A 107977-nucleotide genomic window follows, 5' to 3' on the forward strand; every position below is an offset into this window, starting at 1 on the left:
GCCCTGATAGAGAAAGAATGTCTAACCATGGGTCACCAACCAACCTTGTGGCTAGAACTGCCCATCGAATGCTGGGTCCTATCAGACCCAATGAGTCAGATTGGGTGGAAGTGGTACCTCCAGGACTGAGCATAAGGAGGGTCAGAGGGCACAAGCAGGCTGCATGAACAGGTAACCCAGACCCCCCGTCACCTACCATGATTGCCTGAGAGCTCCTCCCTCAGGGCACACCTATGGCTGTATGGGACACCCTGTAAGACCAACTGAAAGAGGAGAAAAAAGCCTGAGCTCGTTTCATGGATGGGTCAGCTCCATATGTGGGTGCAAGCTGCAACTGGACAGTAGGTGCACTGCAGCCTCACACAGGGGTAGCCTTGAAAGACAGTAATGAAGGAAAATCCTCCCAACTGTCAGAGCTTTGAGCAGTGTACTGGTCATCCACTTGGTGTAGAAAGGAGAAGTGACCCAAGGTTAGACTATATCGTGGCAAGTGGCCTGGCTAGCTGATTAGGAAAAACAGGAAGATCAGGGATAACGGGTCTGGGGTAGAGGTATGTGGATGGACTTATGGAAATGGGGGTGAAGTGGGAAAATCTTTGAATCACATGTTAACATCCTCAGAGACCATCCACCATTGATGAAGAACTAAACAACCAAGCAGACAGATGACTCAGCCCACTGACCTCAGCCAGCCTCTGTCATCAGCCGCTCCCGTGTTGGCATGACGGAAACATGAACAAAGTGGCTACGGGGGCAAAGATGGAGGCTATTCATGGGCCACAAATGTAGACTATCACTTACCAAAAATAATTTGGCTTCTGCTGCCACCAAAGTCATCCTGCCTGCAACAGAGACCAAAACGGAGTCCCCATTATGGCACCATATTAGTTACTCTTCCTCAAGAGACAAAACCAGCCAGTTGGTAACAAGTTGACTACATTAGGCCCTTTTCATCCTGGAAGGTCCAGAAGTTTGTTCTTTACCCTCAGAGGAATAGATACATATTCAGGTTATGGGTTTGCCTTTTCCTGACCACAGAGGGTCTCAATTAGCACGATCATCTGAAACCTTTCAGAGTACTTTATCCACTGGTATGGGATTCTATATAATATCACCTCAGACCAGAGGGCTAACTATAGCATGGGGGGTGTGAGAGTCAGCTCATGACCATGGAATTCACCACCTAGAAGCTGCCAGCCTGAAAGAGCTGTGGAATGGTATACTGAAAGCATAGCTAAAGTGCCATAGCAGAGGTAGTACTCTGTGAGTATGGGTGTCACCCTCCAGGACTCCATACATGCCTTGAATCAAAACCCTGTATATGGTACTGGGCCCCCAAAGGGAAGGACACAGAGTCTGAGTACCAAGGGGTGGAAGCAGGAATAGCTCCACTTGGCATCAAGCTCATTAATCCACTTTCTGCTTTGTGTCCCCTGACTCTGAGCTCTGCAGGACTGGAAGTCCTGGTCCCACTGAATTATGAGCTAGGGCACTTCGGGCTTCCTCTGTCCAGGCACCAGCAGGCCAAAAGAGGAGTCACGGTTTGGTAGAGTAATTGATCCCGATCATCAGGAAGAGGAAGGGCTGCTATTATTAGCAGTGGGGACGGGGAGGAGTATCTTTGGCACCCAGGTGTAGAAAACAAATGTTTCAAAGAACACGGTATATCATTTATAGCCTACCCTTCAGGATTATCGGATTCTAGTCTTATTCCTCAACTCAAGCTGTTTTGCAACTCTTTGTTAAGTTGTAGGAAATGTAAATTCTGTCTTGTCTGGTAGTGATTTGAATGGACTTTCTTCCCACTGTAGAGAAAAACTTTGTCTCTACCTGCAATTCATCCCAACTTTCATTTATGCCATAAATGTCTGTGCTTTTTGGCTTCCCTGAACTTTTGTAATATACACATATCTCATTCATCTTTGTATCTGTTGAAGAGTCATACTTTTGTCTTTTTTCTGGAAAGAAAATTATTTTTTAACACAGGTGACCTGGACACCCTTGATACTCCCAATTCTGCCTGTAAACGGAGAGATACAGAAACCTCAGCCCAAGGACACAGTGACCAGGGCCCAGGCCCCTTGGGGGTAAGATCTGGGTCATATCATCAGACTAGCCTCTGAAGCTGGGAGAGCTGATAACTGACGAGGAAAGGCATCTAGAGTGAAGGAGCATCGACTGTGGCCCAGAGACCCACTGCATCACTGGGGGGCTGGCTTGTCCTACTAACCTCCCTCGGGAAGAAAAGCTCACCACAGTCCTGGAAGAACTGCTATCTGGACATGTGTGGAAAAGTGAGCTGAATGACACAAAGGTGGACTAAGGTGGACACAGAAGCGCCCCGCCCAGATCTCTGTCCAAGGAAGGACTTGCTTCACAGGTGTCGGGGCGCAGGTACGGGGGCTGCTGGGAGCAGTGTCTCTGGTTGACAGCTCCTCCAGGGTCTGCCTCAGTGGCAGACAGCTACCTCGCTCCAAACCATGCCCTTTCTGGGGCAATCAATGTCCAGTGACTAGACGAATCCACGTGGAGTGACTGTTCTTTATGCCGGGCATATAAATGCTCAGCCATCTTGTCCCAGCACATTACAACTCTGAGGGGCAATATTCACCCCAGAGCCTCATGCTGGATTGGCCAAGGGTTTGTCGGCCCCCCAATGTGGTTCAACCTCTTCCTCCACCCATCCTGCTTCTCCCTTTAATTTCTACAGGTGTAGCTCTCTAACAAATATGGTATACCCCATGCTTCCTCTCAGCACCTTCTACTGGAGAACCTACCCTGGGGCACTAGTCCCCTTGCTTCTAATCTATCTTCCCTCTGCAATCCGGAACTTTGTTTTGTTTTTGTAAACACACGTCCAGCCATGTCATTTCATCAGTGACTCAAAATCATCAGTGACTTCTCAGACCATGGTATTTGTTCCCTTAGACATGCCAGGAGATATGAGAAGCCAAAAATTTTACTCTTCTGAAATTTTAAATGCTACCTACAGTCTGTCCTATATATTGTAGGACACGAGGCTCTTAAGAACCCGACCTCCGTCTGCTAGTCCCCCTTCATTTCTACCCATCCTTGGAATGGAAGCTTCAGGAAGGCCTGTCTCCCTGCTTCCATGCGTGAGGCTGATTCTCCAGAGCATTTCCCCTCCTGCCCTTCACCTGCCCAGGAAAAGCCAGCAAGCACTTTCACTTTCCTTCAGAAAAACTAACCTGCCCCTGTTCTTACATTCCACTGGTGCCCCCTTTAGAACACTCCTTATCTCTATCAAGTCTGGTCATTTGTCAGTCTCCACCCACCACCCCAGATTTTCCCCCCATTCTAGACTGTTCTTGAGGGCAAGGGTGCTATCTAATTTTCTCTCCTCAGTGCCCAACCATAATGCCTGGTTTACGCTAAGAAGTATCAGCGTAATTGAAAACATGAGTTGAATAAATCTGGCCAAAGATAATTCGTGTATATGAATGTTAATAGCAGCTTTATTCACAATGCAAAAAAACCGGAAACAACCAAATGTCCACCAACAGGTGAATGGATAAACAAATTGGGTAAATTGTCTTGGTCTGCTAGGGCTACCATAACAAAATACCACACACTGGGTAGCTTAAATAACAGAAATATATTTCTCATTGTCCTGAAGGCTGGTAGTAGAGATCAAGGTGTTAGCGGATTTGGTTTCTCTGGAAGCCTAACTGCTTGGCTTGCAGATGGCTGCCTTCTTGCTGTCCTTGCATGGCCCCTTCTCTGTGGACACATCAAAAGGTAATTTTAAGAGAGGATATAGTCATGCCTTTCATAGAATTATAGATTTTATTTGTCATTAATTAATAAGAGAACCCATACAGTGTTACAACCTGTTCAGAAGAGAATCTGAAACACAGGCAAATATATAGACACCTGGAATGGTGAGAAAAATTTACAAGTAAATGCAAAATCAGCAAAACTGGTCAATATCCATGGGTCAATTCCACCAACTATAATTGGCATTCGTATGGACGAAAATAATTTGCATTACTGTCAGTTTTTCTACAATTTATAGAATTGTAAAATAACTCAGATAACCTGAAAGGATGCAGTAGACGGTACATCCAATAATGTTTTTTGGACCATTTCAAAGTTTTTTGCATTTTCCCCTATACTTTAACTCCTCCAGCCCAAATTATGCAGTTATTTATCAGGTCATTTGACATGATTAAACACACACACACACACACACCCCAAAATGTTTTGTTCTCAACACCCTGGAGAAAAATCCTTTTCAGCTTTCACCAGTTAGCTAAAGCCAGAAGCCTGGCTCAGGTCCTGGGGCAGATGGAATCCACCTCAGTTCTCCTCTTATTTCCTCTAAATCTTCACAGAAATGGCCCAAACTCAGTAAGAGATATTATTAGCAGTATCAACATTAGCAAGAGAAAGATTGTTTTTGTCTTAGATGCTCCATACTGAAGAAGTTTTAAAAGCTAAGCACCTTTTTGGTGACTTAGAGGGATGTACCAACCATGATTTTCACCACTGCTCTCCTGGGGGCAGAAACAAGTCCCCAGGGCCCAGCTCCTAAGACTGCTGCAGAAATGGAGCCGGACGTTGCTGGGGAGACGTTGGTGAAGAGGCCCAAGAGAGAGAAAGGGGAGGAGGAGAGTAGAGAGGTGATTCTGGGTGAACAGCATCTTGGGGGGAAAAGAAAACAGCCATGGACCATGCCAGAGAAACTTTCCAAATGTGGCTGCTTATGAAGGGGTTATGTGGGGCTCAATGGGGCAGGACTTTGCACGTACAAAATTAGAGCTTTCAAGGGATGGCAAACCCTCAGACACTGGCACTCCCAGAAGCCTTTCTAAGAAGTTATAGAGAATCCACTTTAGCCTGACCCCTGAGCCCACTGGCCATAGGGGGACTCTTCTCTCCTCAGCTCAGTAAAGGTAGCACCTCACACCCTTCCCCAGCAAGCTCTGAAAAGGGCCACCGTGTCACAGCCCTCTACACACTAAACATACCTCTGCAGGCAACCCCAGATTCTCCTTGGGGCGGTATCTTCTCTTTGAACACCCTAACCTCCTCCAGACCCCATCCACCCCTTCACTCTCCACCATAGCTCTTAAAACTGGTTTTGGACCCAACCTCTTCTTACCTTTTTGTTACCAGCTGATCCTTTTATTACTTCTATGGCCCTTAAGTCTGTACAGATTTTGTCCAACAAGCCAACCATATTTATTGCATAATAATCCTTGTCCCCATGACAACCCACGTTGTCATACTGAATTGATACAATACCAGTCAAAAGCAAAGACACTTCTCATGGTAAATGTATAATTTCCTTTAGACTTCTTTAAATATGGGATATAGCTTACACTCCCCTCCCCATCAGGTGTCTAGGGACCCCAGGTTGGGAAACCCTGCTCTGAGGATTAATGTTGAGTGAGTGCAACCAAGTCTCCCTTGCTCTCCCTTTTCTCAGATGGGCAAAGTGAGGCTGTTAGTATTAAGGTGAATTGACTTAGTCAAATTGACAAAGAATCAGAATGGAAATTGAGGGGTTTTTTTTTTAAAGTCTCACTTTTTTTGGTCTCTAACTCCTCTTAGCATTAGATTTCCTTAAAAAATAAAATAAAATTTAGCTGGGATGGGCTGCCACTTGCCCCCAAGGGAGCCTTTTCTGCTTGCAGCCTGGCCCTCTCTATGGGATCCTAGAGTTTGCTGCACAACAGCTGCCTGCTCCTCCCCTCTGGGTCAAGAGACCTAGACCACCCCGACAAGAAGGAACCTGAGAGATTGTCTGGTCCAGGTTGTCCCAAAGTGTGTTCCTTAAGATGTTAATTGCTATTTGGGGGGAAACAGTTTCTGTGGTCAATTACTTTTGAGAAAGGCAAAGTTAAGCAAAGGTAAACTGGTTTAGTTTTGTTTTGTTTTCACTTCAGGACTTGGCCGAGCCTTTGAAATGCCTTTGGGCCTAATGACCTGCCAGGAGGATGAGATGGCATGTATTATCACCCAAATTTATCAGACTTGAAATCTCTTTTTCACAGGAGACCTACTCATACCCCACAGGGCCCTGGGGTTCTGAGAAGCTTAGTTTGGGACCTGTTAGTCCAGCCCAGCATTTCCAGATGAAGAAACTGAACTCCTCGGAGTGACCAGTCCTTGGACCCACAGGTAGATGTGGTCCCGCCAGAGCTGAACCCAGGTTGCCAGAGTCTAATCCTGAACTTTTCAAATTGGGGTCTTTTCCTCTATACCTCACCCACCACATATTCAACCCAGGAAAAAAACTTTCCAATGGCCCCCGGAAGTGGAGGGAATTTGCTCAGAGAGAGGCTGCTTCTTTGGCTCGTTTGTGTCCGGAGCAAAACCTGCCAGGCTCGTGGGGGCAGGAGGGAATGGCCAGGCAAGAACCCCTGCAGGACGACGTGCTGCACAGCCTGGGGCTAGAAACGGCTCCCCGAGGCTTTCATAGACTCTCATATGTCTTAATCCAGTTATTGAATAGTACTGAGCACTTTCTGTCTTTTCTCAAGATCAAAAACTGTCACAGGGCTTCCCTGGTGGCGCAGTGGTTGAGAATCTGCCTGCCAATGCAGGGGACACAGGTTCGAGCCCTGGTCTGGGAAGATCCCACATGCCACAGAGCAACTGGGCCCGTGAGCCACAATTACTGAGCCTGCGCGTCTGGAGCCTGTGCTCCGCAACAAGAGAGGCCGCGACAGTGAGAGGCCAGCGCACCGCGATGAAGAGTGGCCCCCGCTTGCCACAACTAGAGAGAGCCCTCACACAGAAATGAAGACCCAACACAGCCATAAATAAATAAATTTAAAAAAAAAAAGTGTCTTCTCTTAAAAAAAAAAAAAAAAAAAAACTGTCACAAACATGACTCCAGCTCTCAGTCACCCTCCAATACCTTTCTCCCTGCATCTGCTCTCATTTTGTTAATGAGAAAATTGACTTGGCCAAGATGACCGTGGTTACTGACAGACAGGTGAAAGCTAGGTGTCCTCTCCTTATATTGATGACGGCCTCCCACAGGCCAGGCATGGGAGAGTGGGAGAGAGAGTGTTAAAATATTTGCCTAAGCCCAGTCATTTCCTTGTGATTAGGATTATGAAATGAAAAGCTACAGTTCGGGCTCACACGGGAACGGATGCCCAGCAGAGTCACGGTGGGTACAGGGTGAGTGGCCCTCAAGGGCAGTGAAGTCTGGAGTCCGTCTCTCCAGGGAAGGTCCTGTCCCATCCCAGCAGCTCCCTGCCTGCCCGCTTGGGGGAGCAGTGCAGGCTGACCCTGACCAGGTAGGAACCACGCCTTTGTCCTTCTTGGGTCTTAGTCAATTCAGGCACGTGTGGCAAAGGACAGCATGGCATACGTGTATTCACACAAGTGTTGGCGTGTGCAGAGCGGCATGACTAGAAAACTGAGTGTCTGCTCTCTGGAGGTGCCCAGTTGTCGTGTCGCCTGTTATGTACCTGGTGTCTTCTCTCAACATATTTTTGCATGCTTCTCTCTTGTTATTTTCTCCTCTCCCCTTCCCCATCTATTTCTTCTTCTGAGAGCTATTTTATCTCCAAGTTTCCAGGCTCATTCAGAATTGAAGTGTAAGGTCCACACCACTGTCTGTGATCAATGGCCATTTTGGGGAAAGAGAGGAGGGGCAGGTGCAAGGAGACCTGAGCATCAGGCATAAATGGCAGTCACCAGGAAGCCCAGATGCTGGTCCTTGCCCTGTCAGTGACCAACTTTCTCACAGGCCCTGGGGCAGGATGGGCCATACTGAGGGAATGAACCAAATCCTCTGGAATGACCTTGATCCTCTTAGCAGCAGTGGCCCCCTCTTCTCCTCTTAGGCATCCTTACCTGATAGGGACTTTTTCTTTCATTTAACCATGTGGCATCTAGTCAATAGCTTTTATGTGCCGGGCATGTGTTGGGGCCAGGAACGCGCATGTGGATCAGGAAGCACTCTGTGACGTGTCAGATGTTGACAACTCAGTGTGATAAGTGCTTTGGCAGAAGCGAGCCCAGGATGCCCTAACCCAGGTTGAGAGGACTGCAGAGGATGTTGGGAAGGTGTTCCTGAAGAGGCGACATTTGAGCTGAGTGTGGAAGGTCTAGGAGGAGACATCCAAGTTGGGATGGGATGTATATGTGTGTGGAGTGAAGCAGAGTGTTTCAGGCTGAAGGAAAGATGGGCAAAGGCGAGGAGATGTGAACCATTGTGGCCAGTCTGGGGAACTAGAAACAATTCAATATGGTGGGTGTGCAGGACAGGCTGTCGGGGTAGTGAGAGCGAGGCTGGAGGGACCCCTGTGCCACAAGAAGGAGTTTGACTTTTAACCTGAGAACCTGGGCTTCTTGAAACTGGGCCTCAAAATCACCTGGGAAGCTTATTAGGAAACAGATTGCTGGCCTAACTCCAGCTGAGGAATCAGAATCTTCAAGGGTGAGACCTGAGCAACAGCTTTTCGAGCAGAGTCCCAGGAGAGTCTACACAGGCACCGGTCAGATTAAACCTTGGGAAATAGTGGGAGGGTTCCAAGCAGGGGAGAGGCAGGCACATGGGAGACCAGTCCTGACACTCTCGAGCCTCTGCTGGAAGGAAATGATGAGGGCCCGAGGGGAGGCCCTGGGCGGTGAACAGGGTCCCCAGGAGTTGCTGCCAGGATCAGTTGCCTGAGTGCTCCTCCGACCACGTGCCCCATGACCAGGACGGGAGTGACCAGGAAATTCTGCTTTCCAGCTGGACGAGCTCCTTCAGGCAGTACGGTGGAGGGATGGCAGAGGCGTCCCTCCCACCCATTCCCACCCCACCTGCTCTAACGCAGTGACCTCCAAGGACTATTTCACCCTTTCCTCCATCCTAAGTGAAACCCTATTTCCACATCCCACAAGGCTCCTTATTCAAGCTGAGTATTCAGAGCACACTGGGGGAGGGTGGGGAGGAGGAGTGAGGCTTGTGTTTTCAGCCAGGCTAAGGGGAAGGAGGCTTCCTGGGATGGTGGGTTTCCCTAGGTGATTCCAATGCAGCAAGGGGACTACGTGATGGCTATTTACTATATATTCGTGTTCCTCCTAGATTTCTCTCCAAAGGTTGGTAATGAAAGTGTCTGATACACAAGGAAATAAGGCAGTTCCCCAGCCCAGAAACGCGCCATGCTCAAGGCTAAGGCCTGATGCAGACCACCCTCTAGGGCCTCCCACCTCAAAGGACGGGGTCCAAACTCCTCACCCCGGGCCTAGAGGCCCTCAACCAGGGGCCAGTGCAAGCCCTGCGCTGCAGCCTCACCCCGGCCCCCAGGCTTTCCCAGATTAATTTTTACACTTAACGCTTAAACCAGGGAGTTTCACACCTCAGTGCCTGTGTTTATGCTAATCCCCCCTCTGACGGGCCTCTCCCACCCCTCCCCCTCCGTCTGGCTAATTCCTGCTCATGCTGCAAGACCCAGCTCTCTGTGATACACCCCTCCCACCCAACACGCATCTCAATCTTGCTGTTCCTGTGAACGACCCACACCTCTACGCTATGCTAACCTTGATGGGACCACTTACATGGCAAGTTTAAGCACCTGCCCCTCCCCCACTCCACCTTGACTGGAAATTCCTCAAGGGCAGGGTCTGTGGTACTACATTTTGTCTCCCCAGTGCCTGGCACATAGTAGGAGCTCAAGAGATATTTGCTGAACCAAATAGAATCCAGATGAATGAGAAGTGCCCTCAGACATGTGAATGCCATGATAATTTAAGAGCATTCTAAGGATTTGCTTATTGGTGTTTTTAGGACAGGTGCCTCTGTATAGCTATGACACCCCATCCCCCTGTTAAGTGCAAAATAACAAACTTAATGAGTAAATTGAAGGTGATTATTTGCATCTTAAAAGGCTGAGGGCAGGTCTCCTTTAAATATTAAGCCCTTGCTAGAACTTCCAGAAACTTGCCTTACAGATCATTAACGTCTGGGGGAGGGGTGGGAGCAGGAGTCATGGAGCTGGAACCTCTAAGGGGCTGAGCTCCAAAGTTGTGCCTCTGAAAGGAGGAAGCAAGGCAGAAGGTCTTGGACCCAGACAGAACTGGGCTCAGACTCTGGCTATACTAGCTGTGCGGCCTTGGGCAAGTCCCTTATCCTCTCTGTACCCCGATTTCCGTATTCCTAAAGTGGGGATACCCCATACCTACTTTGCAGGGTTGTTGTAAAGATCTAAAAGGTCCTACGTAGAATGCCTTCCCTCATAGGAGGTCCCCAATAATAGTAATAGTATCGTTGTTGGTAGGGTTGACATGGCACATGGAGGGGAAGAAGGAGTCTTTTGAGGTTTACAGGATTTTACCTGGGCTGGCAGAATAGGAAGGCAGAAAGGATCCAGAAATGTAAGGGCCAGACCATCATGGCAACATAATTTGACTATCACAGCACTTTGCAATTATTTTTACTTCTTTAAACAGAATCTTTCCATGTTGAACACGCAGAATGCTGGCAACAGCACTGTACTGTGTGGTTAATGTGAGGGTCTTGGACTTATTAGCTCTGTGACCTTGGGCAGATCACCTAACTCAGTTTCCTCATCTGTAGAAAGGAGACAGTAAACAGTACCCATCTCTTAAGGCAAGAGACAAGGAATGTAAGGCACTTAACCCAATGCCAGGTGCACAGGGCACCCTCCATAAATGGTACCAGTTACTGTATTATGAAGTGATCGGTACTAACAAGCACAGAATGGTAAGTGCCCTGTTGGAGGAACCGCTTGCTCTGGGAATATGGAGGGGGGTAGGGGTTAACTGCAAGAGCACTACCCACGACTCTGGAGACCACATGTCCCAGAGCTGTGTGACCTTGGGCCTGTTCTGTAACACAGGGGCTTTGCCCTAGATAATCTCCCAGGTTCCTAAATTAGCCCAAGGTTAGTCCACCCACAGCTCCCCAAACAGCTGCTCTCAGACCTGGATGATTTTGCCCTGCCCAGATGCCCCCTTCCCCCTCTTCTGCAGGGTAACTCCTACTCACTCAAGGGCAGGCCTCCTTACCATCCTTCCCTGCCACCCTTCCTGGCTCTGCGCAGCAGTTAGCTCACTGCGTGGTCCTTACTGTTGCTAGGTCTGTCATCTAGATGGTGACTGTAGTGCCTCAGTGCAAATAGAGAGCAACCGCGCTTGAGAGTGAAGCTTGTTGGCAGAAGGAAACGATCAGCACTTTTCCCTTGTAGAGATTTCCGGAACCTCCTGGGTCCTAATTCTCTTACTGTTTCCCGTTTGTTGTGGAAAAATAGGTTTGGAAATAGTTGGGGATCTGTCCCCTCCCTCTGGGCGGAAAGAGGAAGCAAGCCCCGTTGGTTGGGGCCACAGCTGCTGGTAAAGTCCTTTGCAGCTACTTCATCCCAGGTCTGGAAAAAGTGACAAGGTGTCTTCAGGAGTGCCCAGAACCCTCGAGAATCGGTCCCCATTCAAGGCGACTGCCAACGCAGGCACCTGGCTCTCCCCTTAGCAGGACAGGATGAGGGAACTCGCGTCCACTACGGGTCCCCTCGCGCCGCTGGAAAGAGGAAACAAATGACCTTGACCTCCAAGGAGACGGCCCCTCGGAGAGGGCGACTCCTCCGGAAAAGTTGTCTAAACAAAGGGCATTCCTCAGCTTCCACCCAGACAGCCCACAGCCGAGCCTCCTCCCCACGCCCCGGGTGTAGGGTTACACTCCTTCCCGCGAAGCTCTGGGAGAAAGTGGTGTTTCCGCAGCTTTGGCTCGCGTGGAGCCGCGTCCCACGGCCGCGCTCTCCCAGAAGCCTCGGCTGCGGGCGCTCGCCGGGCGGACTGGGCGAGCCGGGCCGCGAGAGGTTAGGTCCGGCGGCCCGGAAGACAGCCCCCGCTCCGTCCGAGTCCCCAAACTCGCGGGCGTGCTCGCCGCTTAGACGTCTGGAGGGCATCGCTCGCCGCCGCCGGGAGGGGCAGCTCCGCAGGGCGCGGGCGGCCGGGACCGGGGCCGCGGCGAGCGCGGAGGGCGGCGGGGCGGGGTGGGGGCGAGGGCCGCTCCTCTAGCCCCTTCCGCCGCCCCTCCTTTCTGCTCTCCCGCTCCCTCTTCCCGTCCCGGCCGGGAAGGCGCCGGGCTTGGCCTCTCTCCCCTTCGTGGCCGAACCATGAGCTAGCAGCCCATGCCGCTTCCTCCCCGCCCGACCCCGCGTCCCCTCCCCGGACCCGGAGGGAGGCCGCGGCCCGCGGGTCGGCTGCTCGGGCCCGACCCCACTCGGAGCCCCGGGGCGGCCCGCAGAGCCGGGAGCCGAGCCGGGAGCGCCCCGAGGGCCGAGGCCTGCGGGCCGCACTCTCGGAGCCCCGGCCGAGCCCGCGCGCCCCCGGTCCTCGAAGCGGGCCCAGGAGGGAGAGGGGGGGAGAGGAGGCCCTGGCTTCTCCGGGGATGGAAGGGATGGAGGCGGCGGCCCGACCTGCTGGCGGCAGCCTTCAGTGAGTACGGAGGAGGCGAGGCGACGGGCGGGCCGGGGGTGGCGGGACCGCCAGCGGGGAGCGGGAAGGGAGGGTCGCAGGGGAGGCCCGTCCGTCACGTCCGTCTTCATTTCGGCGTCTGCGGCTTAGAGAAGTACAGCACCTGGGCCGTAGACTTCGGCGGTGCCGAGCCGCACAAGTCGATACCCACTGTTCCCCAGGGGAAGGTCGCATCCTTCCAGGTCTCCGGAGATGGATGATCTCTGGAATGCTGTTCGAGTTTACCCGAAAGAAAGTTCTTGTAATGTGACTGAAATTGCTCCCATTACCTTCACATCCCCTGCTTTCTGGATTGAACCTTAGAAGAGAGGAACGGGTGGCTGGGCTGCCAAGACAAAGCTGGTAACTTCTAGATTAACTGGTGTAGTAAATGATCTCTTCCTCCCAAAGATAGGCCTTAAACTTCACAGGCTTAAAACTGAGGTAACATACACACTGTGTGTGTATTTTGCTTGGTGAAATATGTGTATTCCTGAAACGTAAAAATTGAATTGTAGTAAGTGACTATAGAGGGACTTGGCATTTAAGAGAATTCGTGGTGAATCGTTGGTCAATATATGAGGTGAATAACTCCTTGTTTGTAATTTGTGTCAATATGGACGCATGTATTCATGTAAATACATGCAGTTTACTTCAAGTGGGACATATCTAGATGTATGATGGAGAAGGAGCATGTTCTCAGAGAGCAGGATAAATATTAAGACATTGTGGCATGTATGTGTGCACAGAACAACTTGGTGAGTAAAATCTCGCGCTCACTTTTGTTCCCTCTGAAGACATTGACATCAACCGTGCCACCAAGGGGCTGTGTAATTTGGGCAAGTCACTTAACCTGTCTAGACCAATATTCTCATAGGAGTAGGGGGGTCGGTACACGGTCACTGAGTGCTTTGGAAGAGCCCTGGCCTTGGGAGGAGAAGCTTTGCATTCCCAACTGGGCCTCCCTTAGTTCCCATGTCACCTAATCTCTCTGTGCCTCAGTTTCTCTGTCTGTAAAAATGAGGATAATAATCCTGTCCTGGCAGAACTGCGTGAGGATTATTTGCGAGAGCGTGTTTGAAAGTGCTTGCAGGCCTGCCTGGCACAGAGCGGATGCTGATAGGCACTGGTGCCTGATCCTGGCTGCCCTGTGGGCACAGCCCCATGCTGCGCTCCTGTGGTTTGAGCACAGGGGGCCCCTTCCGCCAGAGGGTCAGATCCTGGGTGGTATCTTCCTGAAGTCCATCCTCTGCATTGGCTCCCCTTGGAAAGGGAAGAGCTTGTTGGCCCTTAGCAGATGTTGCCACCCTCCTCTGAGGCCTGACACCTATCAGGAAAGTAAGAGGCCAGGGACTGGGAAATCTGGCCCCCATTTTCACTCTGGCCTACATTGGGCAGAAGATTGGTTGTTGTTTGACTCTCCACTGTGCCCCAGGTGTAAAATGGGGGTAGAAAAACGAGAACACTACTTAGACTTGGAAGAAAAAGCTAGTAATAACTTATGTGTACCATCCAATGATTTGTACTCTTCGAGGTGCTTTCACATTGTCTAGGGGGCATCCCCAGCTCTGACCCCAAGTTATTTTTCTCTGGACAGGGCTCTATCCAGGGCACTTTGGGGACCCAGGAGGTTGTTGGAGCTAGCCAGGTGCTGGGTCTAAGGAGCTCTGTCTGTTTTCTCCTCCAGAGGACCCAAAATAGGGAGCAGAACAGCCAGCTCCATGGAGGTGACCTCAGCTGTGGAGGGAAGTGGCCCTGAGCCACAGCCGGAGAATGGACACCTCCCAAGACACTGGCCCTGTCCTCGAGAAGACAGAACACCCAGCCTGATGGCCCCCCAGCCTCCTGGGGCACAGGGGATACAGCTCCAAGGCCCCTCCGTGCTGGAGTCCAAGGTGAGGGCCTTGAAGGAGAAGATGACAGCAGGCAAACAGGGGGCAAGCCCCTGCCTCACTTCTCACGAGCGGCCATCCCTCAAGAAACCCAAATGCCGACGAGTCAAGGTGGGTGGAACCAGGACTCCATCAGAGGGGTCTTCCCTACCTGATGCCGTGGTGGTCCATCATGCTCAGAACCCAAACGATGGGCTGCTGGACAGCAGCGTCACTGAGGAGGAGTCCGCCAGGAACGGGGCCCCCGGGCCTCCCAGGTCGCCTGCCTCTGGGCTCCAGAGCTGGAACAGGAGGAGCCCGTGGCCTCCAGAAGCGGTACGGACACTGCCTGACCACGACAGGGCTCTGCCGCCAGGGCCCAGCTCTTTGCAAGAGAGCCCCATGCACAGAGTCACTCCAAGCCAGCCTGAGGGCTCTGGTCCTTGTAACAAAACCACCCACAGGCCCAGCCTGAGGAAAGGAAGGTCATACCCCCTGCAGGATGGTCTCGTCTCACAGGAAGACCTGGACAGCTTGTCTCTGACGTCCGAGGAGGACTTCGTCCCCAGGCCAGCCCTGCTGGGGGAGCTCTGGAGAGCTGGAGACCTGGGGGCCCTGGGCACCGGGGGCAGCTCCTTGTCCCTGTCTGACCGCGTGGAGAGGAACCGCCTTCTGCTGCAGGAGATGCTAAGTGTTGGGGGGCAGGGCCCCTCGAAGGTGGGAAGCCCAGCCTGGACTTCATCCCGGGACAGAGCTGTGCCAGGTAAGGCCCACTCTGTGGGTGTGGTGGTGGAGGCACAGGAGGGAGTCCAGGAGAAGGAAAGGGGGACGGGGGTTACCGCGGAAGGGTGGGGCGGGAAAGGGGGAGAGCACGGCTGGCTGTCGCCAAATTCATCAGGATGTCCTCTTAGTCTTGGCTTTGACAGAGATTCTTTACCACCTCACAGCCAGCCCCATCTGCTAAAGTCCCCCCAGATCCCCCAGACCGATGGGAGGCCATCCTCTATCCTTGGGGTGGAGGCTACCACAGTTTCTTCCCTGCGGCTTGTAGCGCTCTCTAGAGTAGCTTTTTGCACCTCCCTCAGATGACGCATCCTCCCCCCACAGTGGACCTCACTGTCGTCTTGGTAGGAGCCCTTCTCCACAAACAGGGTTAGCGTCCTGTCAGTCTGAGCTCAGCGCTCAGCCCTCAGAGGCAGCTTTTTCCCTTCCTCCTTCCCTCACCCAGCACCTGGGGGGACCCCGGTGCGCCCCTCAGCTCATGCATGACCGTGCCCACCAGCAGTCACCACACAGGCTATGCCTCCGCCTCGGGGGTCCGAGTAATCTGGGGAGCAAATGGCTTCTGGAGGAAACTTTCTCCTCCCTGCTCCTCAAGTGGCAGCTGAGAGCCCAGTTTCCGGCTCTGCCCTGACCTCTGCTTCTGTTCTGGGTCCTAGAGCGCCCGGCAGGGGACGTGGACTGGGACTCGGGCATCTCCCTGCAGGACGCCGACCAGAGCAGGTAAGAGCCCAGAGGGCACGTTTCCTGTCTCCCCCTCCCTCCGGCAGTTGTCCCTGTACCTTCATTTACGCAGCATCAGGAGAGCAGGAGACCTTGAGAGAGCGAGAGGGCAGGCAAACCCTGCAGCACAGATGGGCGTGGCTCCTCCCGGAGACCTCTTAGAAGGCACCAGTCACCCCCGTGGCCCAGGCTGTGCCCCTGCTACTTGCGCAAAACCATGGGGCACGGAGCACAGTGAAGAGAACTTTGCAAACGACCTGCTCTGTGACTTGGGACTCATTTCCCTGCCCTAGCCTCTGTCTCTTTATCTTTAAAGTGGGCCAGATAATACTTGTGTGATGTATTGATACTTCTCAGGACTGTTGTGAGGCTGAACACAAGATAATGGATGCGAGAATCCTTAGGGAAAATATCCGAATGCAAGGCTTTTACTCCACCAGTTCCTTTCCCAATCAAGGGGTGTGTTGGGTTGTGTAAAGGCCTTCCCTGCCCGCAGCCTCCCTGACTTTGCTCTAGCCCCTCCACCAATGTCTCTGGGAAGCTGGGCCTGGGATGGGGCAGTGTCCCGACCAGGCAGGTGAGAAGACTACCCTCCGGGCGGGGTGAGGAGCCATCTGTGGGCCTGAGCTGGTGGCCGCCCAGGCCTCGGCCTCCTCCGCAGTCTTTGCTGCGCACCTGGCACGTGAAGCTGAGGGAGGTCCCGGAGCTGGGAGCGGCCCCATTTCCTCAGCCGTGCAGTGACGTCCCCCTCCTGAGGGTCTCGTGGTTTCTGCTGAGGGCAGAGGTCAGCAGTGTCACTTCTCCATTATCAGGCCCCTCCCTGCCTGATAAATTCCACTTATTGACCTCCCTCCCCTTCAGAACACGTGGACAGGGCCCCCCAGTCCTGCTTTCACAAAGCGAGGGCTGCCCAGGTTCAGGGGGTTCAGCCTCTGCCTGGCCACTGGCCTTCTCAGTGGCGTCGGCTGAGGGCCTGGTGGAGGGGGGGCTCCTGGCTCCTTCCGCCCTCGTTATTTATAATTTGGAGTCGTGGCTGCCCCCCTCCCGCCAGGGGTCTCTGCCCGCCTCCACGGCCGCCGCGGTCAGCCTCTGCTCATATCCCCTCCTAGCCCGGCCGCGATATGGAGGGCTGTGACTGTGGTCCTCAGCGCACCCTGGCCCCCGCCCTGTCCCCTCGTCCTTCCCTGGGGAGCCGTAAAGGAGGCAGCCTGGGCCCACAGACCTTGTGCCCAGAGGAGGTGGGGCCTCTTCTTCTGCAGCTGCTCCTCCCCCGCCACTCCCACCCTTTCTTACCTGGGGAGGGGAAGGAAGTCTCAGCTGCAAGATGGCCACGGGGGATTTGTCCAGAGGTCACTATTGAAAGGGGAAGCCAAAGCTCCTGACTCGCATGTTGGATAATAAATAATAAAAACACGCATCTTAAAGGAAAAGAACCTCAACCATGGGGTTGGGAGGGACTTTCCCCCGGTCCTGCGAGGAGATGGCGTTTGTGTAGAATCCTCAGGGTAGGGATTTCTGGACTATTGTTTCACCTTCCAGACCATCTGCAGCAGGTTAGGGTTTGGATAAGGTATGTGGGTGTTGGCGTAGGATGTGTAGGTGTGTGCATATGTGTATTGTATGATGATCTCACATGTCTATGTATGAAGGGAGAGAATGTGTGTGTGGAATGAGGTTGGTGCCCAGCATATATCCGGGCATAGAGTTGGCATGGGAAAAACTGTCTTCTGGCTTGTTTGGAAGGTCATTCATTCACAGTGCCCCATGGACCTTTATTGGTGATCTATACTCAGGCCCCTGCTGAGTAGATACCCAGGCTGAAGGGCCAGAGAGCATTCCTCTAGAGCCAAATGAGGAGCCCTGTCCCAGGAGGGCTCTACACATGGCTGACCTTTGTCCCATCTCCCCTAGTTCAAGGATGGCAGAAAGGTCAGCCATGTGTAGAACCCTCCTGGGACAGGGCTCCTCATTTGGCTCTATTCCTGAGTCTCCTGGTCAGATACTAAAGTGGTCCCTAAGTCACTGCAGGCTCCATCTCTCCCCTAAGCAGGATGGATTTATTGACGCTCCTTCTGTATAGCTGAACTTCCCGAGAGACCTTTGAAATAAGGCACACTTCCCTCAGCTCTTTACCCCTGGCCACACGGGACCAGGGTCTTGGGGCTTTGTGTACTGAGGGGCTGAGGACACTGGGCAGTGTAGACTCTGAAACTGTGGTCACCATCATGATGGCCGTCCTGAAGGGGCCAGGACATCAGTCAGGACGTGCTCGGGCAGTGAGCCCCTCAGATCTTCTCAGTGTTTGAGGCATAAAAGGTCCGGTTTCACACTCAGTCAAATTTAGCATCAGTGTAGTTCAGTGTTGCAACCAAATAACCCCCGTGACCAAGTTAACCCAACACGTATTTAATTACGTCCTCAATTGTTACTGCTCTGCATGGTGATAAGACAAGAAGCCCTGAAATGATGGTGAGAGCAGAGACCAAGACAGTAGTCACTGTCTGACTGGGGGGCTGGCCCAGCTCATTGCAGTGGTCACAGGGAGAGTCGACCGTGGAGGCGAGACCCCCGCGATGCTGAGAGAACACCAGAAATGCCCCAGGACCAAATGGTTGTCCCCTCTACTGAGGGGCAAGAGGAGACAACGTCCTAGAGGACCGGAACAACCTGGTGGTCCTTCCCTCCAGAGGACCGTGCTGACACTCAATTCCCAGACCTTGTGCTGTACCACATCCTCACTTTATCCTGATAACAAACCCTATCGATTGTTCCTGTTTCACTGACAGAGACCCCTCTGCGGGGAGGCTGAGTGACTTGCCCAGTCATACAGCTGTTAAGTATTGGCGTCAGGGTTCGCAGTCAAAGCTGCTCGGTGCCAAGGGCTGTGCTCTAACCGTGAAGCAGCACTGCCACAAGCTGTCCCCACAGGCCACGCCTTGGGTTAGGGATCCGGGGACCCTCGGCCTCCCCCAGCCTGGTATTCTCAAGTATAGACAAAGAAGGGTAGATGGCAGGCTCCACTGGATAAGCTTGTTTCTCTCCTAAGTCACTGTTGACATGATTCAGGAAATGGGCTTTTGACTGGGGGTGGGGAGAGGATGAGGTGAGACGTAAGCACTTCAAAGGTGGCCAGCGAGGTCAGTGCTGTCAGTGACCTTGCTCATGGCCGTGTCTGGGCACTGGACTCATTAGAGATGGGGTGGGGGGGGAGGGAAGGATCCTCTGCTCAGGGCCGGCTCTGCCCTCATCCGTTCTTAGCAGCCCATGGTGTCCCGTCCCTGCTCTCTGTAAAATGGCCAGGATCCACTCGGCCTCTCCCCTGTCTAGAGGCTCTGAGAGGGCATATCAGGATTACAGATTGCCCCGCTTGTGCAAAAAGTACGTGAAACCAGAGGAGCCGCAGCAGTCAGTGCAATGCTGGCCCCAGGCCCCGCACCGAAAGGGAGTCAGCTTTTTACAAAAAGGCACTCAGCCTTGGGCTGCTGCACGCACCCTGAGGCCCAGGGCCTTCCTTGGCAGTCTCATTGGAGAGGCAGTGCTATGTGACCCAGGCCCACTCTGCTTCAAATCAGGGCCTTCCATGTGTGTGATCTTGGGGGGCCCAGATCCTGAAGTGTGTCTGCAGGGGCTTTAACTACTGCTCCGCTGTGGGATAAATAGAGAGGGTCTCTGGGGTTGTTTCATTTGTGCTGTAATGATGAAGGAAGCTCAGAGGATTTCCTAGGTTGTTGATTTCCCCCCATCCCCGTGGTGGAATCGTGCCCATTTCTATCATCAGATACAGAAACTGAGGCTCATAACGGGGAGCCCAGTCTCTGTGTACACACCTCGCCACAAGAAAAGAAGGAACGGGGTGCCAGCTGGCAGCAACTCAGACTTTGGTGGGTCCCAATTTTCAGGCCCCTGTTGAGATGGCTAGTGGTCAAAACTCCCTGCTCCAAAGCTGTTTGTAGACTCCAGTTTAAAGAAGGGGCAGACAGGCAACCCTCAAGAATTTCAGAGGCCTGGCCTGTGGCTCAAGTGGTCAGGCCCACAGCTGTGAGAAAATCTTGGGCTTTTAAAACTTAATTTATTACCTAGCATTTTGGAAGACTCTCCTGTGGCCCTACTACTGTGTGTAATTTCAGAAGGAATTCCCATTTTGCCCTCACTGCCCACTCTGCTTACACCAACTTTGGCCATAGCTGTTGCTGGTGGATCTCCTTCTGGAGCTCCTTAGGGGCAAAGACCATGCTGTTCTTATCTCTGGGACCCGGTACCTGCCAAGTATCAGCACGGAACAGGCACTCAGAAAATGTTCGGTGGAAGCATGCATGCATGGGTGTAAGTGAGGGCTCACCAAGGGCTGGACGCCCCTGTGGGCTTGATAGGATCTGGATGGAACCAGGAGAGGACATTCCAGATGGGTAAGGCTTGCAGAAATGCGTGGGAGAGGTGTGAGGTGGGTTGCGTGGAAGATGCTATCAGGACACAGGGTGGGAATGTGGGCTGAGGCCACTTATGGAGAGCCTTGGAATTTAGGTTTTAGGTAAGGCAGTAGGAAATGGAGGGACATTCGCTGTCTCCCTTTTGCCACATCCACTCCCTCCCTGGTAGGATGACCCCGTCTTCTGGCAGTGCTGGGACGTTGCTTTGTGCTGTGGCCTGGTACACGGGTAGCCTGGTGAGGGGGTCTGGAGATCATTCTGGCTCCCTGGTTGGGTTCTGGATCTTCTGGTCCTAGTCTCAGGGGGTCATGAGGAGCCCTGGGGGTGAGCTTGGGAGAAGAAACTCTCCTGCATCTCCCCAGGATTTGCAGGGCTGCAGATGTAACTAAGGACTCCCCCTGGCAAGGGTGTAACGAAGACTAGCCAAGCCCCTGTCCGTCCTGCATACCCCCCACCACTCCCCATCCTGCCCACCAACTCAGATATACAGACACAAAGGAAAACTAGAGGGAACCCCTCGCCACTCCCAAACCTGCCAAGACTACAACTAAAAAGAAAAAATTTTCGTTTAACCACTCACCAGTGTTTTCAACTACGTACCGTGCTCCTGAAGTATCTAGGGTTCTAAGTCCTGGTGGAGAAGGAAGGATGCTAACACTTCAAGCCCCACCTCACAGCTAGTGCTGCCTGCAATCGTCATGCATGTCATTGTCACACTCACATACACCCCACACAGGAAAATCTCATTATGGTACCAATCTTTGTGAATAAAGAGGCTCAAGAAAGTTAATTTGCTCAAGACCATTCATCTTTGAGGAGTTGGGCTGAAATTCAAGAAGAGGAAGCCCTCCTCCGTGGCCTCCAGAGTGGGGCAGGCCACTGTCCCCCTAGATGGGGGTGTCTTGGTCACCTGCCTCCACACATGCAGTGCTAGCAGAGTGACAGCCAGCAAGGATTTTTTTGTCCTCCTTCTTCAGGAAGGCAAGGACAGAGCCTTTTTGCTCTCTCTGTAAGGAGTCGACGTCCTAGGGAAGCTCTGCACACCTCCACCCAGATCTTTTCAAAGGTGTTCAATGAGGCGTATCCCACAGCAGCCATTCTTTTTTTTTTTAAATTATTTTATTGAAGTATAGTTGATATACAATGTTGTGTTAATTTCTGCTGTACAGCAAAGTGATTCAGTTATACATACGTATATTCTTTTTCATATTCTTTTCCATTATGGTTTATCACAGGATATTGAATATAGTTCCCTGTGCTATATAGTCGGATCTTGTTGTTTATCCATTCTGTATATAATAGCAATAGTTTGCATCTGCTAATCCAAAACTCCCAATCCTTCCCTCCCCCACCCCCCTTCCCCCTTGGCAACCACAAGTCTGTTCTCTATGTCTGTAAGTCTGTTTCTGTTTTGTAGATAAGTTCATTTGTGTCATATTTTAGATTCCACATATAAGTGATATTATATGGTATTTGTCTTTCTGACTTACTTCACTTAGTATGATAATCTCTAGTTGCATCCATGTTGCTGCAAATGGCATTATTTCATTCTTTTTTATGGCTGAGTAGTATTCCATTGTATATATGTACCACATCTTCTTTAGCCATTCATCTGTCGATGGACATTTAGCTTGTTTCCATGTCTTGGCTGTTGTGAATAGCGCTGCTGTGAACATAGGGGTGCATGTATCTTTTCGAATTAGAGTTTTGTCCATGTATATGCCATTCTTAAACAGCTCTCCCGGGCTTCCCTGGTGGCACAGTGGTTGAGAGTCTGCCTGCCAATGCAGGGGACACGGGTTCGAGCCCTGGTCTGGGAAGATCCCACATGCCACGGAGCGACTGAGCTCGTGAGCCACAATTGCTCAGCCTGCGCGTCTGGAGCCTGTGCGCCACAGCAGGAGAGGCCGCGATAGTGAGAGGCCCGCGCAAGGCGATGAAGAGTGGTCCCCGCTTGCCACAACTAGAGAAAGCCCTCGCACAGAAACGAAGACCCAACACAGCAATCAATCAGTCAATCAATCAATAAATAAATAAGAACGTGAATTTCTTAAAAAAAAAACAGAAAAAAGAAACAAATGTTATAAAAAAAAAACAAAACAGCTCTCCCTTCTCTGTTGAGAGAAGCACCTATTTATTGTCTGGGCAGCAGTGTCCCTCCGCTACCAAACAGCCTCCTTCCATTCCCCATTCTATGGAAATTGCCTTTTCTGTGGAGCCCTGTCAAGGGCTCTGAAGGTCTAGAACAAAACCCACCAAGCCCTCTCTAGCTTCAAGATAGCCTGTCTCTTCTAAACACGCCTTCCTGGCAGATGAACAGGGGATCTCTTCGGCAGGTGATTTTAGTTCATGTTCAGGGATTCCATCCTTTGCTCAGTAAGGGGGTGAGAGTCACTCAACAAAATAATGGTGCAAATAGTAAAAGCAATAATAATAAATGCTAATATCGATGGAATCTCACCAAGTGCTTGGCTCTGTGCTCAGCTCTTATAAGGCGATCAGTCTCACTTAACAACTGAGCCCCTATTTAGGAGAGGAGGAAGCTGAGCCTTAACCCCTAAGTGACCTGCCAGGGTGACACAGCTGGTAAGTGGCAGCCCAGAATTAGAACCTGGGCAGGCTGCCCCAGAGCCACGCTTCTAACCACCACTCTAGGCTCTGTCCTGTCCGTGTCCCGCAGCCCTGGGAAGAAGGTGTCTGTGGTAATGAGCCCAGACAGGCCCCTGCCTTCGTGGAGCATGTGTTCCAGAATCAGTTCCGGGCCCACCTTTCCTATTCCCCTCACTCGGGGAACCGCACACAGTGTGACAGCAGGAGCGCTCTATCCTTGGTCATCAAAAAGCTTTCTAATATACAAAAATGGCACAAATGCCGGGGATAAAGGCTTATATGTGTTCTGTACACTATATTTTCCCTCTACTTGCAGCATCCTGGAATCTGGGAAATGTCAGATCTCTTTATATTCCAAATTGTTTCCCTAATTCATATTCCTGGGATGAAAGAGTTAAAGCTGGACTTGCTGGAGCTTATTATTTTAATCTAGGATTATGATGGCTGCAGAAGGAGGCCACTCTGTCCCCCTGACCTCTCTGACTGGGAGACAGTGGTGGTTGTCCTGACTGGAGAGCCTGACCTGGCTGTGCCTGGGTGGGAGGGGAGCTGCAGTCAGAGCTAAGCCTGCCTCTCTGCTAGGAAACGGGCTTAGGTAGAGAGACCAGAGCGGGAGGGGGCTGCATGCTGCCCTTTGTCCTGGGAAGCAGCTTAGGGTGCTGGTGGTTGGAGGGGCAGATGGGAGGGCCAGAATACTCACGTGGAACTCCCGTTGTCCCCAGCCAGTAGCTCTTTTAGGTGTTGCTGCTTCTTGAGGGCCAAACATCTGTGAACCCCCCGCAGAGGACGTCAGGGTCCCCCACCCCACCTTGTGGTATGGCAGGCTACCTGGCCAAAGGCCCTGGCTTACAGGGTAGCAATGTGAGTTCTGTCCCCCGTGTAACTCCCGCTGTCTACAGATGGGGAAACAGGCCTGGGGGAAGCACTCAGCCACTTTCTCCCTGTGCCTCACCCGCTGAGCTCATGAGCCCTCGATGTGCGAGCTTTCATGGCCGTGACAAAAGCCCTCTGTGCTCAGATGGAGTTGTCTTTGCCAAGCCACACAGGGACCACCCCAGTCCTTCCAGGAGATCTCTGAAGGAACTGTGACAGCTGGGACGGTGGGTTATAGTCTGTGATGGGAAGGGGTTGGCTCCAGGGCTGTGGTCAGATTAGAGTGGAGAGTCTCCCTTCTCCTCAGAGGAGTCAGAACCTGTCTGTCGGGCAGGGCTGTTGCCCCTTGGGTGGACCAAGACAATGCCGTGATGGGGGGTGGGCAGTTAGACTGGGACAGGCTCACAGCACTGCACCTGTCTGCCCCCTGCCGCTTGGGAGAAAGACCCCCTTCCTGCCACGGGGCTGTCAGGGCCTGCCCTCTCCAGGGTGCACCGTGACCAAGAGTTGCCTGCCCTGCTGACCCTGCTGCTCCCCTCCCTGCTCAGTTTGTTACTGCATGGATGCCTCCAGGCGCCTAAAAAACCCTGCTTTTCTAATCAGTGGAGAAACCAGCTTTGTCTGCCAGGAACCAAAGCAGGGCAGCTGATGAAAAAAAAAAAAAAAAAAAAAAAAATTAACAGCTCCAAGTAGAGGGAGCAGAAAGGAAACAGCAAAGCTGGAAAATGGTCTAAAAACCTGGGGGGAAGGGCGATCTTGGCAGCATCTGGCCAGCTGCCTGGAGCCCTCCTGCCTGCCCACGAGGTCTTGTGACAAATGCCCTCCGACAGCCGGGGAACCACAGCTGTCACCGGAAGGCTCCGAGCGCGCGGGCTGGCAGCCAGAGGCCTGCGGCTGCAGATGCGTCTCTCCCCGGGCTGGTAACCTCATTATCTCCGCTGGCGGAGCCGGAGCCTCGGGGAGCACAGCTGCTCTCGGCAGTGCGTTGGAGGCCCTGCCTGCCCGGGAAGCTGTGCAAAGGGAGGCCTCTCCTCACAGGGCAGCAGGCCTGGAGACTCATTTTCATTCTCTGCCGTAAGCCCTCCTGGTTCCCGAACTGTGCCTGGGCCCTGCCAGGGTTCATAGGCACAGATGGTGCCTTTGTTCTGGCAGTTCTTATTTTTTATCTTGGCCCCAATTGCAGGATTAGGTGCAAATAATGAGAAAAAAAAAAAAAAGAAAAAAGAAGGAAAAAAAAATCATAGACTGCCCAGAGCTTGTCTAAGGTTGTCCCAAGGAGGCCTCAGGGTTGTGCCATTTCCCACTCACATCTCTGTCATCTGTCATCTAGGAAACTACTTGGTACCTTCCCCGTGTCAAGACAAGGCCCCTTTCTCCAGGTGACAGACGGGGTGGGTAAGGCACGGGATTTGGCGGGCTGCAGTCTGAGATGCAGGCCGGGCTGAGCCTCTACCTGCCCAGGTCCTCTTTCTGCGGACCCTCCCTAGTGAGGACAGACCAACGTATGTGCAGTGAGGACAGGAGCAGCCACGGGGCTGCGGAAGTCACTCCGCCTCGGCCTGCTCTGGGACCGGGGGCGGGGAGGGGACGGAGGACGCGGAGGCGCTGGGGCTGGCTGACGCCTGCTCTGCTTCACTTGATGTCTGACCTTGAGCGACGACGCACCAAGTGCTCCTCTGTGCTCCGGAGCCCTCATCATCTGTCAAGTGCAGAGCGCACCTGTCCCCAGCCAGCCTGGCTGGGGAGGGGGGCTCCGGTCAGGGGGAGGCCGGCGCTGGCTGCCTGTCATTGTCTGGGAGGTGGCTTTGAAAAAGAGCTGCTGTCATTTTCTGCAGCTCTGGACTGGCTGGGGAGGAGGCAGCACACGTGGGAGGCGGAGAGGACTGCTAGAGGACCTTTATTATTATGAACCCGAGCCACTGCTGACCTGATGTGGGTCCAGCTTAACGTCTCTCAGCCCGGGACTGATGCCTGCCGGGTCGGGATTGGGACTGAGGCCTTATGAAAATGTCATTCCCTCAGAGGAGCAGCACGGTGACGGGCAGAGTGCTGATTCCTTGTGTCTGCGGTGGGAGCTCAGGATGGTGCGGTGGGAGCTCCGGTGGGTACGTGTGGGTGCAGAGAGAGACAGAAGGAGAGAGGGAGGGGACACGTGTGAAGACCATCTGGCTGGCTGGGCACAAGCCCAGCCCGACAACCCCAGGCCCTTTTCTCCCCCTCCTCCCAGATAACTCCCGCTGTCTGCCCAGGGAAGGAACAATAGAATAATCTGGAGACTCCCCTACCCTTTTCTAGATCCTCCTGGGCTCTCTGCCTCCGGTCTCTGAGCAGATGTCCAAGGTGGGCCAGCTCCCTGGTCCCATCCAGAGTCGCTCAGGGCCAGGCCCCAGGCCCCAGGCTAGGTGCCCTCCGTGTGGGAGCTGGACAAGGAAGGCTGCACACGCAGGGCTGTTTCTGGCATAGCCACACTCGACACTGTTAAAGCCCTCCTAATCCGTGTTATTTTCTTCTAATCCCTCCCCCGCCCGCTCTGGCCCATGTGCCACCCTGCAGGACCTTTAGTCCCAAGCCGGAGCCCGTGCTGAGCCCCAGGCATGAGGAAGCCAAGCATCTGCTTCAGCGAGCCCGCATGAAGGCCAGGACCCGGCCCGTCCGTGCCAGCCACGATATTGTGCCCACCCTTGCCCAGGGCAGCCGGTGAGTGGGGCCCGGCTCAGACTGGCCTGGGAGGGCTGTGGCAGAAGAAGAGATGGGATCCAGCCACTGCAGGCCGCTGCTCACTCCTCCCTCCTGTCTGTGTGTGAGTTTTTCCTGTGTCAGGCATTGCTTTCATTCTTTTAGTCAGTCAGCACACCTTCATTGAGGGCCTGCTCGTGTTATGTTATGGAACATAATCCGAGCTCCCTGGAGGACAGAGGTCACAGTCTCCAGGGAAAAAGACGGGCAAACGGATCAATACGGTTCTGTGGGCGGTGGTGTAGGAGAGGAAAGATGCGTGTGCAGGGCAGGAAACCTACTGTAACTCCGCTGGAAAGGACAGGGGAGGCTCTGGAGGAGGTGGCTTGTAAGTTGGGGCTTGAAGGAGACGTAGATATTCAGTGGGCAGATGAGGGAGGCGGGGGTGAGCATCCCGGGGGAAGAACTGAGCAGAAGCACATGCTCAGGAGTTTGGCCAGGCTGGAGCCTGAGGACATGCTGGGGGGTGCATGGCGTGAAGGCCGGAAAGCTCAGCGGAGGCCAGTCACGGAGGCCTCCAGGCCTGCTGAGCAATTTGGATGCCTCCCGTAATAGCTAGGAGCCACCAGAGGATTTGAGGCAGGTGGGTAGCACCATCACATTTGCATTTCAGGAAAGCTGTTCTGACTGCAGGGACGGGTTGGATCTGGGGGGCTGAGGGGCAGTGAGGAGGCTGCACCGTGGTCCTGGTGAGCAGTGATGGGGGCAGGGGGGCAGGGGGGCAGGGTGTGGAGACGAGGGATTGCCAGGAGACAGAGCAAGCAGGCTTAATGAGGCAGCAGAGAAGCGGTTAAGACTCTGGGACCAGACCACTGAATTCTGGCTCTGCCACTTACTAGCTGTGTGCTCTTAGGGAAGTCTGTGTGCCTCAGTTTCCTCATCTGCAAAATGGGAATCATACGAGTGCCTATCTTAACGGGGTTGTTGTGAGGGTTATATGAGTTAATATATGTAAAGTGTTTAGAACAGCACCCAGCATATAGTGAGTACGATACGAGTGTTACCTCTGACTGTTAATCATTTAATCAACTGGAGGAGGGGAGCATGAGAAGGGGAGGCATCCAGGATGCAGCCCCGGGTTCTGACTTGGTGTCTGGAGGTTTGGTGGGGCCTTAGCCGAGAGCTGAAGCCTAGGTGCAGGATCAGGCTTTGGAGGGGTTGCCCACAGAACACCCACTGGAGATGCTTATCAGGCAGTTGGATACAGGAGCTGTAGAGGAGGAGAGAAGTCAGAACTGCGGATTTGGGCATTACCCTGATTTCACGACGCTGGAGCTATGAGGGAGGCTGAGCTCATCAGGGATGAAGAGATGGGAAAAGTACAAGTTCAAGGACGTTCAGACCAGCATTCCACATATCTGGCTACTCCTTGCATGACATCCCATCCCCGTCATTGTGCCTGTTCCGTGTACGGTGCACCCCAAGCAATCACTTACATGTGGCATTTGCTGGTGCAGCTGGCCTGCGATGAGGCTGCCAGCCCGTGCCCAAGTGGCCCAGGCCCCAGCAGGACCATGGCACAGTGGGCACTAGAGGGAGAGAGGATTCTCAGCGGAACTGGATCACGTGCTCTTTGAGGGGATGCTGAGCCCTCTCATTACAGGCTGAGGACCTTCCTGGCACCTTTGAGATGACTCCAGCAGGGGCAGAAGGCTGCAGCCTGCCTCTGTGTTCAGTGTCACTGTGACCCCGGGGAGAGGGGCTCAGGAGACCCTAAATCCTGGCAAGAGGTACCAAACAGGCTACTCTATCTCCACATTTTGTACCTTGTCTCCCTCTGGCTGGAGGACACTAGTTAGGAATGGGAGTGGCTCCTTTGAAGCATCCTAACTGTTCTACTCTGCATGTATATGAGGCCCAGAGCCTTAGACTTCCACGGAAACCTCCTGTTCCACTTTCTTTAGGTACTTAGGTGGAGTTGGGGAGCCTCAAAACAGGCAAGACTATCTGCAAAACAGACTGGATGGTGTACATGTACTTTGGACACTTCCTCTTCCCCAAATCACGTCAGTATCTCACGACAACCCCAGTCACTAAGCTTAAAGTAGGTTCCCTTTCACCAGGCTCTTCTCCAGCAGTAGAAATGCTACTGAAATGCAAGGTGACCCACTTTAGCAGCTGCTGTGTCCAGAAAAGAATTACTTTGACTTGGCAGCACTGGTGAATCCTCAGAGGGTATAGCTGAAAAATCAACACCAGATGGCTTGCTGCAAATGCTTCTGAAGGGTACTCTTGTCAGATTGCCCTGGAGAGCCGTGCTGAGCTAACTTGGAGGTGCCACACAGGCCTGGGGCCTCATTAGATGCAGGAGCCCCTCGTGCACCCCCCGAGCCCAGAGGCATCACTCCTTCCAAAGAGCAGCCTGATGAAAAATGATGGAAGAGTGGGGCAGGCAGAGCAGTCTCCAGAAGGTCTTCTTTATATCGGGTCTAGCTGGAGGTAGCTGGGGCAATCCTGAACAGACTGGCTTTTCCAGGAGGTGAAGAGGTAGTAAGCAGCAGCCGCATTTTCTGGGAGCAAGTCAATGTAGAAATTGAGCAGCTCTTGGAAGCACAACCTCTTGCCATTTGGGGGACACGAACACCTATGTTGGTGTTCCTAATCCCAGGAGGGAAGAACACGTGAGCAAGAGGCAGGGCCTGGGAAGGTGACACCGTAAGTGCTGTTGTCCTGTGTCAGATGGTGACCATGTAGGACTGCATGGAGCTTGTGTGGTTAGGACAGCACTGTCGTAGAAAGGGACCTTCCCAAGGAGGCCGTTCAACTCCAGAGTCTGAGCAGACAGAATCCTCTCCGAGAGGGATGGTTGAGGTATCTGCTGTGCCTAATCTTGAGAAGCTTGGCAGGTATGGTGTTTGCTTGCTGCTCTAGTGCCTTATTTGCTCTGTACTTGTCTCCAGAATCTTCACCGTACCTTTATGCACTGGTCCCAGCACTACTGGTGGAGGCCTCTGGGATTCAGTAACTGAGTTGAAGGTACCTTATGTGATCAAGCTCTCCCGCATCTCTCCATTTCTTCTTTTAGAACAAAAATATTGTTTGTACCTTTGGCATGAATTCCAGGATGGCTCGATTCTCCATCTTGAATGTAAAAGTTAAGGTTGCTGATGTGGCTGACAGGACCTGGACTTCCTTATTAGATTAGGAACGTACCGCCTCCAAAGCTGAGCTTTATTTTTCCCTCCTCAGAAAGTAGAGCCCACATCCTGTCAGCAGAGCAGGGCATCGCCCTCTGGGGCTTGGAGGGGGTTGTTGTGTCTAAGCCCGTGTACTGAATCTCCCAGTGGGCCTTTCCTCCACCGGCCAGGCCTGGCTGACCAGGGCGCCCTGCCTGTGCCGCAGGGGCAGAGCCTCTGCTCAGTGCGGCTCCTCTTGTTTCTGGGGGGTGAGGTGAAGGCTAGAGCCTGCCTTTACTGGGCAAAAATGCTCTGGAGAGCCGACCCAGGAGCCCCACATGGACAGTGAGCCCACCAGGGTGATTATCTCACAGCCCCTTCTGAGATCCTGACAGGCTCAAGAGGTGCAGGTGCAGACGGGGTCCTAGGTGGCAAGGGCGCTGCAGTGCTTCACAGTCACTTAAAGAGAATTGTCACAAGCAGGGGGATCAGAGGGACTTCCCCAGCCGTGCTGAGACAAGCAGAGAGACACTGTACCCTCCTCACCAGGCGTGAGCCTACTCAGGAGCTTTACATCTCAGCCACAAATCCCTCTCCAAATGCAAGCCCACGGTATGACTTTTGGGAGCCCTAGGCACTCTTGCCTTCGTGGGCTCCTTCCTCCATAAACAAAGTGAAAAATTATATTTTATGACCATGCTGGCTTAAAGGTGAATATATTAATATTACATCTGAGAATGTTTTCTTTGATTTAAAAGTGCATTTATTTATCCTCTTTTGACATTAAAAGAAACTAACAAACACATTTTCGTGGGCCCTGAAAGAATCGTGGTCCTGCAGCGTACTGCAACGTACTGCAGCTGTTGTGCCTAATGATAAGATGGCCTTGTGTGCATATGGGTTCCAGAAAACAGGATGACTGACAACGCCTCAGTATTCCTCAGAGCCGCCCTTTCAAGCATAGCATCTGCTCAGATCTCAAAGCAGGCAGACCCACTTGCTTAGCAGTAGTTCTTTAAAAAAAAAATTCTCCTGGAGGAGCACCTATTGGGAAATGCTGGAGCCAGGAGGGGTGGCAGGTATGCAGCCCCCCCACCGCCCACTGCATCCCAGGGCAGGGTAAACACCTAGTGAACACCTGGTGTCAGGCTCCAGGGAGGCCCCCAGAGCTTGCACTGTGGCACTTTTCAGCTGCCTGACTTAAGAAGTACTCACCCCGCTCCTTGGTGTGAATCGGGGCCTAGGGTACAATGCAGTATGACACAGCAGGACCTTGGCTCTAGCTTTATTCTGCCGGCTCAGCATTCACGGTTGGGTGAGCACCAGCCCCTCTCCTGGTGTGACCAGAGGCCTGGGGTCCAAGATTTGAGGTTGTAGTGATCTGACATGGCACAGGTGAGTGAGTGCCTTAAGCTCTCAGCCCTAGCTGGTTGCCACGGAGCTTTGCAGGGAATCAGTCTTGGACAACTTAACTCTGACCTCTCAGTCTATCCCATGACCCCCAAGGGTAGCCTCTATACATCATACTCCACGCCATCTGCAGTCCAGAGCATTCCAACCCATCAGGGCTATGAGACTAGTCAGTGGCTTGGCTATCGAGGCAGCCAGGGAGGGGGATGATTAGGAATGGCCAGTGACACCCTCAGAGCCCAGGCGATCACATGTTCACCTGAGTCAGACAGGCAAGACCATCTATCCATACAGCAAGCACGGCCTGGAAGAACACACTGTCCTGTCCAGTCAATGCCATGTATAGTTAGAGAAGTCAACCAGTTCAGTGGCTGCTCTCCCCACTGGTTGGCATGTTTTAACAGTAATTGTTAAACGTGGATGTTTTCTTCCTGCTATTGTCTGAACACTTTTCCTTTTAATTGCATACCACATCTGTCTTTCTGTTGCAGCTGTGAATTTGGTGAGGGAGGAACTCACGTTAAGGCAGCCTTTTTGAGAGCATTGGCATTCTTCCTCCAGGATCACTGAAGCATCCAGTTAGAGGAAGGATTAGTAAATCAACCAATCACTCACATACATTTCATTTATAAGAAGTTGGAGTATCAAGACAGGCTTGAACAAAATGTGCTAGGAATAGGGTATAGTTAGGGAAACCTTTGTAGGCGCTTTGAGGACGAAAAGCAGTAACATAACACATAAAGTATGCCGGCATAGATAGCTGTCTACATGGGTACTCTTCTCGGTAATTGGAAAGAAGTAGCAGGTCTCTAAAATCCAGGCCCCTGTCTCCAGACAGCACTTGACCATTAGCATGGTCAATGTCTACTTCTATTTTTGTGGCTCCGTGAGGGAGAAAAGATTCCTGCAACTTGCCTTTCCCAGCTCTTCAGGTGCCAGTCAGCCCAGGAACTGGTCCTGTGTGGCCTCTCCTTTGTAGAAACGAGGAGGGGGTCACGTGGTCATGGCAGTCCCTTCCAGCCCTGACATCTTCTGAGTCTCTGATGACAAATGAATGGCATGGGTATTCAGAGGAGGAGACATCATCAAGATGTATTAGTCAGGGTTCTCCAGAGAAAGAATCAACACGATGTGTGTTTATATATGGAGAGAAAAATTTATTTTAAAAAAATTGGCTCATGGTATCATGGAAGCTTGTTAAGTCCAAAGTCTGTAGGGTAGGCTGTCAGGCTTGAGACCCAGGCAAGAGTTGCAGCTCAAATCCAAAGGCTGTCAGCTGGCAGAATTCCTTCTTGCTCAGGGGAGATCAGTCTTTGTTCTATTAAGACCTTCAACTGATTGGATGAGGCCCATCAAACCACGGAGGGTGATCAGCTTTATTTGAAGTCCACCAGTTTAAATATTAATCTTATCCAAAAAAACATCTTCACAAAAACATCAAGAATAATGTTTGATCGAGTATAATAATGTTTGACCATGGCCCAGCCAAGCTGACACATAAAATGAACCATCACACATGGTATCTGTACACAGGTAAGATTTAATACCTAGGAATCAAATGCAGGCAGGTTAAGAAGAAAGATTCCAGGAGACAGTGGCAGGAGGGTTGCATGAGGTAGATGGGGTGGAGGCCTTACAAGTAGGTGGTGGGGGACAGAGCTGGAGAGGAAGGCAGAGAGGAATGTGGAGGGCCTGTATTTTTACCCCAAGGACTGTGAACTTGATCCTGTGTCCCCCTTGAGAGATGGTGTGATGAAGCTTTGCTCCAGGAGGACCAATGAATAAGACGCCACTGCAGTGGTCCAATGTGAGTGACAAAGAAGTGATAAATGTCAGAAATGATGTGAATCCCAGCCACTCAGCAGTAGATTGGTGGGGAGGTGCTGCTGGGAAAGGAAGGGAGGAGCATTGTCTTATTGTCTTTACTTAGGTGGCCTCTGATAGGAAATGACCTGTAGGCCTGGGTCCATTTGCACAGGGGTCTGAAACTCAGGTTACCTGGCTCTAAGAGGCCCAGTGTGAGATTTGTGCAGGTGTTTTCTTGAGCTGAGCAGGACTTGACCACCAGCCACACTGTCTCCCAGAGCAAAGGTTGATGACAGACTGTGAGGACTCTTCCTAGCACAGTAATTGTCATCACAGCTTTTTGGGGCAAGCGTGTATGTGAGGGCCTGGGGAGGGGCAGGTACAGGAGGGGGTGTTGGAGCAGACAAGGTGGAGAGACCAAGAAGAAACACCAGTGTCACTCTGTCTAAATTTTGTCCAAGCAAGGTGATTAGGAACCCTGAGTAGATACTTTTGAGAGCAGAAATGTTTAGAAACACTGACTGCAGGTCCTACACAGTCTCCATGGAGACTTAAAATATGATCTTCCCATTAAACCTTTATAAAAAATAGAGTATCGCCACAATTCATCACAATTCACCAGATGCCCATCATGGCCAGGCTCGCTTCTTCTCCTAAACATACACACACACACACACACACACACACACACGCGCGCGCGCGCGCGCGAGGACTTCGGTATCATCCTTCTGTACAATCCTGAGTTTAACAGTGTTTCATCTTAACTCAGGCTGAGCCAGGCAACAGAGGGAAAGCCGAAAGTAAAGAAGGTTGTATTCATTTTGTTTAGCGCTGGGTTCAGAATCAGGATGCACCTGTAAGCTGCTCTGCTTTGCTGCCCGACTCTGGAGGAACCTGATTGGGGGCAACTTTGGGTTGTAGTTCCACCGAGCACTGTGGGAGACTGTACCCCAGGGTGGAGGCCGGGGGTGGGGGGGGCTGGTGGGTGCCCAGCGGGGAGTCTGTACCTTCCTCCCCTCTTTCTGCCCGTGACCTGTCTCCTCCTGCCTCCCCATCAGAGATGGGCGGAAAAGCCCAGCCTCGGACCCCAGGATGACCCTTGCCTGCAGAGACAACCTCCAGAACGGGAACACGAGTGACTCCTCCAGCGGGGAGTCCAGCAGCGGGCAGTGGCCGAAGCGGGCCGCCTCCCCGTCCCACGTCCGCTTTGAGGATGAATCAGCCCGCGACGCCGAGTCCCGCTACCTCGAGCGGCTGCAGCAGCGTCAGCGCCAGGTGCTGAGCACCGCGCTGCAGCCGGCGGACCAGGGCCCCCTGCGCTCCAAGCCCGACCTCGCCGACTACGTCCACGGCGGCTGCCGGCGCCAGGACGCGGGCGCGGGGGCTCTCCACCCGCTGCTGGGCGGGCTGGAGCCCCGGGGCTTCCCCGCGCCGCCGCCCGCTCAGGGCAGCGAGAGTAGGTGCCGAGCCTGCGGCCACTGCATCGCCCCCGACCCGAGGGTCCTCCGGGAGCGCGAAGCCGCCTGCGGGATGGAGGGGGTGTTGGCGCAGCCCCGCAGCCCTCGGGGCCTGGGCGGCCCCCTCCGGCTCTTCCCTGCCGAGCCCGGACTCCACACCGAGTGGATCCGGGAGACGCACATCGGGGGCCAGGCGCGCCCAGAGGAGGTAGACTCGGCCCTGGACAGCACGGACACCTCCGACAGCTGCAGGACCGACAGTGAGGAGGCCGGGACCTCCCAGCCCAGTAGGGTCCGCGGCAGCAGCCCCCGCCTGCGGGCCTCCAGGCCTCGGGGAGGCCACAGGTGGTTCCAAAAGGCTGAAATGGGGCCGCTCCGGAGCCCTCAGGCCCCGCCCTACCTGCCTGGGCTGGAGCTAGTGGAGGTGTTGGATGAGGTGACAGAAGGCACGGGACAGACACCTGAGGGGACTCTGCTCCCCAGAGAAGATGCTTTCTCTAAGCTTCTTGTCCAGGACTCTAACAGGGCTTCCCTGGGGTCCCAGCCTGGACCGCGGCCGGAAAATCACTGGGCTCAGCCTGTGGATTCCCGGACAGCCTATTCCATCGCTTCTTCCATGAAGGTGGGCTCCTCGGGGCCAGGCAGACAAGCCCAGGTTGTAGAGAGCCAAAAGTCTCTGGGAACTGACTCCCCGAATCAGAGCCACGCAGAGCCCTCTGCCCCCCACCAGGCCCAGCAGCCAACCGCTTCCCTCTCCCCCGAAAGCTGGGTGCCGACCCCTCCCTCTTCAAAGAAAACCACCTCCCCTGTGCCTCACAGGAAGGCAGCCCTGGCTGGACTTCGCAGGCCGGGTGACCAGGGAGAGCCTATGGACGCCCCCGTGCCTTCTTCCAGAAGTGTAGTTCCCAGGGCCTGTGAGCTCACCCGGCCGCAGCCCCAGCCCCGCAGCCCCTGTGTCACCCCGTCCACCGGTCACTGCAACAACGGCACGCCCCAGGGGCTGCAGGAGCCCTGGGGAGGAGCCATCTTCGCGGGCAGTGGGGAGAAGGGCGCCTACAGCCAGAAGCCTGCAGCACCGCCGGAGGACCACAGAGATGGTAAGGGATTCCCCTGGGGCTAGGGCGGTCCTAGACCGGAGGCCACAGGCTGGGTCTGTGGCCCACCAGGCACTCCGAGTCGTCACTTACTGTTCATCTTAATAGATGACATACCCATGCACCGTTCCTATAGCAGCCCCGAGGAGCCCCCAGAGCCGCAGCGAATGTTGGGGAAGCTGGCGGGGTCCGTGGGCTGGTACAGGATTCCACATCAGCCTGGAGGCGGATTAGCCAGCTCCCCCTGGGGGCGGTGGTAGTGGGAACCCTGGAGTGTGTGCAGGAGCTCCAAGCTCTGTGGCTGCCAGAGGCCTGGGCTTTAAGAGAATTTTGCTACCAACAGAGCAGGAAGAAGCAGCAGCTCCAGGATTTACTAAGAGCAGCAAACGCCGAATAATCACACGGCTAAGGTCCTTCTGCTTGAACGTCGTCCTTTCATTCATTCACTCATTCATTCAGTATTGATTGAGCACCTGTTACAGGCCAGGCGCCCTCCTAGGCCCTGTGGGGGATGCATAAGTGAAGTAATTCAGCAGGAATCCAGCCCTCGAGACCTCCTCCATGTGGCGAACCAGATGTGCTGTCCGGGTGCCCAGTGGGCAGAGCTCCTACAAACAGTGCTGGGGTCGTTCTCTGGTGCCCGAGCCCTTCTAGACCCCCGAGCCTGCTGGGCAGGCTGTTAGGTTTCAGCAGGAAAGGCTGCTGAAGGATAGAAGGTATCAACTCTGCCCTTGGAAGGGGTCCTCATATCACGGGCAAATCCTGAGCATTGGCGGCCCCTGGGCTCTGATCCCCGATGTTGTGATCTGAGGTGAGCAGCTCGCAGCTCACTCTTAGGCAGAGATAACAGGCCCAGCATGCACAGCCTTGCCTTCCTGTGCCCGCGGGCTCTGGCAGCCCTGGGGCTGTGATGGCTCGGGAGGAAACCAGGGCTTGGAAACAGAGTGGAGGAGAAGAGGGCAGAGAGGTGACAGGCCTTACTGACCTCACTGAGGATGTGGATGCCGAGCGCCCCCCTGCCCCGCCCCGGGTGTGCCGGCCACACGCTCCACTACGTGCGGGGAGCAAACACTCTCCCTCTCCCTTCCTTGCTCACACGAACCTTGAGGAAGCAGGCCCCACCCTGAGCTCCCGCCTGCCCTGTGCTGAGGTGTGGTTTTCTTCCCTCGGGCGGGCTCTAGGCTGGCTGCTGGCTGCCCCTACCCGCTTCCTATGGGGCGTTTATTCTTTTTTTTTTTTTTTTAATTTCTTTTTTTTTAATTAATTAATTTATTTTATTTATGGCTGTGTTGGGTCTTCGTTTCTGTGCGAGGGCTTTCTCTAGTTGTGGCAAGCGGGGGCCCCTCTTCATCGCGGTGCGCAGGCCTCTCACTATCGCGGCCTCTCTTGTTGCGGAGCACAGGCTCCAGACGCGCAGGCTCAGTAGTTGTGGCTCACGGGCCTAGTTGCTCCGCGGCATGTGGGATCTTCCCAGACCAGGGCTGGAACCCGTGTCCCCTGCACTGGCAGGCAGATTCTCAACCACTGCGCCACCAGGGAAGCCCCGGGGCGTTTATTCTGAGAGCTGCTGACCTTTCTGGGCAGCCTGGCCTCCACCTGCTGGAGACCTGGAGCAGAGGGCCGGGTGAGGCTCCTCCTCTCATTAGCCAGGAGGTCCTGGGCTCCTCCTCTGTAACCTGAGAAGAATGATAGAACCCATCTCCTAGGAACCCATGAAATAATCTCTGTAGGACATTTAACTCATTGTCTAGAACTTCACACGTGCTCCAAAAACGGTGGCTATCGTTTAGCTGTTAGATGTCACAGCCAGCAAGAGTGTGGTTTTTGTCCCAGGAATACAAAATCCACCCCCCACCCCAACTGTCTCTTGATATAGGAGGGACATGGCTTATCACAAGCAGCCCTTCATTTCACAGAGGTTTATTTCTCATCTACTGTGCACGAGGTGCTGTGCTGGGGGTGATGGGGTTCAGCAGGTAGTAAGACCCCTCCCTGCTTCGTGTGTGTCTCACCACTGCCTCCACTGCTCTCGTGGGGCTCCCACTTCTCTCCATCTTCCTCTGGCTCTCCTGCCTCTGTCGTTGGGTTGCGAATGCCCCCCCCCACCCCCCGCCACCCATGACCCATGGGGATGGATCAGTGACACCGGAGGGATGCTGTGGCTATTGCAGGAGGACTCCGGGGCTGTCTCACCTCAGCAGCTGTTGGCACCATCAGCTCCATGGGCATCACCTTCTCGCCGGCCTCAGAGGAGCCAGCGTCCAGCCAGGAACCAGAGGGCGGCCTGCAGAGGACAGAGCCGAGTTCTGTAGGGCATGTGTCATCCCGGTGAGTGACAGGGGCAAGAGCCCTGACGCAGGAGGTGGGGGATTAGGGCACTGGGGGGGTGGAAAGAGACCCCCTGGAGTGGTAGTGTGATAAGCTGACTACTCCCCATCCTCGGGGGACCTCTAGACTAGGTGCAAGCGTGGCACCCCAGCACTCCTTTGCCAGCCCTGTTCAATCTAGTGTACGTGGTTATTCGCTCACTGAGCTTTCACTGAATGGCCTGAAGCTCCAGGCACTGTGCTAGGCACAGCTGTGCGGACAGTCCCAGCCCTAGAGGTGCTCCCAGGATGGGCTCTCCGTCTGAGAGGACTTGCTACTGACTCTGGGCTGGGAAACAGCCCGGCACTCATGTTTCCGTGCTCTCCTCCAGCACTGAGGGTCTGAGTCCTTGCTCTGGGGCCTCAGAGCCTTGGTGAGCGGTCCTGTGGCGGGGCCTTCTCTTCTCCACTACGCACCATTCCTGGTGACATGTAGCCCGAGGCTTCACGTGCCACTGAAGCCAGATCTCCAGCTCCGTGTGCTCCCCAGAACTCCAGATTCGTGTATCCAGCTCCCCCGGCATCTCCACTAGGATGCCTGAAAGGCCTAGTGGAAGTCTCGATCACTCTCGACAAAAGCTGCTTCCCCGGGTCCTCCTCCCGGCAAACACACAGCACACCGCCATCCACACAGAGCTCACGCCCCGACTCAGGGCGTCATCTTGGCTGCCCCCTCCCCCTTCTCTCCCACCCTCATCCACTGGCAAGTCCTCTTTGGCTCCTGCAGCCACCTGGACGGCATTTCTCCGGGTCTCAGTGCATTCCTTCTTTCTGTGCAAATCTAATTGTCCCTCCCTGCTCTCTGCCTTCCCTCTCGCCCCTGCAGTTCCTTCTCCATACAACAGTCCGAGGTATCTTTTTAAAACCTTAATTAAATGGTGTCATTTCTCCTGCTGAAACCCCCAATGGTTTTTCCTCTCACTTGGAATAGAATTCAAACCCCTTACCTTGGCTTATAGCACTCAGTGTAATCCGGCCTCGGCCCACCTGTCTGACCCCATCTGGCCCCTCTTTCCCCCCTTGCTCATTATGTTGACGTCCTGTGGACCTGGCCCCATTATGTCCTTGAACCCACCACACACTGAGCCTCTTCCTGCCCAGAGCTGTGATTCCAGCTGTTCCCTTGCCCTGGAATTCTCGCCTCCGGGCTCGACAGGACTGGCTCCTTCCTGCCATTCAGCCCTCGGTTTAAATGTCATCTTCTCAGAGAGGCCTTCCCCGGCCACCGTGTCACTCTCCACTTCACCCTGCTCATCGGTTGCTGGTGGGTTTTCTCCTTTGTTTACTAGTCTGTTGTTTGTAAGCTCCCGAGAGTAAGGGTCTTGCCTGTCATGTTTATCACATACCCCAGTTATCTGCCAAGAAGAGGCCTAGAAGAGGTTCTGAAGAAATATTGGATGGATGGACGATTGAGTGAACCCATAGTTGAGTGTGACACCAAGGGTCTTGTCTGAGCTGCTCCCTAAAGGCTACCCAAGCAGAGTATCCTGCAGAAGTCCGCGCGGCCTTTCTTTCTGCAGCCTGGCTGTCACTTTGTCCGTGCGGCAGTGGTGCGGGCCCACCCGGGGCACACAGGATGGGCCCTTGCCTCCTCCAGCCCTCTCCCACCCACCTCATGTCCACCTTTGCGTTTCAGAGCATTGCCAGGGGTCAGTGTGGGACCCAGCCTGCCCTCAGCTGCGCCTTCTGACAAGAACAAGAAAAGCAGCGGCAGCATCTCCTCCACCCTGGGGCTGAAAAAGTTCTTCTTGGCCCTGACAAGTCAGGGCACAAGGCCCAAGCTGGGCAAGTCCCGCAGCTACAGTGTGGAGCAGCTGCAGCCCCCGGCGCCCAGCCCGGCTTCACACACCAGCGCCCCCAAAATGAAGAGAGCCCCATCGTTACAATCCCTGCATCCGGTGAGACCCAAGGGCCCAGCCGAGGGGTGTGTGAGGCCAGCGGGGGTGTAGCCACCATGGGAATGAAAGGTGGAAGGTGGAAGGAGGAAAGAAGTGCTGAGGGTGCTGCCCAAGGAGTCCCAGGTGGAGAAAGGGAAGCTACTGGCATCCCCACAGTCCATCCGCGAGACGTGGATTCCCTGGACGCAGTGGGGGTGGGCAGCGCCCAAGCTTCTGTCCTTCCACCCCGCGGCCCCAGCCTGGGCTCATCCTAGACCCCCGCCCTCACTCTGCCACCTCTGCCCAGTCCTGGTGTCGACTGCCTGATCGTTCTGGAACCTTTTCCGTGGCCACAGCCACTCTGTTAGTCTAGCACAGATCACTTCACACCTGGATCACCTCAACGGCCTCCTGACGAGCATCCCTGCCCTGTCTTTCCCCACGTGGTTTTTCAGAGTGGTCCTTCTGGTGTGCAAATCTGGCCTTGCCATCCCCTCATTGAACACCTGCCACTGGTCCCTTATCACCCCCAGGATAAAGTTCAGGTCACTCGACATTGCCAAAGGGTTTCTGTGATCTGACTGCGTTCATCTCATCACTCTTCTAACACTTGACCCCATTTATCCTTGACTTTGCAGTTCTGTAATCAGGCCACACAGTCTGACTTTGAACCTTCCCCGGAAATGCTCTTCTCTACCTGCTAACGTCTGCTCATCCATCAACACTGAAGGCACTGCCTTCTCCAGGAAGCCGCTTCCAGTCCCTCCTTGGGCTGAGCTGGGCACCTCTGCTCTGTCTTCCCTTCTCATCCTGTGCTTCCCTCCTTCACGGAACTTGTCACATAGTATTTTAACTTTTGTCTGTGTCCCCTCGGTGGAATGTGATTCCCTGTGGAGACACTACTTGATCTTTATATTCCAAATATTTAGTATGATGATTAGTATGGTAGACATACTCAATACACAGCGAATGAATGAGTGAGTGAGTGAGTGAATGCAGGGCAACCTGCTGAAGTTCCCCCTCCCCCGTGCTAGAGGATAAACCAACAGCAAACCAACAGTAGCACCTAACTCTCAGCTATGTCTCTGAAAGTGCTGTTCTATTCCAGGTGTTTCCAGGTATTATGTCTATTCTTCTCTTTCCTGCTCCCTCCTCTGGGCAGAACGAGGCAGGCGATTGCGGTTTGGGGCATTGGAGCCTTTCATTCTTCAGGCTGAAGTAGGGAAGAGAACGCAGGCTGAATGAAAATTCCATTGGTTGTCTTGCACCCTGTACAGAATAAATATTTGCTGGATGAATGAATGGAAGACAAAGAAACAAAAGCAAAGCCATGTCAAGCTGGGGACAAAAGCCTAGAGTGGCATTGTGCTCCAGAAATTTGCTGCTTTTCTCATGAAGTTAGATTTGTCCCCAGTGTGTCTGAGCCGTGGTGCCAGGATGTATGGCCATCAAAGCTTCAATCTCTGTAAACCCAAGGGAAATGAAAGCCCGTTAGTGTAGGAGAGGGGTTATGGGCAATGTAAGCCAAGTGGGCAAAGTTAGGAAGTAAGCTGGCCAAGAAAGAGTGGGAGCAAGTGCCAGGAGGACTGCGCAGCAGAAAGAATTGTTCAAGAACTGAAAAGAGAACATGAAAGAAGACTCCATCTCACCCTGGTATATTCATGACATATCTCAGGGTGAACACCTTCCTGTTAGACTGTTGTGTTGACAAGTGTGTGTGGAGAGGGGGTGGATGGCTGCTGCCCTGGCTTGGTTTTCCTTTTGCCCTCCTGAGTGGGCAGTGGGCACCTTCGCCACGTGGGCTGCTCCCACGTCCTCTAGTGGCTATGGCTCTTTGACCTTTGCACCTGCATCTGGAAGTCTCCTCCCTTCTCCCCTCCCCCTCTTTCCCTGGGGAACTCCTGCTTGTCTTTCCGTTCTGAGTTGACTTCTCCCAGAAGGCCCTCCGGAACCCTGAGGCAAGGTCAGGGCCCCCTCTTAAGCTTCTTGATAATACATCTTCCTGAGAGCACGGATTTCCAATGTGATAAATAATGTGTGCGGTATTTGTTTAGAAGTCGGCCTCTCCCTGCCTCCCACCCCCACCCTTGGAATAGCCTCCTCACTGGGTCAGTTTCTAGAACACAGATCTGACCTTGTAACTCTTCTGATTAATATCACTCAGTGGCTCCTCAGCAGGTCATATAAGGTCCTGCCGGGTGTGGCCCCTCGGCTCCAGCCTTTCTCCCATCACCTCTGCAGCCCAGCCACCTAGACCATGAGTATGTTCCAGAACATCCATGCTTTCTCCCATCTCCCTCTGTCTGCATCTGCTATTTCTTCTGCCTGGAACACCCCACCTCCGTCTTCACCTGGAGAGCTCATGCTTCAGGCCCCACCCAGGCGTCAGCTCCTCCAGTGCCCTGGAGCCTCCTGAGCTGAGTCTGTCTCTGCTTCCCTGCACAGCGTTGTCCGTGCTTCTAGCCTCACACTTACAACATGCATTTAGGGCTTTTGACCTGTCCATGCTCACCTCACCCCCATCATGGTGCGAACTCCTTGAGGGACTTCCGTCTTGTCCATTTTTTTAATGCACAGTGTTTTAAGGTGCATACTTGATAACATTTTTAACGTCAGTGATCATAAAAGGGATACTAAAGAATCACAAACTATTTAAGATTTTAACTCTACAATTGTGTTTATTATTCTGTGATTAATTTGATTTCACCCTTTTTTCATAATCAAGGAAGAAATTAGATTTTCTTAATAAGTGAGATAATTAGCATTACCCTATTCAGTTGTTATTTCAGCCCCCAATTTTTTTTACTTGGAAGCTTCAAAACACCTACATAGGCCCATCTCCTTAAGTAAGTTATGGTTATTCCTGTTAAGCACTTTGAAGTAATGACAAAAACTTGTGCCATTACTTTCTTAGCAGGCCCTCAGGTTCATGGTTGGGGTCCCCTCTCTGTCAACCCCTTGCCAGGTGGCTTTTCTCACCTGCAATATTGGGCCTTTCCCACTAGGTGTCACCCTCTCGCCAACGTCGGAAAGCTGCCTCTTTTCAGAACCTCCATTCTCTGCTGAGTGGCAAGGTGGACCGGTCCAACCTCTACCTGGTAGGGGAGCCAGGGGATCACAATGCAGCTGACAGGTAAGAGTGGGCAAGTGGTTTGGAGTGTAAACCCAGGGCATGGACAGTGGAGCTAGATGCTTAACTCCTTCCTGCGTTAGCAGCACGGCCCAAGGGGGGGGGGGGTCCCTTTAAAAGAGAAAGTGAGGCTGGCTACCTGTGCCTCAGTTGCCTCAGGGGTCTTGGAGGCCACTCCTCGGTGCCCTTGTCCTGTGCAACTGGACAGGGGTTGGGGTTTCTGTAGAGTTGGAAGGTTTGATTCCTCCATCCCTCTACTATCTAATGACATTTTGAAATCAGAATGTTCAGGGAGCTTCCTTAGCCCAGCTAAAGATCTGACTGAAGATCCAGAGACAGGGCCCCCAAAGAGGCCCTCGCCCTGTGACCCTGCCTAGAGAAATCCACCCTCTCTGATGAGACCTGCTAGGCTAGCTGCTCTTACCCGGGGCTCCATGGAGGAACTTCAGGGGGTCCATTAACTCCTGGAAGTTTTATGTAAAATTAAAGCTTTCGCCAGATTCTCAGATCTCTGCACCTAAAAAGGTTAACAACCACTGCTCTTGGGGGAGGGGCTTCTGGGTCTGCAGCGGGCTCTGCGGAGCCTCAGACGGCTGTGGGAACCTGCCAGGCGCAGCCCTGGCTCGTGGCCTCCGCCGTCTTTCAGCCAGGGCGGGGCTGGGCCCCAGTGCTGGCCCTCTTTGCCCTCACTCGCCTGTGGCCCCTCACAGGCCAGCCAAGGCGCCGCCCCGGCGCTCCCTCAGCGTGGAGGACGTGAGTGCCCCGGGCCTGGCTCGTGCCGTGGGCCGCATGGTGGAGGTGTTCCCGGATGGCACGAGCCAGCTGCAGCTACAGCGCTCCCCGGAGGGCACTTTCGGCTTCTGTGTGGCCTCTGGGAATGGACGCCGGGACTCAGGTAGGACCCCCCCGCCTCCCTTTTCTGGCTCCACAGCCCTGGGGCCTTGGCAAACCACTGCAGTGCCTTCTGGCTGCGGTTGTTTCCGCTTCCTGTCTTTGGCTGAACAATGAGCTCTGGACTCAGACAGCCTCTCAGAGAAAGGACTGGAATTCTCCCCTCAAGGGGGTAGAGATGGCAGGCTTGCTCCACTGTCCCTCTGTCCATCTTGAAGTCAGAATCTCAGTGCCATCTTTTCACTGGAGAGCCTGAGGGAGGTTGTCTGTGCTGGCTGGTTCTCTGGATCCCTTTGACGTGGCTGGTGTGTTTAACTGGTTCCCCTCCTCTAGCTGTGGAGTATGTCTGGGCATGTGGACCGTGCCTGCCTGTCTGTGCATCCAGGCCCCTCCCTCAGGGCTGGCTCCTGCCGGGCCTGTTCGCATGTATCCTGGCTCCAGGCCCCTGGCTGGGTGGCCTGCTAGGTCTTGATTCAGTGCTGACAGGATCAGGGAGGGGCTGTTAACATCCTTCTGCACTCCGGCCAGCTCTCAGCCCTGCCCCATGAATCTTGCAGGGCAAAATGACTTCCCCAGGCCTTTACCCAAGGTCTGTGGGTCAGAATCCATCACAGGGCAAGGGACCTTGACATACATTTCTCAGATGAGATGAGTAAGGAAGGAAGACAGACGTGCAGGAGTGGGAAGGAGAGGAGAGAGAGGAGGAAGAAAGGGAGAGACAGACACAGAAAGACACGCTCAAAGCTGCCCTGGCTGGGCTGTGCCGCGGAGGGTTTAGTCCTCTGCTTTGATCTCCTAGGTCAAGATTATTTAGCTGGCTGAAATCTGCCTGCTGCCAGAGTTGCAGACCACAGCGAGTTCTTGCGTATGTTCCATCATTCATTTCTCAACAATATACGTTGAGCACCTACTGGGTGTTGTAGATACTGGGGATAGAGCAGTAAATGGAACAGAGAAAATCCTCATCCTCAGGAGGACGCATTCTCATGAGGAAGCTAGACTGTATCTACAAATATATATATATGTTTATTTATTTATTTATATTTATTTATATATTTTATATATACATATAATGTGTTATATGTATGTCAGATGGCGAAGAGTACTAAGAAACAAACACAAATAAAGCAGGATAAGGCCCAAGGGCAGTGAGTATGGGACTACCGGTGGGGCAGCTTTTCTGAGAAGAGACCCCTGAGCAGACAGACACTGGAGTGAAGTGAGGGTGGGCCATGTGGTGTCTGGGGAAGTGTGTTCCAGGCAGAGGGAACAGCCAGTGCGAGGCCCTGAGGGCTGGGAATGAGCGTGGCCTGTGGGAGGAACTGCAAGGAGGTCAAGCTGGACAGAGAGGGGTGAAGGGGAGAGACTAAGCTGAGGGCAGAAAGGTGGGGAGACAGCTGAGCCCAGAAATGGGGGAGAGAGACTGAGCTGAGGGCAGAAGGGGCTTTCTTGCCAGTGAGACCGGAGCCACCAGGGGCTTGGAGCAGGGACTGACGTGCTCTGATTGAACACTTTAACAGGCTCACTGGCTGCTGTGTTGAGAATAGACCCTAGTGGGGTGACAATGGAACCAGGGAGACCACTTTTAGGGCTATTTCAACAGTCCAGGAAAGACATGGTGGTGGCGGCTTAGACTGGGGTAGCTGTGGAGGTGGTGAGAAGTGGCCGGGGTCTGGTTGACTTGAAGGTAGTTTTGACTATTTGCTGATGGGTTTTACATGAGTGCGAGAGGAAGGGAGGACGAGTTTCTCCCCACTCTGGCCCTCAGGAGGGTGCCTGTCTGTCCTCACAGGGAGATGGCCATTGTGAGCATATGTTGACCATTGCAAAGTGCTCCACGGGCTGTTAGCCACTCTGCCCGTTCCTCCAGCTTCCTGTCTCCTTCGGTGAGGGAGACAGGCTCTCCCAGAGAGGCAGCATGCAGGCATAGTTAGACGACAGAGTGTGGTTTGTACTCCAGCGCCTCTGCTGGCTGTGTGACCTTGAGCAGGTTACTTACCCACTCTGAGCCTCAGGTCTCTAATTTGTAAAATGAAGCTAATGAAACCCTACCTGGAAGAGTCATAAGGAGCATTCAGTGAGGTACATGGGAAAGTGCTTGGCCCATTTCTTCCCTTCCCTTTTCAGAAAAAGAATGTGTATTGGGGGAGTAGAACTCCAGACGGGGGCAGACATGATCTGAGTCATCTGTCAATGTGAGATCATACCCAACTGGCCATTCTGCTATGCCCCCCATCCTCCCCCAAAGTCCCTTTAGGCCCCTTTGCAGGCAGTGGGACCCCCTCCCCCATCCCCTGTCATGGACTGCTGATGGGCAGGGGTCTCTAATGACCAAGAGCTTCTTGGGCTCTGCCCTGGCCCGCTCCCCAGGATGCCCCTCACCTGGTTGGTGCAAGCTCTTCCCTGTCCTGCCCAGCTGGTGCCCTGCTCCTGCTGCTGCAGTTGGCTGCTGGATGTCACGCAGAGCTCCCCTCACACATGGAACATGGCTGGTGCTGGTGCCTCCTTGCCACAGGCCGTGCTCCAGCAGCCAAGGGTCACTTCTCCTGGGCCTCAGAGGGGCCGTGAGCTGGGGCTGGTTTGCATTCCTCACTAAAACATCAAGATGCTGGTGTTACTTGCCGGCTATCACATCTGATTCTGTACAGGCATGTGAGAACAGCAGGCTTCACCTTCTGCTTCTAATTGAATACAACACAGAGATCACACATCCTTAACAAAAGCCGTTTCCAGCAGACAGTAAATGCCTACGATAGCAGTCTCTCTGTCATATTTGTGTCGTGACTTTCAGTTGTGAAACCTACCCCAGGCATGACAGCAGTGTCTGGTCCTCCAGCTGCATTCTTTTGGGTTTTCTCATCACTCCCCACTGGCATGTTCTGCGGTACAGCAGCCGTTTCTGCCGGCTCCACCCCTGCCCTCCTTACCTGCCTCTCCCCATGCCACCAACACGCAGACAGGGCAGACAAGCTGTTAAAGAACCCAGAAAGAAGAGGGAAAGGATAGGGCAAGGGCTGAGAGAAAAGCCCTGTGCAGCCAAGATGGCAGACAGACCTTGTCAGGAGGGAGCCGGCCTTGCAGGAAAGGCTCAGCTCTGCCAAGAAGCACTGAGAGGCAGTTCCACAGGTCAGACCAGGGAGAAGGAGTATGTCAACAGATCCGATTTGCTACAGCCAGAGCTGCAAACCTTCAGGTGCCTTAGAGGAGGTTTCAATGCACTTTCAAACCCGAATTTCAGAGGGTGGGCTCTGAAAAGCTTGACTTCTGTTGGGGCCAGAAGCTCCTGGGGGCTGGGCAGACAAGAAGATGACCTTGCGCTCGTCCAAGACATCTTAAAAGGCTTCCAGCCGGAGACTGGGGGACCAGACGAGATGCTCTTTCGGGTCCCTTCTAAGGAAGCTGATTTTAGGAAGAGGAAGCAGGGAGTCAGGGGTGGGCAGCTGCTTAATGTTTCTAATCAGCCAGCCAAGTCCAGGCTGGGGAGCAGCGAGGGTGCTTAAGGCAACTCTAACCTGACCCCGTGAGTCCTGCAGGGGCTGTCGCGGCATAGGGTCCCCACCCTGCAGTCCTCCCGCGGAAGGGGCTGAGCTCTGCACACCCGCGCTCACTCGGTGCGTCCGGATGGAGGGCACCCAGCTTTCCCTGGAAGAGCCTGTGCTCCCTTACTGTCAGGTGGAAGCAGCTGACGGAGAGTTTGAAAGGTTTTCAGCAGAAGTTGAGGCAAGAGGGGCTCCCTCAGCTGGACCGTCCTGCACTATGTAGCGAGGGAGCCCAGCCCAGCCAGCCCGAGGCTTCCAGAGCCTTCCAGAGCCTGCTCCACTGAGTTCCTCGAATTGAACCCCAGGAAAGGAGAAGCAGGTTCTTCCCAGGCTCACCCTACCTTAGAGACCCAGGGAATGGTCCCAGCCAGGTGGGGCCTCTTGGGGTCACTGAGGGGAGAGAGTATGTGTGAAGAAGGGAAAAGTGAGCCACGATGACTTTAAACACAGGGCCAGAATTTCTATGTTTCCTGGGCTTTTGCCCAGAAGCCTCTGAATCCTAAGTAAGGAACCGTATCCGAGGAAGACTGAGGCCAGGGCTAGTCCCAGACAATCCTGTGAAGCAAACCAGGTTTGGATTTGACCTCAGCCACGTTCGCTACTCCAGTGGTACCATCCACCACCCAGCTACTTGAGGGCAGCAGCTGGGTCTTATTTGTGAATCCCACCTAGCAGGGTGCCAGGCATGTAGTAGGTCTTTGTCTCAATTTTTCAACATTTTCCTCCCTATTTTACAATCAAAGCTTATCCCAGAAAAAGATAAGATTAGCTCATTCACACTGGGGTGTACATGAATAATAACAGCTTAAAGCATTATTTGTATTAGGAGGATTTTAAAAGAGGAGACAGAGAAATGAAGTTATACCATGGAGGTGGGCACACTGTATCTATTTATAAAGCCAGTTGCGGTTGTGAAGTGGAATAATGAGGGAGAGAGTGTGTGTGTGTGTGTGTGTGTGTGTGTGTGTGTGTGTGTGTAGTGCCCTGTATGAGCACCTGCCTCCCCTCCACCCCAAACAGCATCCACCTGAGCATTCCACAGAGCTGCATGTCTTTGATTTGGATTTCCTGTGTTAGTTCTCCTGTTTTCCTTTGCAGGGTTCTACGTGCAGGAGATGGCTGATGAGAGCACGGCCAAGCTGTACTCCGGGCTGCTGGGAGTGGGGGATGAGATCCTCGAGGTGAACGGGGCCAAGGTTGCAGGGCTGGGCTTGGCTCACATCAGGGAGCTCCTGGCCCACGCGAAGAGCTTGTCGATCCGTGTGCTGAGGCAGAGGCCTGTCCCACGGTGACCCAGAGGTGCCTTTGCCCTCACCGTCACCCCCTTGGAAACTCTGAACCACCCCAGGGGGTGGCTGGGAATGCACTACATAAGGCTGCTTTGTCTACTGAAAATGAACATGGTGGCACGTAACCCCTTGGGCCTTGGCAGGGCTTCTGTGACTGACCACTTTAGCAGAGGGAAGGAGCCTGTTTGTGTATTTTGTTTAAGGATGTTAATTTATGCAGAACCGGGGAAAAGATATGGGTCTTCCGCCCTGACCAGGCCTGAGGTGTTGTCAACATCTTCCTGCACCTTTGTTGGCAGGGGGAGGAGAGAGATTCAGTGGGTCCTTCGGTTGGTCCCTGAGCATCGCCTTACCCCCAGGTCCCATCCCACACTGTCAAGGGCTCCCCCAGCCCTTCCCACTCCAGAGCCAAAGAAAGTACTTGGCCATATTGGCCTTGAGCCCGCCTTTTTCAGTCTCATTTCTCCCAGCTCCCATTCGACACCTCTGCTTTTTTTCCAGAAATGGACAAAGTGTCCTGGAGTAACAGCCTTACAGCCATTGACCATGTATTCCAAACCCAAAATTAGCACATGTGGTCTGGTGGGAGAACATCTGGGAGATGTTATCTGGTAGTCAGAATATTAGGAAGTTCTGGGAAATCTTTGTGATATAAGGTTGAAGGAACAAAACGAAACCAAGACCAATTTCAGGGAAGTGCAGCTGTGGCCAGTGGGACTGGCCAGACCAGCCCTGCCCCCCACCACAGCCTGGCCATGAGGACCTCTGTCTTCCTTCTCCTGTGACCTTGGACACGGGCTGCAGCTGGTGCCGAGCTGTCCCCAGCCACAAGCTCTCTGCCCAGACTCCCTGAGGGCAGCTGTAGGTGGGCCGCTGGCAGGGAGATGGCGGGGCACGAGCAGGGGGATGGGCTGTCCTGCCTGGGCGCGTCCACTGCCCAAGGGGTTGGGACTCTCTGGGAGTAGATGGCTGTGTGTCAGCCTTAAATTATTAAAGAACAACGCTGAAACTTATCCTACTCCGAGTTGCTAAATTCTGGGCTGGATGCTCACTTGACCTTCACTAGCCCGGCAGGGGCCTGGGGTGGAGGAGGGGGAGGGGAGGGGGAGGGAGGACACAAGCACAGCAGTGGGCAGTGTTGGCATGCCAGAGGGGGAGGGCTGGGGAGGCCCCTGGGGTTGGGGTGACGCCAGGGTTGAGGCAGAAGCCTCCAGAGATCATCCTTTGGCTGGTAGAGGAGCCTTGGGCAACGTGCATTTAGGAGCAGGAGACAGAATGGAGCTAAGGGGCCTCGGATAGGAGCAATGGGGATGGGGGAGGCTTGGAGTGGGCAGCCCAGGGCTGCTTTACAGCCGGCTGGGTGCAGGCTGTGGTAAAAACACAACAGAATCAGGTTAAAGTGAGTGTTGCTGCAGCTCTCAGCAGGCAAGGTCGCCGAGGGAGACATGTGGCCTGAGAGAAAGAGGATGGGGGAAGGGGTCAGGCAATCCTGTGGAGTGTGTGTGCAGTGAGTGTTCTCCCCTCCTAGGGCCTTATCAGCAGGAGCCAGTTAAAAGCCCTCTTTACTGTCCCTGGAGGGTAGGGGGAAAGCATGGCTCCCAGAGCCCCCCAGCACTGCAGGATGGGGAGGCTGGGCTGGCCTGGGGGTGGGATGAAGGGGGGTTGGGGAGGCTCTAGCAGGTGAGCAGAGGGACCAATGGAACAAGTGCTTGGGCCTTGAGGATGTGAAGAGGGTGCTGGGACACCTCAGAGACCAGCCTGGGGCCCCCAAAGCATAGAAATAGCCCCACAGCAGAAACTACAGGAGTGGGGAAACCCTAGTGGCTCCCCTACCCCAGCTTGTGGCCTTGTGGTCATAAAACTTTGGGGAAATTTCATGTTGAAAAATGCTTCTGGGGCAAAAGTCACCTCTGTTTTCTCTGGTGAGGATAACGATACCGATACCGTGCCTCAGCTGAGAAGAAATGGAAGCGGGGGTGGGGTGCTAGGGCTGGGACTGGGCAGGGAAAGGTCTCTAAGAGGTACTGAGCAGCTGCATCTGTTACATCCCAGGTGGGGGGTCAGGCTCTTGACACACCTTATTTTGTCCTTAAAATAATCCTGCCTGGGATGTCCCATTTATTATCTTCATTTACACAGATGGAGAGCCAAGTTTAGCAGCAATGAGAGGCCACCCAGACCCGGCACTCTGACTCAGCGACCACTCTTCCTACTGCAGCTCGCTCCCCCCATGCCAGAAAAGGCTGGATGGGAGGGGGAGGGAGGGAGGGAGGCACTCTGAGCTGTGTGTGAAGTAGACCTGCCTTGCTCTAATTCCACAGAGGCAGAAGGCCCTCCTTCCTGGGGTAAGATGCTGGGCCCCGACTTGTGCGGGTGGGAGGGGGCTTTGGGTTCTCCAGCCTCCTGTGTGACCTTCCCCATCTGCTCTGCCTGGGGAACTACTGACCTAGAAAGCTATGTCCAACCCTGCGTCATCCGCGCCTCCCACAGGACCATCAGAACGCTCTTACTTAGAACCTCGTGTTAACTAGGCGCCAGGCAGGAGCTCAGAGAGATGAGAAAGACCTTACCAGGCCAGAGGCTAGGGGGAGATCAAGCATTCCCACCTGGCCTGGTGGTGCAGTGAGAGGAAGCACCTGGTTAGCCCCGGGGGGACAGCCTGAGAGGGATCAGTGGTTAGTGGAGAGGGGCGGGGCGGGAGATGGGGGCGGGGCGGGGGGGGAGGCAGGCTTAGGCAGGGGGAGGAAGTGCGTCCAAACAGGGCTTTGTAAAAGGAGGAGGAACTCACGGGAAGGTAAGGGAAAGGACGTTCAGACACGGTGGCAGTGTAATGGTACGCTATGTGTCCAGACCTCGCTTCGCTCAGGTAGGCACCTGACACTGCGACAACACGGTACAGAAAGTGGCACCACCTTTAACCTCAGGCGTGACGTCAAATCCTTAGGATGACGGGAGCGGGGTGGGGTGGGATGGCAAGTTGCGAAGCCTCCAGCCGAAACCGCGGGCCCAGTGCTCGCCAGGCAGGCCTGGGAGGCCAGGGCGCCCCGACGCTGATTTTTTTTTTTTTTAAGGGGCGCCTCTTGTTGGCGGAGGGGCAGGTGGGAGGCGAGAGCGCGTCTCCTCGGCAGGGTGTGGCCGGGTGCCCCCGGCGTGGGGACCGAGGTGTGTCGCGGGACAGCGACCAGGGGGCGACTGTGCGGGCTACTACCCGGCGCCCACAGCGCCCTCCCCGCGAGGCTACTTTGTTCCTCGGGTGTTGCGGGCAAGTCGGGTCGGCCGGGTGGGGCTCTGCGCCGGCCGCACCCTCCCCGCCCCTCCGCTGACCCGGAGGCCCCCGCCGCGCCGGCAGGAGGCTGGGGCCGGTCTGCGCTCCGGGCCGCCTGCCTCGGTCCGCGCCCGCCCGCGTCTCCGCGCCTCCGGCTGCTCGCCTCGGCGGGGCCAGGGATGCGCCCGGGCGCTGGCCCCTTGGGGACGTCCAGCCGGGCGCAGGCGCGCTCACAGCCGCAGGAGGGTTGGAGCCTGGAGTTTGACGGGGCTGGGTTCTTGGGGGTTTTACACCCCCCTCACCCCGCACACCCAGGACGCTTGGCTCGGCGCCCGGGGCCGGGAGGAAGACGACCCTCACTTTAGCCTCGAGGAACGCACCGTTGGGGGCGGGGGCGGGGGGAGAGGGCAGCCTGGAGAGTTGCACGGAGCGCGCGCCCGGCTCAAAGAAGGCGATGGTGGCGGCGTGCCGAGCGCGGCGGGGGGAACGAGCTGGAGCGGGCGGGAGGGGCAGCGAGGCGACGCAGGGGCGGGCACGCGTGGCGGGGCGCAAGAATGGGGACCCGGTCCGCGCAGTGCCCCGAGGGCTGTCGCGTGGAGGAACAGCAGGCACCGCTCGAATTTTGGAAATCAAGGTGCACCTGGGAATTCAGAGACGCGCAGGCGCTGCGCCGTCTCCCACCCTGCTCTGCCTGCTCAAGTATTCCAGAGCTCTGCTGGGGACATAATGGTCACAATCCTGAATGCTTACGGCGACGCTGCGACGGAGGGACTACTTTATTTCCGTGTTATAAACTAGGAGTCCGAAACTCCGGGGTTAAATTACTTATCCAAGATGTGATCCAAGGTCACACAGCAAGTAATTAGCGGAGGGAGGATTTGAACCCGGCCCTCTGCAACTCCCCGCCTGCGTCCATGCACCTTCCTGGGACCCTGTCCTCCGTCGGAGGCCCACAAGCATCCCCCGCACCGGCCCGAACGCCCGCGAGCAGCTCGCGAGCCCCGGCTCCGCAGTGACCTTCACCATGACGGCGTGGGGGGCTTGGCTTGGGTTTTCCTTCAGGGAAATGGAGCTGGCGCTCCCACCTCCCCGCGGGGGAGAGGAGTAGGGCGGGCAAATCATTTTACAGAACAGTGTTTCCCTAACTGCAGGCACAACCACTAGTGGGTCACAAAATCTATCTTTTAAAGAAAGACCAACATTAAAAAATAACAGAGCCACCTCGCACAAGGCAAGGGTAGGTTTTGTGTGGGAAACGCTTCTTTCAGATGTGTGTGTCCTGAGTTGTAATCTGAAGTGTGTTCTGGTCATGCTCTGAGGGTGGCATAGAACAGGCCCTGAGGCTGAGGCTGGGAGGCTGGCCCCTCCATTCTGCCCTCAGGGCCCAGCGCTGCCCAACTTGGAAGCTGCTGAACTGGCCTGGAGGCTGGTGTGAATGCACCTGGCCCCTGGGGGGAAGAGGCCTCCTTGCTCCTACATCCCTGTCATCTAGAGGAGGCCTGTGCCCTGGGGGTGGAATGCAGTGACTGGATGGGACTTCCTGGTCCTCCAGGCTGGCCTCTGGCAGCAGGAGTCTCACGTGAGCATTTATTGGTTTGAGCTTCAGTTGTTGGTTTCTTGGTTCCACCACACCCCAACTCCACGCATTCATTCATCCACCCATTCATTTAGCTTATTTGTGTGCCTTTGTTGGAGCCATCTTCCCCTTGTCCACCCACCAACCCCAGACAGCCTTCAAAAATGTCAGAGGTGCCTGCCCTGGGAAGCATTCCTTGACACTGATGCTGAAAACTTGTGCACCAGTGCCGAATGGAATCTCGGAGACAGAGTTTTGAGTGAAGTAGAAAAGAACAGCTTTATTGCTTTGCCAGGCAAAGGGGGACACAGCAGGCTCGTGCCTTGAAAACTGTGTGTCCCAATCCGGGAGGATTTGGTGAGGAGTTTTATAGCAGTGGTTCAAGGGTGGGGTTGCTGATAAGATTAGGGTGTGTGCAGGGCCTGCACTCCTTTAATCTGGTCTCCGGTAATCTCCTGGTTCCTTTAATCTGGCCTCAGGGGGTCTTCTCTGGAATGAAGAATGGTAACATCTTCCATTTGTTAGGGGTTTTAGTTCTGTAGAAGAGCTCAAAGACATTGTTACTGTATCCCTTGAGGCAGAACCAGGACCTGCCCCAAGGCTGCACTATTGTTTCTTGGCTGCTCCTCCTCCCTTGTCTCTGCATCCCCTCCCCTCTCTGATTAGCAACTGTTCGAATCTGCCCTTTGGAACTCGGGGAAGGTCATGGAGGCTGGAGTCTGTTCCCTACAAACAAGAAATGGGGGACAGAAAGGCTTCTGTGCCCAGGATCCCCACAGGGTCCTGCTCAGTTTCAACACCTGCATGCTGTGGCTCCCTCCCCTTAGCTCCCATAGGATCTGGTACCAAGGGCTCTTCGTTGTGGTTCTTTTCCCATAGAACTGCTTGTTTGTCCTCCACCAAACTTACCTGGCAACAACTGGACTTCCCTGGCTAATCTGCCCAACCTGTTTCCCACCCCAAGTCCCCAGGCTGCCTCCAGAGCTATTGAAAAGGCTGGGCTGTCACCTGGTCCCCTTCCTTCCCTCCCTCCCCATCATCCTCTCTGAAGTTTTCCTTTTCCTGTAGAGCCAGAGCACCTGCTTAGAAATGGCAACAGCCTTCCTTGGCAGGCAGCTCTGCCCAGCTCTCTTAGGCTGCGGGTTTGGCCAGGTCGGAGTGCTGGGCCCCGAGGAAGGGGGCTGCTGGGGTTGGCTCTGACACTCTGCCCACGGCGCCAGGGCTTCACAGCTGTCCTGCCAGGCCTGGAGGGTATCCGGGCTCTCCTGTGGATGCTGGGCTGCCTGCTGGGCCCGCCTTTGTCTTGTCCTTCTGCAATCTGGACTCAGGCCCCAACTCACAGTGTGAAGCTGCCCTTATGGGTCTGGCCAGATGCCGGGCACCGGGGAGAGGCCTGCCGTGCCCTTGCGATGCCCATATACCCAGGGTGGAGGCAGCTACAGCTGTGCAAAGAGACAAAACCTGTCTGCCAAGGGCTACGATAGGAGCCCCAGGCAGGAGGCCCCACTGCACCTGGTGAGCAGAAGCGCTTCCCAGGAGAGCCAGCCCCAGGCTCACTAGCCTCCCTCCAGCTCGGTGTTATCTCAGGAACAAGGAATGCTGGCAGCCACGGGAGCTCACAGCAGCCTTCAGATGCCACAGCTTTCTCATCCTGTGCTCCCCAGACTGTCTCCAGGCTTTTCTGAGTTTATATAATGTTTGCCTCACTTATTTTTTGCACATTTCCAGCCAAATAAACAAAAGCTCCAGAACATTTCATCAGCAAGGCTGAACTGCTTGATTGAGGTCCTTGACCAGATTTCTTGAACTCTACAGTAGGCTTATAGGGTTCGAGTTATGGTGTAGTCCAAGGTGGCTGGTGTCCATCATTACCTTCGGCACTTCTAGTTCAATGCTTTCATCCGGTGCTAACTTGTACTGCAGGTTATTTGATCCCTCTTCCTCTCCTCAGCTGTACTCTACCGTTTCTCTGGTTAGAACAATGGCTTGCTGAAAGAAACATCTGCTTGCCACCCCTGAAACCTGGATGGTGACTTTTCAGGGAGGCTGCATAATGGTCCAGTCAGACCTGGGTTCCCATTCTGACTGTACCACTTACTGATTGTAACCTTGGGCAAATTCCTAAATTGCTCCGTGCCTTAGTTTTCAGGTATAAAATGGGCCTCAACAGTATTTCCCTTGGGACTTCCCTGGTGGCACACTGGTTAAGAATCCGCCTGCCAATGCACGGGACACGGGTTCGAGCCCTGGTCTGGGAAGATGCCACATGCCACGGAGCGACTAAGCCCGTGTGCCAGAACTACTGAGTCTGCGTTCTAGAGCCTGTGAGCCACAACTACTGAGCCCACATGCCACAACTACTGAAGCCCCTATGCCACAACTACTGAAGCCCCTGCACCTAGAGCCCATGCTCTGCAACAAGAAGCCACTGCAATGAGAAGCCCCCGCTCGCCACTAGAGAAAACCCGCGCACAGCAACGAAGACCCAAGGCAGCCATAAATAAATAAATAAATACACTTATAAAAACAAACAAAAACCAAAAAAACAGTGTTTCCCTCATGGGGTTGTGAGAATAAACAAAAAACAGTGTTTTACTTCCTCAACATGTCCCTAAGGCCTTGGTCAAAGACCTGCTGGCACATCAGATTCTCATCAAATATTGGCCAGAAGTATTAGCTTTATTAGCTACTAATGAGATACAAAGATTGAGAAATTTGCTCCTGGAAGAGTTGATGACCCCTTCCCAAAGGCTGGCCAATCCCATGAGCTTTTGTGAATGGAGACGAAGTATTTAACTGTGTCCCTAAGGGAGGACGGAGAACGGGAGGGAGGAAGCGGCAGTGCAGAGGTCAGGGAGGCTGGCCTTGCGAGTACATGTCCAAGTCCAAGGCGGCTTCTGGAGCCCATCACTCCCTCCCTGAGAGGTACTGGTGGGGACGTTTGTGCTCAGGCTCTGCCTGCACCAGACAGGAGCCACCGCTGCGTTCTGGCCGTCGGCACCCTGGAGTGGGGGCCCTGTTCCCAGACAACTGACACCCCAGTGTTCCAAGGATGGGGGCGCAGTGACTTGAAACGTGTCCTCTTGGACAGTGAAAACATTGTGGTGGCACGGATGGGTCTTCCCATCCTGTGAGTTCCGTTTTTGCCTCGGGCCTCGGCCTCGTCTTTTAACACTTCCAACAGGAGTTCTGTGTAAGACTTGCAGCCAGTGGGACCTTGGGAACAACAGCACTCTTGCTCAGCCGTGGGGATGCGCTTCTCCCCTTGTCCACGCCACGTGGTCCACGTTGCCCCCTGGGGTACAGGGAGGCGATCGGCTTTTATCAGGAGATACATGGAACCATTTCCTCCTCCTGAAATATTCACCGTAACTCTCAAAATAAGCACTCACTCCTCTGTCGAGGCTGGTTGGTATGTTGATTCGCCTCTGCCCCTTCTGGCTATTAGGTCAGGGGGACGTCAGGCTGAGGACTCGGGAAGCACTGCTGGGCCAATTTCTGTGTGAGGCAGCGGGGGCACAGTATGTGGTCCAGTGGATGGACCTTGAGAAACTACCTGTTCCCCAATTTCCCCATATGCAGATTTGAGATAATATTAGATGAAGAAACCTCTCTGGTTCACACAGCCATTTCCAGTGCTATATGTGTTAACAGCAAGTACTTAGAACAGTGCCTGGCACACAGAAGGTGCTCAGTCAGTCTGGGCGAGGATGATGATGGCAAAAGGAATGATGACGATCCCTGCCCCTAAGGAGCTCACGTAGCCTGGTCGCCTTGTCCCCCAGAGCTACCGACTGGGACAGGCACTATCCTAGCTGGTTAACACTTCCGCGAGAGGGAAGTACGGGACTCAGTTCCTTTGTGTTCTAGTCTCTCTGCCCGCCCCCCCCCAGGTGCCTCATTCCAACTGAAACTGTGTCGTATGATGTTGTAAAGGGGTAGTATGGCTGCTTGGGGGTTTAAGAATTCATATAACATGCTCAGCCAGAGAAAACAATTTAGAATCCACATCTTCCACCAGGCATGAACTTTTCCCACCCCAGACATACGCATGTGTCCGTGTTTACTAGTGGTGATGGAAGGAGGGGAGGGAGCTGTGTTTTGGTATGAAAAGAACTAAAAATAAAAACCAACCAAATCAAAAACCAGGACAAAGTTCACGGTCTCTCCATTTCTCTTTAATACTGAACAGTAGTCTTTATACAGTTGTAACATGATTTCAAGAGTAGAAGTAAGAAACATTATTGATAAACTTCAGGGTGTAAAAATATCACTTTTAAGGATGGCTAGTTGAGGCTTTTTTAAACACAAGTTTTTTTTTTTTTTAAAGTTTTCAAGTTTATAGTGTCATCAAATTTTGTTTGATGTCAGGATTACAATGAAGGCCATGAAGCTGTTTTATTTTACAGGGGTGGTTTACTGCAGCCTAAATTCCACGATGCAGGAGCATTGGTTCTCACACTTGACTGTGCATCAGAATCCCCTGGAGGGCTTGTTAAACAGCCCACTCACCCCACCCCAGTCTGTGAGTCTGGGGCGGGGCCCGTGAATCTGCATTTCTAGCAAGTTACCAGGGGATGCTGCCGCCGCTGGTCCCACACCACACTTGGAGACCCACTGCATACAGGAAGCAAGATCTACCCACAGCGGGGCTGTAAACTGCTGGCACCAGGGCTCTGGCACTGTTCTCGTGTTGGGGGGTGCGGGGAGAAAGCACCATCTGGAAATCACCACGGCGTTTGCATTTCTAATCCTTGATCTCACTTCTTTTGTTTGTACCTTCTAGTTAATTAAAAATAAAATGCCGTAAGGTTATTTATCCTTGAAAGAGAAAAACAGTGGTTTAGTCCTGCTGAGCACTGCCACGTATTACACTGTTTTTAATTACATTAATTTTTTATTACAAATGAGCCAGTGAAAGCTTATTTCCACTTACAAAAACCAAATCCATCATTTACAGCTTGCTTTCTTTGGCCCTTTCCGGTTTCCAGGCCACCCCCCAACCCTGAGCGTTCTCCCGCCCTGGGTCAGCCAGGACGTCATAGCATGGCACTTAAGGCAGTTCCAATAACTTATTAGTGGGACACCTTGCCTGGCCTCTCCTCACCTCGCACAGACGCAGGGCACAGACGCACTATCTTCCTGAGGATTAGGACGGCTGTCTCTCCCGGAACCGACTAACTGTGGCGTCACAATTCCCATCCAGTAGCAGGGTCTCAGCCAGAACCTACTTTCTGCAGAGCAGGAAAGAACCGCCCTGAACTTGGTCCCACCCCGGGGCTGACGGAAAGCCGGGCTGGAGTGGAGTGCTGGGGCTGCCGCCAGGGAGCAGGCCCAAGAGCTCTGGTGAGCGGACAGCAAAGCCAGGTGGTCTTGTTTCTAACACCCCTGGATAATCAAGTGGCTTCCGGGTTTGATAACTCATAACCTTTTAAAAAAAAAAGGTAAAATACACTTTCTCACAAAGTGTCTGGCTGCAGCTGGCAAACCAGGACCATGAAATGTTCATGTGAAACCCCAGCAGTAGGGCAGGTGATTGGACAATCACTGTCTAAGCACAGCTCCCATCTGCATGGCCTCGGGGAAGGGCACTTCTGGACAATGGTCACATCAGAAGAAAGACAACACCAACACATTAGCTTATGTCAGAGGGAAACCAAGTTCTTCTTTTTTCCTCACCTCCCCAAGCATCTGTCCTAGTAAAGAGACTATAATAGCATATAACAAAGAACTTTCAACGCATGGAGATTGCAGCAACGTGACCAGAGCGCCAGTGGTTGTCCAAAAGCAAAAGACATCAAGTGGCTGGGCTGAGGGGGGAGCGTGACAAGCCACTACCAGCCTACGTCACGTCACTGAGGTCAGCTTGGTCCAGACGGGGTGCAGGCTCCCTGGTGCCAAGTCTGGACTGCACCCCACCCAGTGACTCCCATGTCTGCCGCGGGAGCTGAAAGCGTTTCAACTCTGAAGCAAGAGGACTACTGAGCTAAGTGACCGTAAGTCCTTCTGAGGCTACCGTCAGGGATGCTAACACCCCAGAAGTCTGCTAGCTTGGAGCTTCGGCCCCAGCCTGGGGGACCCGGCACCCGGCTTCAGTCTCCAGGTTCACAGCAGTGCCGTCCTAGGCTCTGAAGGGCTGTCCTCTCTACTAAGAACTCTCCTGGGGTTCTGGACTCGACAGCAGACAGCAGCCTCCCTGTGAGCATTATCAGGCAGACATGGTGGGACGGCACCCATGTTTTATAGACAACAGACGGACACGGGCCTTGCAAGACAGGAGCTCCTTGTTTTCAGCACAAGCATATTCTGTGAAAGCTGGGAGCTGGGTACGGGCAGCTGGGCAGGACAGAGTCTTTACCTCCTCCTGCCAGGGCAGCCCAGGGGCTAAGTTGCCCCTCGAGCAGGAGCAGGGGCCCTGGAGGAAGAGGCCGCTGCACCTGACGGCCCCTCGGGGCCCTGTCCTCGTGCCCTGTGGTCGGGGACAGCACCACCTGACTGCGGGGCTGAGGACCCTTTGGCTTCACCTTCTCTCTGCTCTTGATGGACAAAGAACAGTCTTCAAAAAAAAAAAAAAAATCTTAAAAAACCTGGGAGTGGAAGAAATGCCAACGAGAGTTAGACGAAGAGGGAGGACTGGCGGTAGTGCGTTCCGTATTTTAGAACTTTAGCTTTCCAGACAGTCCGAATTTTGTTTTGTTTACAAATTTGTCCTGTGTACAGGTAACGCCAAATGGTCCAAATTCCAGAATGGGAAAGCAACTCATATTTATCAGTTGGTTTTAGATCTTCAAATGCTATGAATTCTCTAGAAAGGTGGTAATGGTCTCACTTGACAGGGAAATTACCAAAAGAAAAATCTTGGCTCTGCCACCTTCACTTACAGAAGGTAAAACACTTAGCAGAGACAGATTTCTGCTGGAGTTAAGACTACATTTTTCTTCGCAGCCCTTAATCTCACGAGGTGAGAAGGAGTGGAAGTTGCCAAGTTGTTGGCTACCAGACCCATCAGTCTGTTTAACTCTGGCTAAAAGCAGAGAATAATGGGCAAGTTACCAAGTTTCTCCCCCGGCTCTGGCGTGAAGATCCTCATGTAACATGCATGCTGCGACTTCCAATTGCCACACAGTAGTGGCACACAGAGCGCATTGTGATTTTTCACAGTTCTCACAAAGACAAGATCAAAAATCAGGACTAAAAACTAAAGGTATTTCGGTTTTCCAGCTGGAGTCCCACTCTGGCAAATGCTCTCCATGGTTCATTCCCCCATTCTACACCCCACCTCACCAAACCAGGGGATGAGAGATGCTCTTCCAATAAACAGAAATCGAGCTCTTTCTGTTATCCATCATATTCTGCCAGTTTTTTAGCAATGACGAGTACAGCACGAGGTACAGAGGCTGAAGGAGGGAAAAAGCCCCACGGCTACAGGAAGTGCCTCTAAGCCTTGTAGGGGTGTCGCGGGCATCCACTCCGCCCCCCCCCCCCCAGTCCACACTCAGGGTCAGGGGGCCACTTGCAAGGAACCCAAAGCATGAGGATCACTGATGAGGAAACCTAAGCCCCTGGCATGCTCTCTGCCAGTCTGGAGTCTGACTGGGCGGTAGGCGTGGTCTTCAAGTGAACACTGGTCTGTAGTGACTGCTCAGTCCTGGTACAACAGGGTGGGTCCCAGGATCGGGCCAAGCAGCTCCGACAAACACGTGAAGAGGCGACCTATCGGAGAACCAGAGGCCAGAAAGAGCAGTGGCCCTACAGGGAGAATGCCGTAGTGACGGGATTTTAAGCAACTTTTCTTTCTCAACAGATTGCTCTTCAGCTTCAGCTCAGTCTGGCCTACAACAGCCACTGTTTAGCAAACACCTTAAATCAGCGAGCCTGCTGACTCTAAATATCCCCACACATTTAGTAATTAAGCCTCGGCGTCACAAAACTTGGTCCCTGAAGCCTGGGGAGAATCTTACTCACTAATGGCCAGCGTGTTCCCAACAGGCCCTGCTGACACACGTCAGTTTCGAGGGGCACAGTAAATCTGGTAACACCCAGATAATGGCATGGCGTTTAAACAGGGCAATCCTGTAATTCATCAAGAAGCCAGCTGCTTCGTGTCACATGGCAAGTGGGGATTACAGTACTGAGACAAGGTCCACGTGGATGTTTAAAATGACGTGTATATTTTAATGCAAATCTAAGGACCAGCCCTGTCCTCAGTTTGTAGAAGACTATCTTAACAAAGTCTCAAAACTCTGTAAAACAAATAATCTAGTACCCTACACCTGAAGCCCTTTGTAATAATCACTTTTTTTCCTAATTTGAAAAGAAATAACATATATCATATAGAGTTGAGTGTAAACGTGGATGTCAATCACCCTTTTAGTTTTATAAACCTGCTTTTAGCTTTCATCAACAGGCAGATTTCCTTACCAACCATGATCCTAAACATAATACCCTTCTTTAAAAAATTGTTACAAATATTTATTAAAAAGTGCAATTCAAAGGTTAGCTAGGCAAGTACATCATTACAAACCACACACACACACACACACACACACACACACAAAACAAAAGCCCAACACACACAAAAAAACAAGATACAAACAAAACAAGAAAAAAAAGCGTGCTGAGGAATGGGCCCCAAGAGATGAGGAGATGGAAGTCAAAGCTAGAACTCTACCCAGATGTTGCTGTGCTTCCCAAGTGCAAAAAAGATAGTGAGGAGAGACCTGCAGCTTCCACTGCCAAGTGCTGGCTCTGCGTTCAGCTGCTACTTCAATATTAGGTTTTCATCAGGGAGGTTATAAAAATATCCTATATACATGTGTACACTGGAGGCATTTTAAAAGTCATCAGAAGCTTGAAGTGTATAGTGTCTCAGCAGTTTCAGCTACTAAAACCCAACTGAAGCGTCTGTCATTTAAATTTGGATTGGCTCAGTTATTTGAATGGATGATAAAATTGAATTGTCATCTCAGGGAAAAAGGAACCAAGTTCACCTACCCATCCTTGCAGTCACTCACAGGGTAAGAAAAATCTGGTCCAGAACTAGTCTTTTTGACATTATAGTTTCTGAGTAAATGTAATCAACGTGCTGCCCCCCCCAGCCCCCAAGGCAGAGTGCTGCAGGAATAAAATAACTGCCAACGACACCACCTCGGGATCTCAGTTCACTCACATGAGCTGCTCATCTAAGGGTCACTCTAGAAATGCAACTCGCACCTCTAGGCAGGAGGCTGTAGGATAGCGGCATGAATCCAGCAAGGGCCTGACCCTGGCGACCTCACCCGCCCTCTGCAGCTGTGTCCTGCTGCCCTGTCCTCCCTTCAATTCAAGCCACAAGTTGCCAGCACCCCCAAAGCCCAGTGCTTTTCATTCTTCTCCATTGGTTATTCCTACCACAAAAAACTGTGCTCGGAGAAGCACCTTCACCCTAGCACTTATCCCTGAAAAACCAATCACTGCATCTTCTGTCACAAAGTACTTCTGAGCCCTCTGTCCCCACTAACCGCCAGCTTTCAGGGGCAAAGGGACGCTGCCGCGACAGGATGTGAAACCTACCCAGGAGCCCGCATCCCCGATGGATGCCTCTGGATGGGCCAGCACGTGCTGTCTGGCGGGGGAAGGATGTGAGCGGGGGGGGGGGGGGGGGGGGGGGGGGGGGGAAGAGCTGCCAGGACGGATGGAATGAGCAACAGCCAACGCGAGCCAAGTCTGCGAATTTTTCTGGATTCCTCGAAGGCCCTCCAGGGGGAGCGAGGTCCAGGGGGGCAAAGCAGGGCCCGCTGTCCTCGGATCAGGGCCAGGGGGCACCGGGAGTGTGCAGTCGTCGACTTCCTCTTCCCGCCAGCCCCCCCCCAAGCGGGGCTGAAGGACCTGTCTCCATGGTGAGGTCACAGAGAGAAAAGTCAGCGCGGGCTGTGTTTCCAGGAGAGGGACGCGAGGAGCGGGCACACCGTGCACTGCTTCTCCCTCTCCCCTCGGGCTCCTGTGCAGGAGGAAGCGACCTGGGGGCCCCGCTGTCACAGCACTAGGAAGAGGATCAGCACGACCAGGAGGACCACGAAGAGGACAGCGATGGCACACCACTGGCGCCGATCTGGAAGGCAGGACACGAGGATCAGCTCTCCTGGGACTCGACAGCCCCCAAGATACAGTTACAGGAAACTTAAGGCAACACCTGGATGCAGGCAGAATGGGCAGAGGCCCTGAACCTGCCCGGGCACCTGGGACTCTTACCGCCGCTCTTCCCGGCCTGCACTGTACATGCATTCACAACCCTGCTCGTCCCCTGAAAGCCAGCCTGGTAACAAGCACCTGCTTTGTGTCTCAAGTCTCTAATTAAAATCTATGGATCACAGTTTTCTGCTACCACATCCCTGGAAAAGGTGTTGGCATTGGTATTACAGATCAAAGCTCGTCCGCTTTAATCTCCCACCAAAATCAAATCATTTAACTAAACAGTAATCATGTTCTTTTCTTAATGAGCACAATGGAAGGATAGAAAGGAGATGAAAGCTACTGCTGATCACTTCAGGAAACAGCGAGCTGAAAAAGCGAGCTGCAGTGATCACGGGGTGATGAACTTCACACCACCCCTGGGCAAGAAAGATCACTTAACCAGTAACTGTGTTAAAGTAACTGACACAGCTTATCTGTAAATGAAAGTGGAATGTCTTTTCTGAAGCTTTCTGCCCTACTCACAATTTAGAACAGGTGCAGTAAACAAAGTAGCCAGAATCCATCTAAATGGCCGAGACCAAGGAGGCCCTGAGGGACAGAAGGGCCCACACAGGCTCCCGCCCACAATCCTGACTGCGTCCCCCTAACTCTCAGGGCTGCTGGGAAAACTACACAACACGAATACCCTTGCACACTCTGTGGGCCCACACTCGGGGCACAGGATGCTGTTTGTCGTCAGGATGCACCCTTCACTTGGGCAGATGTAGGAAGAGCAAGCCGTCTCTCCACAGAGGAGCCCTGCTGTTTTGCACAAAGGGTCAGGCTGAGATAAAGCCTGTGACAATGCAGCTCAACTGCTGGAAGTAAGAGTTCCATTTAAGTAGAAATACAAAGGTACATATACTGATTCACCAAAAGTTTATTTGAAAGCCTGCAGATTTTAGCACACCAGAGCTATTGAGAATCACATTATAAAAAGGTCTGAATCTAAGAAAATACACTGCAGAACTTTCCACAAAGCAATGCCAAGTCCACAAAACACGTACTTAAGTTACTTAAATGTCATGGACAGCAAAGTCTTAGAACCGGCCAATAGAACTGCTACCAAACAATAGTAAGTAAAGCAAGTACCTTCCTAGTGGCTCATCCTGCTCTCCATCACACATGCTAGCAACTCACTTAGTAACTGGGGATTAGGGTCAAGACCTCAAGTCCATCTGTTCCTTTTCTGAAACAAGACTAGTCCAAAAGGCGTGGGGAAGCAGGGCTGGCCTACTCCAGATAATAATCTGTTAACTATCACTTCAATGGTCCAGAAAACTGAAGTCCCTAGCATTCTTTCATCTATTTTAAAATGTTTACAACAATGTAAAAGCCCTCTCATTAAACTGATTAGTCTATATTCTAGGATGATACAGTCAAGGTAAATGCTTCCTGACAAGGCACCCCGCCATCTCAGACCTGGATTTCCAATACCGAACCAGCTTCCTGTCAGCCTCTACCCAACCCTCCTCCCACCTCCATTCACTTTCTCTTCTGCAGCTGCACTAAATAGGGGTTTTCATCAAGGAGGACAGCCATCACACAAGCTAGCACAACCCAGGTATGCTCTTTCAAATGCACTTCCCTCTGAAGTGTTAAGTTGCTTCTAGGAAGCATGAACTGGGCAACTCCACGGAGCTGTTACCCTAGCAGACTTCCCCCCAAAAGGGGCGGGTACTAACCACAAGGGCTTTTGTGACCTCAAGTGAATAGTCCTAACCAGCTTTTTGCAAGCTCAGGACCTGCCTCAAAAAGTCAGGGGGAACAAAGGGGACTCCACAGGTTTTTCCCCCTCCCAATATAGTCTCTTCCCCTAAAGAGAAAAGATGAACAACAGAATTTGGGAAAGTGAGGGGAAGAAAACCTTGGTACCCACACAAAATATACTTTTTGAGGGTAGGAGAATGACAAGATTAGTCTCTCTTGGGTCATTCAAAAAAGTAAGCATGGCGTCTTGGGTGATTTCTGCCCAGGAAGCAGCCAGCACTTGGGGGGGGGGGCGGGCGGAGGTCTCGCCTCTGCAGGGCTGTGGAGGGAGAGCGTTCAGTTACTGCCTAATCAAACTTCAGCGCATCTTGACACTCTTTATGCACAGGCTTGGTTGAAAAGCAGTGAACTTTCCTAAAAGTTATGGAGGAAAACAGAGACAAACACAAATTGCCTCGTCGTCAAACTGGAGCCAACACAGCCAAGTAGGAGGCCCCGAGCAATCTCTCTGGGGAGCAAATAGAGATTAAAAGGAACCCCACAGGCAAGCTGTCCAAACCCAAGGGCCTTTCAGGCTAAACGCTCTGTTTCCTGGCTCTCTTTCTTAGACAAACATAACTGAAGTTCTTACTTTGCTCCCCAAACTTTTCTTCTGGGAGAAAGTAGGAGAAGGCATAAGCAGGCCTAGTGCTATTTATACACACTGAAACACTTATCACAATGCAAAGTACTTTTCTAAATTATTCATACCCAGAATGCTGGGGACAAGGACACAGTGCATCTTTGTTCCGCTGCTCTTCTCCAAACAAAACTGGTGCTGAAGTAGCTACTAGACTTTGCGACTAATACATAAACTAGTGAGAGATCTGGTTGAAATTGGTTATATAATACTTCAGTAAAACGCTTTTTTTTTTTTTTTTTTAAAGAGGGGTGGGGTGGAAGGAAGAGGAGAGAACAGAGGGAAGCAGGAAGAGGACTTTGCAAACCTCCCTCTAGGTGTGTGGAAGACGAACTAAGCTGGTGCCTGCCGCAAGCAATGAAGAGCCTGCCAGAAGCATGAAGATATTTGCCCCTGGAGAGAATGAAGGAAACCAGGAAGCTAGGAGCTTCCCTTTGTCTTGAATATAACAGGTGCTTTGCCCCCAGGGCCATCTTCCACCTATCTTATCCTTTCTTTTTTTTCAAACATTTACTATGTACTAATACATGAGAGACACCATTAAACACTTGTACACTAATTATTATTTCATTTAATCCTCACAATGACCTTGAGAGGTAGGCATCAACCTGTTTTTTTTTATATATAAGAAACTGAGCCCGAGAGAGGTGTTATGTAACTTGACTATGAGTTAAACTGCTGAAAAGCAAATACACATGTATTTAAATCTTGCCTCAAAAGGCAAGATTAGACTATTAGACTCTGTAACATGTATGTGACAAGAGGAAACCAACAGAAAAACAAGGTGTCAAGAAACAGGGCATGTTCTGATGTGGGAGGGGGTGCTCTGGTTCAAGAACACTTACATGACCTTGAAGAATGTCTCAGTTCCTCCCTTCACCCCGAGACTCCCACAAATAAAGAGAAAAAAAGATACTAGATTTTCTTTTGACTTAAAAAGGTATTATTTCTCATATAATAGGGAAGATGGGTTGTAGTAACAAAAAAATAGTCACTGGAAAACATCTTCCTACATAGTAACTAATTTGAAAAATGTTGCTTCTTTATCCCCAGCCTGGTGCAAATTTGCTGGAATAGTTTACTACAAATTTAACTAAAAACAGTTTAAATGAGATCTGCAAGGCCATCTTATTCTGAAATGGTAGAGGTTTTTCTTTCAGTGAAAAGTCAGTCCAGGAGAAACAGTAACTGGCTCTTAATTACTGTTTTAAAATGAATTCCCTATTTTGGCAAGGAAAGAGGAAAAAAGGAAAAAGAAGGATTTTGTAATTGTAAAGAAAGTTACTCCACCAGAAGGAACGTCATCGGACACCATCAGCCTTGCACGGGGCGGAACACAAAGACTCTTCCCAGGTGAAGGCCACAAGCAGAAGACAAAGCCCACGCGTGCTAGTCTTCTACTCTCTGACCCCAAAGCATGACAAAAATGTGCCAGAGGAGAGGGATCTGAATGCGCACACCTGTGAGAGACCCCCTAGACTGTGTGTCTAGAATTTAGTAAGAATTCTCGAGCTTAAAAGCGCATACATACCACTGGTCATGTGAGATACTTTTGCAAGTTTCTTCATCACGTTGTCCAGCCGAGACTGAGTGCTCTCCAACTCGTGAGAGAAATCATCCAACATACTAGAAAGACAAGCAGACGCAGGAGGCAGCTGGTCAGCACAGTCTCCAGATACACTGGCCATGGAGCCGGGCCTCAGTTTTAGCAAACATCAAACAGGCAACGTTGGGGTCAAGCCCCCAGCCTTTCATCCTTAGGACAAGATATGTTTTTGATTTCAGAATTTTGGAAATTTAAAGAAGTAGTAAGTTACATACACTGTGTATTAGCCAAGCCCCCAGCAGGGTCTGGGACAGTCCCCATAATCAAACACACAAGTTAACATTTCTGCAAAGAAAACCATGAGGAGTCATAGCTGCGGTCAGTTCAGGTTAGGTTTTTCTGTAACATGAGCTTGCTGAAAATTTTTTTTTAATTTTGAATTTTTTAGAGCTTTCTAGAATTCAGAATTGCAGACAAGGCCAGTGTGGACCTGACCATACAATAATATAAACTCGGCAGCAGTGCAGTGTAGCAGAAAGAAGCCTGTGTGAAGTCAGACAACCAGGCTTTGCCACTTGCTACCTTGGACAAGGGACCCTGTTTGCTCATCTGTAAAATGGGGCAGTCCTATCAGCGCAGCTTCCCTGCCAGGATTCCTGTAATACCCAAAGCACTTTACAGCGATGTGAGTTAAGAAATACACTTTGATCAAATAATCACCTCCTTTCAGGCACCCTGTGCTTTATCATAAAGCTGGCGGCCTCAGGACTGAGTTCCTGACGGTGTGCGCGGCCCCTCTACACCCACAGAGAACCAGCTCCCTAAGGCTCACACTTGCTTGCTGTCCAAGGTGCAGGTGGGAAAGAAGACACCAACATACTTATACCAACGGTGTTTATTTCATAAATTACTAAGCATTCCAGACTTTTCAGCTTAAGATTAATATATGATCGTCCTGAGGCTAGAATGTGACACACCAATTAGTACCGGAGGGCTTATTAACAAGGCTTTATTCCTCTGGCAGCATCAAGGGCAGCTGGAACTACTGGTCTGGGTCTGTGCCCACACGAGGCACCTGACAGCCCTGCAGGATTCCGGCAACCAACTCCTCATTGAGTCAATCATTAAATAAACTCCATGTTGACAACTAAATAAACAAGCCTTTGTCCCTTACCTGAATTTTCAAATGACAACATTTTTAGCTCATTTTAGATCCTGGTAGCATCTGGGCCCTGCAGCTGGCAGACCTATCCAGGCAGGGCCACATGCTGAGCTACCTGTGTGTGCTGGGTAGGACTTTTCTTACTGAAGACAAAAACGGGTAAGTCATCCAACCTCCGGCCCAAGTACACCCACTCACCAAGTCTCTAGCCCAGCTCTAACCAACTCAGCGCTGTCCAGAAGAAATATAATGTGAGTCACGTATGCCACTTAATATTTTTTAGTAGCCACATTAAAAAAGGGGGGGGGGATTAATTTTAATCTATTTAGCCCAATATACCTAAAAATTATCATTTCGCCATGTAATTTTACATTTTATTCATACTGAGTCTTCAGAATCTGGTATGCATTTACACTCAGGGCCCTTCTCAGTTCAGACTGGCCACATTTCATGTACTTGATGGTTGGTGGCTACTGTACTGGACAGCACAGGTCTAAGTCCAAGACCCATGTTTTTTCCTTTCAATTTACTTAGTATTTTTATTACAGTATACACATACACGGTTTGTAGAGCCAAACAGACCTACAAGGGCCTCATAAAAAAAACACAGTTGTCTCGCATCCCCGAGGGCCACCGCTTTCAGCCCCTCACACTATTCTCTCAGCGCTTTCTCCAGTTTTTGAGGCTACACGCCGGCACCTCAGTATCCCTATCCTGTTGACTCCGCACAATGAAAAGCTAGGGCTTAGCCCTCCTCCCATTCCATTCCCCACATCAGCATCCTTCCCGCTTCTCTTCCCCCTTCCTTCCTTCCAATATAATTGGGTCACAGTTTGATAAGGTCAACATTCAGGGTTTACACTATCATAAGTGAGGAAACGCTCCTCTCCCAGCTCGGGGGTTTGGGGCATGAATCACACTGCTCCTTGGCTCTCCCCTCTGCTGGCCGAGGATTTGGCTTTCTCAGGTCTGTTGAGTCAGTAGCCATTCATCTATTTTGCAGGATCTAAAATGTTAAGGGCATTGCTTCTTATTCCAAGCTCTATGTCCCCATAGATTTTATGCCGTTAAAAAAAAAATTCCCTCTGTTCCTGTTCTAGTGGACTTTAGAGAAGGGGCAGAGATAAGAGGTTGTGTTCAGTTCACCATCTGTAACTGGAAGTCTGCCAGGCTCTACCTCTACCCAACCAGGGAAACTGCTCAAGTAATTAGTCCTTTCCCATCCCCACAATACATTTGAGGGTAAGAATGCATTTTAGACAAATTAAACTGCATGCCTAGATTCTTGTTCTGCCAGCTTCCGACCTGGTCTCCCTGCTTCCAGTCTTTTCCACCGTGGTTCATCATCTAAACCACGGAACGATGGGCTTCCCCCAAAACATAAACCTGACCACGGCATTACTAACACAACCTTCGCTGGGGCTGTGTTTCCCACTGCCCTTTGAATAAAAAGTCCGAACTCCTTAACATGGCTTCTAGGGCCTTCCCTGATCTGTTCTCTGCCTCCCTGACTTGACTTCTGCAACCTCCCTCTCAATCTCCATGCTCTAGACACACTAAGCCTCTCTGTTCCGTGCACTTTTTCACCCTGAAATCGTCACAGGGCTCTTTCTTCCTTCCGGTAGGCCCTCCCCTCTCCCCGCTCCTCCCACCCAGTCTCACCCCACCTGGCTACCTTCTACTCATCCTTCTGGTCCCAGTTAAACCTCTCTTCTCTTCTCAGGGACTTCAGACTGAGTCAGGTCTGCAGTTTAGGCTATTAGGGCCCTCAAGGCACCACGCATCCCCTACCGCTGTAGCCCAGCCCTCCACTTGTCATCACTCAACGACTTGCACCATTTATGCAACATCTGTTCCACCCAGTGACCAGTCAACTCTGATGGCAGGGACACTGTCTATTCTCTTGGCTCCTCTGTGGATACCCAGGGGCCATCCAGTAGAACAAGATGCCCAGTTTGAATTTATAACGAATGAATCCATAACGTTGAACACAAAATCGAGGTAGGAGAGAGTTTCTGAAATATCCTAGTGGAATGATTATTTTTTTCAGAAAAAATATTTGTGAAATGGTAAAGGTATTATATGGTAGCGTTTAAGAATGCTGTTTTTGGTGTCATACTTCAGGAGTGCACAAAGAGATTGTTCTTAAGGAAAAACAAATCCAGTTATATTTTCTTGCGTTTTCTTTTTCTTTTTGTGGGGGAAGAATTTTTTATCGGTTGGAATTAAACTGATACTTTTTTCCCCATAAAATTAAAATTTAAGATACAGAGCAGAAAGTCCTGTTGAATGTAGTGGGAGAGGCACGGGATGTTAAGTTAGCCCATGTCCTATCCTCTTTGGGACAAAAATCTCCACAGAGCTTACACAGCTATATCAGTTTTACATTCCCATTCATAACAATACTTCAAATACCTGTTTGGAGGAATTTGTTCCTGTTTTTGCAGGTGTTTAAAAATATTAATAACTTTGCCTAAACCCTATTGAAAATTGTATCTGACAGATTCGCTTCTTTTGGAGAGGCCATTCTGTAAAACAGAATAAAGATGCAGCTATAAACAAAATAGCTTTTGGTTTTACTGGCCGTGTAACTGTCAGGCTCTTTACGGGTCCTGTAAGAGGGCTTCTCCCGCCATTTCTCTGCAGCGAGAGGGGCATCTCGGTACTCACACTGCCTGCTCCTCCAGCTCCCCTCCGATGCGCTGGGACATGTTCTTCAGCACCCCGATGCTGCCAGAGACCAGCTCCAACTGCTCATCCTGCTGTTCCACGATCAGCTGGTGCCAGAGAAATGGGAAATAAGCAATTAAAATCCATCTTACCTGGTTCCAAGCCCAGCACTCTAGCAGCTGCTAGCTTCTTTGCCAACTCGGGACAATTCACATTCAGAAGCAAAGCCCAGAAATCAAAGGACCAGACCGTTGCCTCGGAGAACACGCTGCTCAAAGGGCTGGGTTGTAAAGCTACTGATCTCCCCTGCGGATCCAACTTGTGAACAGTCAGCGGGGCTTGAAACCACCCAGAGAGATTTACCCTGGTTGGCTGAAGTCCAACAAGGGACAGACAATGGCCGAAAGCACCTGTGCAGTGACCACAGACACATGCGGATGCTTGGGAAGAGGAAGCCCGCTGCCAGGGTCAAGGTCTCAATCCGCAACAGCCGGCCACAGCTTAACTACAAGAGGAAGTCTGGCAGATCTCTAGACGTGGGAAAACTGCGCACACAGAGTCCTCTGCTCCCTCCTCAAGGACAACTAGAGGAGGCTCTGTGGCAGCAAGCAGACAACTTCAGAGCCATAGTTACTTTTAATTGTGTTGTAGTCACCTCACTTTTTATTAAAAAAAAGAAAGTGTGCTTGGTTAATAGCAATGTAAGTAGACAAATGGTTAGGCAGACACGCTACTAGAAAAAGAACAAAAGAACACATAACCTACATGAATATATAAAACACAGTATTTAAGAACCAGTAGTTTTGATGGACAGATAATCCTCAAATCCCCAGATACTTTATTATTAGCTTCCTTTTATTAATACAACTACATATCAAAAGCAACAACACAAGTGTAAACAACCTCACCTTCCTTCTACCCCTTAACCTCCACCAAAGCAATCATTTTTATATATAACGGGACCAAAACTTTCAATGAAAAAACAAGGACTCAGTTTTTCTCGAAGTGCCTTTGTTGAAATGAACACAAAGCCGAGCACAGAAGTGGAGGCTGGGGAAGAGGCTGCTGTGTTTTTAAGTCAGTGGCCTCCTCTGTCAGTTTCGGGTGTCTGGTCTGCTTGTCCTAAGAAATCGAATCAAGATTGGTTCTCTGGAAACTGTCATGCTCTGAAGGACGTTTTAAACAGCCTTTCTATATGCAGTCATCACACAGGTAGACTCAGGCAGCTGCAGGGCGAGCTCTGGTCCATCCTGCCCATCGTTAGCATCAAAGCCCCCGGGGCGGGGCAGAGGAGCGGGGAGGGAGGCACCTGGCCTCCCACCTCCCTGTCCTCGGCTGGTGGTTCTCAGGTACCTGCTGCTGCGCCTGTTGCTCCTCGATGAAGTGGGAGTTGGCCAACTGGAGCTCCCGGTCAAGGCGCCCGTATTTATCCATCGTTCCAGTGCTCCAGTTCTGTCCGCCACTGTCTCCTAGCAGGGCCTGCGAGAGTGGGGCAGGGGGCAGAAGAAACAAACCATTACTACCTCTGCACAAATACCCCATCACCATGATATAAAGAGTTCTCCCAGTGCTCATAAGCTGGCCTCCCCGGGGTCAGCCTTTTATGTAGTGGTGTAGGGTAGTGCCTGTGGGGTACAATTTAAGGAATGCCAGGAAGGGTACTCTCTATTTCCAAGCTCTCCCAACGGGACTCACAAATGGGCTCTGTCCCATTAAAATGCCAATAAATGTCAACTTGAAATCAACAAACACCCATCTGTGTACTGCTCTGTGGATCTAAAGGCACTTGGTCTCTGTGGGCCAGCTCTTCCTAGCACCCTTGGAAGTTCACCAGAGACCTGTTGCAGGTTCTAGTCTCACTGATTCCAGACGGCTAGAGTCCTTTCTATTTAAGTATGACCCAGGGAAGTTTTGGTGTTTTGGAAGGGGGAGGAGAGAGTTCCCTAAAATGACAAGAAGCTAAGTCACAGCCCCTCACACACAGAAGGCACAAGAACCATCAATGTGTATTCAATGTAACCCACAGACAAATCCCAATGCCCTTCAGGTGAACTAAAAGGCTACAGGTTTCCCAGACAGAACTGGGGGTTGCTTCACCAGGCAGCATGGCCACAGTGGGTGCGTGACCCTGATGACCCAGGCAAGCGTTGGCCCTGAAGTCAGTTCTTTACCTGGGCCCCCAGGGTCAGGTTTCTCAGTATGAATCTGAGGAAGTCTGTAGCCAGAAAAGGATAAGTTTGCGAATGTCTTCCTTCCTTGAAGAGGCCAGCCAGCAATGTGAGCTGGCCCTGCCTGGAATGCCCACAAGCCTTTCTGACATGGCCAAAGTACTGCTCAAACCAGCCCTGCACAAAGAATCAGAAGAAGCTGGTGAATAGGATTCTTCTTCCTTGTAGAGCTGTCAGATCTTCTTACCAGGTACTTTTTAGCTCTGGAACTGTTAAAAGCCTACCTGACTACGTGGTTCTGTCTGAAAAGCCCTCCAATAGCCCCTCAGTGTTGACATTAGCCTCACCTGACTTTCAGATGTGAATTCAGTCAAATGGCCACACTTGAGGCTAAGTTCAGGGAAGCTCAGGATGCATCTTAAGTTCTGAGGCAGTTACGAGAAGAAAATCAGGAGGCCTGAGAGCTTCCAGCAGCCCAGGGCCTCAGTCAAGAGTCTGGATGGTAACTGTCTCCGGTATAAGGCAGACCCAAGGCTTTTTGGGGATGGCTCTGCTCCAAACTGGTTGCAGGGCTGTCAAGATTTAAAAGGTCCCGCTCGTTCTGATGCGAAGACTCGAAGGACTCTATGGAGGACACTGGGGCCTAGTGATAATTTTTTCAAGGTCAGAGAAAGGCTACAGTGCATCCTTAGGCTATGGGCAGAGAACTGGAGCTCCTGGGGTCACAGTCAGGGCTATTTTTTCTAGCTTACCTATGGTCTACTCCTGGGTGGACATATGTCATGCTGCTAAGAGTCATCTGTGCTTTATTGTGAAGCAGTTTATAGAGTTCCTTAGTCTGACCTCCAGGAGTCTGGTTAGTGGGAAAGAAGACAGAGGGCCGGGAGCACCAAGGACCAGCCTGTGTGCAGGTGCCAGAGCAGGAGGTCCTGGCTAAGCAAGGAGCACCTGGTGCTAGATGAAGCATCGAGGCGGACTGCGCCTGTGTGAGTGCTTAGAGAACCCTGGCCCCGCTTTTCCTTGAAACCCTGTGACTCGGAGACATTTTACTCACCGCCAAAAACAAAATTCCCAGCCATACTAGGAAAGGCTACGTATAAACACACATTTTATTTATGTTAGTTCAAATATACTATCTAGAGAATAAAAATTCAAGTAGAAGTAACAGAGGATAGGTGTTACTATTCACTGTCGAAACTAGTGATACTTCAGGTACTGTCACTCAACTTCTGTAAGCTGAAGCAGGAACGAAAAGGGGACTCCAAAACTTGGCCAGCCTGCGGCCGTCACTAGCTTCTCCTAAGAGTTAGTGCCAGACGGGGTGACTAGCTAATGGCTTTCCTAGCTGCACTGAGAAGAGCAAGGAGGGTAAGTGGGAAGAAAAAAACAATGACTTGGAAAATGAGATGCAGGGAAAGGAAACAGGATTAAGTTAGGTGATATTTAGAAAGTACTGTCCCCTTTTGAAGCTTTTATAATACTTGTTCTCAAAATTAAGTGGGTCGAGAAACACCTACAGGTATAAAGTGAGCATTTACATCATAAACTACTGATTCCTAGTTAGTTAAAAATGCCGAGCTGATTTCTTGAGTTAACAGTCTACTAAATTCAAAGAATGGGTCTCCTGTAGCTTTTATTTTTGATGTGTCAATATCTGGGCTTTGGTTTCTGAAATTAGGTTTCATAATTTATTTGTCATAACTTATAAAAACTGGACCTCACATCAAAAAAAACAAAAGATACTTAAAATGGTGAAAGATTTAACACACATTAAATTAACACACATTTAAGTTTCCTCAAATGCTTTACATAAAATTTCAATCATTAAATGTCTAGTATTTATGTAGGTATAAATGTGAGTTCTATGCATAGGCAATGTAATAGCAGCTAGAAATAAAAAGAAAAAAAAAAGAAAGAAAAAAGACCATGACACCATCCCTCCTAACTCACAAAGGAGCTTGACGTCCAGCAGAGAAAGTAAGCAATTACAGCTCTTAACAGAGCGCCTGGCACACGGAATATGCGCAACAGGTGCAGAATAAATGGCCTGTGGCAAAGGCTCTAAGGTACGCAGGGGGTGCAACGGGAGCCCAGAGGAGGGAACCAGAGGGTGTGAGGGAGGGGAGCGGAGGCGAGGCTGCCTGCCAGCATCACTACGGGCTCAGCACACAAGGTCTTCTGCTTGAATACATGATACACGAAGTCAGAATTTTTAAATTCCAAATATCTCTGTATTTTCTTTGATTGATACTGTATATTCTGATGTTTACTCACCTGTCTATTTTTCCTTTCAGCTAATGCCTGCACCGATGAGGTTGACATCTGATCCTTCATGTCCTAATGAGATAAGTAGAAGACCAGAAAACAAATGAACATCCTTAAACAAAATCATGGTTAGTATTTTGCACACTAGCAAAATATGCGTAATTTATTATTAATTTTTAAACAAAAATACAGCATTCTTTGACTTCTATTTTCAGTCTCAAAAATAAAGGAAATAAAGAGAAGGACATGCCCTTAAAAAGAAGTAACCTGGACACTAAATTTAAATATGAGGAAAGAGAAAGTATTTCCTGGGTACCTACCATAGGCCGGAAACACTGTTAAACATGTACACATATAATCACTGACTTTCCACAATGCCCCTGTGAAGCTGGTATTACCTTCATTTTACAATTGAGGAGACTAAGATCTAGAAAGACTAAGATACTTTCTCAAGGTCACATAGCCAGTAAATGGCAACCCTGAGGTATACACACAAAAGCTGTGTTCAAGGGCTAGCATCTTTAAGTATAATACATGTAAAAAAAACCACGTGCTTTATGATAAAGTATATTTACCATTACACGCCAGAGAATATTTTCAAATAGTGATAAACAGGTCACTTATTTTATTTGAGTTGCGTTCATGTCAAGTATAGACTATTTCTAACACCAGTATTTTCCAGAGTGGTATCAAAAATAATTTTGTATGGAAAGAAAAATGAATTACTTAATCTAAAACAAAACACTTGGGGATTCCCTGGTGGCGCAGTGGTTAAGAATCCACCTGCCAATACAGGAAACACAGGTTCGAGCCCTGGTCCAGGAAGATCCCACATGCCGCGGAGCAACTAAGCCCGAGTGCCACAACTACTGAGCCTGTGCTCTAGAGCCCGTGAGCCACAACTACTGAGCCCGTGTGCCACAACTACTTAAGCTGTGCACCTAGAGCCCATGTTCCACAACAAGAGAAGCCACCACAATGAGAAGCCCGCGCACCACAACAAAGAGTAGTTCCCGCTCACTGCAACTAGAGAAACCCCGCGCGCAGCAACGAAGACCCAATGCAGCCAAAAATTTAAAAAATAAAATTAAAAAAACACTTTATTAAATATGAGCCATTTGCATCATATTTAACTACAACCCAATATACTTTAAAATGATTTCAGCTGAGTACATGATTATTATAATACAATTTTTCTTGAAAAAAAAAAAAGGATGCCAAAATACTTTATAATTTCCTGTTGGCAAGTAGGCTATTTTAGAGGTGCAAATGTTGAAGTATTAGGTTTTAAAAAACTTCTTCCAAGACCCACGACAAGTGAATGGTAGATGAGACAGTGCCACAGCTTTCCTGATTCCTACTATGAGAAGTCTGAATGACAACCACCTTGCTGCAACCTTCAAACTGCCTGATCCCTCGCTCAGCAAATGCCTACTGATGCCCAGTGTGTGCCCGAGCACAGCAGTGACGATACAGACAGTGTCCTTGCCTGACGGAGCTCACATCATGGAGGACAAGAGGCAAACAGCAGTCACACACACACTTCAACAGGGTGACCAGCATTTTGGGAAGGAAGGGAGTCAACGGGGCTGAAATCCAGTGGGTGAACGCCACTTTAGAAAGATGGGGGTGACACTTGGTCGAGACCTGAGGGCCAAGAACGAGCCCACCACAGAAAGAGCAAGGGCAGAGAATTCCAGGCAGAGGAAACAGCAAGCACAAAAGCCTGGAGGCAGGAAAGGCTCAATGCTTTAGCTTTTGAGAAGGAAGGCCCGATTGTCTGAAGGAGCCACTGTGTGCTGGGTGTCGGAAGGAGGATGTAAGACAAGGCTGGCCAAAACACGCAGGGCCTTCAGGCTGCTTAGATTTTATTCTGAGGCAGCGGTTGGCAAACTTTTTCTGTAAAGGAGTAGATATTAAATATTCAGCCTCTGTCACATTTTTTTTTTTAACCACCCTTTAAAAAATGTAAAACCATTCTTAGATCTCATAGGCCATAGACTGCAGGCCCCTGCTCTAAGGCAATGGAAAGCCCCTAAAATATTTTGAGCAGGGCCATGGAGTATTCTGGTTCATGTTTTAAAAGATCACTTTGGTTATTCTGTGGGGAAAATGCTGGCAATTAAGCAAAGCAGAAGTAAAGAGATCATTTTACCGCCACACATTAAAGTGCTACCCACGATGGGAAAGGGTGCCTCTAGGAACAAGTGCCCTGATGTTGGGGGGCCTTCAACAAGAGGGTACGTGAGCCCTTGGAAATGACACTGGGCAAGTAGGGTATCGTTCACCCACTGGATTTCTGAGGGTGCTCTACCTGGGGTCCAGTTGACCCATAAATTCTAGGATTCTTTACCTATTTTATCTGTTCACAAACCTCAAAAGAAAAAAAAAATATATATATATATATAAGAATGCCACCCACAGAAACTGAGAAAAAACTGCTTAGTAAAAAAAGTATTCACCATAAAAATGGAGGTATTGGTACGTTTAAAACAAGGGAAACTTAGTGATATAAGCCATGTTTCTTAAATGTTTGAGATTTACCTGAGTCAGTCACCTGCACGTGCTGTTAAAAATGCAGGTTCCTGGACCCCACCCAGCCCTACTAAGTCAGACTCTAAGGAACAGTTTAACAAGCCTCCCAGGTGAGAAGCTGTTTGAGAAGCTCTGATCCCCAAAAATTCTAGAAACCTTCAAAGGAGACCATTATGCTATTATCTCCTGGACTGCAGGATTCCTCTTCTAATTATCAATTTAATTGGAGTTTAAGATGACATTCTGATATTCAGTCAAACAATATGAATAGTACAATCCCATTTATTTAATATATATTAAAAACTACACAAAGCAAATATCTGAATTGTTCACTGGTGGGATAATATATGCTTTTTTAAAATGCATTTAATACATTTTACAGTAGCCTTTTTAAAAATAATGAACATTACTTGCATAATAAAGATATCAGCACACATGTATGGAAAAAGTGACTTTGAAGTTCCAGTTGAACTCTGAACACTGTCTGTAGAATGCGTTTTTGCTATTAGAAGGGAGGACAGTGAGGGGGGCAGTAATGACTGTAAAAGCACACAAGGGGGGTTTCTGGGGGGTGCTGGGAATGCTCTGGAATGCTTCTGGGTCTGCTTCCATGGTTGTGATCAGTTTATAAACTCTTCAAGCTGTATAATTGGGGTGCATGCACTTTTCTGTACTATTATAACTTAATAAAAATGTTAAAAAAAAAAAAAACTACTGCTCTTGAACAATGGCTGAAAGGTAAACTGGACCAACCCTTTGAAAATAAATTTGGCATTCTGTATTAAGAGCTTTGATATTTGTAACAAATATCCACTGCCTTGACCCAGTAATTCTAATAGCATTTATTTTAAGGAAATGATAGAAAATATATACTGAAATAGATGTGCAAAGATGTACACTGCAGTGTTATTTACAATATGAAAGAAAAGTAGAAATAAGCATCATATCCAAACAAGAGAATAGTAACTTATAGTAAACCTATACACAATGTAATATCATGTACTAGACATTACACTTAGGAAGAGAGTTCGGTGAACAGACAATTCACAGAAAAACACAAATGATCAAACATGAGAAGATGCACTAACCCATTAATAATCAAAGAAGTGCAAGTTAAGAGAGATTTTTCCCAGTTAGATTGGGAAAGATGAAAAAGATGAACACTACTTAGTGTTGATATAGGTATTAAGGAACACGGAATCTGCACTCTGCTTTTAGAAATATCATTGATAAGGTCTCTTTGCAGGATACTTTGAAAATATTAACGAATGTTTTAAATGTGCATTTTCATTGAACTTTTTAGTACTTAAATATTCAGGATATGCTCACAAAGATGGTTCCTGAAGTATGGTTTGCAATTGCCAAAAATTAACAACCACCTAATATCTACCAATAGGGTCAGTGATCAAACAGATCATAACAGAACCAGGTGAGAGAAGAGGTTAAGAGCATAGTCTTTCATGTCAAAGACCTGGGTTCAAGCTTAGTTATGCTTTTTAGTAACTATGCAAAGTTGCGCAAATTACTCAATTTTTCTAAGTGCCTGTTTCTTCTGTATAATATTTTATAGGGTCATTGTGGGGATTGATAAAGTATGCAACCATTAAAAAGGATAATCTAAATCTACTCTATCCAATAGCTATTAGCCAATTATGGTTACTTATTGAGATCATGAAATGGAGTCAGTGCAGCTGAGGAATTAAATTTTTAATTTTATTTCATTTTAATTAATTTAGATTTAAATTCAATTACTGGAAAACTTTCACATGTCTGGAAAATACTGGGTATGCAAATCAACCTTTTCAACTGTATTATAAACTCTAAATGCAGATGAAGTATTATCCCCAATGAAAAGTTCACTTCTGAATTGAGATATCCTTAAGCGTAAAATATATGCCAGACTTAGAAGTTTTAGTTAAAAAAAAGTTTTAAAAATTTAACAAAAAATCTCTATTACTTTTATATTGATATATTTAAATAATAATCTTCTGGATATACTAAGTTAAAAAATACATTAAGTTCACCTGTTTCTTTTTACTTTTAAAATATGACTACTAGAAAATTAAAGATAGCTTGCATTTTAGTATTTCTGTTGGACAGCACTGGTCTAGATATATCTGTATTGATATAAGACTATGTCCACAATATTTTTTCATAGAAAAAAATTACAGACTAATGTCATTTCTTTTAAAAATGTACTTCAATGTCTATAAAATGGCTAGAAAAAATACTTAAAATTGTGATTTTTTTTTTAGGGAGTGGAATTACAGAATGGAGGAGCATTTCACCTTTCTTAATCAAAATTATCTGTATTTTAAAAATAGTATGAATTACTTTTAATTTTAAAAATTAAAATAAAAAATGCTTATGACTGCATAACAGTATGATCACAACTATGTAAAAAACACAACAAAGTTTTGTGTTTATGTTTCTTATTTTGAGTTTAGGTTTCTTTTTCTATTTTTTCCTCTTGTAAAATTTTTCTAATTTTCTTTAAAATGAGCACGCATTACTTTAATGAAATACACGGTTTAAAGTTCCAGTTTTAAAATTTTCTGTTTAATAAAATATGTGTGTGTGGGTGTATGTTAGCTCTGATGGTCAGTGAACTCAACAGCTGTGTGGTGCACATCCTGTTTGGGGCCATGGCAGATGGTAAAGAGCTATGGCTTTCACTTTCAGGATGGCACTTCTTTTATGTAGTGTAAAAGTTGCCAGATACCATACCACAGATTACCTTCTTATTAGGATATGGAATTTTAAACTATGTCACTAAACAGTTTTGAGCATTTTTTAACAACCTGTCATGCCAAAAACATAATTACTCATCTTTTTAAAAAAAATTTTAAAAAAACAGTTATTTGTTGTTGTTTTGGCCACGCTGCGCAGCTTGTGGGTAGTTCCCCGACCAGGGCTCGAACCCGGGCCCTTGGCAGTGACAGCGTGGAGTCCTAACCACTGGGCCGCCAGGGAATTTCTGCATCTTATTTCTAATACAAGAAGTTTAGAACAAGCAGTCAAGTCAGCAGTTAGTACCGATAAAAAACGGTTCACCTGCCAAAAGAACAACAACAGTCCTGGCTGTTTATGCTCCTGTTCCCATTTTATGCCATCTTCCAAGCTGAGTGAACGGCACACTATAAATCCCAGTGCTTCCCGCTCAGAGGACTCACATCCCAGTGTCATTTGTAACCACAGAGTATGACTCACCCTTTTTGATTAACCAAAGCCATTTCTATCTTGACTTATAACTGACTACAAACAATTCTTGGGTTTGAAGAGGCTGGATTTTGGGGAGGCGGTGCTATAGTTCTGACTGCGTTTGAAAGTTTAAACAAAGTTGGAGAATGTTAGTGAGGATCATTTAATTGATAAATAAAACTGAGATCCAGAGAGGCTAAATGACTTGCCACTCTGAAAATTTATTAAGGCCTCAGCTGAGCCTAGAACTCAGGTCTCCTCACCTCTCTCTCTGTTCTGCCGTTCACTGCAAAACCTTTCACTACTAAATTAACCCAACATCACTTCTGCAATAAACTTCCATAACACGAACACCTCACAAGCGAAAACTCTGATGTACAGGCGACTCCACAAACGTAAAAATGACCTCAAAAATACCAAGGTTATATAAACAAAAACAAGAATGTTTTGCTTTCTTTAGTAAAAACTGCCAGCAAAACTTAATAACAACTGCACAAACTTAAAAGACATTTGGAAAAACATATACAAGACTTTTTAGACAAAAATGACTTATTAAAAAACAAAAACAGTGGACATTGAGAAGATAAACAAAAATGACTTATTAAAAAGCAAAAACAGTGGACGTTAATTGAGAACAAACACAAGATTTTAGTTCTTCAGGTAGAACAGCAACAAAAAATGTATAATGCCCTAAGAAGGAGAAAGCACAATTGGCATACACTGTGGATCAAAAGGTATTCCTTTAAGCAACTAAATGAAAAACCACTGATAATGGTAACAGAGGAGCTTACATAAACTTGTGATGTACAAATTCCTAATCTGAGCTTGGTCTTGTGTTTCATTTCCCAAAACTGCTAACTCTCTGATCCCACACTATCAATGTCCTCCAAGTGGAACCCAGAGAGTTCTGGATACAAATACTGTTCAGCTGAATGCAATAATACTGAATCAACACAATGCCTTTTTTTTTTTTTTTAAATCAAGTTAGCATCAATTACCACTTCTCTTCCACAAAACCTCAATTAGAATTTAGTAAACTCAGATGAGCAAAAACTCAGTTAGGTACTATTAACCCATCACCGACAAATAGTAACAGCTTCCAAAAAGGAGTAATAAATTAGAAGAATGATTAAAAACTCTAAAACATTCAGTTGGGTCACACAGTTGAGTACAGTTTAGATCTCAACTATAAAAGGACTGCAACATTATGAAGTATGGACTTGATTTAGAATACTTCTTTCAAAGAACGTACTTTAAAAAGCTTTTCAATTATTATAAAACGAACTTTGGATTATACTTCCAATTATACCAACTCACTTAACTCACTTACTATGTTGACCTCTGAATTTCAATTTGCAGAATTTACAAGTACTACCTTGCAGAAAAACAAATACAATGATTAAAGTCAAGAACATACGCTTCACTGCAAGGCACCATTTAAATACTAACATCTACAGAAGTCATTTTCAGAAAAATCTATCACAAAAAGTTAAAAAAGCACACACTACATTCATAAAATAAGTAATTGGGAAATTATTTACCTTACCAAAAAAATACATCACCTAACAACAGGGCTTCCTTATCAGAATAGCCTCTGAACTGGCTAGAGACTAGGAGTGTCTAATCCAAATGTTCATTGTATAGATGGGGCACCTAGGTCTAAAAAGGTTACTGCCCCCATTACAATGTGGGTTTATTTCTAAACAATTTAGGTACATGGATACAGAAAGGCAACTAATGAGTATAGGAACAAGAATATTTAAAGTGCAGTGATAACCTACCATCTGAAATAATTTCAAAAGGAAATCACATGACATGGAGTCTTTGGCAAGCACACACCAAGGTTCCCGCCTAAGATGACTCTTAAAAAGCCATATGTTAGCACTGGTATGATCCCAAGTCTTTTTATTCAAGGAAGCTGCTTTCTAGTACATATGTTAAAGACAGGTGGTTCTCCTACATCTAGTTATGCTAATCAACTGGCTTAGCCATATAGTTTCAAAATACAAACATATCTTAACGATACAAGATTTCACTTAAATGCTATTTTCTCTTAGGCTTTTTTAACAATAGGTTATTATCTAAGTAATTTGAGACTAAAGATTTGTTCCCTTGGATTGATTTTTTACACGCTGATAGATGCTTGCTTGCTCTGGATAACTCCCGAAAGGCTGTCAAGCAGTTGTATATGGAAATGTCAGTAAATGGGTTGCAAGAGTTCCAGAAGCAATTCAGATGGTGGAAGAGGCCGCCATCCAAACCCAGTAAGAGTACCCTTCACAATGCAAAGTGATTACCAATCAATCAGGAAAGCAAATGGTTTCTACAATAGCAGTTCTTCTTTTTGTCTAGAAATACAGTATACTAAGAAATAAAGAGGAAAAAAGATAACTGGTTTGGAGGAATGAGAGGTATGGACAGGAAGATTACAGTAACCTTCCCAAAGCCAGCAGTCTATGCTCTCATTTTTGCTCTGAGAAAAAAGTCTGACCGATACTAAAAACAGATTTCTTTTCAATCAGAGAAATATGTAGAAAACTGGCATTTAATTCATATTAAAAAGGGGTTTCAGAGTTGACCTATTAGTTTAAATTAAAGGAAAGAGTTCGGAGAAATCTGACTATTTCTTGCACAAATAACACAGTAAGATCACATCCCTTACCCTGACGACTTGCCGAGTACTTGTGATGAAAGCTTTTCTTATACTCAATTCGGTTGCATCGAGGTTGAATTTCCTAGGATTTGCTTCGACTATGCGTGGGTCAAAAAGTCAAGGTAAAGCAATTTCATCATCGAAAACCTAACAACCAACATCATGTGAAACCACAGAATCTCTCACAGCAATAAAATCTGGCCCAGCGTTTCTGAACACATAGTCAACTTGACACCAATCATTCTCAAACTTTCTCTGCCCACAGCTAGATGAGGATCCTTGTGCCCCGAGGCAGAGATGACCTGCCTAGGTTCACTGCAAACCCACGGGTGTCTGACCACAGCTGAGCTGGGCTCTTCCAGATGCCTGCCAGCACTTTTTTGACTCCAGATCACCTTTCCCAGGACAGCTTTTGTCCTGGGAAACAGCAAGCTGTTTTCATTTGCCATTCCAACTCATTCCACTTCTGTCAAGAAGCAAACTCTGCTTCTTAACCTAGAGATCGAGGCTCTTCTGTGAAGCTTTCCTGCTCTCCTCACCCCCAGCTTGGTTCTGCTGTCCCGTGTCACTCACATGGCTCTCTGCACTTATCTTATCATCTGCAAGTATACACTTGTGCCAATATTTGACTAATGTCTGTTTCTCCCACCCCCAAGTCCCTCTATACTCCCACGGTAAATTCTACACGGGTTGGTACAGTTTTGCTTATCAATCCAATCTCAGTAACTAACGAAATGTCCAGCACATAGCACACTCAATAACTATTGCTGAATGACGGATATCTATTAAAACTTTTGTTCTCTTTATCTCACAATTTCTCTATCTCCCCTAATCTTTTTCTCTTCCCTCCTACCTTGAGGGAAGACATATCTCCCTGCAACTGTGCTTTTGATCCCACTCCCTCACACATTTTGTTCCACTAGTTTTAGAGAACACATTTGTCTTTTAATAATTTAAAAGATGCCCTGGGGTCACTGTGATTAATAGAAATTATACACTCCACACATCAACTGCATGTGAACCTGTGTGCTGACTGCAGCGTGATCCTGACAAAAGCTAGTTTCCTTTATGTTTTACACCACACTTAGAGAAAAACAAAACAGAACTCAAAACATGCAAATGGCATATCTTCAATCTAAAGTTCTGATTAAATGGGATTTTTCCAGTTAAAAGAAAGGCCATATAATCCAGCTTTTACCATTCTCTGGTTCATCAGTCAGATCAGTGGACTTATTTAACATCGATAGCATGACTTAGCATAACAGATCTGCTTTAGTAAATGCAGTTTCATGGTACAAGATGCCTCTCTAATGGACACTGGCATTGAACAGGAAAAAGTCTAGAGAAGGATCTTCTTTTGATTTCCAATTACCAATGTATAACACTAGTCTGTATACACCTCTCTGAAATAATGATGGTTAACACTTTCATAGAAGTTCACTGTGTGTCAGACACCATTCTAAGCTCTTTACCTCATAAACTTTCAACAACCCTATGAGCTAGGTACAACTGCTATCCTAACGTTCTACTGAAGAGCAATGTGCCCAAAGTTACAGTTAGTAACTGGCGGAGCCAGGACTTGAACACCCAGTCTGACTCCAGGGTCCAAGCTCCAAATCACTGCACTATGCCACCTTCATGTTGCAGGATTTGACTACTCCACCTTAGATTACTGGTCAACGATTTTAAGTGTGTCATGGTACGAATAAGGGCAACATCAATCAACGATAAAAGGCAATATCTAATCTATGTACTTGAGACATCTGGATGAAACTTGTCCATTTGTCTGCTTGCCTCACGTGGCACAGACACTGCAGAAAAGGATATTGATGGTTTCGTCAAGGTCCTCTAGATCCCACTCTATGCTCCGGAGGTTGTTTCTCAGCTCGTTGGTGGTCCAGTCGATTTCTTCCCTCGTGGCTGTGGATGGGTCCTGGAGGAGCTCTGTCCATCTCTGAAACAATCCCTGTGCAGTGTTGACTGCTTTCTGTACCTCTCTGTATTCAGGTGAAGGGAAAGGAGAGATATGAGACAGTATGTTCCACGAACAACTTACAAGACTTAGGTGAACCTTTACGATCAGACACCATCCTCAGCAACCACCATTCCCCAAAGTGTTTTTAAGTCGTTACAGAAGGCTCTTCATGGACAAATATCAAAGTTCAAAACTTTAAAATAACAGTCTGAGTATTATGTTCTCAGCTGATTTCAAAATAAAACAGCCACTACTTAAGCAGCTATAATTACCAAGTTTGTTTGTGAAGGACGAAATTTAATTTTTCTAACGGACTGTACTTAAAAGTAGTCTAAGAAGCTATAATATAAATTAACTAAAGGGCCGTTAACATTCACACATGTTGCCAGTTGGAGTGAAGTAATTTATATTCAGAAGAAAAGGTTCTAAAACAACTTTCCTTTTCTTGGGGAGGTTCGTGTGGAAGGGGGGTAAAAAAGGGTAGAAGGAAGGGTTACTCTTACACAGCTAGTCTATTAGAAGGCAAGTATTTTAATCTGAGACATTTTAAAATCCAACATCTCATTAGAAGATTCCTAAACATTGTTAGCTTTAAATGTATCTACTTTCCTGGATTAAGCAACTCTGTACAGCAGATTAGTGTGCTTCATGTTTAGGGAGTGAGACTAGGCCATTAAGAGCTATGGCCTATTTTGCTTTTAGATTAGATACAGTCACAGGGTCTTTAAAACTCCTCCCCTGCCCCTGCCATTGGGCCAATAGCCACCATTTAAATATTATAATCTAACACTACCACACATAAAAGCCAAAAAGGACTCATTTTATAATCATGGTCTCCTTGTGTATAAAGATTACAATCTTCATGCTCCTAAACTAAGAGATCTGTTTTGATCCTTCTATGATTTCTTAACCAATTCTTCTGGGTGTTCAATCAGTGTGTTCGTTATCTATGGCTTTAAAACAGAAATTGCATGCATCCTATTCTCTCTGACATTTCAAGTATCACAGGAGACAGCAGTAACAAAATGAAGAAAGGTGCCTTACAGTATCTTGGACTGTGAATACTGATGAGAGCTAAAAAGCTGAATGTTAAACAGAGAATACAGCCGTTGGGCCCGGCTGAATAAATCACTGAGCTACGCGGCCAATAATGAATCTACCAAGGTTATGTTCATAACCAGTTCATGGGTTAGGCAAGTCCCCTCATTTTTCCTCTCACATCAGTCGTATGCTTTTAGTGCTAAAGAGAAACTCTATTTGAGACAAAAAGAGGAAGGACTAAGTAACTGAGATGTCAATCTGCTATTTTTACTCTTTATTGAGGTTTCTGGCTGATTTGGTAAAGAAAGAGGTATACATTTTGCCATAATATGAAGTACTTGGTTTATCTGTAAGTGTTGAATTTCCTCTATGACAACAGAAGACAGAGTTCTTTTAGTATCTAAAATGATATCTCATTCTAAAGAATATGAAAATTATCAGTTCTGTAAAGGAAATTTGAATTCCTTTTTGAGAACTAGAAGCCCCAGGCTAGGGCATACCACATTCTCCAAACGAGCAGACAACTAGGATGCCGGAATTAAACTCTTAAGCAGTGATCCATAAACTTTTTTGGTCTCAGGGCTCTTTTGCACTTTTCAAAATTATTGAAGACTCCAAAGAACTCAGATTGATGTGGACTCTTTAGCTATTGCCACTTACTGTACTAGAAATTCAAACTGATATTTAAAAATATTTACCAATTAATCAAACATAATGATGAAATTACGATATGTTAATGTTTTTGCCAAAAATTTGAAAAACAACAATATTTAGTAAGAAGAGTGGCACTGATTCACGTTTTTGCAAATCTCTTTAATATCTGGTTTAACAGGAGACAGGTGGATTCTCACATCTGCTTCTACATTCAGTCTGTTGACATGCGTTTTGGTTGAAGTATATGGTGGAAATCCAGCCTCATACAGACAGGTAGTTGGAAAAGGGAGGAGTATTTTAACAGTCTTTTCAGATAATTGTGGATATTCTTTCTTGACACAATACGAAAACTCGACAAGTGGCAGTTTCTTAAAGGTTAGCTGCAACTTGGAAGCTGAAACTGTACCAAAGACGTTGTGTATTCTCATACATTACAACCCACTGCTCCATCCTGTATTGTGAATGGATGTTTTACCCACATATGATTTTACAGCATCACGTACTGGTCATTTGTAAAGTATTAGTTTACTGAGCATCAAAGATCTTCCAAACGCTGACTCATTTCATTATACAATATCCAAAATCATATAATAATATCACCACCAATTCCATCAGAAAAACTTAACTACTGGGAATCTGTACGATGAAAGCAGTTGATACGAGCTTTCCAAAATTCTATTTTTTAAAAAAAGGCTCTAATTTCATCATCCACAAAAATACTGTCAGTTGTTTTCCGGGAAGTGACAGGTTCACCTCATTCATTTTTGAGAAAATGTCAAGTTTTTTTAAGATAATTTTGAGACTTGTGAACATATGCAAGTCTCAATAACCAGTTTGCGAGTCATTCTTTGAAGAAAAAAATGAGATTCTGTGGAGGAAAAAACGAGCTATTTCAGCTCACAGCTGGATCACAGAAGTGCTTTCCCTGGAGTCACCATCTTAGCTCACAATACAGCAAAAGAGTTTCATGCACTCTCTCATTTTGTGACACAGAGTATTAAAATGTGTACTAAGGCTGGGAGAAAACATTTGTGCATTACATGTCTGATTAATGACTTGTATCTACAATATATTTTTAAAAAAAAAACTCAAGAAAACTCAATTTAAAAATGGACAAAAGATCTGAACAGTCACTTCACCAGAGATGACATACAAATGACAACTAAGCACATGAAAAGATGCCTAATGTCATTAGTCATCAGAAAAACGCAAAGTAAATCCACAATGAGATACCACTACAAACTTAGAATGTCTTCACACAACGACAATGCCAAGTGCTGACCAGGTGGTGGAGTAACTGGAACTCTCATTCATTACCGGTGGAAATGCAAAACTGTACAGCTACTTTGGAAAACAGTGTGGCTGTTTCTTAAAATTAAACATACAGGGACTTCCCTGGTGGCGCAGTGGTTAAGAATCCTCCTGCCAGTGCAGGGGACACAGGTTCGAGCCCTGGCCCGGGAAGACCCCACATGCCACGGAGCAACTAAGCCTGTGCGCCACAACTACTGAGCCTGCGCTCTAGAGCCCGTGAGCCACAACTACGGAAGCCCGCGCACCTAGAGGCTGTGCTCCGCAACAAGAGAAGCCACCGCAGTGAGAAGCCTGTGCACCGCAACGAAGAGTAGACCCCGCCCGCAGCAACTAGAGAAAACCTGCGCGCAGCAACGAAGACCCAACGCAGCCAAAAATAAAATAAATAAATTTATAAAAAACAAAAAAAAAAACATACAAAACATACACTTACCATTATGACCCAACAAGCCCACTTCAAGGTGATACAAAAACACACAGGTTCATACAACAACCTGCAAATTCTTATAGTAGCTTTAGTCGTAACAGCCAAAAATTGAAAACAACCCGAATGTCCTTCAACTAAGGAATGGACAAACTGTGGTACATCTGAACAATGGAATACTACTCAGCAATAAAAAGAAACAAACCAAAAATACATGCAACAATATGGACAAATCTCAAATGCATTATGCAAAATGTGAGAAGTTAGACTCAGAAGGCCACACATTGTATGATTCCATTTCTGTAACATTCTGGAGAAGGCACAACTATAGGGACAGAAAACAGATCAGTAGTTGCCAGGTGCTGGGCATGGGGGAAGGGGGACACAGAAACTTTTAGGGGTGATGGATCTGTCCTGCAACTTATTTGTGGAGGTGGTCGTTACTGACTATATGCATTTGTCAAATTTCACAGAAGTATACACTAAAAAGGGTCAATTTTACTGTACGTAAATTGTAACTTTTAGAAAAATGAGGAAAGGTGTTCTTGGGACTCAAGATTTGATCGAATTAAATTTTTTTTTTTTTTTTTTTTTTACTGTTTCATGAAGAACATTCTTGAAGGAATATGATTCTCATTTTTCTTTTTCACTGTGAGGGAGGAATACAATGACTACCAGTACAGTTTGGTGCCACTGCCTTGATTTAGGCTAAGGCACCAGCAGTTTGCACCATCAGTGTTATTGTCAACATGATGAAAAAAAGCAAATAACATCTGAGTAGCATCATGAAAAGCAGTTTAAGCTGAGGGGCTCTTCTATGAAAGGATCTTGAGACCCCCTTGGGATCCAAGGGCCACACTTTCAGATTTGAGGGGGAGGAAGGGCAGGTGGGTAGATTCAATTCTAGCAGCACAGAGTGAAATCGAGTCCTTAAGCATGCAAGAACTTGTGCATGTCCTAAAGAAGAAATGAAAGAAATGGCAGGAATTAGAAAAATGCTGCAAAGCAATCCCAGGATGACATTCAAAACCCAACAGGCCTGGCCAGTGACTTGGCTTATTCCACTCTCAATCTCTTATTTTTAAAAGAGGTTTCATTTTTAGTTTTCCTGTAGTAGCAGAGACATAAGAAAGTCAAAGTAGTCTTAGTTTACATTTCTAAGACACGTGTTAAGGGATCACAAAGGTGGAACTGTTAGCAATGGTTCAGATCTTGAAAAGCCAGAACATGCAGTGTGTCAAGGAATCCTATCTTAAAAGCAACTAACGGGGTCCCTCAAAGATTAAAAACATCTCCCAATTTTTCTTCTTCCAGTATCAATTCAGCGTAGTATTACTCTGAAAAAAGAAGGCATGAATGGAGAGAAAACGTGTGTCACAAACAAAACCTATTTTTAAGCCAAATATTAATGGTAACCAGAATATCCCAAAGAACTTAGAATTTCTGAATAGTTTCAAGAAATACAAGACACATGTAATAATGTACAAGACCCTACCTAGTGAGAAAACCTGCTCAATGCAGAACTATTTGTAAATATCTGGGGCTAAATATTTAGAATCACCTGTCATTCCAAGTAAATGGATGAACAGGACAGAGGAGTATATAACCATGACAGCTGTTATATATTTGTGAGGGTTTCAACGGAGAAGAGCTGGTCGGATTTTCTTCACCTACTTTCTCAGGAAAGGTAAGGGAGTTGGTTCTGCGTGAATTGGCTAGTGAGGCACTTCCCACACAGGCATGCCCAGCATCGTCTCCTCACCACACAGTGAGCCCCTGTGAGCACGCTGCACCCCGTGGGCAGCGCTGCAGCTGCCGACTCCTTAGTCAACAGCGATCCACTTTCATCTGTGCTCTCCAGAAAGGTCAAAATCACAAGACATTGCCTCTGTTTCCTGTAGAGTTAGGTGCAGCTCTTTTCAGGTTTTTCTTCCAAGTGCGTAATGGGAACGATTAAAGTCTGACACCCACAAGTTTCTATGAGGGGCCATGTATACCTTGAATTTTTGGAGCTCTTCAGTTTAGCAATCTTCTTGGTAAATAATAATCTGCTCACAGACAGCTTTGGGTATCATGTCTGACACCATTTCACCAAAAACTTGCTAATTGCTTTCCTAGGAATTACAGGTTTAGCTCCTGGCCCAGAGAAATCTTCCAATCCATTGAAGGAGAGAGATGGCTATCTCCTACAACAGTCAAGCAGATGTTCTGCTCCTATATGTGTTGCAGATGCGTCCAAAGTCAGTTTTGTCTTACACGTTTCATGAGTCACAAGTCACAGCGCTGGAAATACTACAGATGAGCCTCTTTCCCTTGCTGTCCACCAAACGGCCCATCAAAACGATGGGACCCATCATATCCTCATGGATATGAACTCCTATGACCACCAGAATGAAGGTCCTTCACTGCAAGCCATGCCAGTGCCCATGGGACCACCTGTAACACAGAGCTGCTTTCCCAGTAAGCAACTGTCAGAAACGAAAACACAGTCCACATCTTTGAAGAATGTATCTTTCAGGCAAAAATAAAACTTTCATCTAAGCTTTCAAAACCAGATTCCTCCATTCCTTATAAATAAAGAGTTGACACTGGGAGGACTAACCAATCCAGTTTTGTTTTTTTTCTTTTTTGCCATGCCATGTGTGGCATGTGGGATCTTAGTTCCCCGACCAGGAATCGAACCCGCATCCCCTGCATTGGAAGCATGGAATCTTAACCACTGGACCACCGTAGAAGTCCCCCAGTTTGTTTTTGAAGCCAGCCCAGCACTAACCCCTGGTCACTGCTAGTTGAGCCCCTCCCATATAACATTCCAGTCTGTTCCACCAGGGTAAAAGGCTCACCATCCCAACCAACCCTTAGGGCTTCAGGCAATACATCCAGATGTCCATAAAATAATTTCTTATCTGGATCTCACTAAATTTGTTGGTAAGATGGGAGGAAGAAGTATTTTAGCCATTAGGGAGCTTCTGTTTCCCGGAGTCTGTCATTCAGTTGGGCCAACGAACTGCAGGATAACCGGAGCTGCAGCCTCCCTCAGCCGTTTGATTTCTCCTTCCTTCTTTGACCATGCTGACAGGCTCTGAACCGGCATCCGTTCCAGTTACTGTGGTTGTATAACAGTTACCCCAAAACTTAATGGCATCAAACGACCATTTCTTATGGGGAGTCTGTGGGACAGGAATTCGTGCCGAACGCAGAAGAGGTGGCTTGTCCCTGCTCCACCGTGTCTGGGGCCTCAGCTGAAAGACTGCCGGGCTGGGGCTGCACAAGCAGGTGCTCCTTGGTAGTACCTCTGTGTCTGCGTAGTCTCTCCACATGAGCGCTCCAGCGGTGTGGCTTCAGCAGAGCTGGACTTGTGTCCCAAGTCAGAAAGATGCAGGTGGAAGCTGAAATGGTTGGTTGTCCTTTGTGACAAAGGCTTCAGGAGTCAAGCAGTGTCATTTCTACCTCATTCTGTCAGTCGAGGCAGTTACAAAGGTCTGCCTGGGTTCAAAGAAAAGGAATGAGGACCCCAGCTTGATAGAAGAATGCCAGCTTCACAAGTTAAGAAAAGCAAATGGGACGGGATATATATTGGGGCGGCCACCTTTGGAAAAACACAATAAGCCACAACACCTGTATCTGGGGCAGCACCCATCCTGCATGTCTCTTTACAGTGGGGTCCCTGTTTCATCAACACCCTGAGAGGCTAGTGAAGGCAGATGGTTTCCACTCTACTAATGAAACCTGAAAAACCTAGGCTGGGCAAGCCTCTGCAACTCTATCACCCTTCTACCCCATATCCCACCAACCTGTTCTACCACCAACCCCTTGGGCTAGGTGAGAAGCTCTTTTTACTGCTTGACTTCCACACTCACGTCGTTTGTGTTTAAGGGGAAAAATACACATACCCTGCACTTGACCTTACTGCCATTTCCAAATTCAACTTCACTGTGATAATATCTTTCGCAATAATTCTCCTGGAGGGAAAAAAAAGAGTCTTTACTTAGTTTCCTATAGTTATATACAATTTTGACCTCAACCTGCTGCTGCTTCCACAATGCCCCGGGGATAGCACTACTGCCACCAATGACACTGCAGGTCAAAGTCATGGGTGACTTGAACTCGTCCTCATTTCCAGCGTACTTGACACTACAGCCTATTTTCTTGAAACTCTCACTTCCTTGTTTTTGTGACATTGTGCTCTTCTAGTGTCTACTAATTTTCTCTTTCCTCTTCCTCCACCTGGTCCCAGTATTTCTCAGCACTATTTTTATAGCTTCTAGGTGCTCATCAACACTAGCAGGTTCAAAAGATTCCTTGAAGCTGATGACTCCCCACTGCATTTCCAACCCTCACCTCTCACCCAGGACTAATTCCTATATTTTTAGCTGCCTACAGGATCATTCCATTTGCCTAAAACCAAACCAATCATATCCTCCCTACAAAACAGTAAATATTCATACAACAAAATGAAACAGAAAAAAAAAAAAGCTTCCTTCTCTAACTTCCTCATTTTAGTCAACAGTGACACTATTTTCCAAGATTTGAAACTTGTCTAGACAAACATCATCGTTGACTCTTCCTCTTACTTCTCACCTTGCACAACCTCTACTTAAGCTGCATCACTGGATTTTAGATCTAGAAGGAACTTTCACGATAACTAGTCTGCACTCATTAAACAAGTAAGAGAACGGGGGCTCAGACTTCTTGTCTTCTGGCCTCTAGTTCTGCTGACCCAGAGCATGAGGGGCCTTCCAGTACCAAGACCTATTCAATCCCATCTTTGCAAAGGCTCCAGACAAATTTGTGGAATCAGAAGACCCGGGTTTGAGCCCTCAGAAGTTGTTTGACCATAGGCAAGTGCATAGTAACTGCTAGTTAAAACCACCTCCTGATTAAGAATTTACAATAGGAAACATTAACTTTAAACTCCTCAGCTGGGTATTCCACGCCTCCTCCACCCCAAAACTGGCCGACTTTAATCTCCAACCTGATTTCTCACTGAAACAAAATCTGTTTCACTTGGCAGGTCTTCTTCCCATCCTCCCTTTCCTCATTCCTGGCTCTAGACTTTCACTCACTGCTTCCCCAGCTGGAAGAGTCCTTACACCTCTGCAAATGAAAAGCAGACATTTCCTTCAAGGCCCAGATTGAGCCCCTACTTGCTTCACTAAAGTGTCACTGACCAACATTCCCCCTGGGGGCCTTTCCAAGTTTTTTCAGTCTCCACAATATCTCAGCTCTATTCCAAACTCTTAGACGCAAAGCATATTGTCTTTCACCTACACTGTTTCACATACCTGCATAGTGTTCTCCAAACCAAGACTATAATTTCAGGAGCCAAATAGAGTATTAGGCATTCAATAAATGCCTAATTCAATATAACAAATGCCTGCAAAGTGGTTTTTATAGTGAAACATCTGATTGGGAAATTCCCTGGTGGTACAGTGGTCAGGACTTCGTGCTCTCACTGCTGAGGACCCGGGTTCGATTCCTGGTCAGGGAACTAAGATCCCACGAGCCACACAGCACAGCCAAAAAAAAAAGAGAAAGAAACATCTGGTTGATTTTTAAAAAGTAGAAAATGAGACCTGACTTACATTCAATTCTACTGGATAAAATTACTCTGTAAATAAGGATAATTTTTTCACAGTGAGTACCAATAAACAGTTTTTTCAACAGTGTGACTAAAATGCACAATGCTTGCCTTCAAGGAGCTCATAATCTAGTGTTTAAAAGGCTGTACACACACACACACACACACACACAAAGGCTGTACACACAGACCAGAGAAGGTGAGAGAATAATACAATGTAACATACACTATCTTGCTCAACTGCTTACTTATGCCTTTATTTCAACACAGATCCACAGCCAAGAACCTGGTAATAAAACTGTCCTTGTTCGGGCACACAACGCCTCCAAATCAACAAAATATTAAAGAACCACAACATTCATGCCTTTTACCTATAGGAGAGGCTCACGTGGTACCAAAATACTCTCATATTCCACCGCTCAATTTCTTAGTGGCTTATTCTGATTAGAAGTTGCAAACAAGAGAGGGAAAAAAACTACAGAAACCAAAACTCAAAATGGGCTCACTCATCAAACAAATACTATGTAACACCTTACTGAACATAATGATGAAAACAACATGATTCAAATATGGTATGTTTCACCTAGGAAATTAGTCAAGATTTCTTAAAAGGAGACTCTCAGTACAGGCAAGGGGTCAAGGGAAATGGGCCCATCAAACTTTTGGGGGTGGGGTAGTGAGTCAAGTGGAGTTAGGGGTGTATCCTAGAGGGCAATTTGGCAACATGCATCAGAAGCTTTGAAAATGTGCACCCCCTCTGAATTAGCAAATCTTCTACAGGACTACAGGCTATGGAAATAATCAGGAGCAGCAATGAAGACCTGTGACAAGCAGGCTGGCAACTATATTAACTGTAACAGTTAAAAATTTAGGTACATCATAAACCTTGTCCTAGGGCTTCCCTGGTGGCGCAGTGGTTGAGAATCTGCCTGCCAATGCAGGGGACACGGGTTCGAGCCCTGGTCTCGGAAGATCCCACATGCCACGGAGCAACTGGGCCCGTGGGCCACAACTACTGAGCCTGCGCGTCTGGAGCCTGTGCTCCGCAACAAGAGAGGCCGCGACGGTGAGAGGCCCGTGCACCGCGATGAAGAGTGGCCCCCGCTCGCCACAACTAGAGAAAGTCCTCGCACAGAAACGAAGACCCAACACAGCCATAAATAAATTAAAAAAATAAAAAATAAACCTTGTCCTGGGTAATAAGTTATATCACATTTATATAACAAAATACAGTACAGTCATTAAAAAGCCTCCCCACCAAAAGCATTTTAAGGATATAAAAAAATACAGATGAAAAGATTATAAGACAGATCCCAATTTCTTAATGATTAATAACAACAATAATACCCATTTATATAAATCCTGGCCTTTCCAATTACAGGCTTATGAACTTGGAAGTTTTGTTTTTTTTAACTAAGTCTCATTTTCTTCATTTGTAAGATGATAATAATAATAGTACTAGTACCTACTTCATAAGGATTAAAAAGACAATCTCTGTCATGTTCTCAGGACAGTGATTAATATATTTATTATATATCAAAAAAAAAGAGATCAAAAACTGATGGATAGTATTACATAAAACTGTTAATAGAAACAGATTTAAAAAACACCAAAATTTTAACTAATTATTTCTGGATGGTGGTATTTCAATGAATTTTTAATCCTTTTTTATATTTTTATTTCCTAAGTTTTCTAAAATGAGCATGTATCACTTTAAGCTTTTTTTTTTTTTTTTTTTTTTAATATTCCATTGGCTGGATAGACCACACGTTTCTATTTTTTTTTTTAAATTTTATTTATTTATTTATGGCTGTGTTGGGTCTTCGTTTCTGTGTGAGGGCTTTCTCTAGTTGCGGCGAGCGGGGGCCGCTCTTCATTGCGGTGCGCGGGCCTCTCACTGTCGCGGCCTCTCTTGTTACGGGGCACAGGCTCCAGACGCGCAGGCTCAGTAGTTGTGGCTCACGGGCCCACTTGCTCCGCGGCATGTGGGATCTTCCCGGACCAGGGCTCGAACCCGTGTCCCCTGCATTGGCAGGCAGATTCTCAACCACTGCGCCACCAGGGAAGTCCGAGCATGTATCACTTTAAATGTTACTCCAAAAAAAAAAAAAAAAAGCGCGCGCGCGCGCGCACACACACACACACACACACACACACAAAACCAGTAAGACATGGTCTTTCCTCTCAGAAAGGGCAGCCTGTTTGGATGGAGACATATAGACAGTTAAAAGAGAATGTTTACTAAGCACTTGATATATGCTCCAAACTATGCTGAGGCAACTTACACGCATTAACTCATTTAATCCTCATAACCGATAAAGCAGGCATTGTTAGGCCAATTTTGTACATAAAGAAACAGGTTCAGAGAGGATAACTAATGTGCCAAAAGTTACACCGAGTAATTTGACAGAAGTGAGATCCCAACCTTGGGTCAGCTTGATTAACAAAGCTCAGTTCTTTCACCAAACCTCACTGCCTCCGGAAGTCACATAAAAAGAAAAATTACACCCAGAACATGCATTTCCTTTCCCTTTACACCCAGCTTTGTTCTTCTTACAGAATTTATCACCACCTGACATACCATATATTCGTTCATTTGTTTACTGTCTGTCTCGAATATAAGCTTCATAAGGACAGGAATGTCATTTGTTCACTGCTGTACCCTTAGCCCCTGGCACACAGAAAACAGACACTCGGTATTTCAGGATGAAGGATTTCGAATAGAGCTGTGACCTGATAGTGTCTCCGAGGTCACGTCTGGCAGCGGTGCAAATGAAGCTTGCTGAAGAAGCTGCTTACAAAGAGTTCAGGTGGGAGAGGACAAGGACATGAACTAGGGTGGAGGAACCAAAACCAGAGAGGAAGAGAAGATTCCAGAGATATCCAGGGGATGCACTGATAGGCCCCGGTGACCAAGTGGACATGGGACTGAAGGACTGTGCGGAGTCAGGAGTAAAGAGGGCTAAGAAGAGGAAGGCATTTTTAAGGAGAGGGAAGGAAAAGAAAAAAAGGGGAAGGTATCTACCCCATAGCATGGGGGATGTCGAACAATTCGCAGAAAACACAGAAAAACAAACGGGAGAGTTGGGTCAGAGTGACTGGGGTGCAGGATGTGCACAGATACACAGGGACCACTTGACACAATGGGAATAATCAAACTCACCCAGTGAGAACACACAGGAGAGGGTCAACTAGACAAACTACAACTTAGGGGCAGGCCTGAGTTGATTCAGTAGAGCTAGGGGTTCTGGTAGTGAAAATACCACTGTGAATGTCTGTGCCAGGTAGGGCCACATCTGCCCAATTGTGGTGGTTTTCTCCCGTGTTCTGGGATTCTGCTCTGAACAAGAAGAGATCGAGAGGGTCAAAACCTCACAAAACGATCTTTGAACACTCAGGCACTAATCATTGCATATTTAAATTAAAACAGCTTTCGAACTGGTCTTTTTATTTTTATTTTTTATTTATTTAATTTATTTTTGGCTGCGTTGGGTCTTCATTGCAGTGGCTTCTCTTGCTGCGGAGCCCAGGCTCTAAGCCCACGGGCTTCAGTGGTTGTGGCTCGCACGCTCTAGAACGCAGGCTCAGCAGTTGTGGCGAATGGGCTTAGCTGCTCTGAGGCATGTGGGATCTTCCCGGACCAGGGCTTGAACCTGTGTCCCCTACATTGGCAGGCTGATTCTTAACCACTGCGCCACCAGGGAAGCCCTGGTCTCCTTTTTAATCTTTCTACACACTGATGCAACCAACACTACTACCAAATCAATATTCCCGAAACCCTAATCTCATGTCATTTCCCTGCTTAAAAAATCTCCAATGACCTCTTAGAGAGAGACTCTTCTCGACCCTCTTCTACCTGTACCTGTGGATGTACCTGTAGAAGTGTTAACAGTATGAGTAGAACTAGGCAGCTGAATTTTGAATCCTGGGTCCACTACCTATTAGCTGTGTGACCCTGGGGAAGTAACTCAACCCCTCTGTGCTCCCTCAGCTCCTCATGTATAAAATGGGGCTAATACCCACACCACAGAACTGTTCTTATAAAGTGAAAATTCTTATAAAGTGCTTACTTAGCATGCGACGCCTGACATAGAAGCTGCATCCCTTAAATGTTAGCTATTATTATTATTACTTCTCCAGATAAACTTTCTACTGCACCTGGGATGCTCTCCTTGATGATTTCTAAACACACAATGCCTGCCTTTGCTGGGAGTGTTCCCACCCACGAACCACCACTCCTTAACCACAACCACCAAAGAGAATTTATTCAACATTTATGCTATATATTCAAGGTGCTGGGCTGGAAATACAGGAAAAACAAACAGTTCCAACCTTCAGAGCTCACAGTCAAATAATGAAAGACAGCCAGAGAAAGAGGTGCAATAATGTGTTACAGGTGCCAGGGGAAGCACTTCCTGTAGGCAGTGGAGATGCTGACACTGAATCCTGAAAGCTGAGTGGGTGCATCAGGCAGAGTGGATGCATGTGGGGTAAGAGCATCCAGTCCTGCGGTCACTGTCACTGTACTGAGTCTGGTGAAGCTGGAGCTCTGTGCTAAGGGCAGGCAGAGTGAGCGGAGGGTTGAGGAAGGCCACGTCACGGAGGTCAGGAAGTGTTGAGCTTTTATTCTGTAGGCAACAGGCAGCCACTCAGTGATGTTAAGTAGGGAACTCCTGCTTGGGTTCTAGAAAAGCTACACCTGTGCTGCCCAATATGGATGCCACATGTGACTGAACTGTGCTAGTGTGACTGTGGGACTAAATTTTAATTTTAAATTTAAAAACTGATACGCAATTCAGTTACCGAAAATTTTTAAAGTATATTTGGAACAATTTGGGTATGTGAATCTATTGAATACTTTTTCAACTGTAAGTTTAATGAACTCTAAATACAGATCAAGTGTTCCTGATGAAAATTTAGCATCCAAATTGAGATGTGCTGTAAGTAAAAAATACACACCAGATTTTGAAGACAGTACAAAAAGGGTCAAATCTTCTTTAATAATCTTTAATCACACGTTGAAACATTTTCACTATACTAGGTTAACAATGACATTAAAGTTAACTTTACCTGTTTTTTACTTTTTACTGTGTCTACTAGGAAATGTAAAATGGAATGTGTGGCTCACCCTGCATTCTGGAGAGCACTCATCCAACAGAACCAAGGCAGATGCAAGAGGAAAGAGACTGGAAGCAGGAAGACCAATAAGAGACTCTTCTTGATGAGTCCAGAAGAGACACAGGCCTGAATTATCTAAATGCTCCCCATCTTCGAAACTTAATTCAAGACCTACTACTACCTCCAAAGCTGTTCCAGTCATAACTGTTCCTAATGAGATGCCTTTCTCTGAACTACTGGGGGAGTTAATCATCTGTAGGATTCACTTCGGCACTTAATCATATCCACCTGTCATTTCTACTTAATTCCGGAGTGAGCTGTTTCTCAGATTAGACTATCAGCTCCTAGGCTAAGGGCCACAATTTAGGCGTCTTTAATTTTTCCACATTGTGCAGTGCACTTTCAAAACTTTTAATAAACAGAACTACACGAATGGCTCCCCATATATTCCGTCGCATAATCTGGAGACACTCGTATAGCTAATTTTACTTTTCCTTAGCAGAAGGTTTTGACATCTTACCGACATGAGCTAAAACCATGTAAAAGTCAACCAACACTCCAGGCCAATGTTCCAATAAAGCAGTGATATCTAATCAGTGAGCAAGCCTTGGCAAACTGTATTGGATACTAGCAGGAAAAAAAAGTCAAGATGGCAGAGCAATTTAGCATTTTCACAAATTCCATTAAAAATCAAACCCAAAATTCTGATTATCTGTGGCCTCCACTGCCAGAGATAACCTTTGCAACCTAAGCATTAAGGACATTCATTCAAGAGAAAAAACACACAGCTTTCACATTTAAAAATCAACCCCTAAAAATCAATCCTTCTAATAAGCAACACATTTTCCAGGTAGAGAGCCACATATTACTAATAATCTAAACTCAGCATTTTCCCATCTAAATTAAAGTCAGGTGAAGGAAAATCTTTTTAGGGTAATGTTAAAAATATATATATATCTTACTGTATCATTGATAATAAAGTATTTCACCTAAAGTGCCACTTAAATTTTCTGAGAGGAACCCTTAAAACACATACACACACTCAAGCAACTGGTCAGCTTTTACCCTTACAAAAATAGGAAGCTAGCAGCAACTAGTTGAAAGCAAAGGGACACTTTATGGTTATCAGCAATGATCTTTCCAGAACTTTGCAGTTCTCAGAATTTTAATGTTTGTTTGACATTTAAAACAAAAGCTGACAAGTTATAAAAACAACAGAATCGATCTTTCCTGAATTTGTTTAATGGCTATAAAGCCTACATAACAGTGCAAATAAAGTTTCTATCTCCAAACGACTGAGCAATCAAAGATGGAGTCACGACAGCTCACAGGGAAAAATAAGTTAAGGCTGTTCTGATCTGAAAGGCAGAAGAAGAAATGGGGGAAACCTGTCAAATAGCCTGGATGAAATCAGGGAGTTAAAAAGAAAGCACTCATTTCCTTTAGCACTGTGGGAAAATCCCGGTGCTAACAGAAAGCTAAGGAAAGTTTGGTTTGGCTGATTTCATTTTGTTTTCCTTCCAACATCATCACTGAGTTTGAACGGCTGTTTTCCTCCCCTCCCATTACTCAGTAAAAACTCCCCCACTGAATTGAGTTGTCTTCCGGAGCCTCGCGCCCCCGCCTCCCAGCCTGCAAACGTGCTCAGACGCCTCTGGGTAGGTTGTGGTCTCACCAGTCTGCGGGCCAGCGCTCCGAACTCAATGGACAATGGGAGCTCACCCCCGTCCTCGCCAACTACAAAGCTCAGGAGGGCCATTTCCCTTTTCCTGCCCAGATGCTGTTTTTCCCCCTTCGAAGCAGGGCCCCGTGCTCCACTACAGCTGCAGTTTGGTCTGGGACGCCTGTCTCCCTTCCCACCTGCAGAGCTGCTGAACCCCTCCACCCCTCCAAATAAGTTGTAGGGCAGCGCACAGGCCAAAGGGGACCCCCTCCCCAGGGGCTTAATTGGGGGCACGGGTTTCAAAGTCCAGGTAGGACGGGGAGGGGATGTCTCTGGACGCTTGATCATGGCCCTCAAGGCTAAGCTGTCCCCACTGTCCCCCTGCCAGCCTCTACTTGTCTCCCATCCCCCTACAGCGAGGAGAGCGGGGAGGTGCGGGCAGGCAGCACGGCCACCTCCTCCTCCAGTGGAGCCCTCGGCGACACTCACCCTTTCACCACAAAGAAGGGGTCCTCCATGGACATGGCGTCCCGGCCCCCGGCCGCCTCACGCCTGCTCCGCGCACAGCGCGCCCAGCGAACCTCCCTCTGCCCAACCCACCCGCCTGGCGCGGCCGCCGGCGCCTCGGCCTGGGTGACCCGGAGCCTCTGCGCGCGCAGGCCGGGGTGCACTGGCCCGCCGCGGGTCCAGCACTTCGTCGGCACGGCAGACCGAATCCCTGACTCTGGTGCCCAGCCCCGCGGCCGCCCCCTCCCCCGGCTCCTCCCAGCGCGTCCGGCCGCCTGGCTCCGCCCCCGGGTTGCTCAGCCTCAGCCAGTCACGAACGCCGTCCGCCGCCCCACTTCCGCACCCATGCTCACGTGACCAGACTTGGCCCCGCCCCTTGTCATTGGGGCCTGGGCACCTTGTCACAAGACCCTGGAGACGGGGCTCTAGGGGTGGTGGGGGAGGGCGGGTCTTCTCTCGCCTCGCCCCTCAGGATTCAGGGGGAGGAGCTGCTTGTTCCCTTGCGGGAAAGGCCGTCGGGTCGCCTAGATACGCGTAGTACCTGCTTTGCAGGATCCTTTCACCTTTCCTCTACTTTTGATACTTGATTTTTGATAACATGTTGATTTAGAAATCCATCTCGTTCTCGACTTACAATAAAGCGTGCTCGTATACATTATCTGACTATGATAATATTGAACAACTACTTTATATAGGTCTTACTATATCCAGCAATGCGCTGAAGGCTGTATGTGCATTATCTCAGTATTTTGGGGGGGGGGCGGTATTACTATTCCCATTTAGTAGATGGGAGAATTTCAGAGAGGTTTCAAGATTTCCTGTGCTCACACAACCTGGACAGGGCAGAGCCAGAGAATCTGTGCACCGTCTTCCAGACTGGGGTGTGTTTTCTTTTGCTGTGCGTTCTTTTCATACAGCATACGGTGCTTCCCAAGAGAGAGAACTTTTGAGGGACAAAGAAAGGGCCAGGTATAGCAACTTCTTCCAGGCTAAATGGTTCAAAAGCGATTCCAGAAAGCATTTTGGCCAGAACAGTTATCAAACTCATATGCTAGATATCCTGTGGGGTTTGTGAACTTTAATTGCTGATTATCATTTAGCACTTCCTGTATGTCAAGCACTGTGCTAAGTGTTATCTCAGTTGCTCTCACAATGAGGTAATTACTGTTGTTATCCCCATTTTACCAGTGAGAAGTCTGAGGCTCTTGGAATGTTAAGTGACTTGCTTAAAGTCACCAGTCTTTTTGGAGACGGGAGAGTCCTCAAAGCCAGACAAACCCTGTTTGAACCTGAGTTCTATTATTCAGTTCCTCATATATAAAACATGGATAATAATATTTAGCTCATGGATTGTTGTGAAGGTTAAATAAAAATGCATGGAAACCCCAAAGCCCCAGCGGAGTGAGGCAGTGAAGTCAGGGAAACCAGTCCAGAGGCTGCTGTGGTCATCTAGTCTGAAGATGTGAAGACCAGACTAGGATGACAGCAATTGTAAATAGAGAGGAAAGGGAGAATCTGATTGATGTTCCCAAGGAAAAACAAAACACCTAGACATGACGAAAGATTGAATAGGGTTAAGGAGGAGAGAGGTGAAAGCCAAAGACTCCAGTCTTCTCTGAGACCCTGGAGGAGCAGTGGAGGTCAGGTATGGGGGAAAAAAGAAGCTGTTGGAAGAGAACTGTTTTGGTTCTGAACATATTGAGATGGGGAACTGAAAAGCGATCATCTTTCATTCATTCAATAAACACAGAAATCAAGAAGATGAGAATCGTGATTAAGAGCCATAGTTGCAGCCAGATTACCTGAGGTCAAATCCTAATTCTGCTACTTCCTGACTGTTGTGTCTTGGGCAAGCTGCTTAGTCTCTCATTGTCCTCAACTATGAAATGGATACTATAATAACACCTTCCTCATAGAGAGTGTCATCAGGATTAAATGAATCAGTGTCTAAGAAGTGCTTAGAACAGTGCTGGCACGTGTTGTATTCTTACTATGTGCTAGGCACTGAGGACACAGAGATGTACAGGCTTGGTCCTTGACTTCAAGGAACTCTCAGACTGGTGGGAGAGCCAGGCCAGTTACACAATGAAAGAAGGGCATGGGTTGTCATAGAAACAACCCAGCCTGGAGGCGGGGAGGGGGGGGAGCCACAGCAGGGGGCATTGCCAGAATGGAAGGAATGGGACTGTGGCCTCAGGAACTAAGGCTGGAAAGGGGCAGGGCCAGTTTATTGGGGGGCCCTTGATTGTGCTGTCAAGAACTGTGGACACTCTGCTATAGATCATGGCAGCTGAGGGAATTGACAGGATAATACTGGCATTTGACACAGGTGCAGCAATGGCTGAAAGGTCAACTAGGAGGTCATCATCCAGAGTAGGGATGAGGGTGTCCTGAAATAAGCTCACTGGAGGACGGAAAGGAGGGATATATTTGAGAAATACTTTAAAGGCAAAATCTGGAGACATGGTGAATTATTATCCCAATCTTTTAAAAGCCCTGAGATACATGTTCTTGTTCTGGAACACTCCAGAAGACACTTGCTCTTGTTGGCATCCATTGACTTGGCTATGGCTGTCTGCATTTCCCAGCACCAGCCACAGGAAATATCCACATACTGGTCATGTTTTCTTTCTTCTCCTTAGTTGTTACCATCACTTCCACCCTTATCTACACACTGGATTAAAATAAACCAATTTTAGTCAATCTATATATCCAACACAAGGAAGTGACTAAAAATTTATGGAACATTCATCTGATGGTCACTAAAAATGTTTAAAAGTGTGTAATGACATGTATTGAAAGTAGCAAGACAATACTGTATATATGATATGATTTCAATTCTGTTCACTTTTATATATAGAAACAGTTTTATGCATAGAAATTTTTTATACGTAGGAAAACGAAAATGTACTTAAAGTTTGGCAATTTTCTACAATGGACTATTTACTTGGATAATCAGAAATATAAAAAGAAAAGAAAAATTGAAGAAAGATAAGTGAGAAAGCCAAGTGAATACATATGCAAAAGTACATCAAAGGTTAGCAATTTTAAATCCTTTTTAGAATAACTCAAGTTAGAAGTGTATGAATGAATGGATATTAGTGAGTACTAAAAGTTAAAATACACTATTGGAATTCAGTGAACTTCTTGACATAACAGTGAATTTGAACCATCATAGAAGGGCAGGTATGACCTTTACCCTCCTCTATGAATTTGTTAGTGCACAGGGGAGGAAAAATCACAATTTCTCTTGGTAAACTAGTGAATAACAATAATAGTAATAGCAATTGCTAACATTTACTTACTATGTAAGTTTGTGCTAAGTAATATACATTGTGCTAAGTAACATACACTATGCTAAGTAATATACATGCATACTCTTCAAAAGTGGCTCCAAAATTTCTACATGGGGCAGGTTTTAGAATGTAACTTGTTTGGACAACAGGGCTAGGAGGCTTGAACTGAGGTTGCATGGCAGACCCACTGTATTTTCTTAAATTTGGGGCTTATTTGGGACCATGATTATATGTGCATGATAGTGGTGCTCTAAAGTCCCAAGAAGTGAAAAGTCACCTCTTGGTTCCACCACTGCTGATTTCATTGAATCCTCACAACAGCTCTGCTTATTACCCCAATTTTCCACAAAAGAAATCTGAGGCTTAGAGAGGTTAATAATTTGCCCAAGGTCTCACAGGTAGGAAGTGAGAGCCCCATTTGAAAATAAGTTTGTCTGACTCCTAAACCCATGTTCTTTGTTACAGTACTCTCCTGCTGATTTGTATAAGGGCTAGCCTTGCCCCAAAACTGGTGAATGGATTTTACCTAAGCACAGAAAGTGGCTCAAATCAGATTTCACAGACATGCATGTGCACACATGCACACACACACACACACACACACACACATTGAATTTTTTAAAACAGCCCGAGGAAACTACTTACTGAACGTGATAAAAAAAAATTACAGTATATTGAAAACAATATATTTAACAAATAAGACCCTTTTGCTAACTTAATAATTTGTCTTTTGGTTTTTGAGGATGACTTGTCCCATTTGCAAGTGGGTCAGATTCTTCAGAAGGGCCTTAAGATATATATAATAAAGCAGGTATTAAAAAGCCAAAGACATAATTAGAGGGATCCGTAGTAAACAAGGTAAACACAAGCCACTCTGAAAAATAAAACTTGAGATTCAAGGATAGACAGTTGCTCAGAGGTAGAGCTAGTTCCCAAGGAGAGTGCACAGCATGCTCCCCACTTCAGTGCTTCCCAGCTTAGTCAGGCAGTCTTCACTTGTCCTTTAAGATCTTGACTGTTATTAAATCTATTTATTTAAAAACTTAAGGACTATTAAAGTTATGCCATAAAAAATGCATGTTGGTATTGAGAAATTGTTAAGTGAAAAATAAATTACCAAATAATGTTAGGATGTGAAACCCTGTTTTGGTAAAATGAACCCCCCAAAGTGTGTTTGTATACATACATATATAGTCATAGCAAAAGCACTGAAAAGACATACACTAAAATGTTAACAGTGGCTTTCTCTGAGGAGTGATTTTTGTCTTAGTACTCTGATTTTTTGGTGTATTTTGAAGTTTTCTGGATTTTGTTTGTTTGTTTTTTATTTATTATTATTATTATTTTATTTATTTATTTCTGGCCATGCAGCCCAGCTTGTGATATCATACTTCCCCAACCAGGGATTGAACCGGGGCCCTCAGGAGTAAAAGGGCTGAGTCCTAACCACTGGACTGCCAGGGAATTCCCTTCTGGATGGTTTTTGCTAATTTGCACTTAAGATAAAATGACTTTAGGGCTTCCCTGGTGGCGCAGTGGTTGAGAATCTACCTGCCAATGCAGGGGACACGGGTTCGAGCCCTGGTCTGGGAAGATCCCACATGCCGCGGAGCAACTAGGCCCGTGAGCCACAACTACTGAGCCTGCACGTCTGGAGCCTGTGCTCCGCAACAAGAGAGGCCGCGATAGTGAGAGGCCCGCGCACCGTGATGAAGAGTGGTCCCCACTTGCCGCAACTAGAGAAAGCCCTCGCACAGAAATGAAGACCCAACACAGCCATAAATAAATAAATAAATAAAATTTAAAAAAAAAAAAGATAAAATGACTTTAAAAAGTGTGGTCATCATGCCCACTTTTAAATGTAAATGCCTCAGACTGCAGTACAGTATGCAGTTTTGGAACAAGATACGAACAGAAATTCAAAGGAACAAATAAATACACTGCCATGGAACTCCAGTGCTAGTGAGAGATCTCTGGGACTATTGGGGGCTCTGGGAGTGGCACAAGGGTGCCCTACATTTGTTAAGTGAAGAGTTAAGGGAAGAACAAAGAAGTGAAGGAGGAAAGAAAGGAAGAAAGAAATACAAATATCTGAGAAGAGAAGGTGCTAGGAGATGCTGACAAGGTGTCAAATATTAATTTCATTATTATCTTCTTTTTTTTCTTTTGGGAAATGGAAGACGTATAGTTTCTTGTTGTTGCTGTAACAAATTAGTACACACTAAGTGCCCTAAAACAACATAAATTTATTCTCTTATAATTCTGGGGGTCAGAAGTCCAAAAGTGGGTCTCATGGGCTAAAATTAATGTGATGGCAGGATAG

At 48.8% G+C, this 107977-nt stretch overlaps 2 protein-coding genes across 8 annotated transcripts; one reads left to right on the top strand and one right to left on the bottom strand.

Annotated features, from left to right (window-relative positions):
• Positions 1-11692: 11692 nt before the first annotated feature.
• On the top strand, positions 11693-49431 carry KIAA1614 (KIAA1614 ortholog). 2 transcript variants are annotated; one of them, XM_036873810.1, is made up of 10 exons: positions 11693-12426; positions 14132-15078; positions 15755-15818; positions 26282-26425; positions 33855-35350; positions 37519-37675; positions 39350-39611; positions 42596-42723; positions 43431-43615; positions 48249-49431. In XM_036873810.1, the coding sequence occupies exons 1-10, from the start codon at positions 12380-12382 to the stop codon at positions 48440-48442; spliced, it is 3624 nt and encodes a 1207-aa protein (XP_036729705.1). In that variant the 5' UTR covers positions 11693-12379; the 3' UTR covers positions 48443-49431. The 2 variants fall into 2 exon arrangements, with proteins under 2 accessions (XP_036729705.1, XP_036729712.1); XM_036873817.1 differs by lacking the exon at positions 11693-12426 and adding an exon at positions 12527-12807.
• STX6 (syntaxin 6) lies at positions 27564-102584 on the bottom strand. 6 transcript variants are annotated; one of them, XM_036873826.1, is made up of 9 exons: positions 102341-102584; positions 85909-86078; positions 84091-84185; positions 75702-75764; positions 72613-72738; positions 71260-71366; positions 67413-67507; positions 45994-46203; positions 27564-27674 (listed from the first exon to the last, which is right to left on the bottom strand). In XM_036873826.1, exons 1-9 carry the CDS (start codon positions 102373-102375, stop codon positions 27607-27609), a joined length of 969 nt encoding a protein of 322 aa, XP_036729721.1. In that variant the 5' UTR covers positions 102376-102584; the 3' UTR covers positions 27564-27606. The 6 variants fall into 6 exon arrangements, with proteins under 6 accessions (XP_036729721.1, XP_036729726.1, XP_036729736.1 ...); XM_036873831.1 differs by lacking the exon at positions 27564-27674 and adding an exon at positions 40867-41053; XM_036873841.1 differs by lacking the exons at positions 27564-27674; positions 45994-46203 and adding exons at positions 57442-58062; positions 58388-58514 and having other exon boundaries at positions 102341-102583.
• Between the last annotated feature and the right edge of the window lie 5393 nt (positions 102585-107977).

This window comes from Balaenoptera musculus, chromosome 1, assembly GCF_009873245.2.
Source record: "Balaenoptera musculus isolate JJ_BM4_2016_0621 chromosome 1, mBalMus1.pri.v3, whole genome shotgun sequence".
NCBI classification, from domain to species: domain Eukaryota; kingdom Metazoa; phylum Chordata; class Mammalia; order Artiodactyla; family Balaenopteridae; genus Balaenoptera; species Balaenoptera musculus.

Bases quoted from the DNA above. Each gene is read 5' to 3' on its own strand.
- KIAA1614 (XM_036873810.1), top strand. From the start codon at position 12,380: ATGGAAGGGATGGAGGCGGCGGCCCGACCTGCTGGCGGCAGCCTTCA. The intron at 15,079-15,754 runs GTAAGGCCCACT...TCTGGGTCCTAG, and splicing joins CCGGGACAGAGCTGTGCCAG to AGCGCCCGGCAGGGGACGTG. The intron at 43,616-48,248 runs GTAGGACCCCCC...TTTCCTTTGCAG, and splicing joins GAATGGACGCCGGGACTCAG to GGTTCTACGTGCAGGAGATG.
- STX6 (XM_036873826.1), bottom strand. From the start codon at position 102,375: ATGTCCATGGAGGACCCCTTCTTTGTGGTGAAAGG. The intron at 75,765-84,090 runs GTAAGGGATGTG...TTATCTCATTAG, and splicing joins GTACTCGGCAAGTCGTCAGG to GACATGAAGGATCAGATGTC. The intron at 67,508-71,259 runs GTGAGTACCGAG...TTGTCTTTCTAG, and splicing joins GAGCTGGAGGAGCAGGCAGT to TATGTTGGATGATTTCTCTC.